General features: G+C 37.2%; 5 protein-coding genes and 1 pseudogene across 9 annotated transcripts in view; 4 read left to right on the top strand and 2 right to left on the bottom strand.

The window, feature by feature from the left end:
• The first annotated feature begins 3,242 nt into the window (after positions 1 to 3,242).
• Positions 3,243 to 13,411, top strand: LOC131680505 (uncharacterized). Its single transcript, XM_058961214.1, has 2 exons — positions 3,243 to 3,724; positions 12,713 to 13,411. The coding sequence occupies exons 1-2, from the start codon at positions 3,260 to 3,262 to the stop codon at positions 13,409 to 13,411; spliced, it is 1,164 nt and encodes a 387-aa protein (XP_058817197.1). The 5' UTR covers positions 3,243 to 3,259.
• Positions 13,412 to 21,814: 8,403 nt separating this feature from the next.
• On the top strand, positions 21,815 to 48,419 carry LOC131680504 (uncharacterized; annotated as a pseudogene).
• Positions 48,420 to 60,589: 12,170 nt separating this feature from the next.
• LOC131679477 (uncharacterized) lies at positions 60,590 to 62,287 on the bottom strand. Its single transcript, XM_058960208.1, has 2 exons — positions 60,873 to 62,287; positions 60,590 to 60,815 (listed from the first exon to the last, which is right to left on the bottom strand). Exon 1 carries the CDS (start codon positions 62,192 to 62,194, stop codon positions 61,247 to 61,249), a length of 948 nt encoding a protein of 315 aa, XP_058816191.1. The 5' UTR covers positions 62,195 to 62,287; the 3' UTR covers positions 60,590 to 60,815; positions 60,873 to 61,246.
• On the bottom strand, positions 62,244 to 67,465 carry LOC131680503 (uncharacterized). Its single transcript, XM_058961213.1, has 2 exons — positions 62,424 to 67,465; positions 62,244 to 62,310 (listed from the first exon to the last, which is right to left on the bottom strand). Exons 1-2 carry the CDS (start codon positions 67,463 to 67,465, stop codon positions 62,244 to 62,246), a joined length of 5,109 nt encoding a protein of 1,702 aa, XP_058817196.1.
• Positions 67,466 to 78,167: 10,702 nt separating this feature from the next.
• LOC131683425 (tryptophan 2,3-dioxygenase) lies at positions 78,168 to 93,902 on the top strand. 4 transcript variants are annotated; one of them, XM_058965406.1, is made up of 8 exons: positions 78,175 to 78,285; positions 90,020 to 90,101; positions 90,182 to 90,336; positions 90,534 to 90,667; positions 92,654 to 93,013; positions 93,088 to 93,337; positions 93,403 to 93,496; positions 93,557 to 93,902. In XM_058965406.1, exons 3-8 carry the CDS (start codon positions 90,222 to 90,224, stop codon positions 93,714 to 93,716), a joined length of 1,113 nt encoding a protein of 370 aa, XP_058821389.1. In that variant the 5' UTR covers positions 78,175 to 78,285; positions 90,020 to 90,101; positions 90,182 to 90,221; the 3' UTR covers positions 93,717 to 93,902. The 4 variants fall into 4 exon arrangements, with proteins under 4 accessions (XP_058821388.1, XP_058821389.1, XP_058821390.1 ...); XM_058965407.1 differs by having other exon boundaries at positions 78,189 to 78,285; positions 89,999 to 90,101; XM_058965405.1 differs by lacking the exon at positions 90,020 to 90,101 and having other exon boundaries at positions 78,168 to 78,285.
• Positions 93,903 to 120,744: 26,842 nt separating this feature from the next.
• LOC131683424 (cathepsin O-like) overlaps positions 120,745 to 121,896 on the top strand; it is a 6,847-nt gene continuing 5,695 nt past the window's right edge. Inside the window, exons 1-3 of one of the 2 annotated variants that reach the window (XM_058965404.1) lie at positions 120,745 to 121,000; positions 121,151 to 121,319; positions 121,392 to 121,739. In XM_058965404.1, coding sequence (XP_058821387.1) covers positions 120,844 to 121,000; positions 121,151 to 121,319; positions 121,392 to 121,739 — 674 coding nt within the window. In that variant the 5' untranslated portion in view covers positions 120,745 to 120,843. Of the gene's footprint in view, positions 121,320 to 121,391; positions 121,740 to 121,896 lie in introns of both variants that reach the window. The other variant, XM_058965403.1, reaches the window with a different exon arrangement.

Raw genomic sequence — 121,896 nt, 5'->3', positions numbered from 1 at the left:
AGTCTCCCCAATAGTTCTCTGTTTAAGGGACTTGAAAGCACATGTGACCTTGTCTCACTTTACTATTTCGAATTGCGCGTATTCACGCATTCTGTTTAAAAATCTCGTTTTCGGGAATATGAGACCAAAAAGGCGACTTTGAATTCCAAAATAAATTGAAAGTTCTAGGTTCCTGATAACTAATTAAGGTTCATCAATAAAGTAGAAATGCCAGATAATCTTAAACGACGCCAACAAGAAAAAACCTGTTTTAATCCACCTAGCGGTGCAATTGTGCCTTTCTCATTTCTCTAAACTATGGCACGGAGGCTTTTTATGTTCAACATAATTGTGGAAATGTCCATTACATTCTTAGTACACTTTGCACTTATACACAATGGCATGCCAGCCACGAACTTGATGAGCTACGTGTTGACGGTGAAACACTTGAAATAAAAAATATAATACTCCATTAGCCTAATCAGCATTAGATCAATGTTATCTGCTTGCTAACTCATTTTGTCATGCGGGGGTGGGTATGTGAGGAGGGCGTAAGTCCCATGAACGAACGACTCCCGAGCTTAAATTGGTATGCTTTGTGATATAGTGGTGGTTTAAAGATGATGGGGTTGAAAGGGAGGGGTATGAGGGCTGGATGGGGTGGTGGTCTGAGGGGTGATTTAAGGAGATTTTTAAAGGAGAGAAGTGAACAGTAGAGGGGGGGGGGTGTAACCCCTCTCCGTAAACAATCAACTACGCCCCTGTTAAAATCCAGAAACCTTATGAGAGTCGAAAAAAATTTATGGCCGGGATTAGGTTGACGTTTTTCAGAGTGATTGCATAACCTTTCTATATGAGAAAGGCAAAAATGTGCCAAAATCCAAAAAAGTGAATCGTCGTCAAATTTTTTTTCGAGTTTGCATCAAATCTCGACGTTTCATGCACCTTGAACACATTTAACATCAAAAATAAAAATTCTATTTTTAATTTTTCCTATAGTTTATATGAGAAATTTCTGTGTGGCCGCACTCTGAAACCCGTAATTCCGGAACCAGTATTCCGATCGATCCAAAATTCAATAGCAGCCGATGGGAAGGTTGCACCTTTCATTTGAGACTAAGTTTGGGCAAATCGGTTCAGCCATCTCTGAGAAAAATGAGTGACATTATTTGACACATACGCACATACATACACACATACACACACACACATACACACACACACATACACACACATACACACACATACAGACTTTTTCCGATCTCGACGAACTGAGTCGAATGGGATATGACACTCGGCCCTCCGGGCCGGGATTAGGTTGACGTTTTTCAGAGTGATTGCATAACCTTTCTATATGAGAAAGGCAAAAAGAACAAAAGCTGAAAACGAAAAAGAATGGAAGCCCTAGAAAGTTTATTGTATATATTCCCCATTTTTCGGATAATGGGATTTTCAAAAAACAATTCATAACTTTCTGATACAATTGTTCTCATATTCGTGCAATACGGTTCTTTAATTTACTTGATTCAAAAGTGGTTTTTAAATTGATTCTGCATAGTCAACTTTTTCAGATTATTCATTTCATGGATTTCATTCGTCTTGTTTATTTTATTAATTTTTGAATATTTGACTAAATTTAAGTACATGATTATTGCATTCTAATTATTTATTTAATTCAGAATTCTTTTTGTTCATTTTGTTCACTTGGGATCATTTTATCGATTTTATTCGTTTCATTCTTTGAATTCACTCTGATCAGTTTATTTTTTCGTGAATTTTATTCATATCATTCATTTAATTTATTTTGTTCATTTTTTTTAATTTTATTCATTTATGCTTCAGCTATTCCTTTTATTTATTTCATTAGATTTATTATTTTGTGTCAATTTATTTAATTTTATTAATCTTATAACTATTATTAAATATTTTTCATTTAATGAGCTATGATTTATGTATTTTATGATTTTGAATTATTAAATCGTTCCACTCGCTTTATGAATTTGAAAACCATTTATTTCATTTTTGCTTTACTTTTTTATTAATTTGTTTTATTGATTTTCTACAATTTCCTCAGTTTATTTGTCCCACCTACAGTTGGGTGCCTTTCTTCGCATGAGTTCTGCAAACTAATTCATGATCCAACAGTTATATGTGTAAGAAATGCCTCATCTCACTGCTAGGTGGATTAAATAGGTTTTTCTATAGGTTTTGAAGCCCATTAGAAAAATTAAATTTAATGCTACGTCGCACAACTATTGACCCTACTTACCTACCCCTCGTGACACTTCGCCACAATCTTGGTATACCCCCATAACACCCAAAATTGTACGTCATGCATGGCACCTTACGACCTTGACCGGGAGGGCTTGTAGGCATTTCTTTAACGTTCTGCGTTACAGACCGCTAACGATTTTGCCGAAGTATGGGCTACGAAACCTCGGGAACCTGAGGAATGTCGCAAACTTCTGCAAGAGAGTGATTTGGTTGAAGTCGTCCTGCAGTATAGGCCACATCTAATTCCCTTGATAAGTTTACTATGAACCACCTGTAGTACATGTAGAATAGAACAATCCTTTTGGAATACACAAAGTGGATTTGAGACGATGGAACTTCCTTACGCCGGATGGAAACATTAATGATGACTTGTCCAATGATAGTTAGTACAAAATAGCCTAAAATTCACTATTTATCATTTAGCACATTCTTTTCCTTCTGGTGCTAAATTTTATTATTATTCCACTTCAATTTCCAGATACAAAAGAAGCCAATAAAATTTCCTTTTCAATGTCAGTAATTTACATGCTTCCAAGAACAAGTTAAACTGTTTAAGCAGAATGGAACTTCCATCTAAAGTATTTTTTTCGAACAAAATAACTCAAAAATAAAAATTTAGTAACTAACGTACAATAAAAAAGTTATTGAAAAATATACGTTTTAAGTATATTTAATCTGTGGACCAATACAACCCTTACTCCTTGCATTGTTTTCTACATAGTCTATTCAATGAAAAAAGCTCCTGTCGGATGCAATCCATCAAACAGCTAGCGCCATCGATATATATGTTGTTGTTTTGTTCCCAGGGTTCTCCTACAATTCTGCAATTAAAACTTGCCAAAAGGTAATAAACCGGCAAATATCTTGTAACAACTGATAAAATTAACAGAGCGAATGACAATTGATTGACAGCAGGCCAGTCAGCGGTCATACGTTTCCGTACGGACTGTTTCGGAATCAGTCACGTTTTATCTGTCCTAAACGCATAACTCAAGGGTATTACAAAATGTTCAGCCAGTTAAGGTGGTTTCTGTTGGCCGGATTCATGATCAGTATTCGTGGGTATACCGCGGAGGATGTCTCGTGTTCGCGAATCGATTTCGACCAAGCAACATTGACATATTTATCTAGATGTTCCTATCTTCAGGAATTTATTGTGAAACCATACAGTAATTCGCATATATTTGTTCCATTTCGGGATAACGCCCAGCACTACCTTACAAATTTGTGGCAGGGGCTCACGTGCGGTGAAACAGTACAGAGTTTTAGTATGAATGATCAAACGGAGTTAAGAATGGTGTACAATTTAGTATTCGATACAGAAGCATCACTTGAGGTGCGAATTGTGGACTTGGACAGAATTGATAGCGACAACAAGCCAACTGTTGTAATTCGTTGGAAAACAGAGCAAGCAACCAGAGGATGGGGGCTGTTTAGAGAGAGGATGGATAAAATAGTCAAGCGCGCGAAGGTAAAGTCACTTCAGCCATGTGTTGTGTGTTCAAACGGAAATGCGATTCCCCGGCCGTGTTATAAATCGGAAGCATACCAAAAAAGTAATCTACGTCCTCGTTCACCGTACGAATAGCTAAATCAGACTGACACTGAGAGAATTTGTCCAAATTTCCCAGTTTGCAAAGATAATGTGAAGATTCAACAAGTATTGCGTAGTGTAGTAAAAGAAATAATTGGCACGAACTTCTTCGCATCAGGGGTTGCGTTTGATTTATTCTAAATTAACATTCTTACAAATATGTTCAAACCTCGATTTCTCTTCAACTTTTCACGAAGTAATGCTGTAAGGAGTGAAGTGCACGCATAGCAGTTCTTTTACTCGGGAGTAATCACTTTTCTCATATGTACATACGTCCATGGGAGTGTTTATGAGCTTCATTTTAAAGGATAGAACTCACCATTTATTTATTTATTTATTTATTTATTTATTTATTTATTTATTTATTTATTTATTTATTTATTTATTTATTTATTTATTTATTTAGTCTTTTAATTTTCCATCTGACCTATGTTAGTCTACATTGAATGTTTCTTGAACGGGAAAAGTCCATTTCAGGATATGCTTAAGAAGCAATCCTCAAACGGTCGTAAAAACTCATCATATTTTAGTATTATTCACACTTGATTACAATGGGTTCACACTATAATTCAATAGTAATTCTTCTAAAGGGCTAATGAGACTTTTGTAAGCAAACTTATTTCGCTCATTATTCCGCTATCGAGTTGAATTTCTTGAAAAATACACATGAATCAACATCTTTATCCTTGGTAGAATCAATTTCAAATGTTTTCTGTGTTGAAATGATAACAAATTAGGAGAAATCAGCAAAACAAAAGTTTGTTTACAAATCTTATTAGCCCTATTCAAATGTTGATATGGAATTAAACATCACCACATAGGGTAGGGACGTAGAATTTTTTGAGTGATTTTGAATGCCCCCCTCCCCCATCGTAGCATTTCGTCACAAATATCTAAATACCCCCTGGTAATTACGTAGCTTGACGGTAACTCCCCCCCCCCCCTATGTCCCAGGAAATTTAAAAAAAAATAAAAAATGTTTGTTATTCCCCTTTAAAAAAGGCTTCGTAGCATGGCATGACCCCCTACCCCCCTGTCGTCACACATCATCACAAAATACAAAACTCCCCCCTCCCCCATATAAAGCTACGTCATTTATGGATGGTCCCTTAAGGAAAATTTAAGCTAAATAATCAGGAAAGATTTTTAAGCCATATCTCGGAACTAAAGAAAGAATATTTTAAGAGCTTCGGTTTCTTAAAAAGAACCAAAAATACATATCCCGATTTTATCAATGTCCCCGTTTTATCAGCCTAAAAATCACCAAGGGGCTGATAAAAACGGGTCTTCACTGTATATTTAAATTCACTCAAGCTGCTTTTCATGTGGTAAGTTTTACGATTCGCAGAATTGCACGCTAGCAAAAAAAACGAAAAGATTGTGTATACGGATTTAATTTGCTACATTAGTTACCTAATCTTGCTAATTAGTAAACTAGCAAAATTGGTAGCTGAATTAAATTTTCTCTTCGGATCCAACCAAAAAATAATTAGTAATTTAGTTGAACGCATTCTTCTTAGAATCATTGGCAGCTGTAGGATTGTGAACTGAGAGAACTGCTCTTTATGCTCTATGATATATAAAATTTTAAACAAAGCTATCAACACTATATTTCCTATTAAATGGGCCTATTTTGTACGCAATTTACTGTTATAATGAAAATGTTTGTTATTTTGTAGAGAAATGTAGCTTAAAAAATTGTAAAACATATTTAATTTTTTTCATCACCGGCCGCGTGGTGGTAGGAGCGTGTTTTGGTAAATGCTGCGTAATATACAATTTTGTGACAAAATGCTACGAGGCGGGAGGGAGGGGCGAAAATCGCCGAAAAAACTACGTCATTTGTATACGCCCTATACAGAAAAATCAAAATGATCATACACACTATTGAAAATATTACACACGGGTTCGTTCTGACCGTACTCGGTGTGCACAAAGTCGAGTCTTAAAAAGTTATGCGATCTAAGGTTTCTGGAAGGTACATTGGTATTGATTTGTGAGAGAATATATGGGGCATCAACTTAGCCAGTCAATATTTTCCCAACAAACACCGCTTTGAATGAATTTCGCCTTTTGGCCTGGTTTCCATATCAAGCTGATGACAGGGATCGATGTAAGGTTGTAGTTCTGCTGGGTTATGCCACGGTAAAATTCTAAGAGCAATGCGGAGGAATCTTGCTTGCACTGTTTCAATTCTGTTAGACCAAATGCTCGTATAAGGACTTCAAAAAGCTGCTGAAGCTTCTAGGACAGGCCGAACAAGTGAAAAGTACAGTGCCCGTAAACAATATAGATCAGTAAACTCGTTGGCGATTCTTATTACGAAGCCAAGATTTCTGTTTGCCTGTGCTATAACGTGGGATGGTTTCTACAAGGTTTCTACATGAGAAAGATAATATAGAGCATTTGGACACGCTAAGAGCCAACAAGTTGCGATTAAAACAATTAAAGAAAGCATCTTCATGTCATTGAAACTCGATATATTCCTCTATCGACCGCACAATGAGGAATAGTTTGAGATCATCAGCGTATATAAGCTTGCACCCTCGGGATATAACATAGCATACGTCATTAAAGAGTAATGAAAAAAGCAACGATCCGAAATTGCTCCCTTGAGGTACACCCGACAAGTTGATGAAGCTATATGATTCGTTACTTCCTAATTTCACATACAAAGAACGACTTACGAGATATGATTCAAGCCACCTTGTGCAATTTGATGGGGCGGCCAGCCGCTCGATCTTTACCAGAAGAAGAAAGTGATCTACACGATCGAATGCAGCTTTGAGATCAATGTATACAGTGTCTACCTGTGATCCATTTTCAATGTTTTTGATACCATACGAAGTAGATTGGTCTAGATTGGTGGTTGTTGATCTGCTTGAAAAAAGCCAGGTTGATTCTTCGATATGTATGCTACGGTCTCACGAAAGGGCATATTTCCTACTAGGATCTCAAACAACTTTGATCCAGCGCACAGCGAGGTTATGCTACGATAATTTGCTACATTTTGCTTATCGCCTTTTGACATTGAAAATGTCTTACTCCACTATCTGGGACTAGGTGTTATTCTAAAATCTAAAATATGTAGGATATAACTATGTAAGGTTTCACGCTTATAACTCCGCTATTACTAGATGGATTTTAATCATTTATAACCAACCGATTCAGAAACGCCCAACTTAAATATTGGTAATAATGTAATATCTCTGCATTAATACCTTAGGCATAAGTACGTTAGGTATACATACGTTAGGCATAAGTACGTTAGGCATAATGGACGTTAGGCATAATGTACGATTGGCATAATATACGTTAGGCATAATGGACGACTGGCATAATGTACCTTAGGCATAATGGACGATAGGCATAATTCACAAAAATATAAAAATAATCGCAAGGCTTTCGTTATTATAGAGATTTCGCTTGTTTTTGTCAGATTAGAAAAAGGACGCTTTGCTATACCATAACTTTAGCGAGATATTTAACCATTGTAAGTGTAGTTTTTTTTCTTTTTCTGTAGATTAGATGAAGAAAATATCCCTTCATTTAAGTGAACAGTTTTGGTACAAGCACATTTCAAGCCTCTTATATTTATTACTAATACAGTTGCATCCAAATATTTAAAAAAAAAAACAAAATAATTAACAGACAAAAGTTTTTGATACTATGGAAACTGGCAGTGTCATGTACAGGATCAACATTAGGCTACGGGTTCTACATTTGTGACGATACCTTTTTCGTTTCGGTAACTCGTCACAGTACAGAAGTAAACTTTCTCATATCAACGACTTTCCGTAGTTCTATTTGTGATAGCCTCTAGAATACAATCATTGTGCTTAAGAATATGGGATACAATCAATATAGAATCAGCAATATTCGTATATTCGTTGAATGAATAATGAAATGCATAATTCTTTCTTTCATGAGCTGTTCTTCGAGGTTATATATTTTCTTTTTGGACAATTTCATCTTTCATGCATGAAAAACTAATCTAAGTTAACCCTTACATGCCCAACTTTTTTCTAGTGTTTATAGAGTTCAAGAAAAGCGAAAAATCCGCTTTGAAACATGCTTATTTCGCAGTGTTGGAAGCTACTCAACACAATTCTCCTAGAAAATTTTCAATATTCTATATGCTAGGCAAGATAGTCGAAGACAGTCCAAATTGACACGTTTAATCAGTTTTCAATACTAATGGAAAATAATGAAGATATATCAAAATTTCATTTATCAACGCTAACTGTAAATATCTCTGGTAGTACTGTTCCAGCAGAGTTATACCAGGTTAATAGCAATAACTTCTGTTCTAAGTTATAATAGTACCAGTTACTGGACTTACTTGTTTTTTTTAAGCGAATTCTGCCTAAAATAAAAGTTTTAGCAGTTTAAAAACGTTGTTGATTACAAAAACGATCTTAAACAAGTGTCTTAAGCCTATTTTGGAGATGTGCTATTTGTTTATTCGTTCATTCGATGTGCATTCGTTCTGCATCTTTTATTTGAGTTAAGCTTTTTTGAGGTATTAACAATAGAATAGAATGTTGATCTAGTACTATCAGCATCCAGAGTAATTCCACAACATCAATTAGTTTCAAACATTTGCGCTCTTACTACCCGAGGCTGTCACCACCAAAAAGTTATTTTCGTAAAGGATACTTCAACACGATAATTTATGCCTAACGTTCAAATGTCCATTATGCCTAACCTATATTATGCCTAACGTCCATTATGCCAAACGTCCTTATGCCTATCGTACGTATGCCAAATGTCCGTATGCCTAACGTATTTATTCCTAATGAGGTACACCCGTAAAAAACAGCAGTAGCAGCCAGGCATGTTAGGACAATGCGCTGTGATGAGTGCTGCATTTGATCACTGCTACCGCTGGGGGGTGGGAACGACGACAGGTCTAGGCATCCAGCGACTAAGCGCTCGTGAATTAGGGATGCCACATTGCAATCTGTGAGAAAAATCTTTTTACAGTCTGTGATGACTAAAACAAACTAAAAATCTGTGATAAATTTCCAAAAAAATCTGCGAAAAATCACAAAATTTCCAAATTGTGGAAATCTGTGATGTTTTCATCAAAATACCAAAAATCTGTCTTCTGTGAAAAAGAATCTGTGATGAAAAAAGAGTGAAGAAAATCTGTGACATTGCAGAAAAATCTGTGATTATGGTAACCCTGCTCGTGATGTCTCCTTTCCATGGCTCTGGCTCTATTGATTTTGCCGATGACGTCATCGTCGGATATATTACTTTCAACATTGCTCGGGCGAGCTCACTCTCTGGTCGAACGTCGGAGCGGAGACGATAGAAGTAGCTGACATATAGGGTGATGAGCCTATTTTCACCATACTAAGCAAGGTGCCTCACTAATTCGGTAATTTCTTGCCTTACAATCAATGGAATGCGTAAAAATTGACATCAACCGCTTTGCTTCGTTTTTAAGAACCAATATAATAACACAAATGTGTTGAAAACAGTGAGATTCTCGAGTTTGAGCACAAAGAAAACTCGAATCGAGTGCCCCTATTGTTGCACTACCATTTGAATCAATGCGTTGAACAAAGATGGCAGACACTGCTCTAACCAACGGCTTCAAATGGGTAGGGTGATAATAGAAACATGGCGCAAATTGGGTCATCACCCTATATTTAAATTATACAGTGGGCTCCCAAGTAATAATTACAGTTTTATAGCACACTACAAGACCAATCTAGGTTTTATGAAAGACTTCAAGAGTGTCATAAAACTACAATTGTTACTAGGGCTATGTACTGCTTTGCACAGCACAACTGGAGAGTTACGGCACTCAGTGTCAGTGCTTGTTGAGAGCATGCCGTTGCGATGAATCTAGTACTGCGCTGCTAGAGTTTTTAAACTTCGACAGAAAACAAATCGACGTTTCTCAAATTTGGAAAGCCGATTGTTTTGAGCTTCGTGGAACACCTTGAAACTCAGTGTATTTACACCGGCACACTCTTGCTCATTTCGGTGTGTGTCGGAAAGATTTGATTTATTTAGGTACTAGTTCCGCATAAAAGATTAAAATCTAGGCTATTTGATTTGCGTGTATCGAAAATGTTGAGCCCTAGTTAGCTCGACCCATATCGTAACCCTACCCATTGGGACCGTACACAAATGACGTAACTTTTTTTCGGCGAATTTCGACCCCTCCCTCCCCCTCGCAGCATTTTGTCACAATATTCCCCTTCGTCACACATCGTCACAAATTTGCTATATCCCTCTACCCCCTAAAGTACTACGTCATTTATGCATGGCCCCATGGCACCGTACTGGCTGTTGTTTAAAACGTTATGCATTAAGTTCAACGCATTGATCGAAGCGCGATTCAAATATTCGCGAATTTAAAGTCATTTAAACTAAACGAACGAAATATATTGTAATTTAAGTTGAACTTTATCGGTAAAGTAGGTTTCAAAACAATTGTTTAAATACGCAATAAATAAATTTTTAAATGAATGCTTATCATATGCATGGTTTCGGACTGTCTAAGTAGTTCTTTTTAGCATTCATACATGGGCTGAAAAACTATATATACTTTCAATATCATGACAAACGATGTAAAATATATGAAGTATTTTTTTTTAAATATAACGCTGTTTTCCATTTCATATAGATTAATCCACGTATGATTGTATATATCCAAACACATAATATAGGGACGCGTTTCGTTGGCATCAATTAACTCAATTAATGTTTGACAACCCGGTTGTCAACGATTACTCGACAAAATGAATACATTGACCGACCATATCCGTGAAGAGAGTAAACGTGCGATATTTCGATTATTGTATCGATTTCGATTATTATCGGCAAATTTAAGACTAAGAGAAAAAAACAATGAAATTGAAAGATGGATAGGTATTCTAGAACGAATTAGTTATAAACTTAGAATGGAAAACTAGGACTAGGCAGGCTCATATGGCCACGATCGAAAGGAAATGTGAAGAATTCGTTGCCTTCTGCTGGTAGGAGTTGGGCTTTCCACCCAAGTTTTCCACATGGTCGTTGATAGAAACTCATCATTATGTTTTACCGCCGAAGCCGCGAATTATATTGCACACTATACACAGAGAGCTAATCGTTGCAATTGGTGATTGCAACGATATTTGACAGAAATTGCTTATAATACTGTTTCAATGTTTGCGAGTCTGTGCAAATTGTTTGTGCTAAATCAGAGAGGACGTTTCAAAATTTTGTTTTGAACCCTTTGAAGCATTTTCTTCCTAGTAGCACAAGAACTTTCCCAAATCGGCACTGCATATAGCATTGCTTGTCTAAATATTTGTTTATAAATTAATAGTTTGTTCTTTAGATAGAACTTAAAATTTCTGTTCATAAAAGCGTATAATTGTTTTAAATATTTGGTCAAAAAAATAAGCTCTTGGTATGCGGAAACACAATCAATTGTGTGCTTGCCGCATTAATGGAAATTTTCCATTTTTTCAATGAATCATTGAAAATATTCAAGCTTCGTTGCAGTCACTTTTTTCAAGCATAGAAAAGTCACTTTTTGCAGCCTGCGGGTAGATTTGGAAGATCAGAGGTAAAAATATCATATAGGATTGTTCACTTGAGGGACACTTGTTTTAACGGGTAGCTTATGACATTTACAATTCTGATAAGATACGTGTAGGGTACGGTTAGTAAGATAATTTTTAATTATCGTTATTATGAAAATTGGAAAATTGGAGTCCCACATTTTGGCAATTAATCCTTTGAGCCAAAGTGTCGAAAGCTTTTGCAATTCCAGTGGAATAGCCCTCTGAGATATTTGTCATTATCATGTTAGTTACTTTAAAAAGTTGATGAGCAGTTGAATGTCCAATACGAAATCCAAACTGCTTGGGGAAAATAGAAATCTCATTGATATGTCACATCATTCTAGTTAAGATGATTTTTTTCAAAAAATTTATCAATAGAAGTGGGTAAACTAACTGGATGATAACTAGATGATTCGGCTGTATTTTTATCTGACTTGATAATAAAATAAACTTGGCATTTCTCAGCTTTCAGGAAAGTATGCTATTTCAAAACATATGTTGAATATTTTGAATTTTTGGTGATTTCAGGATGGTTTTTAAACAGAAAGAGAAAAATTCCATCATAACATTAAGCTTTCATATTTTTTTAACTTTTCATGATGGATTTGATCTCCTCATTGTTAGTTTCAGCAATCTGGTCTAGAGACAATACTTGATTTGAAACATTTCTGTATTTTTTAAGACTTCGTTGTCAATAGGACTCACAACGTTGAAACTAAAATTATGGACGCTCGCAAACTGCTGAGCAAGTTTTCGAGCTTATTCCTCGTTTATAAGAAGAACGGTTTCACCTATCTTCAAAGCTGGAATTGGTTTCTGAGGTTTCTTAATACTCTAAGAATGTTTCCAGAAAAGTTTGGAATATGTCTTTATTTTTTAACCTCTTTTGCGATAATTAAACACTGAGCTAATGGGATTGGGAACAGCTTCTCGAGAAAGTGAAAAAGTTACTGGAACATGATCATAATCAAAGTCTACAATCGCTGAAATCGCTAATCTACCTTACATATCAACGTTACGTCAGCACGATTTATGTAACTATAGAGCTGATGTCCCTACTTCGGAAAAGTTACAATCCTGCCGATATTTGATTATTATTTTAGAGTTCGCCGCGTATATCTTGACAACTATAACAACAGAAAGGTTTATGTTTTCAGAAAATATATTTGTATTACATTGCTATACAGAATATCTTTCAATTTAAGACGATTGAACGCCGTTCACATTGTAGTGATTTGTTTTTGCTGTACGAATTATGTCCTTAAATTATTTCTTTTTTTGTTTAAAACAGGTACAAATTGAAGCAAACATAAATGCCGGCAGTGATGTTGCAATAGAATACTTCACTATTTTCAATTACGAAGTTAAGACGGATGAATGCCAACAAATCGATGAATTTTCTACCACAACTAGTACTCCTACAACAACAATTGCGTTAGAATCTACTACTTTTATGTCAAGTACCACCACTAGTTCAACGCATCGAACTACTGCCTCTTCTATAGCTCCACAAACCACAGATCCTATGTCGACAACAGATGTCACTACTATCGTCACTCCAACTATTACTGACACAACTTCCACGTCTTCTTTGTCTACTAGTAGTGTGAAAACATCTTCCAGCACTGAGTATACCACGACCAGCAATTCTCCCAGAGATGAAACAACCTCTACTTTAATTGAAACAACAACCACAAGCACGACACCTGCTGCTACTCATACCACTGGATTAACGGAAATCGATGAAATAACCCAAGAACCCGTTGTCGCAGAAAAATCAACCGACTGGATTTGGATTGCGCTAGCCGCCACTTTTGCTGTACTATTTTGCCTTGCCACAAGCAGTGCAATCTTCATCTACGCAATGAATAAACAGTTTCAAAAATTTCATCCTAGGTTAGAGAAGAGGGGACTTAAAACACCCATATCAGAGGTTAAAAAACATATTTTGATGAAAAGGAATCATGATTCTAAAAGCATGCGATACTAGACAAATAAAAAATTCATGAAAATATTTATTTATTAATTGATTAATTTATTTCTTTGATCTGTTTTCATATAGCCTGCATTGGTTTCCATGAAGTGTAATTGGGTGGGGAAAAGACAATTTGAGTACTTTTAAAGTAATCTTCATATAAAACCTCGTCATCTTTTCAAACTAGCTTAACAAACTTTTACAGAGTTAGAATTACGCATTACAATATTCTTAATTATACATTAAACAATATTATACCAATTTTAATTACACCTTGAACAATATTACAGCATTACTAAACATATTAAAATCACCTATTGTAAACTAGAACAATCTTCTAAGCCTACTGTTAGAACATCACTGAATACAGAGAAGTGAAAAGATCATAAACATTATTAAAAACATTAGGGGCCGTACACTAATTATATAATGCTTTTTTAGAACTTTTCAACTTGCACCTCCCTCCGCCCCCAGATAAGACTTCGTAAGATTTTGGTAAACTCCCCCTGCCCCTTACATAAGATCTTATCAGAATTTTCGTAATTTAACATAATACATAATACACGAAAATTTATGACAAAATTTGACTATAATCATCTGCAGTAATTTTGTTTATGTCTTAATCTTGCCCAGTAAAAATTTCAGAATAATCTTCAGAAATTCCGGTTTGGTTCACATGATCTGCTTCGCATATTACACTTCCTTTGAGTCTATTTCCTTGTATGTGAAACTCAAAAGAATTTATAGCCTCTTTTGGAGTGAATTTATTCTGAGTTCCAACTGTGACATTTTCCGGATCCCCTGCGGGTTTGAAGTGAACGTTTGTAAAGAAAGATGTTGGCCTAACAATGCGAAAGGGTATCAACATATCCTAACTTGTAAGATATATTATCCCAAGTAGCAATTGCAACTTGTTGAAAGTTTTAAATGTTGCACAACTGCTACACAATATTTTTTATTGTTGGATATATTTGAAAAGAATTTCCACGGGTTTTTAAACTGATTGTGCAACTATGTAGCTATAGAGCTGGCCAATAGTGTTAAGTATGCAAACATCAATAACAGTTGTGAAACTAATCAGAAACTTTGCTAACTTGCACAAACAGTCTAACAAGTTATAAATGCCTCTTTGTTGGCATTCCACCCTAAACAGAACTGTCCAACTACCCAGTGCTCGACAAATGGCACAGCTATTGTTTTCAGTATTTTGTTGCAATTAGGAACATGTTGCACAACATACAAGCAAGTGTGCTTTTTCCATAACATAGTTGTTACCAAGAGAGTTACAAATACTATACAGTAACAAAGTGTGCTACTTGGGATGGCTCCAGTTCCCAAACAGAACAATGTACCACCAAAAGCCAAGAAAATGCTGTAACTTCTCCAACACCATCGACAATTAAGCCGCTCCTCATGTTGACAACTATCAACAAAATTCCATAACTAATTTAACAATCATAACCGCTGCAAAACACTTCAATTCGATGTCAGCCCTTCCTTGACCATAATGTACAATAGGGTAAGGATCCTATTTTGGTACTATTAGGGAGAGGCCCACACTATTTTTTGAACAACTTCAAAATAAAGCAATATTCTTTATAACCTTCCTCAGAATAAAGTATAATTGTACTGTTTTTTAAACATCTATATAATGCTTATTTAACAGTAATATCTCTATTTTTAGCATAAATAAAAATAAATATCCGATTCTGTGCACCTATTCTCACCTCAACGATTCAATTTTCACCTCATCAAAAAACGATCTTATATTTCATTTGTGCGTCGATTCTAATAATAAATAATAAAACCGCACCGCTTACCGCACCGCAATACCGCGCATTGCGGTAAAATTCTGTATTTTTGAAAAGTGTGTTGAAAACTTCTACATTTTTTTGTAGAACCATATATAATAAAATATTATTCTTATTTACACGAACATTAACTTTGACGGATTCCTCAGAATGTAACATTTATTAAAAAATGTCAACTTTGCAAGTTTTATTAATAAAATGTCGTACATTTTGAGATAAATCCGTTCGAAACAAGGTAAATATTAGCATAGCACTGAAGTCCTATGAAATGTAGCTGTATTTCATCATTATACATACAAAAACGTTCTTCCGCTGCAATTAATAGGAAAACTTTTAATTTAATTATCGTTCTACACATAACATAACAGGAATCCATCCCATCTCAACCGGTACAGAGTTGTTGAAGGACATTTGAAAAACTGTGAAAGATGTATGAATTACAGCATACAGCAGAACTGATATTACAAATAGGGGAATTTAGGAACAAAATACCTCAAAACACTTATTATGCGAGTTTCGGCAAAGCAGTCAATAAAACAGCAAAAACGATTTGTTGTTTCAATGTCCGACAGTTTCGGTGAATGTATTCACCGAAACTGTCGGACATTGAAACAACAAATCATTTTTGCTGTTTTATTGACTGCTTTGCCGAAACTCGCATAATAAGTATATACCCACAGTCGTTAAACATTCACCTAGATCAAAACACTTACTTCGTATTTTTCAAGAAATGGATGTATTCTTATTCAAATACTAAGAATGCTCCCTTAAAATTGTATGAGTTGTTATTTTCTTATATTTTTCCATAATTCCAATTACAAAAATTTCAATTGAAGTTGTTAGGGGTCAAAAATTGTTCAAACTGTGCAATACTTGGCATCTAGGCTAACTTTGACACTTTTTTATAATTTAAATTTATTTGACACGGTTCAATGCGTTAGCACAACTGAGCCGTGATTCTTTTGTGTTTTTACAATTTGTAAACATAGGAAGAAATTATCATTCTGTTCGACGGGTCTTGTTGGCGCATCTTACTGCTGCGTGTTGAGATCCTCTTCCTAGGTGGTGAAATATTAGGTGCGTTTTTTTCCGCACCTTGGGGTTTATTTGGTCCGTCTTCTCTCGCGTTTTCGTTTATGTCCATGTCGTCATCGGTACTGTATTCATGTTGCTCACGGTCAGATGTTCTTATTTGTTGTTTGTGTTTACGGGTCGCTAGTGTAAATCCTTCTTCATCGGTATTTGTTTCCTTATTGGTGGTGTTGGTTGTGGGTTTGGAAACATTTGCTGTAATTGTTGTTACTTCGACGCTGGTAGTGGCAGTTGGTTAAGTGGTAGTGGGCTCGATCGTTGTTGAGCTGGTGTTTGTGCATGCCTGGTCCGCAGTCGTTGGTTTACCAACCGGTTGTGGTTTAGCATACGAAGACTGTGTACCGACTTTGGTCGTATGACGTGGAATTTCCTTAACAGTCTATGCGCAAGGTTTTTCGTGGTGTAGCGGCTGATCGCAATATTGGCACGTAGGAATCTACCATGGATACTAGAGTGGGATATGGTTGTATGAAAAAAGTAAAATTTTGCTCCGAGTAACTTTTTGGGTCCCATTTACCTCCCGGAACAACTCTACAAATTTTTGGCTCGATTGGTGAAACTATTGTTTTGGCGCCCACGGTTTAAAGTTTACATGGGGAAAATGTCTTTTGCAAATTAATTCTTCCAAGAGTCACCCGTTACCTCCTAAAAATAATCGGAAGTCTGATTTTTATAGGAAATTTACAAAGAAAACAAAGTCTAGAAGACCGCGAAACGATCTGATGGTTATAGAAAAAGTTATTTAGCAAAAACTGATTGATGCCCAGAAGAATGATGAAAATATCACTTTTCATAGCATCACTGCTGCTGACGGTCGAATTATGTACAATTTTTTTTAACTTCTCTTATTATGCATAAAAGAAGCCTCAATTTATCCCTCAAAACTCTTGCAAAGTGGCCAAACAGCATAGATAAATGATTTGGACACATTAAGAGAAGATTAAAACCAAATTGCGTATAATTGAACAACCAATAGCAGTGGTGCTAGAAAACATGAATATTTTATCAATCGTCAGAGCATCAATCGGTTTCTGCTTAATAACTTTTGTCTAAAACGTCAGATCGTTTCGTGGTTTACGAGACTTTGTTTCTTTGTTAAATTTCCTATAAAAAACAAATAACGATTTATTTTTAGGAAGTAATGGGCGACTACTGGAGGAATTATTTTGTGAAAGTTAATTTTCCCATACAAAATCCCATGTAAACTTTAAACAGTGGGCGCAAAAATATAGTTTCAGGGATCGAGCTAAGCATTTGCACAGTTGCTCTAGGATCAAAATGGGACCTGAAAAATTGCTCGGAGCTGGAATCTAATTTTTTTCTCACCCTACTGGATACGCGACCAGTGTTCGTTGAGAATGTGTAATACCTTGAGGGCATTTGCCTGAGAAGCTCAAGTAAGAAGGAATAGGTTTTTTCGGACGCATTCTCACCACACGAATGCCGTTGCGGAGTCCTGGGAAGAAGTTCCTCCAAGTATCTTCCGTAATACTACTCACTTGTCCGTATTTTGACATGATTTTTTGATAACGGAGGAAATAGTGCGTGGTACCAGGTCATGTATCTTTATTTCAATACTGTCAACATCTATATACGTTGGGATATTGTATAAAATGTCATTACATTCAACGACGTGTTTCATGTTGTTCTGGGAAGCGAATGAATTCTGCTTGACTAATGTTTTTGAACATTATCAGTACCACATGACGTAAATGGTGGAATTGCACCGCATTAACTTCTGCTACGTTGAGCTTCATGTTCACCTTCAACAATTGCTCAACTTCACGAATCGATGGTCTTACCGGATATTTCGAGAAGTCAACGAGAAGTCAACGAGAAGAAGAGCGATTGAACTTTGACACTTGTCACAATATGAAGCAGAGCCGTAGCAACCTAAGGGGCAAGGGGGGGGGGGGGCTTTACCCCCCACGCGTTTTGCGCCGAACGAAATAAAAGTTTAATCTATTTGTATAGTTTATACTGTGCTAATTAGTATTGACCCGAAATTTCATCGCCGCAAATGGCTGCGCTTCATGAAACACCGCGCCTAGACGATCTGTCATAATATCGCAAATAGCATAACGAAGGGCCGAATGAGAATACGGCTGCTCCACGCACAGCAGTTTTTGCGGTGCGGGTGCGGTAAATACCGCGCGGTTCCGGTACTTACCGCAACCGCGACGAACCCGGGCCGAGTTTTATGTTTAGATGAAAATGAAATCTCTGCAGTCAGCAATCAGTTGAATTATTATTTATTTGTTATTTATTGATTATTTGTACCTGAAATTGGATTACAATATATTTTCAAGTTTATGCTTTAGTTTGGTGATTTGGTTCTCTGCACTGCATGCAAAAAGTTTATTTTGATTGAGTAGTAGAGGTGTGCGTCACGCCGCCGCCGCGCCGACGATTGCATGTAAAAATAGTAAGCACATCGGCGTGACGCAGGCGCGCCGTTGATTTTTACCTGAAATCGGCGGCGCGGCGCACACCTCTATTGGGTAGTGTATCTGGAAAAACATTGCGAGAATGTGCGCCACCGTATTTCGGAATCACGTATTTTAGCACTAGGCCTATCCTAGCGTGCAACGAGTGCTTTTGTAGTGAATTAATAAGAAAAGGATACTCCTGCTAAAATAAAGGTATGTATGCAATGTTTAACATATTTCTGCCAGAAAAACGATATAGGAGGCGGTAATTGTCGGGTCACAGCACATAGTTTAGTTGAGCGCCGTTGCGTGCTGTTTCGTTTCACTATGTGAATGAGGCGAAATAGCAGACATTTCAAGAAGGTGTTTTGACATTAAACATGTCTTACTCCACTATCTGGGGCTAGGTGTCATTCTAAAATCTAAACTATCCCATGTAACGAAACTATGTAAGGTTTGCACGCTTATAACTCCGATATTACTAGATGAATTTTAATCATTCATACACCAACCGATTCAGAAACACCCAACTTAAATATTGGTAATAATTTAATATCTCCCCAATAAAAGTAGACTTTTGGAAATTGGTAAAATTAAAAAGTTCACGAAAAACGGGAAAATTACCAGTCGTGAGGCAGATTTCTCAGACACAGCCGTCAAAAGAGGGCAGCTTAGTTGCTCAATGAAACACGAAAAGTCATAAATAGAAGCAACGCATGTCCGTTTAAATCAGTTGTTGCTCTTATCCCATACGAGCAACATCGTCTCCGGGCGATGCAATAAGCGCTATCGATTTTCGATAACGTTGGCATTTGCACACACTCGCACCTAAGTGACTAAACCATATACGGTTAGTTTATAAATAGAGGTGACGCGTACCCGTTTGAATCAGTTTTTGTTCTTATATCGAACGGGTAAGATCATGGTTGCAGCGTCTGGGCACTACAATAAGCGGTAGACGCTATGCATTTTCGGCAGCGGTGGCCCTGTGCGGATTTTTCGGGTACCAGCACGGTGTCACAGAATGATTTACAAAGTGGGTGGGCGGGGTGGTTTGGATTTAATTCTATACGGTGTGTGCTGCTTAAGAGTGTTGCGTTTGAAAAAAATATATTTATTTTTATGCATGCGTGTGCGTTGTAACTTGTTAATCCATGTTTACGGCGCTTTGTAGCTGCGTAGGGTAAAGAGCCTATTGGTTTTCATGTTTCATATTTCGGTTATGTTTTTTATCAGTAAGGCATCTGACAACGTGCTTCTGTAGTTATTGCACTGTTCAGCAGCGTAGTATTTTATATAGGAGAGTACACTCAGGTTTTTTTATGCGGATTTTGAAATTTACGCGGTTTTCATCATCGCGTTTTTTTTTAACTTACGCGGTTTTCATTTACACGGCCTGTATCCCCTGCGTGAAAAATCTGAGTGTAATTGCATCGGAAACAATCACATTCCCAGCAGAACTTTTTGTTTTCTAATTTCAAACACTTTTGTTTCGTACTGCACACAACGGAAAATTTTAAAACAGAACTTACCGTCCCAGCAGCAGTTTAAGCGGGTGTTCTTTTTCGATTCAAATTCAAGCCTTGTCTTAAGCGTTACTGGATTTAAAATTGTTTTCCCAGTTTATCCATTCAGAATATCTGTCCTACCCTATGTATTTAAAACACAGTTCAAATTGCGTTTTAAAGTATACAACAAATAGAACGGTTGGGTATACTAATTTAAATTTTAAAATAAATCTGTTTTAAATTATGAAACAAACCGCTGTACTGAAGACATAATTATGTCAGTCCTATTACCGCATAAAACACCTATATAACATAAAACGCTGCAGAATTGGTTTAATAATACAATGTTTACACTACAGAGTTATAACACGTTTTAATAATTAGCAACAAGAAAAATGTCACCAAGATAGCATAAAAACCCGTTTTAACTGGTAGTGCGAACGTTGCATAACAATGTAATTTATCAAATAATTTCATTTTTTCCACCACTAATCGATCAAGAAATACTTAAACTTAATATTGTTTACTTAAGTTCATTAGTACATTATTGAAAATTTAAATGGAAAATGAAATTTCATATTTCATGGAGAATCTGTATATTTCCGTTGGCGGGCGTGGGCTTCCTCATCACAGCTCTCAATATGGAACTTTTCTTTTGAATATATTTTCTGGACAGACCAGCCTATTTTTACTAGATGGATCAGCCAAATAATGCCAATCACCTAGTGAGATACTTGATTAATTAATAGATTACCGTTAAAAGACCTTCAATAAATTATGTTTTAATGGGGAGGGTATATAGTAAATTGTAACATATGAAAACAGGCGAGTGAACAAGAACGTGAGTCGATATGTGTGATAGATAAAATTCATTTGCACGCTCTTGAAAAAAGCTACATTTTTAATGTCACCGTGGTCGTGCCCTGTACACAACACAATTTTTTTTTATTTCAATTAAAACTAGGATTTAGAGGACAGTTCTAAATAAATGTGTGCACACCTGGCTCAGCCAACTAGATATTGTCATTATCCCATATGCTTGGTTCGAAACCAAGAGGTGCGAAATAGGGTCACAATAGGCTCTACTGCCATAACAGGCGCCATACCATATGTGCTCATTTTGTTTGATATAGAAAATGTTCATGGCAAGAATAAGAAATAGTTCCCTTTTATTATTAAAAATAGTATTTTTCTTATCGATTTTTTTTCATACTTGTTTTATGATATTACGTAAGAAAAGATAAACCCTCCCTCCCACTCAGATAAGAATTTGTAAGACATTTTGAAACCCCTCTTCTCCCCGTATCCTCTTACGTAATTAGTGCATGGCCCATTATACAGCGCCCTTATGGATTCGTTCTGTCCACATTCGGTATGTTGGAAAGTGTGTTCCGTGGTCTCAGAGTCCTTGGCATCTGGCATCAAAATTTGTGACAAATTCTAAAAGCTGAAATCTGCAACGCATGTATTCCGGGCGCACATTCTGAGACTTCAATATACCACAATTTAATTCGCACAAAAACGCATCGCAAGTGATTTACTGTGAATGTAATGCATGCGTGTGTACATATTGCGAAAATGGGACAAATCCCTAGTAATAGACCCTTCACTGTTTACCTACGATCCGGTCGGGCTAAAAGAGTGACGCCGCCCCTGAAGAACACCAAGGTCTCCGACGACCGACATTCACTCGAGTGAGTCCCCAGAAACGGTATCGTTCCAGACTATTGGATTTTGTGTCTGTGTGTGAAGGAAATTACAGAGCATCTAGATACACTAAGAGTCAACACATTGCGATAATACTCATCACAGAATTTATCTAGGTGTCGCTACAGATTTGCAATCTACTATAGACTGTACAATGAGAAACAATTTAAGGTCGTCGGCGTATATAAGTAACCATTCTTGCGGAATAACATGGGAAACGTCATTGAAGAATAGAAAAAAATAGCAAAAGTCCTAGGTTGCTTCCGGGTGTGCCTCAACCGTCATGTTGATAAAATGTATGATTTAATTTTTCCTACTATCACATATAAAGCACGATCTGCAAAATATGACTTAAGCTATCTAGTGAATGCGCCCAGTCGTTCAATTTTTGCCAGTAAGAGTTAGGGGGTCTTCCTGGTCGAACACTGCTTTAAGGTCCGTATATATAATGTCTACCCGTGATCCATCTTTAACATTGTCCATGCAATGTGAAATAAATTGGGCTTAGTTGGCAGTTGTTGATCTACCCGAGAAAAACTACAAGGAGCAGCCCTATGGGGTTGCACGAACTGTAGACGCAGGACTATACTATTTAATGTAAAATATTTATTTTCTTAGTACTTAGTGTGTGAGGAAAAACACCGGGACCGATGAAGAAAAATCAAATTTTAGACAATATAATCACATCTCATGTATAGACCAAGCTTTCTAGTTGATCTCGAACAGATCCCAAAAGTTCAAACACCCTTGGATAACCCTAAGTTTGTAGATGTGTTTCGATGCCACAGGATTGTAAAATGGTTAATATTATGTCATGATAATTCAATTCTTCCGTGTCATTTTTTTTGCCTGCAAAATGCCCTGTGTGTATGCAAAGCTCATGATTTGTTGAGATATTAGGCGTGTTTCGAAATTCAACATTGCTCAACAATTGGTCATCGATGACCAAATTGTTGAGTTAAACATGGCTGCCGCGATTTTTTTCGGTGAGCAAAAGAGAAAGTTTTGCTCTGTTGTGATACAAAACTTCGGATGCAACATTGCACGTTGGAGAGCTGCGACACCCATTCCCCTCTCGCTGCTGAGCAGCAAAGAGAAACTAAAATAAGCTGGTACCAGTGATGCCACATTTTATATTATTTACCGGGAATAAAAAAATCGCACTACTTTTTCAGAAAATTTGTACCGAAATTTACAGCAATAAGTTAATGCAAACGTTTTGCTAGTTGAATAATATTTGGTTAATTTGGGTGTTTTATACATCAACCTTTCCAATCTCGCTTTATTTTTCCGTCAATAATAAATAAAAAACACTGAGTTCTTAGTGCAAAAATCATTTGTTCTATTGTTAAGGTTTCAATAATAAGTTCATTCGCCAGCAAATCATTTGTTTGGAGTAGTCAAATTACAAAATATATTTGTATTACACACCAAAGAAAAACAGTTTCCGTAAATTTATATATCCTATATAAACATTCTTAATATTACTAGGTATTAGAAATGTCAAATAAAACTATTGCTTTACCATTTTATCTCCAAAAATATGTACCATGCTGTAGTTTCCTTAGACATCATTTTAATCTGTACCTATACAATTCAAATAATCTGCAGCTTTATAGAAACATCTGTACTTTTGGTAGCACTGCGCAGTACGCATACAGATCTGTCAATCGCGCTTCTCAGTCGTTCTTGAAATGATGGTGGGGGCATGCAGTCGGCCGAAATAAATTCCCATTCTCACAACATGTGGTCGGCACCCAGGATGCTATCTCTTTCGCTTCTTTTACCTGTTGTATAAGCTTCTTTCAAGAATGCGTATACCACCGTCAACGAAGTTTTGTCGTCAGTGTGCTCTTGGGCTCGCATCTGGTAGGATGGTTGTTAATTGATGCGCGCAGTTGTATGATAAATAGAGCATTCAAGTTTTCATTGCGCTCAAATACAGTTTTTCACTATTCTCGGGTTATTTTTGCTATTATCAGTTTCTCGGTGATGGTTTGGCCGATTATCACAAATGCCTCAAATTAAAGGCATGTTTTCCTGCTACAAAATTTCGTACGGATCCGTTGTATGGTTCCGGAAATATAAACTGTTAATCGTCCGGTCACATGAAATTCCCATAGAAGAAGGAACTAAAAAATTCTAAGAAATCGAATTTGAATTTGGGATGACAAATATCTTTAAAATGCATGAAACATCGAGATTTTAACCAAACCATTTTTGGTGTTTAGATCATATGGGCATCCTTCCTATACATTATGCGAACATTATCCTGTTTCTCCTACCAGCTGATCAAGACGACCAAACTCAAACCGCTGATTACTGGTTCAAGTTATCGATTTGATCGGTCTTTTCTTTTACAAAATTTTAGAACTCGAATATTGATTTCTTGTATATAGTTGTCATGTCATGTATAACGAAAATGTATTACACTCAGGGTTTTTTTACGCGGGGGTTACGTACCGCGTTAATTCGAAAATCCTCGTAAAAAACCGCGTTAATTCTTAGAATATTAGAATATATTTAGACTTAGAATATTTTTAAAAGTTTTTTTTTTTGCACGGATTTCGCAATTATCTCGTTTTTTACAAAAATATGCCTAGTCCTTTTGAATGCAACAGACTTAGAAGATTTTCGGAAAGATGGAAGAGACGGGTCTGGACTCCTTATGTCCCGCACCTCAACAATATGGGTCTTTTCTGAATGGTCTTGACGAGTAGGTGCCAGAAATTGATTTTTGGTGTCATTTTGAAATCCAAGATGGCGACTTCCGGTTTAGCGAAATTCTCTACAACCCATGCAATATGGGTATTGTCGGAATAGTCTTGACGAATAGGTGCCAGAAATGTGTGTTTGACGGCATTTTGAAATCCAAAATGGCGACTTCCGGTTTGGCGAAATTCGTTATAACCCAATAAATATGTGTATTTTCGGAATGGTCTTGAAGAGTAGGTGCCAGAAATTGATATTTGACGCTATTTTGAAATCCAAGATGGCAACTTCCGGTTTAGCGAAATTCGCTGTAACCCAATCAATATAGGTATTTTCGGAATGGTGTTAACGAGTAGGTGCCAGGAATAAATAAATAAATAAATCAGCTTCTTCAGCCCAAGGTTGTCCATGAAAAATTGATTTTGGAAGCCATTTTGAAATCCAAGATGGTGATTTCCGGCTTAGCGAGATTCTCTACAACTTAACCAATATGAATATTTTCGGAATGGTTTTTGACGAGCAGGAGACAAATGTCGAGTTTGACGACATTTTGAAATTCTAGATGGCGACTTCCGGTTAACCGAAATTCCTGAATGGAAAATCTGGGCGATCATCCAAAACATCCTCGAATAAAAGATCTAATCATAAACCAGCGAAATGTAAAATATTTTTATGTGTGCATCCTGAAGAGTGCGGTGAGAATGGAAATGAGAGAAGAAAGAGATGTATGTAATGTGAGTTGGGGGTTTTAATTGATTCAAATTAAACATATTGCTAAAATTCAAGTAAATTCAACTGCCTAATTAAAGCTATTTGTACATCCCATACTGATTATGTTATAGCGAATTTCGCTAAACCGGAAGTCGCTATCTTAGATTTAAAAATGGCGTCAATATCAATTTCTGGTACCTACTTCAAGACCATTCCGAAAATATCCATATTGTTGAGGTGCGGGCCATAAGGAATCTTCCAGACCCGCGTCTTTCAGGTTTCTGAAAATCTTCTAAGTCTTTTGCATTCAAAAGTACTCAGAATATTTTTTTGAAAAAAACCGTGTTAATTTCGAAATCCACGCAAAAAATAAACTGCTAAAAAAGTTCTTTGCATTTCAAAGGACAGATTTTTTTTTCAGAGAAACATTAAAAAAAGGAAATTTATTCATTTCAACTACCATCAAAGGCATTTTCAACATCATTCTTCATTAGATGCACGATATATGTACCTATGTGAAAAACTGGTGCGAGTATTACGTACTACTATTGCACTGGCGGATCGCATTCATTGCAATTGAGTGAGTTTCAGGCAACCTATATTTTAACTAAAGATTAGGACAAATCAGACTTAAGTCCACGCTGGCACGTAGCCAGAAGGAAGGAGGGGGAGTCTAAAGAGTAACTCTGCTCCCCCACCACATTTTCGGGAATAATGATAAATGATCACAAATAAAAAAAATAATAATTCCAAACAAGCGTGTTTTCAAATTGATGTGAAAATGATATAGAATAAATTTAATAGTAGAATGAGCATTGGTAAAATCAAATTCTTTCATTGGCGATCCTGCCGGTTATTGTAAAAAGAATCCAGTTAGAATCCCCCATGCGGTTAAATCAAGTAAGGAAAGAGTGAAAGCGTGTAAACTGAAAGGCTTCCCAAAACAATATGGCGACTCGAAAGAAAAAGAATTGTGAAAGCGTGCAAACCACGTGCCTTTTCATACTAGCAAAATTGCTGCTTGGTCGCCTGTCATGAAAAATGGCTGCTTTGTAGCCTGCAAAGAAAAAACTCAGCAGCCGCATGCATATATTATATTTCGCAAAAATCGCCTTAAGGGCCATCCATATACCACGTGAACCATTTAGGAAAGGGTAGAGGTCACGAGAAAGTCCATGCTTGTCCATTGGGATGGGGGTATGGGTAATGTCCACGTCGTCATATTTTTGTTTTTTATATAAAAATGAAACAAATTTGTATTGTCATTGGTGTGAGCGGTTATATTCAATTTTTTCAAGATTTTTAAATAGTCCAAGTGCTTATAACAGCATAGTATATGCGTGTGCATCACGTGTGAAAATTGAAAACATCTATGAAGACTATGATCGAAAAAATCATAAGAACTCGCACGAAAAAGAATCAGAATTTTTTAACTAGGACTCCCTAATTCATCTTAACACCTATATTCATCTCACCCATTTGAACACATTAGTTAGAGCAGTATCTGCTATCTCTATTCAACGCATTAGCTCAAATGGTAGGATGAATAAGGGTACGTTGTGCTCGACTTTTCGCTTCGCTCAAACGCGAGTATTTTACAATTCCCAGGAAAATTTTTTAAACTGTGCTGCTTCTTAGGAACGAAGCGAAGATGATGATACCTATTTAAGCGCAATCCACTAACTCTAAGTCGAGTTATCAACGAAAGAGTGTGATATCCTGACTAATGAGATGAATACGGGCTCCTCTACCTGTAACATGGTCTAATCACATCAATTTTGGATTTCATAGCTAGAGGTTGAAATTACGAACCAATTCAAGAATTCAAAGGTTATTTGTGATGAATCTTTGAAATGTAAATATAAAATATCATAAGTCGTTGAGATTTGAACGATTTTCATAAGGTTTGCTTCATATTAGTCTTCCACATGGGAAAATTTTCTAGATCCCATTTTTATGAAACTACCCATTTTTTTGAAAGTCCACATGGACACCGTAGGGAGGGGTAGGGGTTTATGAATCGTCCACACTTGTCCACGAGGGGGTCAGAAAAGAGGGGTTTTTTGTCCACGTGGTAAATAAACGGCCCCTTACAGTACGCCACATCGCAATTGAATAAAAAAGCTCGCGCATAAATATCAGCAAAAATACCTTGCCGCAATGAAAACTAGGCATGACGGTTCGGGACAACCACTTTATATTCAAATCACAAAACAAATAGTTTTCCTTTTGTTCTAACATAATAACATCGCATAATTGCATATAATCAATCGTAAGACTAAAACAAAATGGCCGCCCGCATAAAATATTACCGCTACAAAGCTTGGCATGGCAGATCGGGACGATCGCATTGTATTCAGCTAAATGCCTTGAGCACGATTTTTTTGAGCCATTAATGCATTGCTCGTATACGCACACCAGCGTTAGCAACGACGAGCCAAAGGGCTCATTGATCGCAGCGACCTCGACCGGCCATCTTTTTGCATACGATCGCCTCACAGGTAAGACATGCTCCTGTTGCTTTCATTTAAGTGTAATACCGTGATGGGATATTTTTAAGCAATGCAATCAAATTCTCAAATTTTGGTCTACGTGGTTTATGAATGGCCCCTTGTCTCTCTGGTCGTGACAATTTGGTGTATACAGTGCTACCCAGCGGTGAAAACACGACCCATGGGTTTTTCCCATGTAAATTATCAAAAACGGTTCACCAGAAGTTGCCATCTTGGTTTTCAGAATTGCGTCCAAAATCGATCTCTGGTATCTACTCGTAAAGCCTGTTCCGAAAATACCCATATTGATTAGGTTAGAGAGAATTAAGCATTTGCCACAAAAATGGGGTAAAATAAATAATAACAATTGTGGCGAATTGGCATTCAATTTTTGAACCACAATATAAAATTAATTCACTTCGTAAATATTCTATGTGCATACTTTTTCGATCGATCTGCTTCTTTCTATAACACTCAGCAAATGATCAAAAAATTTTTAAGCAGGTTTTCACTTGTTCAACAAATATTTTGGTTGTAGTACAGAACCTACGAATCAATTGTCGACAACCGACCAGTGACGGCAACCGACCAGTTTCCCCTACCTACTACGAAACTATATGAAGTGAAACAACGAGAAAAATGTTAGCCATTCGTTAGGTGTAACATTTTTGTAACAAATAATTCAAAATTATTTAAAGCCATATTTAAATGTTTTTGAAACCAAATTGTTTGTTAGAAATTCAGAGTTTGGTAAATAATGTCTTTGATGCGGTTGGCCAACACGAATCGGTGCCGAAATGGATCATGTGTGGCCTCAATAATACTGTACAAAGATAATGTGGTCAATCGATAAAACTGATTCAAAACCTTTATAATAATTTTTAAAGCATGTAGAAAATCTCAACTAAAATAAGATTGAAACTTCATGAATTTCTCATTTCAACTCAGAGTTTTTTTTTCGGAAGCATTTTTAGTAGATTTACTGATATTAATATATACTGGTGACTGAATTAAGGTCCATATAAGTTCTAGAATATGAATTGACCAATTTTACACAAACTCGAATTCAAATTCCAATTAGTTCCAATTAAAGTTAAAAAATTCCTTTCGACAAAAACAACACCGCATTTAATGTAAAATTTGTAAATTTTACATTCATCAAGCAGTGACCGCTGGCTTATTCTTTGTTCTGGAACTCTGTGGACTCTCGAAAGTATTTTCAAAATAGCATTGCAACTATTGCGCTTTTTATCTGTTTTGCCTAAACAATTTCAAGGTACCGAAGAGGGGCAGTAAAACAGTTTTTGCATGTCGCCAAATATTGTATTTAAACACTGAAGTGTGTTTTTAACTACGCAAGAGACCTCAATATATTTGACATTCTCGTGTTCGATGATTTTTTTTAAGACGGATCAGAAAACGTAGAAAAACATCTATGGTCCCTTAAGTGATTGGTATACATCAGCAACATTGAACGTATTATTGTTTGAATTATTTTCCAACAGTAAATATACTGTTTGTTTAGGCTTAGGTGCTTTTCTGATCTAACAGGTAGGGTGATAATAGAAACAAGGAGAAAATCTGCTCATTACCTTATATTTTCATAAAAATATACAGGCATTTTCCAACGTCAACGAAATAAGCAGATTGGAAGCTACACCACTAATTTTGTTCTACCGACTCTCACTTTTTCCGCAACTTTTTACCAAGTTTTATGCAGCCGAGCTAACCAAGATCTCAGTACAAGTGACGTTTGTTTTGCTGAAACTCGGAAAATATATTACTGAAAATCAGTAAATTGAAGCCACGTTGCTGAACTATTAATTGAAAAAATTAACTGACCGTTCAGCTGTGCGGAAAACACTGAACTGAAGATGAGATATTCAAATTTTGAATCTTCAAAAGCGCGAACAATTTTGAAGAAACTACTTACCACCGAATCAAACTTAAATTATAAATGCTAATAACAGTTTTGGTTTCATCTCAATTAATGCCTGAAGCATTGAGACGAGTACATATAGACCTTTTTAGTAGACTCAACACGAAAAACACTCAAATAGCTATATAATTAACTGTAGGAAGCTAAAAAAATGCATTTAAAGAATAGTCCATAAAGGAAAAGTATTCTGATTGCAATTGAAAAGCGAGATAGTGAACTTGTTCTTTGTTTATTGTCTTATTTTCAGAGTGCGCAACTAGTGTTTAGGATAAGCAATTTATTAACTAAAATGTACATAAGATGCGCATAAGTTGCCCAGGCCGAAAATAGGAAAAAACGACAGGCGCAAGTCCAATCAGTTTCTAAACTGCTCACTCGACTGACACGCAGAAGTGAAACTTATTCACCAGCAATTCAATACTAGCGCATGCCAAATAACTGGTGTATTGGTATGTGTACTTTAAAAGTCTCTTTCCTCTCGATGCCGTTTGTTGACCAAATCATCGGCCCTCACCGTACGATGGATTGTTGAGCTGTCTGATGTGATGATCTCTCTCTCGCGCAACATAATCAAGGTTTGTTTATGTTGCACACTGGTGTCACAGCGCGTCGCTTTACTCTCCCGCAACAAAAAGTCATCAAAATACCGATGAGTTGCTGGTGGATTTAAGGACGCGGCTATTAGCATTGATCGGAAAAATGCTTTCCAACGCTGCGCATTGCATACATACAGGACATTTTCCAAGTCACCAGAAGCTGTTCATTTTACCACCGCCACATGTTCAATTTACCCACTCGCTATAAACATGTCTCATTTTTGGACATGTTTAGAAATGAAGAATCATGTTTGAAAAAATGTGTTTATGACGAAGTATTTTTACCAGATATGTACAAAACATGTCTAACAAGAAACATATAAGGTGATTGTAATATCTCATTCACTTATTAGTTAGAAAATAATGACTTTGCTTAACGTGTTCATTTTACCGCCAGTTCCCCTACCTACTAACACATTCGCCGCAAACATTGAACCCAAGCGTACAATGTAAAATGAGTCAACGCTGATGATGATGGGTAGAGCGAAAGAGACAACTAGTACCACCACGACACTATTAGCGCATTTCACCAAAATTCAACTCGGCCATTCCCGATTGAAAGGAACGGCCGCGCTTAGCCCATCTTTCATAATATCGTGATTTTGCATAGCGAAGGGCTGAATGATAACACATTTTGTTCCAAAAACATCCCTGCGTTATGTAACACTTTGTGCAGGTTGATTATATCAGTTGCAAGTGGGGCCAAATCCACCAAGTCCCGTAAAATTCCTTTTAAAGTACAGAATTGATAAAATTGCTTGGATGAGCTAAACTAATTAATCAAATCCTGTTTTAAAAACTGTCCTTGCGTTTAAACCAAAATGGGAAGCTTATTACTACCACTACATTACTTAATTTCAAGCGCAAATACATGTGCTAGTTAAACCAAAAATTTACTGGCAACATTACAGCGGCATTTAGGAAGCAGTTGGAGCGGTCGTCTGTTGGACGACACAGTGTAGCGTCCCTCCACAGCCAGTGTAACGGACTTCTAACTCAGCTTAAGGCACAAATCCCCGACTATGTACGGGGAACGTGCCATTTGAGCCAATATATTCTGATTCTAACTCAGCTACACTGGCTGTAAAAAACACAGCGCAGTGATCTGCTTCGCCAGCCGTTCAACAGGGAACTGAGCGTGTCTGACCAAGTCCGTTCTTTAAATAGCCGATGATGACGTCATTCATAGAAGCGTAGCGCGCTAGGTACACCAATCCGTCGTACAGGGCTTGGGAAGCGCTATCTTCTGTGGGTTAATGCGCGATATTTTGACGAGGTTGTATATTATTTAATTTTTTAATGCTATGATATCAAAAATCTTTGGGTTTATCTATTGGAATCTATTCTTAGAAGTATTTCGGGGCGATTTGTGCAAAAAATTTGAAAATTTATCGTGAGATAGCTGAATTATATGCGTTTAAAATTGGACCACTTTTCGTTACATACCATTTTTGTAGAATTCGCAGAGTGCGCCTCCATATCGAAAACAAAGACGTAGTCCTATGTCAAATCAATAATGTGCTCTTCTCATGTAATTATTGTGGCTCGTGCAACAAGGTTTTTCAGCTTTTATAAATGCTGTTTTACTATTATATCAGTGCATTCTACTGCTTTTTTGCGATTGTACGTTATTCTGTCGCACTATATATGCAAAATCTACTAAATAATCCACTTTTTGTTAAATTTATATCTTTGCTTCATCGGGGGCAAAATGCCCTCTTCTTTCATCATGCTGATTTTTTAAACGAAAACAGAAAAATTGTGCTGAAAACCTAATAATTGCATAACCAAAGGCTATTGAATGGCACATTTTTGTGCTATCCCGAAGGAAAACAAAACTAATTGCTTATTCACCGAGCATTCTGCACAATTGTTATAGTTAGGGTTCGTCGCGATGCGGATGTGGGCAGTAAATGGATTGTCCGCACCGCAACCGCAAAAAAATAATAAAACCGTACCGCTTACCGCAACCGTACTTTATTTTCCGCACCGCACCGCGCGGTAATGCGGTACAATTTTTATATTTTTAAAAATAGTGTTGAAAAATTGTACATTTGTGTAACCATATATAATAAAATGTTATTCTTAATCACACGAAATTTAACTTTAAGGGACTCCTCAGAATGTAATGTTTCGCATTTTCTATTAATAAAATTCCGTACATTTTAAGGCAAACATTATACATTCAAAAACGTTCTACTGCAGTAATAGGAAAACTTTTATTTTAGCAACCCTTCAGTTAATTGAAAAATGTGGAATAAAAATGTAATAAGAAATGAAGTTGCATATTTTTTTCTTTAAATTTTCATATTTTCAATGCTTTTTACGTATGAAAATGAAATGGATGATTTTCGCATTTACGTAGTAAACCACCTTTCATTCTTAAAGGAATTTCACCAAAAAATTTAAAGTCGGAATACCAGCACTTCTATATAGTAGCGCATATATTCCAATACAGTGAAATAAAAACCTGTTTTAATCCACCTAGCGGTGCAATTGTGCCTTTCTCAATCATGAACATGAGAATTTTTTAGTTGCTTATATTTATTAAAAGCTTTCAAATGTATACATTACAATTTTATTATACATGACTTGACAACTATGTATAAGTCCCAAAAAGTCGATTTCATGGATTTTAAAGATGTTTGGCATCAAAAATACGAATTCGATTTCTAAAATTTCATGGGTCCCCCCCCTTGAAAAAAAATAAGCGATCCGTACAAAATTTTATAGACATCTGTGGGGATATTATAGCTATCATTTGGGACTAAGTTTGTGAAAATCAGCCCAACCATTTCCGGGAAACTGATGTGAGTTTGTTAATTTTGAAAGATGGCGGTTTTTCCCGGGCACTTCCGGAATCGTCTATGGTGGTCAATGTAGTCAACGAAAGTTTGGTTGGCCGTCGGTGACCTAGAACTGCAAATTTAAGTTGTTTGAGAGACATTTTAGCTAAATTTTTACCTTTTTTGCTTTCATCGGAGTATCGGTTTGAATCGCAATTTGCTATGTGATCGCACGCCACAACCCGTAACTCCAGAACCGGAAGTCAGATCGAAATGAAATTAAATAGCCATTTACGGGGGCGCAACACCTTTCATTTGAGACTAAGTTTGGTTGAATCGGTCTAGCCATCTCCGAGAAAGCGATGTGACTGTTATTCTGAATTTAGATACTTCCGCCGGGGCTTCCGGAACCGATGATGGTGGCCAATGTGGCCAAAGAGACTTTGAATGGATGTTAGTGACCTAATACTGCAAATCGAAGCAGTTGTGGTCATATTTTGAAAAAAATTTCACCTTTATACATTCATTGCAGAATTTATTAAAATCGACATTTTCTGCGTGATCGTGCTCACCACCCTGTAATTCCGGAACCGGAAGTCGGATCCATTAGAAATTCAATAGCAGCCTATTGTACCTTTCATTTGAGACTAAGTTTGTGAAAATCGGTTCAGCCATCTCTGATAAAAATGAGTGACATTTTTGGTCACATACACACACAGACGCACATACACACACATACATACATACACACGCACAGACATTTGCCGAACTCGGCGAACTGAATCGAATGGTATGTCACTCGGCCCTCTGGGTCTCCGTTAAAAAGTCGGTTTTCAGAGCAATTGCAATACCTTTCTATTGAGAAAGGCAAAACATACTGTATTTCATTAATAAGAACGACGCCATATTTTACGAAAAAAATTGCTCTATTGTGTTTAAGTCCCAGTATGATTAGTTCATCTCTACTTCCTTTAAATTAGTCGAAATTCACAGTTGAAAAATTGATATCGAAAACGATTCATAATTCCACGATTTCCAACAGAAATCTAGAGAAGTGATGCACTTTTAAATTTAAGAGAGGATTTAAGAGTAAAAATTTATTGTTTTTAAATTATCTAATAATTTTGTCTCTATTTGGATCTTGCATTTTATGTATTTGAAATGGTTAGTTTGTGATGTTTTACTTAGATGTAGATGTATAAAATATGTCCAAAATGTCGTAAAAATAATAGCGTCAAAATATTTCGGACACAGCTAGATTTTCTTTCATTTTAGCAGTCTGTTTATCAATTTAGAATAATCAAAATTATCACTTTATCAGTTTTTTTTGCGGTGCGGTTGCGGTTAAACCTCTGCAGGAAAAAGTGTCTCACCGCACCGCAGATTTTGCGGTGCGGGTGCGGTAAATACCGCGCGGTTGCGGTAATTACCGCAACCGTGACGAACCCTAGTTATATTGCATTAAGCCCCGTTCTTGTGGTGCATGTTGCCCCGCACAGGTGCATTCTGCTCTGCTTATTTTTCAAAGAGTAATTTTCAATGATTTTGAAAAATTGAATATTTTACACGTTTTTGTGTATTTTGCAAAGTATTACGATTGTGATTACAGAGGAAAATATTGGCTAAACGATATCATTAATGAAATTTGTCCAATTAATATTCTGAGTTATTAGGTTATTTTCTTTGGGGGTGCGTTTTTTTATACTGCGGGTTTGAAGTATGTATTTTTGCAGAGGATTTGGTAGATCCCAGATTTTTGAACCTTGTTGTTTGTTTGTTGTTTGTTTATTTATTAAGGCTTTAACCTCGAGGGTCATTCGCCTTTTTGAAAATAATGTACATTTCAAAAATTACAAATTCAAAATTTCATTCAAAATAGATATCAAAATATATATAAACCATCGAACATTATTTTTGTCGACTATCCTGGGTGCACTGCTTTCCGTTTCTTGTGTTGACTTTCTTTCTCGGTGGTGAGCGATGGTCGGGTGTACCTTCTGCTGCTTGCTGATCAGTCTGTCTGCCTTCCCCCTCGCTTGTGTTTGTGTCCATATCGTCATCACTAGAATGGTTGTCGCTGTTAGATTTTTGGTGCTTTTTGTGTTTTCGAGTGACTTTGATATAGCCGTCTTCTTTCTTGTTTATTTCATCCCTGTGTACGGTGAGTATTGGCTTTGGGATGCCGTGGAATATTGTTGGTCCGGCATTCATTTGTTGGCCGGCTGTTTGTTGTGTATCAGCAAATGTTGAAGGCTGTTTGGTAGTGGTGGTTGAAGATGAGTTTTCTTTAGTTGTTTTGGCGCATGGCTTACCGTAGTGTGCAGTCTGATTACAGAACTGACACGTGGGCGCCTGCCCAGGGTATGTGCATAGGGTTCTTTGTATGTAGTTAACACCTTGAGATGATCTGCCCTCGAAAGTCAAGTAAGATGGTATAGGTTGGTACAGCCGCATTCGCACAACCCGAACACCGTTGAGAATGCCAGGGAAAAAGTTTCTCCAAGTGTCGTTAGAGACGGATTCCACTTCTCCATACTTCGACATGAATCTTTTAATATAATCCGTGCTAGTACGAGGTGCCAGATCATGGAGGCGAATTTCCGTTAGATCAAGGTCCATATACACGGGGATCTTGGTTTTGACGTTTTCATATTCGACGTCATGTTGCATGTTGTTCTTTGCTACGAAGCTTTCTGCCTCGGCTAAGGAGTTGAACGTTATTAGTACTACATTCCTGGTGTGGTGAAGCTGGACGTGTGATATCTCTGTAAGATCAAGTTCCATTTTCACCTTGACCAATTGTTCCACCTCGCGCACTGAAGGTCTAAGACGGGTTTGCGAAAAATCAATCGCGATTGTGTTCTCCCGTAATGGGCGAAATTTATTTTGTTGTTCACTCATTTCACTCGCAGTTAGCTGCAACGGAACTTTCCTGTGTCTATATGCTACACGTACACGTTAGAGCGGCGCGGCGCGGGTAGTATTTTTTGTTTGTGTGCTGTTCGCAAGCAGGTCGCTTTTTGGCTTCTGATCTGTACGAGATGAGGAAGCAGACTGTTTTGAACCTTGTCTTTAAGGTTACACAATAGGTCTTTCGGTGTGCTACCACTTTTGTATGCGACTTGGTAGCCGGTTTGAACGTAGTTACTGATTTTGTGGTAAGACGGCAAGCAGATAGTGATTTTGGGGTAAGACGGCAAGTAGATTCTTGGTTCCTGTTTTTTACCCGGCTCCTACGATGTCGCGTTTTATCCCACTTAGCCTTAAAGTCTTTATTTTCCATCGGTACATTCAACAGGTTGCTATTTGTTTTTGAGCGCCGAAATGGTTGGAGTCGGATGTTTTGTATCGGTCTGTGGATGTCGGTTTTACACGTTCAATAATTTACATTTTATGAAAATTGATTGAAGAATGATAGAGATATATCCATGATAAAATAATAAAATTTAATATGAATGACACAAAGCGCTATAACCCCAACTTCTCGTATTCGGTCAAAAAGGCTCCGATCGATTTGTGAGATTTTTTACATTAGAAAAATTACAAAATATGTATGATTTGCATAACGGAGCAGAAAAATCATTAAAAATAGGGGATTTTGGAGCCAAAATGACCCAGTACCCCACTTTCCCGTACTTTCCTAGAAACAAAATATCTCCATTCAAATACTAAGATTATTTCCTTTCAATAGAGGTATAAATTGTAATTTTCTGATTGCTACTTCAAAAGTTATAGCATTTAATGTATTTTTCCTCCATATTTTCCCATAGTACCAATTTCAAAACGTTTCAAGCGAAGTGGGCGGGGGTCTAAAATTGTCCAAATGATGTGAAATTTGGCATCTAAGCTTGCTTTGACATTTGTCACAATATGAGAGGGGGGGCCTTCGAGAATTCAAAAAAAAAAATTTTTTTTTGCGATGCCCTAGCCAACACTCTTTCTGTTTTACCAAGCACCGGTGAACAATAAATTTCGCTGTGGTGTGGTAAGCAACCTTGCTTGAAAGTGTAGGGAGTACAACTTTTCTTCACCACGGATAATTGCTTGTGTTTGCGCTTGATTTCTTTGGTAAGCCAGATTCTTCGGGCACTTTTGGTTGCCTTTTCACTAGTTTCACTGCTTGTGGATGGGTTTATATTAAGGTTCGCAGTACCGACCCTTTTTGGCGAGAACCGGTACTATGGTACTGAAGCCCTCAGTACCGGTAGTACCGGTAAAATACCGGTACTCGAATAATTTTTTTAAAAAATTCGAAAAAAGCTTCAAAGTGAAGTTGAATGCTCAAACTGATGACCTTATTTTCAGATGATTGATTTGTGCTGATCATGTTTATTGCTTTTAATTGACTTGCATGACTCATTTCAGCAGAAGATATTTTTTTTGTATGTGGTACCTTCTTTTATTTCGAAATCTAGGCCACTTTGAAATCAATAACTACTAAGTCGCACCTTTCGTCGACTTCAACAGATGGTAAATGTAAGAAACCATATTAACAACAGTAAATCAAAGCGAGGATACCAGTAAATCCGAACAGTTTGCTCGCATGTCCCGTCTTGCTTTTCTGTATATAGTTTCGACCTTTATGTCTTTTGCCTACTGTTCTCTAATGCATACCAACGCTCCTTGCTTTGCTGTAAACAATGGAGTTTTGCAGAATTTTCCGATCACCAATAATTACAAATCGCCCAATGTTAAGCAGTTTATCAACTCTAAAATTGTTAGCTACTAAATCGTTGTTCGTTCTTTTATAGATAAAGGTTTAAGAACAAACCAAATACAGACATGACTTAGACCATAGTCTTATAACGCGCCACCTAATGAATAATAGAAACCAATCAGAATGTCGCTAATAAAAAAATCATTGCAAATTTTTACGTCTCTTACGCTATATGTGAGTATTTTGAAATTTAGTACAAGATTGTTAAAATTTAATTTCGACAAAATGTTTAACTTTTAGAATTATTATGATGATGGCCCCACCTCATTCCCCCACAAAGGTGTTAGCTCAACGATTTATCTAGAAGGTAATTAATATATTTAAGTCATCTTGCCGACCGGTATTTTGAAACAGGTCTGCCTAGAGAGTCCACATATTTTTCATCAAAAATTGTATGGTACCGAAAATACCGGTACTGGCTTTTGTTCAGTACCGGTATTACGGTACCAAAAATTGGTCGGTATTCCCGGGATTTTCGGTACCGGTATTACCAGTACCACAACCCTAGTTTATATGTATAAATTTGAGTATTAGACCTCTTCTTTTGCACCGTGTGAGGAATTGGATATCTAACAGTAACATTCTCTTCTTTGCAATCAATCGGCCATAAAGGCGAAAGCTCTTTGAGATTCTAACTTTCATTACACTTGTTTTTTTAGGCTGTGCCAACGTAAGGAATCGATTCACAATTACAAAACCTGACGCGAGACAGGACACAGCACTTATTAACCTTACTAACTATAAAAAGGATTAAATAAGTGTTGTGTCCTGTTTCGCGTCGCATTTTTGCGTGTGTGAATGGAATCCTTACGTTGGTACAACCCCATAAAACAAGGGTGTTTCTTATATTATGTACAATAAATATCTATTTATTAGGTTAAGCATTTTAGTTTCAAAAATTCTTATTATTACGCAAATGCGTCTTCACAACGTTTCTTCGATACTTCATGCAGTAGTTCTGGTTCAGTTTTAATATCAATAGATTCTCCACGTTTTCAGAAGACAGATTCATACGAGTATCCATTAAGGGGGGGGGGGGGGGGGTGGTGGTAAAGGTTTTGCGATTTTTTAAGAACTTTGCGTAAAGCAAAGTTATCATAACTTTTGTACATTATGGTACATCATTTCAATAACATTCTGTAATTTTATATGCAAAAATATCGACAAACAACTCGGTGACGAAGCTTTTTGTACAACGTCTCTGGAAAAGGCATGACTTGCGGTGTTACCTGCCATTCAAAACTACTTAACCGATTTCCTTCAAACTTGGCATGCACATTCTATGTTAAAAATACCTAACCCCTACATTGAGTTGTTGAGATAATTTTTCACGAGGCCCGAGGGTCGAGTCTCATACACAAATCGGCTCAGTTCGACAAATTGGGACAATGTATGTATGTGTGTGTCAGTATGTATACTTATGTCATGTAATTATCTCAGCAATGGCTGAGCCGATATTACCGAAATTAGTTTCAATCGAAAAGCCTAATGTGACAATATGTGCATAAAATGACATTAATTCTTGTGAATTCCTTCCACATTCAATATCATTTTCAAAACAAAAAAAACAGCATGTTTTACAGGTTTTGAATGATTATCAAAGCTTTCCCAAACTGATAAGATGTGTTTCACAGACATGAATAGTTTTTATCGTAAATCATTTATGCAATACGACTATTATCGCATGTAACTTGTGTAATTCTTTTGTTTGAGTTAGCTCTTTCAATTACGCCTAAAGTAACAATTCATATAATAAAATAATTATCAATTGTTCCACTAGGATGGCGAAAACTTGAAAGAGAGGAAGAACAGTTTTTATACTCTAGTCCGATTTAAACAACATTTAGCTTGAATCAAAAACAAGTTAATTGCATTCTTTTTGAGTAATATAGCTTTAATTTGAAATTGGTTGACCGATTCAGTCATTGCTAAGAAACAGCAATGATAGTTTGCCACATATATGAACGCACAGCAATTGTTCGAAATCGTCGAGCTGAGTCGATCGGTAAATAAGACTCGAAAAAAATCTTGAAAATTTGAGCGCATTCTATACATTTATTTTAAAAGAAATGTGCAACAAATCGCTTTCGAAAAAGAGTATTTTTATTAAATACTAGCTAACACCCATCGCGCGTTGCAGCGACTTTCGTCGAAATATGAGAAAATCACAATTTGTTCAGAAGCACCATCTGTCGGGCAGATAATCCTCAACCAATAGCACATGATCACGCTCCATAACAAACGCCTACTATGTACAAATTTTTACGGTAATCGGCTCAGCCGTTTGGGAGGCTATAAATCATATACATACAAACATTGACTTTTATATATATAGAAGATAGAAGATAGGGTTGTGTACCAATAGTCGCATGCTTAAGGAAAACTTTTGATAAAAAATCGATTAATAGACCTATGTTAATACATTAAACGAAAGCTTTCAGTCTCTACTTCATAGGAAAAATATAAAGATGGCTTAGTAACCAATTTATGTATTCAAAACCGCTTGTACCACTATAGGAACACATGTACCAATAGTGGTGCAATCGCTAATTTCGGTTCCTATTGTTGCAAATCCCATTGCTTTCTTATGGGACTTGCAACTATAGGTACACTACATCAACTATAGGTGCAAGGGAGCTCAAAATTCTAAGAAAATAATTTTTTTCAATAGTTATTTGAGCAAATTTCAAGGATAACAGTTATATTGTCGCATAATTTTAGTGCAATGAATCGATAAAAAAATATTTGTTGATGGTTGGTATCTTAGTTAGGCGTTTAACCCACTACTGTAACTATTGGTACACCTCAACTATAGGAGCACCCACCCTAGATAGATTTTGTGTTGACTTGATTGTTTACTGTATACGACCGTGAAGTCCTTTGATAGGGAATACATGGAATGAAAAAGGTGGACAGCTACTGTTTTAAGTCGATTTTACTTGAACTTTCGAAAGTAGTGCACTCAGCACACTTTGTTCTCCACAAAGGTAATGACTAAATCAGACATACGCCTTTGGGTACGTCGCAATTGTTCTTGTGTAGTATTTCTTGCATGCAATATCTAATGCGTGTGTAACGGTACAATAACACATTGCACTGTGGTAATACAGTATGCTCGCAGGGTGGCTATGTTCAATTTTTGATTATCGGTACTGGGTAGACTCACTCAAAATTTATCGGTAGTTGGCGGTTCCATACCTTTGCAAACAAAGATTCGGAACAACGCAATACAATGAATCACGATAATGACAAACGTCGAATCGAAGAAGTAAGAAATAGAAAAATCTTATAGGATATTGGATCCTATTATTTTCTAGACTGTACTCGAATGAAAAATAGTCGATGGTGTAGGTTGTGCCCAAGATTAATAAAAATCTGATGTTTTCGATAGTAATAAGAAAATATAGTCTTTATGCCGGTCGTCTTTGAATCGCACTATGGAGTGACTAGGACAAAAAGTTGGATAAAAATATTACTAAAAATGAACACGCTTTTTTCTACTAAATCAGGCAATACCCGAATACAGTAACAAAACCATGATTTTCACTGTGACAGTAATTTTACAATAATTTACAGTAAGTTTTAGTGTTATGCTACAATACAAAAACAATCAACTTTAACGTTTTTACAGTAAATTTCAATGTAAAATACACTTTTAAAGTGAAAAAGGAAGTTTGTTATGTATCTTAACACTAAAAAAAAATCATTGTTTCTCCATACATTGTTTTCTCGAAAACAGTAAAATTTAATGTGAATGCACTGTATCAGTTTTTTGCTGAACAGTGAAATTTATTGTTACATGAAATTTTATTGTAAATCTACTGTGAGAGCTTGGCATCGAACAATGTTGTAACAGTAATAACCATAATATTAATTGTTTTATGATTGTTTGTAAGGTAAATGCTATTGTAAAATTCTATGCGGGTAAGAAGCAGTCTCTATTGGAAAATGAGCAATTCAATCAATGAAGTATTATTATGCTAGGAAACGATGTTAATGACCTATTCTAACTACTCAAATACTGGACATATCGAAATAAAAAGTTAAACTTTTTTGTTTCGAGAAATAAAGGTAGTTGTTTATTTTATGATTTTAGTACTATTTCGCAATTAAAAAAGTTAACGAATTAAGTCAAATAAAGATAAAACGTAAGAAGCATACGAAACTATAAGCCATTGTCAGTCCATCGCCGGCGATACTTATCCGACCGCATCACACCATTCATTTGAGATCCATTTGAAATTTATAGTTTTTGCATAGCTTTGGTCATTTTGCAAACTTTATAAGCAACTATTAGTCTTATTTCACTGGATCGCCTGCTATTATTTCTTACCAGTTTTTGATCTATTGCTATCAACAAACTCTCATCTCCCTCCCTCCTCGCCTTTCCAAACCAGCGATAGTACTTGAACAGATGTGTAACATAGACTCTTCGAGAAATTAACATTACACGCTTTGCTTGAGTACACAGTAGAACTTCCGAAAAAAGTTTCTTAATGATCTTATACGTGGTTGCCGAGCTGAAAGAGTGCTTTTTTTTCAATTTTACGAACCTACAGGAAGTACGTAATATCCTGCAAATTTCTTTGGGCAAATTCGGAAATCAACGACCGTACTAGCTGTTTTATTCTATCAGCTAACCCTTGGTTCTATCTGTTCCTCTCCAAAATACATTCCAAGCGAAGGATCTTCATGGTTTTCGTCTTCAGGAGAATCGCAACAGGCAATTTAATTTGTTCCACTCACTGAGAGAAGTATAAGCTAGGGTGTTGCGCGAGAGTTCTTCGACGGTAGGTTGTCTTACTCTTGGCGCAAACTAATCAGACTGGTTCAACTAAATAAACTAAAAAATATTACTGAATATCACCGCTACAATTAGCCTGTGCACGCTGACGAAGTCGACTAGCAAGTCGACATAAAATGACTTATACTGTTAGCCGTGTCTGTAAACATTGGTTTTGTTTAACTTTATCGTGTTTTGATTTTCATTCACCTGTATTGTTATTTCGAAAGCTCGGTTATTTCTTCGAAAATTGATTCGTTTTTTTTATTTGTTTGCGAACCCGTTTCCGTCTTTTTGGAAATGTTACCAGCAGGCAATTTAAATTCGGTAAGAACACGCCTCTCTGAATATGCCAGGAAACTACCACAAGGAAATCCATCGTTTCTTCGATACTTCATGCAGTAGTTCTGGTTCAGTTTTAATATCAATAGATTCTCCACGTTTTTCGAAGACAGATTAATACGAGTATCCATTAAGAGGGGTTGAAGGTTTCAGTATGAAATAAAAGACATTTTTTGCGATTTTTAAAGAACTTTGCGTGAAACAAAGTTATCAAAACTTTTGTACATTATAGTAAATCATTTCAATAACATTCTATAATTTTCATATGCAAAAATGTCGACAAAAAACTCGGTGACGAAGGTTTTTGTACAACGTCTCTGGAAAAAACATGACTTGCGATGTTACCTGCCTTTTAAAAACTACTTAATCGATTTCTTTCAAACTTGGTATACATATTCTATGTTAAAAATACCTAACCCCTACATTGAGCTTTTGAGATAATTTTTCACGAGGCCCGAGTGTCGAGTCTAATACATAAATCGGCTCAGTTCGACAAATTGGGACAATGTCGAGGAGTGCTTTTTTCAATTTTACAAACCTACAGGAAGTACGTAATATCCTGCTAATTTCTTTGGGCAAATTCGGAAATCAACGACCGTACTAGCTGTTTTATTCTATCAGTTAACCCTTGGCTCTATCTGTTCCTCTCCCAAATGCATTCCAAGCGAAGGATCTTCATGGTTTTCGACTTCAGGAGAATCGCAACAGTTAATTTAATTTGTTCCACTCGCGGAGAGAAGTATATGCTAGGGTGTTGCGCGAGAGTCGATCAACGGTAGGTTGTCTAACTCTTGGCGCAAACTAATCAGACTGGTTCTACTAAATTTAAAAAATATTGCTGAATATCACCGCTACGATTAGCCTGTGCACGCTGACGAAGTCGACTAGCAAGTCGACATAAAATGACTTATACTGTGAGCCGTGTCTGTAAATATTGTTTTTGTTTAACTCTATCGTGTATTGTTCATTTGAAAGCTCGGTTATTTCTTCGAAAATTGATTCGTTTTTTATTCGTTTGCGAACCCGTTTCCGTCTTTTTGGAAATGTTACCAGCAGGTAATTTATATTCGGTAGGAACACGCCTCTTTGAATATGCCAGGAAACTACCACAAGGAAATCCAAATGTGCGGAAGAGGTACCTCGAAAAAATAAAGGCAGTACAATTTCACGACCCTTATATGATACAAGTATCGAACGATTTTATCAACTCATTGTGACTGTACTGCCGGTATCAGCGAGACTTGTTCGAATGTAAGTGCTGTACTGTATGCGTTGGTAAATCTTCATTCTCTTATAACGAATAGAAAGGTAAGTTGTTGTCTTTAAATGCATATTCTCACATTGTATATTTAGATAACAGTAACCGATATTCCTGCCTATTGGAAACAACCACGCAACCGTATTAAGAATGATCTCTACAAGAAGGTCAAAGATATGGATTATGGCAGAACAATTAAACGATTCTACGATACTAAAATAAATAAAAGTCGAAAAGATTTTATTGAGTTACTGGAACTCATTTGTTTGATTATGCAGCAGCCTTTGGATCGCATTGCGACAATGAAAATTTTACCTGTATCCAGTGCTTAGCGGATCATTGTCTAGATGAAGTGATCCTAAATACACCGATTCTCCTACAAAACAACTTTGACATGAAATACGTTGGAAAAAGCCTGAAAGAGTTGAGAAAAATCGGCAAAAGTCTGCAGTTGATGCTAACCGCAACTAATGTTGAATGGATTGAAAGGTTAACCATGAAACAATTCAATTCCAAACTTTGGCATTGGGTAGGTACAAATAGGTAGAATCACGGCATCGATTTTGAAGGAAGTGGTATCTGCATCAAATGAGTACCCACCACCTAAACGATCGCTGTTAAAGCGTATGTGTCACCCATGCAATGACAAAACCCCTAACACACCAGCAATAGCGTATGGCAGGCAGTGACCAAACGAGAGCTTAAAAATATCCTTAATAAAACCCACGAGAACTTAAGAATTTTGAATAGCGGTGTTGTGGATTCAAAATATCCATTCATGGCTGCATCTCCAGATTGTTGCGTACAGTGGTCGCAGGGCCGTCGAGAGCCGCGCCGGGCCCCAAGGCTTGTATTACTGCCGAGCCCTTTTCAACCTAAGCCCTCTAGTTCAGTATAAGTTAGTACCTCTTTAGCCTTGGAAAACTCGCGAATCCGTGGTTTCTATTAGTCTCTGATTGACTCATATTGCCACATCCAGAGATGTGTGCCAGACAGATTGATTTAGGCAGCTTTTTATTCCGTGGTATCCAAATCGGGTAAAATTGCCATTGCTAAAAGTTTTTCAATTTGCGGATACTCAGGAATCAGTAGCTTCTAGCTGAAATGGTACGTTCCCCATGTTGATTGGAGATGTGTGTCTTGCAATGAATCGTCTTTCATGATTTCCCTGATGTGAAGGATTTGGGGAAGTGGTTAGGTTAGGGGTCAGTAATATACACACCAAAAAATAATGAAATTTAAACGACATGTAAATCAATACGAATGTAAACATACAACGATTTAATCAAAAATTTGATTGAAAATTACGCTAAAATCAATTGGAGCATCAAACAGCATACAATTTTACACTTTCATTCGTGTAATATTACATGTCATTCATTTTACAGCAGTATTCGAGTAAAAATACATTGAAGTGCATTGGTTTTCTGAAAGCACGACAAGTCGTGTGTATTTGTGGTGGGACTTAATTTTACATTTATATTCATGCTCCAAATATGTGCATGAAAATAAACTTAAAATTACAAAATATTTTTTTCTGTGTACCCAAGAGACCACGAACCATTATTTAATGGCTTTGGATATGTTCTATATTCGCATACAAAATATATTCTTTACGGCTTCATAGTTCTATAGAGATCATTAAAGCACTCTTAGTGTCGGAAAAGGCGAAATAGTGTGCCAGAATAGAGCTAGTTCAGAAGTAAAAGTAACTCTTCCCTTCTTTATCAACACAGCAAAAGAAAAAATTAACTTTCGATAACGTACCCACCCTTCCTCGCTTCTTTCGTTTGACACGCCGCCTGTTTAAATTGACGATTTAGTGCCTATAGAAATGGGATTCGATCCGCAATCGAAAACCTCGTCTCAATTTGGTACACGCGTTTGATCACTGATCTGTAAAAAAATTTGCATGTATACATGGTTTAATGACAACTCTACCTAGATGTTTGATTGAAATTACGCAAACGTCCATTGTGAATTATATTTCCAATTGTATTTTTTCAAAAAATCGAGCAGAACTTGCATTTTGATTTTAAGTTTATTGCATCATCATTTATTACATGAAAGCATACGAGTTTAGGTTACGCATACGTATATTTGTTATTGTTCGGTGTCTCAAAGCAGTATAAGAAGATTCTATATTTGTACTTAGAGTTTTCTATAAAAGCTTCATATCATATATCCTCAACAGCTTTTTAGCACGATGTCTATGTTCTGTATGTCGATATAGTGCTAGATTTAATGCTTTACATTTTAGGTGCATTGAAGCATTACATTACATATACTGCTAGTTAGCAACGGAATCGCTAACTTATAGCTTATCTATTGTTTTGAATTAGTGCTTATACTTACTTGGGTAACGACGCAAAACAATTAAAACAGAGTATTCTGCACCCCCGGAAGGATGCTAAACGATCTGCAGGTGCTGCAATAGCAGGAATGATACTTCCAACCCCCGGAGGGATTCAGAATTTTTATTTTAACAGTGAGCGGATATATTTCGTTTCGCGAAACAAACACTTCTGCTTGATTGATAGTCTGGAACATAATCAGCACGCTATGTCTAACATGGTAGGGTGTAAACATTGGCCATCTTTAGCTTCCTTTGTACTTTTAACGGTCTACTGTAAACAGTAAAAGTAAACAGGAATACCGTTTGACCACAATAGGCCGCTTTCTGCTTGTAATCGTCACCCATATTTTTTGACATAATGGGTTGGAACACGATATTTTGCTTCTACTGTGCAGACAAAGCGACACACGGATTGATTTATTTGCTGGTAGTAATGGAGCAGTTTCTAGCTTTTGTTGTAAGCAAAATGAGAAGGCAGAATAAATTTATCTCATTTTGAATCCAAGAAAACCATTTCTAATCTGGTTATGTGCGAATTCTACAAAAAGACACTGCACCACGGAACACTTTGTGCAAAAGCATCTAAGAAAAGTCCACCTACTATAAGCGTAAACAGCACACCGCTACCTTATGCCAAACCACAAACGGCTACAAAACCAATATCCACGGATCTGACAGGAACAAATATTAACACAACAACAATCACGCCTAGTGAATCCAATCCAACAACCGGCACCACCAGCAAAGAAGCTAACGTAGAAGAGGGCGGATGCGTTTGTCCGTTGGCTGGCATTTCTGTTTGACACTCTATTGCTTTCTTCGAAAATACTTTGAATTGGCTATTGCTATTTTTTTGCTCTTCTATGAATACCGGACGTGTTCGCCCATCTTCCGGGTAAAAACGCAGGGCAATTGCCCTGGCTGCCTCCCCCTCTCATCGGGCCTGAGTGGTCGTGCTGTGGAAGTGTACCTGTCGAAATTAAATGTCCTTACCGGCTCAGTGAAAACTGTCCCTTGAACCAGCAGCTTAGTCTATTTTTTGACATAATGGGTTGGAACACGATATTTTGCTTCTACTGTGCAGACAAAGCGACACACGGATTGATTTATTTGCTGGTAGTAATGGAGCAGTTTCTAGCTTTTGTTGTAAGCAAAATGAGAAGGCAGAATAAATTTATCTCATTTTGAATCCAAGAAAACCATTTCTAATCTGGTTATGTGCGAATTCTACAAAAAGACACTGCACCACGGAACACTTTGTGCAAAAGCATCTAAGAAAAGTCCACCTACTATAAGCGTAAACAGCACACCGCTACCTTATGCCAAACCACAAACGGCTACAAAACCAATATCCACGGATCTGACAGGAACAAATATTAACACAACAACAATCACGCCTAGTGAATCCAATCCAACAACCGGCACCACCAGCAAAGAAGCTAACGTAGAAGAGGGCGGATGCGTTTGTCCGTTGGCTGGCATTTCTGTTTGACACTCTATTGCTTTCTTCGAAAATACTTTGAATTGGCTATTGCTATTTTTTTGCTCTTCTATGAATACCGGACGTGTTCGCCCATCTTCCGGGTAAAAACGCAGGGCAATTGCCCTGGCTGCCTCCCCCTCTCATCGGGCCTGAGTGGTCGTGCTGTGGAAGTGTACCTGTCGAAATTAAATGTCCTTACCGGCTCAGTGAAAACTGTCCCTTGAACCAGCAGCTTAGTCTACGGGACATAGCAAATTTAAGGGATCCCTTTATCAGAGAAGAGAAGGGTCACTCGAAATAAAAACTTCTCACAATTCTTTTTAAAATCACCAGCGGCACGTGGTGTCGAAGCCCTGCAAAATACACTGTTAATCAATACATTAGTTCAAAATTATACGACGTTACTGGTATAAAATATCTAGCAAATTCATCCCCGATAATCCGACAAGTGGTTAGAATATGTTCTTCCAAATAAAAATTGTCATGCAATAATTAACCCATCTTTCAAACATTGAGTGCGTTTTGGGTTGCAAACGGATATTTAACTTTAAATATTAACCTATCCTTTTCCATCGAAAAACCGAAAGATTTTATGATGAAGTATGTAAGCATACATTTACGTTTAAATATCGAAACTTTTGACTGCACAGTTGATTCTTAGCGCACTGACCAAGAAAGATTTTCAATGGATATCTTCCCAATGGTTATTGTGCGTCCTTTCTTTTGAGAACTACCATGCAACGAAAATAAATTCAAACACAAACAGCATTTTGTTAGCCAGCCATTTTCCTTTTTCAGGATTCGATATAAGTTTTTTGGTCCTTATGAAAGTGGAGGAAATTAGTTTATAATTATTTTCAATCTTTAATATTAAAGGCTGCTTTGTATAAATTCTCATGAGTACCTTTTCAAGGATTTAACGTCGCATTTAAATTTTTACGAAATGTCACGAAAGGTCTGTAAACCATGATGGGCTCGAAAACTTCAGCGGATTGATACGTATGAAAAATGCAAACGACAATCGTTCTGACTACTCACCAGTGTTGCCACAATTAAATCTGCACTGGGAGTTGAAAATTCTTCGTATTCTGTACCAACACAATGACAAACAGAATCATTTCATATAATTTTTTTTTCATTCGAGATAGTGATATATTGAGTTGGTGCTGATGCTGATATTTGGCTACGAAAAACCAAAAATTCCGACTCGGAATCAGTTGTTTCATTTGCGATAAACTTTCGCCAGAAATCAGTCCAAGTTCCGGAGTGTTTGACTGGGTAATGTCAAAATCAGCTCCCGTTCAAATTCTCGTTGTCATTTTGTTTTCAGCCTAAGCTGAGCTGCGGCCAGGGCCAAATTGGAAGCTGTGTTTCATTAGGCAATCTAGGAGAGGTTTGTTTGACAACTCAGTGGTGGGTTTTGTTAATAAGTTTGTTTTGCTTTACTTCTGCGAACAGAAAAACGCGTCCGACAAACATCTTTCATTAGTACCAATTCGTTTGATGTTAGATCTAATCAATGGTTTTGTCGGACGTTGTGCCTAGCAGTGCGGAGTAACGTCAGAAGAAACAATCAAGAAATAATCAGCTAATCCAACACGTCTAATGGATTGCCTAATTGTTATATAAATCTGTGACTTTAAAGAAAAATTTGTGAATGTGGCAACCCTGGCTGTGGCTTGTACCGACATTTGCATGCGAAATGTGACAAACCTAGATTCAGCAAATCAAATGAAGCCTATGGGTGCTTACAGAGTGGCAGTTAGAAGCTAAGCTGGGGCTAGAGCTGACATTAGAATGCGAGAAACCTGCTTGCTGCTAACCAAAGGGATGATGTCAGAGTGAAAGCCGAGCGGATCTGCACCGGCTATCTGCTTTTACTCTGACAGGTTCCATTTGATATGCTGTAAGGGTGCTTACAGAGTGGCGGCGAGAAGCTGAGCTGGCGCTGATGCTGACATTAGAATGAGATATGCGAGAAACCTGCTTGCTGCAAACCAAAGGGATGATGTCAGAGTGAAAGCTGAGCGGATCGGCGCCGACTGCCTGCTTTTACTCTGACAGGTTCCATTTGATATGCTGCAAGCAGGTTTCTCGCATCTCGCATTTTAATGTCAGTGCCAGCCGCTGCTCAGCTTCTCGCGGCCACTCTGTAAGCACCCTAAGAAGGTTTCTCGCATCTCGCATCCTACTGTCAGTACCAGCCCCTACACAGTTTCTCACCGCCACTATGTAAGCGGCCTATCCGCGCAAATCCGCTCGGCTTTCATAGACTTTTCTACAGCTCAAGTACGTACACGTCACATGACACAAATACTACATCACTAGCTGGTGGAAAATAATAAACAAAACGGAAAAAATAAATGGGATTGCTTTCAACCAAGAAACTGCAGTAGTGTTCGTGAGATCGGCCGACAAGAACTCAATTAGGTTTGTTTCAATACACGCTTCTTGCTCCTAGTTGCTCCGTAGCAAACAGGAACAAAAAAAACTTGCTAATTTTTTATTCGGTTTGCTACTAGAAGTAGAAAAGGAGAAGAAGTACTTCCAGTTTCTTCTGGTACGGCAACAAACCTATTTTGACATCAATCCTTTGATTTGCTGTAAACAAGTTTCTCGAATTCCGCATCCAAATGTCAGTGTTAGCTCCAGCTCTGTTTCTCGCCATCACGCTGTCAGCGGTCTAACTCAACATTTACAGCCTGTTTATTGGTAAGCATCGTGGTGTTAAATTATTTTACATGTCACATTAAAAAAATCTGTACCAAACTGTACTTTTTTACAAAAATATGGTATCCGTATCGTACAGAATCTGTAATACTCGAAAAATCTGTACCTTTCTAGATAAATCTGTACTTGTGGCATCGCTGCTACACACTTTTCAGATCTGCGTACCGAGAAGCAAATACTAATCAGTTACTCAGCAGCCAATTTAAAAAAAAATTCTAAAATAAATTTAAAAATTAGTAGACTGTTAGAGAAAACAATACGTATACGTATACGTCATTAACACAAGTAACAATTGAAGTTTTATAGCACGCGACAAGTGCAATCTAAGTTTTACCAGGGGCTATAAAACTATCATAAATCCACAACTGTTACTAGAGTAAGCCATATGCTGTTTTCATTTTTTTCCGACGCAGCTGACGTTTTATCGAACTTTTTTTTATTTTTTTGTTCGCAGAATTACAAATATTTGTTTTACAAATTAGAGTTATCGCGACAAAATCTTCCATTGGATTCCCTAATATGTGCTAAGTGCTCTTGTGACCTTAAGTACTCACATTAGCTTTCACTGCATTGGATTGGAATTCAGAAAAAAAAATGTTTATTTCTTCAGCTTAATTATCACAACTAATATTTATGACACCACCCATGCGGAAGATCACGTTCCACTACTTAGAAAGGGGGCTCTACAATCATGTGCTGCTTAGTAAAGGTTCCTTACGAGTTACTCTTCAATATGCAAAATTGATAAAAAGCATTTGCGTCGGGCCAGGTAATTAGAGAACATTCTGTTGAAACTGGATGATTTTCCGGACGCCCCACAAAAATAACAGATAATGTCGTTTTAGAAAACGAGCGTTCACTAATTACATACAGCAATAAGCATAATATCAATCAGAAAAGTAAAATCTATGATACGAAATACAATAATACATTTTCTGTTATTTACTGCACGCTTTAGCGAAGCTCGACCTTGCCGCTTGCAACGATTTATACGAGCCAGTTTCAAAAGTTATACTAGTTGAAACGTCATACGGATGCACTCTCAAAGCAAACCAAGGAAAACCAGCAACAAATCCGATTCGCTTTTGTGAGAACTTTCGTGATTTTTTTTGTTCGAAGTGGTACTTCTCTTCTCTGCTTAGAGCCAGAAAGCGGGCTCAGAGAGCAAGAACGGAGAGTGAGAGAGGAGCGCAAGCAACGGTTCGAGAAGTTTGGGACGCTTTAAAAAGCTTAGCAAGCCAGTATGCCATAAGAGACCACTCATAAATTACGTAACGCTTTTAGGGGAGGGAGGTGGTACAAATTGTGACATGTTGTGACATATGGGGAAAAGGGAGTAAGCTAGATCGTTACGTAACATGTTTTTACTGAAGAAAGAAATTTTTCCCGTAATTTGTTACGCAATAAGGAAGGGGGGTTTAGAGAAATTTGTGACATTTTGTTACATGGAGGGAATCAATTTTGGGTAATTTTCGCGTTACTTAATATATGAATATAAGTAGATGTACTGAGAAGTTGGCGCCAATCCCTGGGGAATGCGTAGGGGAGAGAGAGGACACTTGATCCTTGGAGATATTTGATTCCCTGGTCATATCTCCTAATACACATAAAGTTATCACAATATAAAAAGAAAATAAAATATTTGGTCGTTTATGATATTTAAAAAACAAATCTGATGTATTACATTTGGTTTGGAAAAGTTGTATAATATTTTAGAAAAAAATGTGTTTAAATCTATCTCGAAGATCTTTTCACAAATTTTTGAACGGTGGTATGAGATCGTCGAACTAATTATTTATGAATATTTAAGTTTTACTACACATACAAAAATATTAAATTTTGTTCACCTCATACAACAGGTATCTTTGATTCCTGTAACACTGGGTATTCTTGATCCCTATCATTAGTTCTCTCAAACACTTTCAAAATGTCTACAAATATCATTTTCATAACGTACCTGGCACTATTAATTGATCTAAAATGTTTTTTTCCGTGTACAAATGATGGTATAAGTTATTGAAGGTTGAAAAAGCCAGTTAAACTGCAGTGATGTACCGCAAATACTTGTCTAGACTTTCTACTGTGGTTAAAGTTTGTCGTGCATCTAAAAAGGTAGTCTTATTAATTAATTTGTCAGGATAGGTGGTTAGCTGGACTTTCGTATCTATAGGTCATAGCGTGCTTTGTTTCTTTAGCCCTAGTAGGCGTGGGATCAAGTTACCACACGTTTTTACAAAAACCTCGTTTTGGCATAATTTTCAAAACTGTTCATATTACTGATAGGACATAGTGTTCGGATATTACGGATAGGACATAGTGTTATTCACAGGTCTTACATTTCGATGGCGAATTTTGAAATGATTTCATTGGAAAGTTATGAGAATAAAAAACAAAAGTGGGATCAAGCGTACCCACTCTCCCCTACTGAGTCGTCATGACGAAGATGAGGGCCCGTCGACACCAGCTGAAATATGCCCGGGTAAGCAAAAGATAATCGTCGATCCAACTACTTGGGCATCGACACCGTACGGTCAAACTGCAAATAGCTCACCACAAGACGGACACAACCACGTTGAATACACCTGCGAAAAGTCGGTCTGTTATCTAGTGTTTCATCATCGATACTGCGATTTGGGGTTCCAACTTGGGGTGCGACGCTGGACACCAAGCGGAATCTCGAAAAGCTGAACAGGACGTTCCGGCTGATGTTCGTACGATTGCGGACAGAACAGTATCTTCGGAAGCAGTATGCTCTATCACCGACTCTATCACTATCAGCGACGTGCAGGGAGCTACTTAAAACGGGAGGTAACCGGATAAAGTAGCCTACAGAATGACAAGCGATGTAAAGACGTGGAACGCAGTAAATAGAGTTATGATGTGGATTTTAACCGCAGGAAAAAGCTAGATCCATCGCCGAGGACTAGTCGAGTAGGCTGCAACAGAGCACCGAGCATGGGTCGTCGAAACGCCAGCGGACCAGGCACCCTCCCGGTTATTCTGATAGAAATACAGAGAAGGTCGCGAACAAGTCGGGAAGCCATTCCATCAAGAAAGTAGTGCAAGAAGGGAACTAAAGGGCTTAAAGAAGTAGCGGTGCTAAATGGTACCGGACACGGAGCAAAAGGGTTCAATAAGTTTTGGTACTGAAACCAAAGAAGAATCGGTATCGGAAGAACTTCATTCACCGGTCAACTCTTCGTAGGAGTACGTTAGATTCATCCTTAGGGATTAGACCGAGTAGTTCGCGAATAAGTCGCAAACTCAACGAGGAAGTGGTACTAAATGGCACAAGGGAACCAAAGGGCTCAGTAAATTAGACAGTCTGAAGTTTACCGCCCAGATTGTCCTCGTATGGTAAGAGCACTAATTCTCGACCCACAGCTAGTTTCCCTAAATACCATACAGAAATTGCGACGTTGTGCGGATGGTCGAAAACTGGTAGTGTGTCAAGAATAGCTGCTGTAACCCTACTGAAAGAACTAACTACTAAGTAGTTGGATTTTCCTGCTCAGGTTGTTTTTGAACATTTATTTCTGCTCTCCAAAAACATATACATATACTCTCTAAAAACATATACAGTTAACTCTCTCTATGTCGATATTCTCTATCTCGATATTTTTCCCTATCTAGATTATTTCGTAAGTCCCTTCAGATTGCCTGTGAAAAAAACCTCCGTATCTCGATATTTTCTCTATCTCGATATCTCCCTATCTCGATGTAGCTAGCTTGAAATTCACCTGCAATTTTCTCTCTTTATCTCCAGGGATGCCATTATGCCAGATTTATCTGGCACAGCAAGTTTTTTGCAGCTTCCAGACAAAAAGGCAAACCTCTCATTCTGCCAGATTTTTAAATTAAAGAAGTGTTTGCACTCACATTTTGGAAATTTTCCAAAATTGTTCAAAAATCGATTGATAAATATTGATGACTTTTAGGTCGCTTTTAAGTGACAGATTTTGCCAGACATTTTGAGTTGATCTGCCAAATATTTTTTGAAAAATGGTGGCACCCCTGTCTATGTCGATGTGATCTTTTTTTCCGTCGGCACATCACATAGTAGATACAGAATGAAATGAAGATTGACGATTAGGGCATTTAGTCCGATGACTATTTGCTTGTTATGTATTGATATGTTCTCTTATAGTCATATCAGGCATTATAAAAAACTCATATTTGGCATATACATCTGTATGTGCTATATCTTCACCTCAAAAATTTGTGCAATTACTGGTATACGCATGAGAGGTTTTTTTTGCATAAAATTGCGCACTACAGCGGAATATCTAACAATGTTTGTTTACAAAGCACCTTTAAAAATTAATATTATATTGGTCAATTCTGTTGTAGATGGGGAGAGAGCACCTCATAGAGAAATATCATATTCAATCTCCAGAACGGTAATCTAGTCAATGATATCCTTAAACAAAAGTAATTTTATTGAAAATATAAAAAAATAAAATTTTCATCTGCAAAAATATTGATTTTTAAAGCTGCACAGTCGTTTTCCTGGGACTCTTTTGATAAAGGAATCATGTGTTGTGCATATTTCTTGATTGGATTATTCAATAAGTAAATAAAAAAGATTGCGATCTCGTAACTGATATTTAATTGATGGGATTAGCCAAACCAACTTTTAAGATGATATCTTGAATGTTTAGATTTTCGAAGCAATTTTGGCCATATAATGCCCATAAAATATATAATACATAGCGCCGAAACTAAATTTTCGATCAATCAGAGAAAATATTGTTATATTGTTTGCAAAAAATGTAAATATATAAAACCCCCTTTCGAGATATTTCGGAAACATTCAAAACAAAGCAATCAATGATTTTTTGCCTTTCTCATATAGAAAGGTTATGCAATCACTCTGAAAAACGTCAACCTAATCCCGGCCCGGAGGGCCGAGTGTCATATTCCATTCGACTCAGTTCGTCGAGATCGGAAAAAGTCTGTATGTGTGTGTGTGTATGTGTGTGTATGTGTGTGTGTGTATGTATGTGCGTATGTGTCAAATAATGTCACTCATTTTTCTCAGAGATGGCTGGACCGATTTTCCCAAACTTAGTCTCAAATGAAAGGTGCAACCTTTCATTTGAGACTAAGGTATACTATGGCATCGGCTGCTATTGAATTTTGGATCGATCGGAATTCTGGTTCTTAAAATTACGGGTTTCAGAGTGCGGCCACACAGAAATTTCTCATATAAACTATAGGAAGAATTAAAAATAGAATTTTTATTTTTGATGCTAAATGTGTTCAAGGTGCATGAAACGTCGAGATTTGATGCAAACTCGAAAAAAAATTTGACAATTCAATTTTTTGGATTTTGGCACATTTTTGCCTTTCTCATATAGAAAGGTTATGCAATCACTCTGAAAAACGGCAACCTAATCCCGGCCTGGAGGGCCAAATTTTTTTTTCAACTCGCATAAGGTTTCTGGATTTTAACAGGGGCGTAGTTGATGCTTTACGGAGAGGGGTTACACCCCCCCCCCCTCTACTGTTCACTCCCCTCCTTTAAAAATCTCCTTAAATCACCCCTCAGACCACCACCCCATCCAGCCCTCATACCCCTCCCTTTCAACCCCATTATCTTTAAACCACCACTATATCACAAAGCATACCAATTTAAGCTGGGGAGTCGTTCGTTCATGTTTCGCCCTCCTCACATACCCACCCCCGCATGACAAAATGAGTTAGCAAGCAGATAACATTGATCTAATGCTGATTAGGCTAATGAAGTATGATATTTTTTTGTTTCAAGTGTTTCACCGTCGACACGTAGCTCATCAAGTTCGTGGCTGGCATGCCATTGTGTATAAGTGCAAAGTGTACTAAGAATGTAATGGACATTTCCACAATTATGTTGAACATAAAAAGCCTCCGTGCCATAGTTTAGAGAAATGAGAAAGGCACAATTGCACCGCTAGGTGGATTAAAACAGGTTTTTTATATTCTCCCCAACTTTGTGGAAAAAAATTGCAATTTGTAAACAAAAGCAAACAACAGTTAACTTCTCATATGCAGGGGGATTAATAACCGAATTGATATCTCTATAAAATGAACCGAACCAATATCTCTTTGTAATGAGAAATATTTACACAATTTCGACAATATAGTACGAAAATGTTGTTTTCGTGATCAAAATAATTTCGATTGCAATTTTGCACAATTGTAAACTTTGTGAAGCTAATGAATAAAAAAACAGAACAAATATTTACGTTGTCTTCCACTCAGGGTTGTTACTATTTTTCAGAGAATATCTGGTAGATCATCTGAAAATGTCTGGTAAAATCTGTCACTTAACAGCGATCTCAAAGTTATCGAAATTTATCAATCGATTTTTGATAAATTTGGAAAAATATGCCCCAAATTTCCAAAGTGTGCGTGCAAACACTTCTATAATTCAAAAATCTGGCAGAATGAGAGGTTTTTCTTTTTATCTGGAAGCTGCAAAAAACTCTGGCTGTGCCAGATAAATCTGGCATAATGGCATCCCTGCTTCCACTCCACACACAAACATAAAATACATATTGATCAACCATATGCGTGTCACAATGAATGCAAATTGTCCCCCATGACAAATACATTCAACAATTCAAACTAGTTCACATATTCAATTGATCTAAACGTAAACGCGAGCGATCACAAACAGCGCATGTAAAACCTTGCGACGTGCATAGAATTTTCTACGGCTCATGTACGTACACGGCACATGACACAAACACTACATCACTAGCTGGTGGAAAATAATAAACAAAGACGGCAAAATCTAATGGGATTGTTTTCAACCAGGAAGCTGCAGAAGTGTTCGTGAGACCGGGCGACAAGAAACCAAATAAACATAGAAAGCTCAACTCACTCCAAAACAAACAAGCCGAGCACATCGCACACTCGTTCGAATATATGTAGTAGCACAGCAGGGTGAAGAGCGCAGAAAAAGATTGCACAGTGCAAGAAAACGGGAGCGCGTTGTACAGTCACCCGAAACATTTGTATTCGATTCAAATCAGTTAGATCAGTGATGCTTAACCTGGGGTCCGCGGACCAGGCATGGCAAAAGCACCGAACGGTTCTGCACGGTGGGCACTTCTACCAATAAACACGCCACCAGAGGATTGAAGTTGGCACGCCGTACCGGTGCTCAACAGCAGGCACCGGTCGCCGATACCAAGGCACCGGTGTCGGCGCCAGCGCATGATATTTAACCACCGTGTTCGTTGCTTCGGCAAAGCACCGACCCGAGTGTTTCTGACTTCGGTAGGCACCGTAATCGAGGTGCATCTCACATCGGCAGGCACCGCAACCGAGGTGTTTCTGACATCGGCAGGCACCGTACCGAGTGCTTTTAAATTCGTAAAACACGGCAGCTTATATTTCGGTAGCGATTATCGCCGCGCTATTGCTGTCGCTTGGTAAGTGGCTCAAAGCAATTTGGTGTGTTCATATGCATGAACGAGCTTGGTACTTTATGAAGAATCTGTAATGCATTAGGGTGGATGTACCAATAGTCGCATGCTTAAGGAAAACTTTTGATAAAAAATCGATTAATAGACCTATGGGCAATGTTAATACATTAAACGAAAGCTTTCAGTCTCTACTTCATAGGAAAAATATAAAGATGGTTTAATAACCAATTTATGTATTCAAAACTGCTTGTACCACTATAGGAACACATGTACCAATAGTGGTGCAATCGCTAATTTCGGTTCCTATTGTTGCAAATCCCATTGCTTTCTTATGGGACTTGCAACTATAGGTACACTACATCAACTATAGGTGCAAGGGAGCTCAAAATTCTAAGAAAATAATTTTTTTCAATAGTTATTTGAGCAAATTTCAAGGATAACAGTTTTATTGTCGCATAATTTTAGTGCGATGAATCGATAAAAAAATATTTGTTGATGGTTGGTATTTTACTTAGGCGTATAACCCACTACTGCAACTATTGGTACACCTCAACTATAGGAGCACCCACCCTATACAGTAAGGAAGGATTAAGTAGGTATGCAAGTAGGAATTATAAATAGATGAATGAATGGATTTAAATTGGCGTTGGTACTGGAGTCGATCAGAAAAAGAGCATATTGACCACCAGACCATCCAGTACAATATTGGTCAATGAAGTTATGCTTTGTGTAAGCACTACGCACAGGAAGAGACTCCTCTCACTTAAACGTCGAGAAGTTAGCTAAAGCATGTAACACCACAACACCAACGAAAAGCTTATTAATTTACTTTATTTTTTAGTAGTTGAAAGATTAATTGGCTTACACCAGAAAATCGAATAACAGACAAATGATTTCCCGGATAATGCGACCTGTAATGCATTAAATATACCTTAAGTTTGTTTGAGAATTCATGCACAAATAGCTATACAAAACTGAAATATATCATGAACCCGTTAACAATATATTATATAAATGAAAAGCAACTGAAAAGACAAATCACACCTTGGAATTTTACAAATTGAATAAAGCCAAATTGATACATTTACATTCAACATATTTTATTTTAGATTCGATTAGCCGGGGTAAGATTTTTTAAATCCCCGGATATTCGAATCTGACCTGTTTATTATTTGGAATAAATTTCCCTTATTCCACAGCAAAACAGAAAAAAATTATGTGTGCATACTTTGCATCTATAAGATGTGAACAACGTTCTTAAGAAATGATACTTGAATTTGGCTTGGTTAGTCAATAGACCATCGGTATAATTTGTGTTGGGTTTGTGTAAGTCATAGAAATTTAAACGCGTATGTAAATGATATGTTCCCACGCGAGTTGACTTTATTCGCTTGCGTATTATCATATGGTAAGTTGTTTCTTTTTACTTTTACTGTAAATTTTGACAAATGAACAGTATATTTGATTGAATTTATTAGAATGACAAAATAGGATGATTTGTATTGAACAAAAACCAAGATCTAAAAATTGCAATACAAACTAGTTGGACCCACTCACATTTGCCCGAAAGGTAGACTGAAAATATTGGTCCTAAAGTTTTTGTTTAATTCATACACGGCACTCATGAAGTCATTTGATGGTAGCTGAAGTCGCAACTTTAGAAATTTTACTAAAATACTACAATTTCATGTTTGATTTTACCTATGCGGAAACCAAAGAGAATTTCCACAGATTTTAAATATTGATCTTTCTACCTAGAGTTAAAAACTAAAATGTTTTCTCAATCAGTAACTTATTCACTTTTCAGACTGATTGCTGGAAACATAATTTCTTTTTGAAGTTATGACTAAAGCTGAATACTTTACTGGATACTTAACGACCTTGACTTATACTACTTTTTCAGAAATCATATTTTTTTAATTTTATAATGACGGGACATTATTTTGAGCATTCCGAGACAAATGAAAAATACAACCGTCAAACTGGGAACTTGCAACACTTCTGACTTCCTCTGTTAATGTAAATTTAGCAACGGTAATAATAATTTTAACAATTTGGAGTCAAAAGTCTTAAAATTATGCAAAACATATGAAAGGTGTTTATTTAAATATTTAAAATCAACATTTTTTTCTATCACGCATTCCTATTTGCATTTCAATTCAATTTAGGCGCATATGTATTTCCATACCTGAATAAAATTTTCAAACTGAGCTATTTAGTACTAAGTAGAGGAAAACTTTGACACTTTGGTCTTTCAATGATTGTTGAATTTAGTTCAACGGGATATTTCCGAGATTATGATCTCGCCCGGAAACGAAATAAAAACGCACGATCCGGTTCTAGAGAGATATAATTTTCCTACAAGTAATAAGTTTAACATTATTTCGTTTCTATTTCACTTGTAATTATTTAGGTAAAGTTATAGAATAAATGATGATATTATTATTATTACTCACGTTTAGTTCCCTTCTAACGTCTATCCTATTTCAATCGGTGGCTTTGAGGCAACCTTCAATCAACCATAGACTTCCGTATGGAAGTAGCTTTACTATCTAATTTATAAGATTCATTTGTTAATTCATAGTTAGATTTTAAGCACAAATTCTTACCAGTGCGTTTTTGCGTTGAATACGTAGATTAAATATTTTAGCACTAAATTAACTTCACTAATATTAAGCACTAGATGTAGTTCATTAATTTTAAGCAATAGATTTAGTTCACTAATTTTAAGTTCAATGTCATGTAGCTATAGAGTTAAGTATGTGTTTTTTTTCCTTATGTCCAGATTGTGCTTACTCACTCGATGTGACAACTGGGCACTAGAGTCTATTTTCCTGAGACGCGCGGAGACTCGCTCCATGGTGCCCGTTCGCAAGGTTGCCATCCTTACTGTTGGCGTCAAAGTTGGTGATGCAGATAGTGGGCGCGCTGACCTAATAGAATAGGCAACACTCCCCCCAGGGTACGACAACTTCTGGTTGGCTTACTGCTTGACGCGCTGAACATCCAGTACTGCCAACTTTGATGCTGGGCGTTCGTAGATACCAGTGGCCGTTCTTACGGTTGCGGACCGCACCTGATCGTCGCGGCTGATGATAGTACTGATGACTGTTCCCTTTGGCCAACAGTTCCGGGGCATCTTTGGGTCGACGATAAGTACTATATCTCCAGCAACGATGGGTTTCACCGGCATGAACCATTTTGTCCTACGTGTAATTTCTGGTAAATAATCACTCACCCACCGTTTCCAGAACATGTTTGCCAAGATCTGCGAAGTGCACCAGTTCTGCTTCAAAGCTATCCCACTATCGTCTGCAGTGACCAGTGGCTTCGTACCGTTGGATGAACCGAGTAGAAAATGGTTCGGAGTTAGAGCCGGAGCAGAGTCATCGTCTACCGGCACATGCGTTAACGGGCGAGAATTCACTATGTTCTCGATTTCGGTCAACAGATTGCGAAGAACTTCGTCGGACGGAGTCTTGGTCGAGCAAACCACCATCAGGTTATTCTTAACGGTTCGTATCAACCGTTCCCAGCTCCCTCCCATATGTGGAGCTAGCGGAGGATTAAACGTCCATTCGCCTACGGAAGAAGTGAGCTCTTTTATGATCTCGTCGTGATCGACTACTTCGCCGAGTCTTTCCAGCTCTCGTTCTGCGCCAATGAAGTTTGTTCCACGGTCGCTGTAGAACTTACGAGGTTGACCACGTCGAGCGACGAAGTTCCGGATTGCCATGATGCAAGAGCTAGTAGTCAACGAATACACTACTTCGATATGTATCGCTCGAACAGTCAAACAGGTTGCTAACATTCCCCACCGTTTCTCGATTCGTCTACCGACCGCTACTTGGATGGGACCAAAGTAGTCGACTCCAGTATGCGTAAACGGACGTTCGAAAGCCGCTAGTCGACCAGGAGGCAGATCAGCCATGATTGGAGGGTTTGGTTCGGCGCTTGCAATCTTGCATCTTTGACAATCTCTACGCACTTGATTGAAACACGAACGTAAGCGCCCAATGTGGTATATCTGACGTAGTTCGTTTATTACTGTTTCGTGGTTTTGATGGTGGTATTTATTGTGGTAGTGGGATATTATAAGAGTAGTGATATGATGTTTTCTCGGTAGGATGATGGGTTGCTTGGCGCCTTCGGTGGCATACTGACAGGCGGCTATACGGGTTCTCATCCGGATTACGCCGCATTCATCCAACCACGGCGCTTGCTTATACAGTGGACTAGATTTTGGCAGAGGTGTTACAAATTCTCCAACCTTTCTTGGCGTATTTTGCAAAATGTGGATTTCATTAGAAAAACATTCTTGCTGTGCGCTACGAATCAGGTATGTTTCGGCCAAGTGTAGTTCGCCATCGGTAAGCGATCCCGTACTGAACAACTTCTTTTGGAGCTTCAACCGGCAGCTTGCTATGAATCGTAGCATCCAGGCGACCACTCTCCTAAGCCGTACCCAGTTGGAGTAGTCCTCAACGTGAATGACTGGTTCTGGGAGAACGTGATGAGTTAGATGCCCTTCCTCAAGTCTTATATCGGTTTCTGTGGCCTGGATTGTGAGCTGCGGCCACTCGTCCTCGGTTGACCACAGGAAATTCGATCCATTGAACCACCGGCTCTCGACAGATAGATCTGGAAGTGTGCTCCACTTCGTAGCGTCGTCAGCAACATTTAGCTTTGTGGGTACGTAACGCCATTCTCGTGCCTCCGTAGTTTCCAGAATTTCAGCGACTCTGAATCCGACGAACTGATCCTGTCGACGATGCGAGTTTATCCAGCATAGAACGTCTCTAGAGTCAGACCAATAAACTTTCTTTGTTAATCGCATACCTAAAGTTTCAACGACAGTACGCGCGAGTCGTGCGCCAATCACTGCGGCTTGTAACTCAAGTCGGGGAATCGATGTTAGTTTCAATGGTGCTACTCTGGATTTTGCAGCGACGAGAGAGCAGCTGATATTCCCGTTCTTGACAATTCGTAGAAACGAAACGGCTGCCATTCCATCCTTTCCAGCATCAACGAACGTGTGTAGCTGCACCTCATCTGCTTCGCTAATCGGAAAGCTGGGACAATAGTATCGAGTAATTCTCACATTTTCGACTTGCGGCAAGACTTTTATCCACGATAGCCATTTATCGAACGCATCCTCGTCTATCTCCTCGTCCCAGGCTACACCAGATCGCCATATATCTTGTAACAGAACCTTCAGATATACTAGGAAGTGTGCGATTAGTCCAAGTGGATCATATATAGTCATCAGGACTCGTAGAACCTCTCGTTTCGTAGGACGTCTTCCACCTTTCAGCAATGCTTCGTCGTACCGGTTCCAGCCGACCTTGTAGGTGAAAACATCGAGGTATGTATTCCACCACATACCCAATACCTTTTCCGTGGACAATCCCGATGATAGATCGAGACTCTTTTCTTCCGTGTTTGTTTCTTGCAACGCTGAAGTGACTACTCTGGAATTGCTTATCCAATTTCTAATATGAAATCCACCTTGGGCGTGCACGTGCCTCACGTCTTTTGCTAATTGAATTGCTTCATCCTCGGAACCAACGCTGATCAGCATGTCGTCGACATAGTGCGACTTCGTAATGGCTTCGTATGCTTCTGGGTAGTCCATCTTGAATCGTTCTGCGTTAACGTTCTTTACGTACTGAGCGGTACTCGGAGAGCAGCATGCCCCGAAGGTCATGACTCTCATAGCATAAACCACGAGTTTGTTATTTTCATCCGTCCAAAAGAAGCACTGGTATCGCTGGTCTTCTTCACGAATCAGTACCTGGTGGAACATTTCACATATATCTCCAGTTACTGCAACAGGATGCAGACGAAATCGTAGCAGAATGGTCAGAAGAGAGCATAGCAAATCCGGGCCTTTCAATAATGCAGAATTCAAGGATTTTCCGTGAGCTTTGGCTGCTGCATCCCACACTATTCTAACCTTTCCGGGTTTGTTCGGATTAATAACTGGGAATACTGGTAGGAACCATGTCTGCGCGGACTGCTGCTTAACCTCGTCGTCGGAAAGCCTGCGAATATAGCCTTTAGCGGCATAATCGGCAATCTTCTCCTGTAGCACTTCTGCCAGATGTTGGTTCTTCGCCATACGATGCTCCAAGCATTCATGGCGCCGTAGAGCCATATCACGGCTATCGGGCAGACGAACGTCGTTGTATCGCCAGAGCAGACCTGTTTCGTAGCGTTCACCGTTGAAGTGCGTAAGCGACACCAATAGTGATTGTGCTCGTCCGTCTTCAGAAGATAAAGGCAGCTTGTTTGGCTGGGTCACCCCAAGGCTGTCTAAAGAGAAGTATTCCTTCATCGTTTTATGCAAGTCTTCGTCGATTTGTTCGTCACATGCACAGACGTGGAAAATGTAATGATGCATGTTTAACGTCTCTCCGGCACGCATTCCTCCACAAACAGTCCAGCCAAGTCGTGTCTTCATGGCAATTGGTTGACCAAATTCACCTTCTCTACTATTCAAAGTTAACCCCAACTGAGCGTGCTTCATTCCGATCAGAATACGAGGTCGCGCGTCATGGTATGACTCGATAGGTAACCCCTTGAGATGAGGATACAAATCTACAAGTTCATCGATATCCAAAGTTTGGAGGGGTAGCATAAGTTCATTCACCGTTCGCACATCTTCTAATTGAAACTTTCTAGCTTCATTGTGTTTCGCACTTATGTGAAGCTTGACAATTCGGGACTGCTTCTCGTAGCGTTGATTTCCCCCCGTCCAACGAAGACATAGCGGACTCAGCGTCCCATCTAACTGTAGCTCGTCAGCTAAATCTTGATCGACTAGAGTTAGCGCTGAACATTCTTCCAGGAAAGCATATGTGTGTACTACTTTTTCTCGACCAAAGAGTATAACTGGAAGATACCGAAACAGAACAGAGCTTGATGTCGTCTGATGAGTGTGGCAGCCATGGCCGGAGCTGGCAGCTTCAGGTTGAGACGGTTGTTGATCTCCGTGCGGGGTGTCGGTATGGTACTTCTCTTTCTGGTCATTATGCAGTAGTTCGTGATGTCTATATTCACATCCATGTTTCCCACATGGTTTGGCCCTGCAATTTCCCTTGTGTTGGCGAAGACACGTTCGGCACAGCCCAAACTCTCGGACTACAGCCCATCTAGAGTCTCTCGACAGTTCCAGGAACCTTTTGCACCTATCCACAGATTTGCAACCTTCCTTGCATACTGGGCACGTGTCAACTGACGCCAGCGCGGCTTCCTCTGATGACCTCGGACAATAATTCGATTTAGTCCTGTATTCGACGGTAGTTTCCGAGTGGGCGTTGAGGTAGATGTTTCCTTTCTTGGTCCGGCAGACATCGTTGGAAACTGGTTTCGTATCCAGTGGGATCGTAGGGAATGTGACGGAACTTGCTGCTTCTGCTAGAGAGTAAATCCATGCACTGAAAGTTGCCAAATTAACTGTCAGAAGCTCTCTTCGGTGTTGTGCCCAATTTAGCTTCACTGTCGGTGGCAGTTTACTGACGAGTTGGTGTAATAAAGTGATGTTATACATGTACTCCTCCAGTCCACATGACTCAACAGTTGCACAAAAGTTTTGCACATTTACGGCGAAGTCCACCAATGTTTCCAGTCTATCCTCCCGAATTGCAGGTAGCGAGCTTATTTTCGCAATTAACGAATGCACTATTACTTCCGGTTGACCGTACAGCATTCTCAGAGTGTCCATCACACCACGTACGTTGCCAGGATGCATTAACCTGCACTTGACAGCTTCATAAGCTCTCCCCTTTAAACTTCTTTGCAGCCGTACAAGGTTTTCATCTTCTGTGAACCCACACATTGCTGTCGTGCTATTGAACATGGATAGGAAGATGGGCCAATCTTCCGGGTTGCCGGAGAATATGGGCAGATCCTTGGACACAGATTGTCGTGCTGCGATTTGGGACCGTGAAAACTGGAACTGGTCGAAGTCGTCTTCAACAATCGTTGAGTTTATCAAAGGCTGATGAGATCGTCCGAATGGCACTGCGTGGGTGCGTCGGTCTGTATCGCCCACTTGCCTACGTAAGTTGTCCTCGTACTGAACTTGTGTTGACTGGGGTATATTTCCAGGAATGCAGAACTCAGAATTGGGGGGCATCGTTTGCTTGGGTCTAGGAAGTGCTTCAAAGCTGATATGGTTCGATTGCTTGGCTTGTAACTGCTCTTGTCGTGGTCGTAGTAGTCTCTCCTCTCGCTGCAGATCTGCTCGCTGATGCTGTTGATGTTGCCGAAATGCTCGTTCATTTTCCAACTGCGTCCGTCTTGCAGTGAGCACCCACTCATCAACCCGGCTTTTGGCGAGGCTAGAACTCGAACTACGACTCGATCCCCTTTCACTCGCCAGATCCTCCAGGATCTTATACTTCTGTGCTAGGAACGCTTTGTGCTTTTCTGCTTCCTCTTTTTCAGCTGCCCGTCGCCGCTCAGCCATCTGCTCATCGTATTCTCTTTCTTCTTGCAATTTTAATAACTGCAACTTGGCGCGATTCCTAGCGGATCTCTGCGATGATGAACAAGAGGGACCAGAAGAAGCGTTCTCCAGTTCGATCTCTGGCAATCCATCCGTTGATGGCACGAAAAGCTTTTCCTTCCTTGAGTCAATTCGAGAATTCAACAAATGAGCTAATTTCCCCAATGGCTTCAACGATGCTGACTTCGGTAGTTGCTTCAGCAATCTTGGCGCTGTGACATAATTCCCTGTTTTCTCGGAATGAGTAGACTTGAGTGTATCGGTTTTTGCACATACCTCTTTAGCTGTCGGGAGTTCACTCACAGACGAACGGCGCCTGAAACTATACCCCTCTTGAGCATCTTGACGCGTGGAATCCTTGTATGTAGTTGTCGTAGTTCGCTGAGTCCATTTCGCGGTCTTGCAGTTAGTACAACTCCAGCTCTGGTTAACAACTTCATCCGTAACTCCAACGCAATCATAGTGATGCCATCCATCGCACTGGTCACATTGCACCATTTCATCTGTATCCAGTTCTCCGCAGCTCTTACAGGATAGTCCTTCGATAGTCTTTCCCAACTGATCTACCACTACCACATCATCACTACCGTTATCCCCAGTTTTCACGCTTTCATCACCTATATCACTTTTGGTGTTTTTCGGTCGTTTGCCCATTTTACCGGTACCGGACTTTGAACCACGATATGACATACTCGTGAACCGATTGAATTCGTAATAAACGAAAATTATATGTTGTTGAATTTAGTTCAACGGGATATTTCCGAGATTATGATCTCGCCCGGAAACGAAATAAAAACGCACGATCCGGTTCTAGAGAGATATAATTTTCCTACAAGTAATAAGTTTAACATTATTTCGTTTCTATTTCACTTGTAATTATTTAGGTAAAGTTATAGAATAAATGATGATATTATTATTATTACTCACGTTTAGTTCCCTTCTAACGTCTATCCTATTTCAATCGGTGGCTTTGAGGCAACCTTCAATCAACCATAGACTTCCGTATGGAAGTAGCTTTACTATCTAATTTATAAGATTCATTTGTTAATTCATAGTTAGATTTTAAGCACAAATTGTTACCAGTGCGTTTTTGCGTTGAATACGTAGATTAAATATTTTAGCACTAAATTAACTTCACTAATATTAAGCACTAGATGTAGTTCATTAATTTTAAGCAATAGATTTAGTTCACTAATTTTAAGTTCAATGTCATGTAGCTATAGAGTTAAGTATGTGTTTTTTTTCCTTATGTCCAGATTGTGCTTACTCACTCGATGTGACAACTGGGCACTAGAGTCTATTTTCCTGAGACGCGCGGAGACTCGCTCCATGGTGCCCGTTCGCAAGGTTGCCATCCTTACTGTTGGCGTCAAAGTTGGTGATGCAGATAGTGGGCGCGCTGACCTAATAGAATAGGCAACAATGATACTTTTAGTAATACAAATGTGGAGGTTACAATCCAATCGCTATTAATCGTTAAATAGTTAGTCTCAATATTATTTTTTTAGGTTTTAGAAGAGAATTTTCTCTTATTTTTAAAGAATACAAATGACCGGACGATATTTAAATTTCGAAGTGCAGAAGAATCTTTTTAATTTTGATACTGAATAAAGTTCAGTTATGGTCTTCAAACGTAATACTCGGACTGAGGTTGTTTGATGTAAGAGTTGGCAAAAATCATCGATCACTGTTTCCAGTACAGTTATACTCTCTATGACTGGTAAGTCTACACATCCACTATACTGTGCAAGAATTGAAATCTCTTTAGATAGTCAAATAAAATTTTATGTATCTAAAATGCATGCAGAAATTAAATTTTGCCGATCAAATTGTAAAAACCCATTTGAAGCTGGCTTTTTTATACCTTAAAGCAGAATAGATATAAAAAGGACAAGGTATCGGTTCAAAAATGCAGAATATAGCAAGACAAAAATTTAGTCTTCAGATTTCAAACTGCATCACTTCAGAATGTGGTTTGGGTGATCACTTACCATCTTGTCAACTAAATTTGTCTTTGTTTTATTGAGTTTACATGCGGATTAATGAATATAGCTTATATAGTATAACTATCGAAGAACTGATAAGGACTAGGACACTAGCTAGCGATATTTATGATAACGTAGATTTTTTCTAAATTAATGCTCTATAAGTCTATACATACTATTACATTCGATTACTATTCTAGTCTATTACATACGATAACGTGTTTCAAGTAATTTTGAAAATTGAAGTTCTCTGCAGTAGGTAACTTGCTACAAATGATATGAACAATTCCAGTTCCATTAGAGTAAAGCAAAGCCTCCCTCCCTTTTAACTTACCAGGACGGGAATGAATATAAAATATAAAATATTTGCGAAATATGATCACCTTATACTTGACCTTGTTTTAGCGAAGGGCCACAATTTTATATGAGATTAGCTCCTCTGAAAATACGTTTTATTGACCGCAATGATAAAATTAGTATTGTAATTTGACATTCTAATTGAAATTAATTCTTTTTTCAAAACAACCTGGTAACAGGATAAACAGATTTTTTCAGTGTCTCCATTTTGTCAGCCTAAAAAGCACTATGAGGCAGTTCATCACTATTTTAGCTAAATATTGTAATAGAGTTTGCGACATGAAATGACTCAATACTTTATTATTACGACCAGCAATAGATAGAATGTCTAAAAATTGGTAACAAAGTTTCGTATAATAAAAATTATCCAAATACTGTGAAATACTTGTGATTGATTGATCGAAAATTCGAAACGTGTGCCCCAAATGGCGGCAATAGGAATAGATTCAAATTGAGCTAAGCACCATATGTGCGTTATCCGTATAGATTGGGATCATAAAAAAAATAAAAAGATGTTTATAGATGGCAAAGTTCATATCTTTTGCTTTTAATTAGATATACATTTGCAAGAACATAAAGAAATAGAATTTTCGTTGACTAGTATTTCCAAGACGCAAAATTAAAAAAAAATCCACCATCCGCGATCTATACTTGCATCGACTTTGGATATTTTATAATTACATACCTAACTAAAAATCAAACTGCCGTGATAATAGAAGTATATTTGCTGTTCTCTTTTATTCCGTCGCACCGAAAAATCTTTTTTTCTTTCTTTTTGTGCATATGCTAGCGGGCTTAAACAGAGATTCGAGTGTGTATCTTCGTCGCGAGCGGTTAACTCTCGTAGAGCTCCCTTCGCGTCGGTTAATTTTAATCATTTACGGCACAGTTTACTGTCTTCCGGTTATCGAAAGTGTGAATAACGGTGCAATTTGACGATAATACAAAGTGAAGTGGCTTATAAAAGCATTTTTCGACTGACGCGAGTGGTGACAGTTTGTGAAAATCTAATTTCGGCTAAAGAAAAAAAATCTTTTCCTCGCATTACGGGCCGTCGATTCCCGATGCAAGGACAGTAAAAGTGCACAGAAAACGTCTAGAAACACAGTGTACATTCTAAAAATAGTGAAAAATGGTGTTTCAGAAAATAAAATTCGATCCGAAAAGTGAAAAAATACGGCGATAAGAAAATTTGGCATATTCAAATAATGGTGTTTCATCAGCGACTAGCGACTACCAGGTGTCGCTCCAAAATTCTTCACCCGAAAAATAGGTGGCACACCAGCCGATCGGTGCTCAGCTAATTTCGTCCGCGTCCCTTGTCACCTGTTTTTTTATTGGGTGTTTCATCGGCGGTGCTATCTTTGAAAATGAGCCGCCTTGGATATTCAACTGTTTTTTTGCTTTCTTATTTTATTCCAAATGAGTAGAGGTTTTGATTCTTTTATATTCGGGATTGCAGATATTTTGTCGCATGTAAATTTTGGGCGTTCGTTGATGTGATGGCACTGTAAGGGAACACGTATCCGCCAGTCGACCAACTTCTCTTTGGACTGAGCAAACTAATTTCTATGTTTGGGGTTTGTTTTACCAACGGAGGAACTGATTCACAGAGCATTCAATGTGCTTAGGGAAAACACATGGCCTTATTTGAGTGGAATGATGACTTCAATCATGTATAATGTTTGAGAATTGACAATTCGCGAGAGGGATCGGGGACCGGTTGGCAATTACCTTCAGTTATGTCCGCACGAAGAATAAGTGTTTTTCTGTCATGTTCATTGGTTAGCGTTCAATTCTATCTTATGCCCCCACGCGAGTCTGGGTCTATTGATGACATTTGGTCCTTGTACAGGCGACGACTGGGTGCTGTTGGCCTTCTGCCAGTGGTGGCAGAGTGAGGGGGTGCGAGCGGATCTGGCCGGGAAGACAATACCGTAAAGACGAATTGTTGTTCGGGGGTTGGCTCCAATGGGACTTTGATTTGACTGGTGTCGATGATCACGGGTCGATGCATACTGAAGGTTCGCCGCATCTGTTTTGGTGAATCTGATTTCAAGTTCCGTTATTGGTAACAGGGCCGTGCATCGGGGTAACGATTTCCCTTCAATGTTCGATATAATCGTTCGTATACGTGTATTTTACAAACAATCCAATAAGGAAAATAGGAAATACTTTCGTTGATTTATAACATCTCGAGCTATCATAACTCTTTGTCTGTATAACGTGTTATCACTCGGTAGTTTGCAACCCAAAAATATATCGTAGAGAAGGAGTAGCAAAATTAGTCTAAATAATGTCGCAATAAATAGTGATCCGGCCCGTTACGCAGATAAGATTAGCTTTTCTAGGCAATAGTCCCACGGTCGGCTGTGTGGGATTTGAATTGCTTTTGTTTGGTAAACGTGGGATACTCTCGGTGGCCGGCTGCCCAGAGTTTGGAAAGAACCAGAAACTAAACAAGATCTTTTTCGAGCGATCGTGTTCTCGACGACTAACCAAACTACTACCTAGTGCTTTGCAGGTCTGATCGCTTGCTTGGAGCGAATCCTAGACCCTATTCCCTTCCAAACCACTAACTCCGCGACACCTATGGAAGAGTCTGATGAACCTTTTGTATAAGATTCCGCATTTGATTCTAACGATCGCCGGGTAAAATTAGCACCGACACGATAGAAACCACGAACAAATTCGTCGCGTGATTAAATATTATTAAAAAATATAAGCAATACTCCTTATAGCCGGCTATCCGGAGTTCAAGGTGCTCATTTTGCTAATCGTATTAATACAACAAATGATAAATTTCTCAAATTCTCGGCAGCCGGCTGCCCAGAGCAATTATTACATGATAACGCTATTGACACATTTACTAACAATTCTCCCCTTCCCGTGATACATGTGGAGATGCGGAGGATTCCTCGGTCTCTAGTAGCAACATGTATCGGACTAACATTCCTTCCTTTCCCAGAAGATCTGCATTCGGACGTAGCCGGCGTCGGTATTGATCAGCATGCAGGGATCAGAATAGATTGTACAATGTGGCTCATCATGTTATTCCCAAGCATGTTGTTTCAATGAACATTTTGCAACCTAATTTGGTTCTGGTCAATAACGAAGTAGCAACTACGGGCGATCTCTTATGCTTATGCTTATGCTTATGCTTATGCTAGCGGGCTTAAACATTCTCGCTTTGATACGGGTGCAAAGTCAAAGAGTTTCCGAGGTGTTATCCGAAGTTGAAAGCGCTCGGCTCCGGTGCTTCAGAAATTTTAAAGCACCCGGCCCGAGTGTTTTCCGAAGCATCCAAGCCCCGGATCGAAAATTTAACACCGCCACCGACACAGGTGCTTCGTTTATCGTGCATCGGTGCTTCGCATCGAGCACTGGCTTGGGGTGCTCATTTCAATACACTCGGTTGCGGTGGTAAAATGCAGCACGCGGTGCCGTGGCGTGTTTGGACATGCGCGGACCCTTAGGGGGTGTGAAATCGTATCTGGGGGTCTGCGTAGAAAAATATATTTTCCGAGTGCAGATTGAAATTTGTTTTGTTTTGTTTTCTAACAAATTGAATATTGATAGCATACAAATCGATATTTATCCGTGGGGGTCCTCAGCAACCCAGGGTGATTTCTAAGGGGTCCGTGGTACGAAAAAGTTTGAGAACCGCTGAGTTAGATCACATATCGTCACGGTGGTGTTATCTTGCATGGTGTTGACATGCGCCATTTAGTAAATTTCGAAAAGAAAAATATTTAAAGTTTGAGATTGAATATCTTAAACTTATATATGGTAGAAACAATTCTGAGCACTAGCAGACAATTCATGCTTCTATCTATTCTGTATTAACCTCCTAAATATTACGAAGATTAACTATATTGAGAGTTTTTGCTAAAATGCAAACAAAAGTTGCACTCACACGTGTCATAAATGTGTTATCAACTTGCATTCATATATTGGTTTAGAAACAACCGGTGAGATGCATTTTGAAGGAAATTGGTCAAGGAATCTAGAAAACAGTATTTTTTTGTTACAGTGTGCAAAAAATGCAATATTTCCAGTTTAAAATGAAAACTGCACCTTTTTCACAATAGGGAAACATGGGGAGACTTGACTAGGTTTTCAGCTAAACCTGCATAAATTTCTAAAAAAGTTTTCAATCCTTCCAAAGTTATTGAGATATTATGTGCAAAGGTATTGTGCATGCTCATGATTTGTTGCAGAATATTAAATTTACTTTTTCAAAAGTTACAAAAGTTTTTCTGTGATCGTTTTTTTTTTGGTCAAGTCTGCGGGAAGACTTGACCAAAGTCTGGGGAGATTTGACCAAGAGAATTTTGAAAAAGCAAAAAATAATGACGTAAAACATTCTGTAATCCTTTTTCTTCATATTGTCGAGATTTTTAGGTAGCAGTAAAAAATATAAAATGATTGCATTTCATAAATTTCGACTGTTTTGATGCATTTCCTTTTAAGGATTAACTGTACTGCTTACATTGTATGTTCACAAGTCACGAAATCAGCGTATTACTGCCAACTTTGTTTACTAATACTAAAAATATAGACTGATGTTTGATGTGGGATTTTTTGTGACAGAAGGTACCATAGCACAGTAAATATCAGAATTTTTTTTATCTTTCTTCTGCTCAGTGGCGTAGCCAGGGGGGGGGTTAGGGTTTAAAACCCCCCCCAAACCAAAATTAATTGGATTGAAAAAAAAAATGATGCTGACGAATTTAATTTAATATTCCACAAAATATTTTTGGAAAAATATTCTCTGATCACTACATTGAGAATTGTGTTTCAAGCGTCATGAGAACTTTTGGAAAATTGTGGGAAGGGGATCTTGTAACTTATCTCTTAGGCAAAATCCCATAGTTGTCAAATTACTTCAATGTAAAATAAAATAACTGTCTGAATTATTATGAGCTCATTTTTGGAAAGATGCTTAAAAATATGGATTAGAGACAATTTTTCGAATGGGAATCTAAATTTGAATAGGTTGATTGCATATAAAACATAAGCTTGTTTACCGAAAACTTACATACATTTCAACTTTTGCTGAAAATGTATTTTTTTAGATTGTGTAGAGTTTAGACAACAATTCAATATGGTTAACAACAAGAATAACATTTCAGAAACTAGTTGAAAGCTGATGTAATTTTGTCTCTAGCAGGTCAGGATCGGTTTTATGAGCATTGGATTTTTGTTGTATTATCAACTATATGGATAGCCTCTTAGCAGGATGCAATGAATGGCGTACTAAAATTTTGTGTGCTACGTACTAGTACTGCAAGTTGTGAGGTTGACTAATGAAGAAAAGTAAAATTAATGCTCGATAAATTTTTAACGGTCACGATCACATTCATTCGAAACTGCCAAATTTCGATGTTAAGTAACATTGAAGAATTTCAAAACGTAAAACTGTTCATCTGCTGATAGAATAATTTTGACGGTTAATCCTCCTAGAAGTAATTATAGACAAGAATTACTCTTCAACCAAATTTGGGTCGAGACTTAATGTCTCCAGCAAAGTTTTCGAAAGTGCTATTTCAAACAACTTTGTCAAAGACATAAATATCCCACATATTCAGAGTATCGAAATATAGTAGTAGAAAACCTTTACAACAAGCTATACTGAAATTACTGTATTTGATAAATCTCTTCGGCTGTAATTAAATAATAAATTCACATTGCGTTCAAGATGCCTTTGAAGCTTACAAAAAAATAAGGGAACTGGATTTAAAACAAATAATTCCCAGATATTAAAAGGACTCAAAAACACAAAGAGTGATTCCATTTTCAGGAGCTAGCATCAATTCGGCGCTAGCTTAGTCCGCCCACCAAGTTAGTGTCGGATTCTGATGAGATGAAGTCGAAACGCAAGTTTCAGTTCCATCCATCCATAATTTAGTTATAGGTTTTGTGTTCTCAACTCGCAATGATTGTTTCAAACAATTTTATCCGTAGCGCAGAAAAAAATAGTTTTCACCTAAATTTTCTTCACTAAGGAGAAATATAACAGGCCCAGTCCATTTAAATCCCTATATGTTAAATTCATGTAGCCTTCGTATTTTCAACAAAACTGTTTGAAATGACATTATCAAAAACTTTGCTGAAGGCACCATGTCGTCGCTGTTGTGCTATCTTATGACAAACGCCATTTTGGGGTAAACTGAGTTAGATATGCCACATTACTTGTCTGAAAAATCTCTACAAAGTGGCGTTTTTAGAATTTTGAAATTCTACTTGATAACGTAGATAGAGTGAGAAACATAATGAGACATTGTCAGTTTTTTGCTTCAAATCACTGTATCTAGAGATTTTCTCAAGTTATATTGAAGTTTTAGATGTTTTTATGTGTAAAAATGCCTGAGAAACACAATGACATAAAAATTTTCAAAAGAAAAATACACGAGTTGTGAGAAAAACACAGTTTAAGTTTTAAACTGGAAATATAGCATATTTGGCAACACTGTAACGAAAAATAACTATTTTTTTTTAGATTCCCTGACTCATTTCATTCAAAATGCATCTCACCGATGGTTTAAAGACCAAATGAAGCCAAAGATATGAATAAACATTAAAAAGTGATGATTTTTTTCTATGGAAAATTTTCCATGCACGATTATGACACGTCATACAAATTTTGTCATCAATACACGTCTATGACACGTGTGAACGCGACTTTTGTTTACATTCATTGTGAAAACTCGCAACATAGTCAACCGATCATCGTAATATTTGAGAGATTAATACAGAATAGATAGAAGCATCAATTGTCTTCTTTGGATTGTTTATAACATTTATAAGTTTCAAGATATTCAATTTCAAACTTTAAAAATCGTTTTTCCCGAAATGTGCTAAATGGCGCTTGTCATAAGATAGCACAACAGCGACGATGTCTCTTAATATTTTTTAAAAATTAATTCACCATAATTACCTAGCTATGAGAGTTAATCACTAAAATTTCTATATCAAAGCAGGCGCTGTTTTATGTTGATAACTTCCCGAAATTTTCAAACCTTGAAAGTCAAGGATTATTATATTAGGTGATCTTGAACGTTGAAAATTTTTTAGATCATTTACCCCACTTTAAAAGATCGCAATTTTTGACTTCATTGACATATTATACAAGAAAATAATCTATAGAGGTTTGAAAACTGTTCCATGTTGATCCTTCTTGTTTGTAGACTGGAATGACATCTGTTAGACTACTTATGTTTTTGAGTTTTCAATAATTTATCAAACTCATATTAAATTTTAGCATTTTTTCAAAAAAATTGCGATTTTCATCAAAACCCCCTCCAAACCAAATTTCTGGCTACGCCACTGCTTCTGCTTAGTGCCACTTGGTCAAGTCTCCCTATAAAATCTTGGTCAAGTCTCCCCAACATTAGTTATTGCGTTAAATGTCGTGCAAATTTTAGTAATAACTATTTCAACGTTCCAAGATAGTAGATAGTCGAGTAGATATGTCCATACAAAGTTTGATAAAAAAAATTACATCATTTAACGCAAATTTATTAATTACGGAATATTTTCTATAAGGAAAGGATTTTCCATTCCAAACTTTTAAAATTACCTTTAGGGGACCGAAACATGTATAAACATATTGTTGAATTTTTTTTAGGAATAGAACATAGAATAGAATAGCCGCCTCATAGCCAATAATAGAATTCTGCGCTTGGTCAAGTCTCCCCATGTCCCCCTACATGTGTTTTTATTTTAAAAATTGCTATGCCAGTGTGTTACTCAGCCATTTTTACACAGAAAACCATCTAAAACTTCAGTATAACTTAAGCCAATCCCAAGATACAATGATTTGAAGCAAAAAACTACAGTTTCTTATCACGTTTCTCGCTATATCTTAGTAACCAAGCAGATGCAAAATTCTGAAGACTCCGCTTTGTAGAGCTTTCTCGACAAGTAATGTAGCAAATACTTCGTTTACTCCAAAATGGCGTTTGCCATAAGAATGCACGACAGTGTCGAACCGCAACAACGGGGCATAATGCTCGGCGAACAAGCAAGTAGCTTTGTTTTCTGATGGGATTTCTCAAAAGTGTGCCATTAAATAGCCTTAGGTTATGCAATTAGTAGGTTTCCAGAACGATTTTTCTGTTTTCGATAAAAAAACAAAATCAAAGAAAAGGGTATTTTGCACCCGATGGAGCAGAGATATAAATTTAGCAATAGGTGATTTATTTAGTAGATTTTTATATGTAGTGCGAATAATGAACAACGGTGTAAATAGAATTGGAATGCTCTGATATAATAGTAAAACATTATTTATAAGAGCTGAAAATTCTTGTTGCATGAGCCACAATAATTACACGAGAAGAGCACGTTATTGTTTTTTATTTATTTCTCGAGCTGCTATTGATGTACGGTTATCAAACTTTGACAGTGTATGATTACTATGTCGAACTTCTGACTGGTGCTACCCTTTTCTCGAAATTTTCAGCTGTTTTCGATTAAAACAATGGGTGCATTATGCCCCGGGGTGCGTTTAACCCCATCTTCCCCTACTGCGGAATTGGTTACAGCATTGTTGTGCATATTTCCAATCAGATAGCACAAAAATCTATTTTTTCATTCAGTACAACGACAGGTAAATTAAAAAAATCGGGTGATATTTTTCCCGAAAATTTTGGAACGGACCTCTTTATTGAAAAGTTGGAAGTATTTTACTTCAAAAAATAAAATGACAATAAATCCGAAAAGTATCAATTGGCCTTCAAATGCAAAGTACTGTTTTGTTCTTTCGATTGTGGTAACGTAATAGTTACAGTTGCAATGTGCAACCTGTAAGGATCATTGGAAGAGTATACCACTCGTATAGTAACGTCACTTATGATTACATAATCCCCTATCGACATGGTACAACATTTCTCTGTGTCGTATTTGGATGGGGACGTGCCTCCTTATGAGTGGCAAATCGAACCCTTGCTGCATGCGGAGAGCTTCACTTGTCTGGGTTTTCCTTATCATGCTATAGCTTTTTTACTCCAGCCGAAGGATTATGTTACCTCTTAGCTTCAGTTGGTATTCGGTTGTCGTCGTTGTCGGTTCGTTCTGGGGCTAATCTGCGTGCTTTTCACTACAATTTCCTGAAAAGTCATTTAATTAGTGAATGAACATGAGTTGCCCGATGGGAAACTATAACGGGTGAGATGTGTCTTCTGTGGTGTGAAAAATGGGATTTAAGTATAAGACCCAACGAACGTGAAATAAACATACATATTGTTCTTTATGTTATGATTTGTAAAGCTTGTTATTGGCGGTATCGCTAATTGTGTCCGGATAATCAAAAACTCAACAAGCGAACACTTCAAACATCGATTGTGCTTCCAGGAACTCTATTCGGTTAATGCTTATCTAGACATGCGTGTTTTCGGCGAAAGCCCCAATTAAAATGATCATGCAAAATAAACAATGTGTCAGATCGAATTATTATGGAAGATTTTTGCGCTCTTTGTTGATACGGAATAATTTACAACATGTCCAAATTGTTGTAGAAACTAAACAAGTGACCTATCTACTATGAAACAATCTAAGAACAAGCCTACGCATTTTTTCATATGAAATCAGATCTCAAAAAATTCAGAACAAACTGGATTTTCTTCAGTTACCGGTTTAATATAATTGTTGTACTATTGCTTCACCGTCAAAATCTAAACGATTTCATGCTTCAAATCATAAAAATGAAGAATAGTTAGGAAATATTCTAACAAAATAAGTGAATCCATCTTATCTGTTTTTTTTTGCTGATTATCAGCTAGAGTTAGTGTGCACATGAGTGTTGAAAATAATTTCCACATAAAACCGTTGATAATGTTTAGCAGTCTCGTTCAGTTAACAAAAGTAGCAGTGAACATGCGGGAGAGTCAACAGGGTGCAAAAGTTGATTGCAAGATTGAATGATTTGCAAGAAATGTTCTGCGTTGGTTGTAATTAAGAAGCTGATCTACTGATCGAACCTGATCTTCTCAAAATAATCGTGAGACCAAAGGATATACTAATCCATTCAATAAGTTCATTGAATGTGGCTCTCCTCATCAGTGGCTCATAAAAAGGTGGTTTTTCAAGATTTTTTGAACATCAAAATAACCATAATCTTTTGCGTATTTTTGAACTTATATCCGATCAGAAATACATAACAAAAACATTTTAAAATTATGTCTCGCGATGCTATTTGTTAAAATTTTATCTTATTTAAACTACTAACTAGACTCGATTTATAACACGGTTCACTACGAAAATTGCATTCTGTTATAATGTTGTTATTGAATTCGGATCGGGTATTTATCCACCAAAAAGGTTTTTGAATGTCAAAATAAATAAAAATGGCGGAATGATACACGGTATCATGCAGCAGCTCGCCACAGACAACTTAAACTCCGTGAAAGATTCCTGTTATTTTACCTGCAACACGAAATTCGAATACTTTTTTGCTCGGGAGGCCTTTCTGCACAGTATAGACGATTGTGGTGATTGACAGTTGAAATATTCTTTATTTTAGTCACTTTTAACACTGTAAAATGTAATTTTATACTCATTATTTGATAGACTGTGTTGTATACCAGAACTTAAAAAAGGTGGTTTTTTGAAGTTAAAACTTGGTTTGCAATGATTTTGAGTTCGAAATTACTTCAAAATTGGAACTAATTTAAAATTTCTTAACAAGTTGAAATTTTCAGGCGTGGTTCGGACCCCCAGTACCTTCTTCCTGGATCCGTCGCTGGTTTCAAGTGTCGACACATAGTATCTCAACGTCATGGTTGTCGATCCATTGTATGCATGTGCAAATCGTACTGAATATGACATTTCCATAATCATATTAAACATAACCAGCCATGGAATCGTAGTTTGGAAATTGAGAAAGCCACAACTGCACCACTAGGTGGATTAAAACAGGTTTTTTATTTCGTCATTAGGGTGCCTCTTTTCTTCTTAGACTGGTTAAAAAATTGTGATTTCTCGAATATTGAATTTTTGAAAAATCCACTTCTGAACCGCTGTACCGTTTTTTCTTGCTGAAAGCTCAAATAAAAGGTTCTCAAATATTGTTTTAAGAAAAAATAGAAAACTTTCAAAAATATCTGTATGAATCTGTATGTATGAAACAATTGCGTGATGCTTTATTGGTTTTTCTTGATTTTCACTGCTATGTGCAATAGAAACTGTATATTTCTATATTTTTAGTTGAAAGATCCTTTAATTCGACATAACATACCGAAAAATGAGTTTGACGGCGCAAGACGTTTCGGAGATATATGCTTTTAAAAATAAAAGGATCATTGCACCTCCATATATGGTAAAAGGGTATAATACGTCTCATCGGGGCAAAATGCCCCTCTTCAATTCCCAAGATTCCTGAATTATCTATAATGTAAAAATGACTGACAAGTATCGTTTCATGAAATCCACGTACTAAGTTAGTCTGGTCTTTTTATTATGTCGCAAAACAACAATATACACAACAGTTTCCAAAGAGCTATTTTGATGTAAGCCCCCACTTTTTCCAATAGCATTACTACCAGTTAGAAACAGTAGGATTTTGTAGAACTATTTCAAATGGCTTACTAGAATATTATAGTTACTATCTTAGTTTTTAGCTTGGCTTAAAACTATGTGTGCGTGTAGAATGATTCATGCATTCACAACAGCTCATCATCGGCTAAAACTGGAAGTAAAAGTATTTTTAATATTTAGAGCCACAGTACTCAAGACGATACTGACTCCTGCGGTAGAACACAAAGGGTTACGTCGTCAGTAAAGTCTAAGCTTGCTCATATGACCTTTTCCACGCTGTTCTTAACTTTCATCCTTCATCGTCTCGCTCGTCACAGGATAAAAACAAAAAAATTGATTCACTTTTAGTCGTTACGAAAAAGGAAAAAAGAGAATCGTTGCCAGAAGACCTACCCCTTGGTCGGCAGCTACTACGTGATTTGGTTTTTAATGTGGATGAAGCGGTTGCGCAATGTCGCGACGCGGATCCAATGTCGCGCCCCAGGATCCCGAAGCTGCAGTATTCTTTTAAGTTGACCTGTGAACTTAAGGTCATGAATGGTAAAGTGCTTCCAATTAACGTGGTAATTGTAAGATGTTTACAATACCGACTTACACCTAAAGGCGACCCGTCTCAACATCACCGGGAAAAGCAAATTCCTCCAAGGTAGTGTAGATTGGAGAGTCGCAACTCGAACAACTTAGAAATTGGGCGTTACGCGATCCCCTCTTATCGCCGGATTTCATTACCCGTGGTACCACAATTCTAATCCCCACGGACATACCAATTATCTGTCTAACAAATCTGCACATGATCATGAGCATCTTCATCACTACATACGTAAGGGCCCACTATGAGAAGAATAACATCCTGACAGAAGAGCAGAAGGGAAGCAAGTAAAACACACAAGACTGAAAAGATCAAGCCATCCTCGATGCAGTCATTGTTGGAGAAGTAGTGTGTAACCAATGGAACCTTAGTATGGCCTATATCGATTACAAGAAGACATACAACTCCATACCGCACTCGCTCCTCATCAAGGTATTAAATATGTATAAAGGTGACCCTGTAGTCTCAGGTTCCTACGGCAGGTGAGGAACGGCAAAACTGCTCAGCTCCGAAGTGGAAAAGACGTGTTGCGGTCAAGAATGCGCTTCGCATCTTGAGGGGGACCTCCCAAAACGATTCTTTTATCCCGCTCAGTAGGACACCTCAATGACAATGACTACGTGGACGATATCAAAATCTATGCTGACTCGACAGAACGACTGGGTGTAGTCATCAAACTAGCCGAAAGAATTAGTGGTGACATCGGTAGGGCGTTTGGCCTAGAGAAATGCCGATCTGCTCAGTTACTATCAGAGCGATTGGTCGAGACTAGAGACTGTGAAATCGACGAAGGTGAGATGATTCGGGACACGATTCGCGGCGAATCATATCAGCTCACTGACATCAAGCTTAAGCTCCGAAATAACGTTCTTGAGTCAAGTGAACTGTATCTTGAAGTTTTTCCTGGACGCGGGGAATAAAGTCAGAGCAATCAATACGTTTGCTGTCCCCGTGTTAGCCTGTTAAGTTTCGGCGTCATGAAATAGAGTTGGTCGGTTCAGCCCTGAAAAAGTTCGAAAGAAAATTTGAGGAAGGCGTTTAGAATCAGCGGGAATGCGCCATCCTCAGTCGGCGCTGGAAAGATTCACATTGCCACGGGATGAAGGAAGACAAGAAATAGTCGACATAGTAATATGTGTAGCGCAGGTGCTATGGCTGCGAGAATACTTTGTGTAAAATACCAGCCGACATGGAGTATATCAAGCAGAAAGGGCCCTTATACCGCAACTATAGCGCAAGCGAACTACAATCTTAAATGCAATTTGCAGACTACGGAGGAGAAGATTGCAGAGTGGAAGTAGATAGCTGTATACGGTGCCCATCCACACCAGTTGGAGCAGCCGTACATCGACAAGACTGCATCTATTTTTTGAACAACTTGTGTTCTCATTCGGCCCTTCGTTAAGCAATTTGCGATATTATGGCAGATCGTCTAGGCGCGGTGTTTCATGAAGCGCCATTTTCGGCGATGAAATTTCGGGTCGATACTAATTAACACAGTATGAACTATACAAATAGATCTCTTGCTTTTTATTTGATTAATCTTTAATTTCGTTCGGCGCAAAACGCGTGAAGAAGCAAAGCCCCCCCCCCTTGCCCCTTAGGTTGCTACGGCTCTGAAGGGGGCGTATTAGACCTGTTTACCCTATACACCCCACAGGCATGGAAACTACAAAGACACATGGTAGTTCACCATACATCAACATCGAGTGACAACAGCTGTGCATAACGAAATCTAAATGAGTTTTGGGAAAAGGGTATAATACGCCCTACCGGGGCAACACATCCCACTTTTATTTATAGGACTCCATAAATATTTGAAATGTAAAAATGACTGGTAACTGTATATTTTCATGAAATCAACGTACTTCGTTAGTTTGACATTTTTAATATTCCGGAAAACAATATACGTCAAAGTTTCAAAAGAGCTATTTTGTTGGAAGCTCTGTTTTTTTCTACAAGCATTTCAACCAATTAGGAAGGGTCGGATTTGGTAGAACTATTTCGAGCAACTTAGTATAATCTATAAATTCCTATCTAAGTTTTTGAAATGGTTTGGAACTATATGTGCGTGTAGAATTATTCACGTTTTCACAACAGCTGATGAGCATATTTGAAAAATGTGTAATATTATTTTATTAGTATGCTTTGAACAAAAAATAGGTAGGAACAATTTTATAATTAATATAGCATTAATGTTGAGCATGTGGAGATTATAGTGCCCAACGTTGAAATATGGCTATTTCTGCTTAAGGGGGGGGGGGCGTATTAGACCCGTTTACCCAACTTACTAACTGGGAACATTTGTTTTAGCTCGGGGGCTTTCTTAGTTGAAGAATTTAGTTTCGGTAATATAACAAAAAATATTAGAAGCAACTAGTTATAATTTCTAAATTAAACAATTTTGTTGGTTATTACAATTGCAAAACTAGAATGCCCATAATTGAGTTTGCCCTCTACTTAATGCAAATTTAGAGACAATATTCGTAGTTCGCTCAGCCAGTTATTTCATTCACCCCACGTCGCTCCGTGATCCGAAATGTTTCGACAGTGTACTCATTAGCTGAAAATGATAATACTCTAAAATAAAGATATTTTTGTTAAATTTACAAGCGAGTATTTTTTTTTAATTTCGATTATAGAGGTTTTAACCTTAAGGTCATTCGACACTCCGGTTAGAAAAATCTCTTATGAAAAATTTCTGCGGGGTCAGGACTTGAACCAAGGTATTCTGCGTACAAGGCAATCGATTTATCAACTACGCTACGCCGACCCCCCTAAGCGAGTATTGTTGATTCAATTATTATTATTTTTTTAAATAAGATTTGTTGATGAGTTCCAAAAATGTAATTTTCGATTCAACTATCGAAATTTTGCTGCGTAAAGATGCGTGTTTGTTTTTTCATTCTTTTAGAGAGCATTGAATAACTTTCAACAAGCCCTGAGACTGCAGGAAAAAATGTACAAATCTCTAACGTCTCAGGGAACGGGTTTGGGATACCACCACCCGACACGCTAAACCCACTGGTCTTGCCCAGAACCTGATTACCCCCTGGCACTACTTTACAGCATTACTTCAGAATAGGGTTTTTTTATATGCACAGCACCCACTGTAATTCAACTAATTAGTAGTCAGTTCCTTTAGTAGTGATACAGCACTACTCCTCGACACACCACCAGTTTACCACCATCCACACAGACTGGCAATTTCTGTAAGACTTAGTGCTCTTCCCCCACGAAGACAATCTTGGCTTCAGATTGTCTAATGTACCGAACCCTTCGGCCCCCTTGTGGCATTCAGAATCACGACTTGGTTCCAGCATTCAGCACCGCAACTCCCTTCTCGTACCATTCAGCACCACTCGTTGAGCTCCCGATTTGTTCGCAAACTACTCGGTCTAGACCCAACAATGGAGCTAGCCTACTCCAACGGATAATTCTCCAACCAGATGTCGAGGTCGGCTCAGCGATTCAAGTGAAGCAGGACGTCCGGTTCGCTGGTACACTGACAACCCGCGACTGGTTGTGTCTCGTCACGGTCTACTCAGTTTTGTCTCCAGCGGTGAACCTAGCTTACGCCGACGGAGAGTTCCCCGGTGAAGGAAGTTCTCCCGATACCGATTCTTCTTTGGTTTTAGCATAACAACTTCTTGAACTCTTTAGCTCCCTGTCTGGGCTATTTAGCACCGCAACTCCTTTAGGCCCTTTGGTTCCCCTCTCGTTCCATTTCGTTCGCACTTCCCCGCTGAGCCATTCCCGACTTCCTTTCCTTTGTTCGCGAACTACTTGGTCTAGTCCCCGACGATGGATCTAGCCTACTCCCACGGAGAATTTCCCGAAAAGAGAGGTTCTCCCGAAACCGGGCGATATATTTCTTCCGATACCGATGTTCATTTCCGTGAGCCATTTGGCTCCTCGCTACGTCCCGATTTAATCGATATAGTCCTCGGCGGTGGACCTAGAACTACTCAACGAGCGAAGTAGTAGGTGTTGTTGTCCATCCAGCGATTCCGGGTGGAGCGTAGCTTCCGGTTTACTGGCGCCCTAACGACCCACTGCTAGCTATTCAACGCGGTCTCCTCAGTCTAATCCTCGGCGGTAGATGTGGCCTACCTCGAGCTACCCGGTAGAGTGTCGAGGTTGGTCCAGCGATATCGGTGAAGCCGGCCGTCCGGTTTACTGGTGGTCCGACGACTCGAACCCGGTGCTACGTCGCGTACTACTCAATTAGTCTTCTGCGGTGGACCTAATCTAGACGGAGAATTTCTCTCGAATCCCGATTTGTGGTTTCACGGTGACTTTCTAACCAATGGCGCAACTTTGTTGGTGTCTTCGCCACTTCCTCTGCAGCTCGGAGAGTGTACTCGTAACCACTCTGTTGACAGCGTCCCAGGTATGTTCATTGTGGCACTTCTCTTCGACGAAATTGTCCACTGCTACACCAGGTATATCCCAACGAACTTCTTCGAACCTGGGACATTCGAAGACCACGTGTTCCGGTGTATCATGCACGTCCACATACGTCCGGGAAAAGGGGTGACGAAGCATGTCCAAACCGATGCAATTACTTCCGGAAGCATCCGTGGCCGGACAAAAACTGCGTCAAGTGGAAATTCACCTCTCCATGCTACCTATGCAGAAAGCCAACACATTTGTGATGAGTTGGTGGGTCTACCTTTCTTTCTCCGCGTTGTCCTACTCATGCTGCCACTTAGCCAACAAGTCCGGCCAGACCAGTCTCCTTGCATTCCGTGTATATCTCCGTTAGTAGAATTCCACGTCCTCAGCAAGAGGGATGTAGATGGGGATCATGCCGGACCGGCATTGCCGGTGATAGCGCATTCAGCCTCTGACGATATTGTTCTGTAAGCACTCGCGACTCGTATGGCCCGGGAATACCGAGCCATTTTTGGTACAGTAATACTGGTATTGAACAAAAGCCAGTTTTTTCGGTACCATGAACAATTTTTGATTAACCCTTAAATGCGCAATGTTGTTTTAAAACAACATTGCGAAAACCATCTTAAAATTATCAGAGTAACGTATTAATGCTGAGAGACAATTTTCAGAAAATTTGAAAAAAATTGCTTTGCGCCTTTAAGGGTTAAAAATATGTGGACTGTCTAGGGGCACCCGTTTCCAAATATCGGTCTGCAAGGTAGCTTTAGAGGGGGGGGGGCTTGTAAGGAATTCAGTGTGAACACATTTTTGGCTTTTTTTAGAACTTTACGTGAAGCGAATTGATCAAAAGTTTTGTAAGTTATAATGTATCATTTCAATAACATTCTGTAATTTTTGTTTGGAAAATATCGACAAACGACTCGGTTACGAAGCTTTTTGTAGAACGTTTCAGAAATAAAAACATGAATTGTTACCTGCATTTCAAAAACCACTTAACCGATTTCTTTCAAACTTTGCATACAACTTCTATGTAAAAAATACCTAACCCCTACGTTGAGTTTTTGAGATAATTCTTTTAATTCAGGAGGTGTGTTTATCATCCCCCGATTTTACCAACCCGCGATTTTATCAGCTTTTTGACCCCATTTTATTAGGCTCATGAAAATGAAATTTGGTAGTTTGATAGGCTCTAGCAGACGAACCAAGTTGAATTCGAGTAAATCCTTTCTTGAGCATACTTTTCTTATCTTAGAGAACTAAAATAAGCATTTGCATTTTTTTAAATTTTGCAAGGGAAATTTTAGCTAAATAATCAGGAAAGGTTATGAGGCTATATCTAAAGAAGTATATTTTAAGAGCTTCGGTTTTTTAAAAAGTATATGTCCCGAATTCGTCAATGTCCCTGTTTTATCAGCCTAAAATTCACCAAGGGGCTGATAAAACGGGTCTTTACTGTATAACTTTAGGTGTAGCACTCGGATCATTTAAACAATTTTTAAAGAAAGCAACCTTGTAGCGTCTACACCGGTGTAGTGCACTTTAAAAACGAAAATGTCTTTAGTATTTCAATGTAAATTTTTCTGTTTCTCGAAAATTACAGGATAATAGGTTTTTAAGACAAACTGTCCTTAAAATCCTCTGTTTTAATAACATTTCTGCGCTATGCTGCAAATCATACATATTTTGAAGTTTTTTAGGGCGAAAAAATGTCAGGAATCAAACGGAACCTTTGCGTCCTTTGTCGGAATACGGAAAGCTCTAGGGCATTCTGTCATTCATATTAAATTAATCATTTTCTCGTGCATATATCTTTATTATTCTTCAATCGATTTTTACAAAATATACTTTGTTGAACGTGGAAAATTGTCAGGAATAAAATAGAAAATGTAAATAAACTTCGACGATTTTACGGTCAAAATATCCCAAACCCCAATTTCCCGTAATTTTCGAGAAACTGAATTACCTTCATTCAAATACTAAGATTGTTTTCTTTAGAAAAAAATGTTATGTCCCGAGTGCTACACCAATAGATGTAGCATTAAATATATGTTTCCTCATTTTTTCCCATAGAATGTCAAAACTTTCAAGTGAAGTGAACGGGGATCGAAAATTTCATGTGAAGCTCGCGGAGAATTGCGATAATTAAAAAAAAATGCGATGTCCTAATGTTTAGCTTCTCCTTATGGATTATTTGCTCCATATGACTAGGAACAATTAATAACACAGGGTTGGGCGTAGCGTAGTAGGTAAATCGATTGCTTGTACGCAGCGCACCTGGGTTCGAGTCCCGACCCCGCACATAGGGTTAGAAATTTATCATAAGAGATTTTTCTAATCCGAAGAGGCGAATGACCTTAAGGTTAAAACCTCTATAATCGAATATAATCGAAATAAAAAAATGACACATGAACTGTGGGCGGGTAACCCGATCAGAAACACATAACAGACATATTTCAAAACTATATCTCGCTTTTTTACTTGCTATAAATCGCTGTTATTTTAACAACTAACGAGACCTAATTTATAACACAATATGTTACAAAAATTGTGTTCTGTTATAATCTTGTTATTTCATTCTGATCGGGAAGACATTTTAATTTCACTAAAAACGAGTCCAATACACACCAAAAAAATATGAATTTTATCGTTGACGTAATTGCAAGCATGACATAATTTAATAAACCGTAATTCACGAAATGCCGAAATATAACCGCGCTCCGTTTAATTTTACATGAAACATATACTTTACATGCGCATTGACATAAAATTACACGTACTGCCATTCAGAACAATCGCCATATGTGGCGTAAAATTACATGATTATCGAAATTCAACGACAAGTAAAATTAAAATGAAACGTAAAAGTAAGTCATTTTTAATGCTCGTGTATGTCAGGGTCAGGAGACGTAAATTTACACGATTTTTTCTAGGTATGTAGAGAATCCCGAAGTCCAATAGGGAATCCCGCAGAACATGACAAAACCTGCGATTACAAATACAATACAAACTCAAACTGACAGTTTTTCGGATGGAATGAATGTTATTCAACGGCTGATCCTTACCTAAATTTTATTACGAATCTCGACTCTCACTTATGTGTGCAAATGAATTAGAACTTGAAACCCGAGATGCCGACTAATTCGTCTTTCCTATGCTTATCCAGTGGTTTGCAAAGGTGCGTGGTTCAGTGCGATATATTGAAACAATGTGCTACTATGCGACACATTTCTTGGCTAACATAACATGTATTTGAAGGCGAGGTAATGAGATCAATACAATGTACATCAAGTTAACAAAAAATGCGTAATACAGCAAAAGCGATTATAACTACCAGAGGGCACCAAGTGTAAGTGTCTCCACGCATTTGTTGGTCAAACCTTGCAGCCTCGCTCCAGCACATCGTCACACATTACTTTGAATGCACGTGCATACTAGGGATAATACAAGTCAAACGAATGGACATATGCCAGTACCACCATACAAGTAAGAGCAAGATGATGCTCAATTAGTGCTAGCAGCGACATGCGTCATCTAGTAGTTATAATCTATTTTAATGCAGCGCAATGTAATAACAGAGAAGAGAAGTACCCAACCTCAAATTTTCCTTCAATTCGCTAGCGACACGTAATGTCGAAGCTCTGCAAAATACATTGTAAATCAATACAGTAGTTGATAACTATACGACATTACTGGTATACAAATCTCAAGAAAATCTCCCCGATAAGATTCTTCCAAATAAAAACTAAATATAACGCAGTAGTTAATCAGCATTTTATTAATTGACTACATTTTTTGCGTTGCCAACATTTTGCAAAATTTTTGGTTTCAGAACCGATTCTTAGCGCACAGTGCAATAGAGATTTCCGCGGATATTTGAAAATGTTGTGTGTCCTTTTTTGAGAAACACACCGGAAGGACGTTGAATATAGAATCACCCCGAAAGGACGTTGCATATAAATATCACTCTCCACTAGAGGTGCTCGGAAATTGATCTATATTGATGGAATGATGGGTCAGGACGAATCAATTTTGAAGAGAGCCTAAAATTTCGATTTAGAAATATTCATTGTACAGTATATACTATGTATTAACCTTATTTAATTAAAATCAGTTTTGGTGGTCGAATCTGGTTTGAAATGATTTTGAGTTTAGAACGAATTTAAAGTAGAAACTGATTTAAAATTTCTCAACAAGTATCACGCAGTATAAGGGGTATGGTCAGAAACACAAATAGTATTCATGTTTTTCTTTGGAGCTAGCGTCAATCCGGCGCTAGCTTACTCCTGTAATGAAGTCAGTGCCGGATTCTGATGAGACGAAGTCGAAATACAAATTCCATAAATAATCTCGCCAAAGTGCGTGTGATTTTATTTACAGCATTTATCGTACCCTGTTACAACTTTATTCATGTGGCCTCTTTAGCATGAAACGATGCACGATCTTCCGAACGAGACAATATGTATGATCCTAAATTAGATAGATTATCGATTGATTGATAATTTTCTGAACAATTTCACAATACTGAACTTATTTGCGCAGCGATGCCCAAAGTGGTGAACGCTTGGGGTCAGAAGCCGGCATGCTGTACGGAGAATATCTAATGCTTGACAAAGTTCTTAGTGCCCAACGAATGCTGTCGGTTGAGAGCAATAAACCAGTCCACGACGAACACCTTTTCATAGTGACCCATCAAGGTAAGCTACTTACAGCTCGGTAATAGGTGATCACCGCTTAGTGCGGCAACTTCAAGCGCTTTACCACAGGGTTTCTTCTTTTGAAACATAAAATAGAAAAGAAAACCGCCATGTGGAATTTCCCACGCCTATGATTGCCCCGAGTGGTCATCCAACCGGAAGTTGATTCACATTTTCATCTCTTCTTTCTATTACAGCATACGAACTGTGGTTCAAACAAATAATATTCGAACTGGATTCAATTCGTCATCTGTTCAGCACGGAGCATATGGAGGAATCGAGAACTTTGGAAATCTTGAAACGGCTCAATCGAATTGTTTTGATACTGAAGGTAGGTTCAGGAGAGAGTGTTTATGCATTAGGAGTAAAGAAGGCTTCTGTAGGTTCGAGGCTTTATTTTTCAATTCAGAAGAAGTGGTACATATATTGCTGGTATCACTGTTGTGTAGTTAGGAAGGATGAAATATTTCAGTTTCCACGAACTGAGGACCCTCAAAAAACAAGTAGCGGTTATATATATATACGCAAAAGTATCATACATTTATCTATGTACAACCGAGGTGCCGTTAAACATGATATAAAACCTTATTTCAATGAATAAACGCACCGCACTTCTAAGGTTTCGTTCTTTTCAACCATATCGGAACATGAAAGCCTACCGACCAGGGATGCATTTAGAAACTGCTTCCCACAAAACGTCCTCATTTGTGGTAGCGACACGTGGTATGCCGTCACAAATCGTTCGCATGGCAACATAGTCGTTGACGACAATTGCTTGGTCGGATAGGTTAATCGGTAGCGTTTCAGGCGAATGGAAGGTTGTGAGAACATATTGCTTTGCCCACAATCGCCTTAATTTGAAAAGCTGTCTCGATTGATTATAGCGGTAGGATAGCTTTCGAAGTATCTTTCAAAAATTCGCAATTCATTTTTTATTAATTCGTTTATTTAATACGGACAATTCAGTTTCGAAGGGTTTGGTTGTAGATTCTGAATTTTAGCAAAGAATTATGGAGGGAAAAATTTAGCCCAGTGCAACCGTTCTACGCACAGATTTGTAGATACAATGTGAGACTGACTCATTCGATTATCATGCTACAATTTCAAAGGAGTTTTAAATGATTTTATTTTTATATTATTTATGAATTCCATTTTTTCACTGTTCCACTCTTTCAGTCTTTCACTTATGAGCCATTTCACTCATTCAATCTCTTATTTTCTACACTCCTTCACTTTATAAAATTTGCTCTTTCACTCTTTCATTCTTTTATTCTTCCACTCTTTCACACTTATACTCTTTTACTATTTCCCTCTTTCGCTCTTTCACTCTTCCATGTTTTCTGTGAATATAAATATTGATCGTTAATCTTAGTAACTGTCTTTGAAAAATATTTCTTGTAAGATTTTCGTCTGCCTATTATAATACACCGTAAAACGGGGATGTCTAGTGCTTCGAGCCCAATCGACTCAAAAATTGAAATTATAACATAGAACCTTTAAGAAGTGTAAGGTATTTTCGGTGAAAAAATATCGATATTGAAAAAAATTATCTGGCGATGGAGGGAGTGTTAGTTTATTCACACAATTTCCATACCATAATCTCATATTTAAATATGATTTTCTTGAGATTTATTGCAAAATATTGAAACTTGTGGGAATGAAAGTGAATCCTCAGGAGGCATCTTGAAAAATGCGGTGTACACCATAACTCCAAATCTCGTTTTCATAGTGCTTCATAACACCATTACTCAGGTAACTACAAGAGCCTTTTACAAAATTTTTAGTATTTTTATTTTTATAATAACATGTTAACCAATTTTGTTAACCAAAAACTGAAGTTTTGGTTTCAAAATGCTACCAAAACATCAAAAATCGAGTCAAAAATAAAAGCACAAGTTTTCGGCGAGGCGCATCCGGTAATTTACTGTCAATCACTTGGAAAGGAGGAGGAAATATTCAATTTCCACAACAATTTTATTGAAAAATGATCATTTTTAACGAATTAACCTTTCTTCTACCTCTTCTTAAATGAGTATTTCTTCAAAATTTGTTTCAATTTCGTAAATTCGCGTTTGAAGTTTTTCTTGGTCACTTCGGTGAATAATCCATATCCATGATATTATCATGATTATCTTGATTGATTATAGCAAGGAAAACATGATCTAAACGCCTTTATAAAACCACGATCATTGCTGTTTATAAACAATCCTTTTGAAAACAGCTTTATCGTGGATGACACAAGTCGTATCAATTTCAACTAGTAGGAGTTGTGAGCTTAAATGTTTTGAATTATTTTGAAACAATTATTTTTTTACAGCTTCTCGTAGACCAGGTCCCTATTCTGGAAACGATGACACCACTGGATTTCATGGATTTTCGCGACTATCTCTCACCTGCCTCGGGATTCCAAAGTTTACAGTTTCGATTACTCGAGAACAAACTCGGGGTAAAAACCGAACATCGTGTGAAGTACAATCAGAAATATTGGGAAGTGTTTGCCAGTGATCAGAAGGCGGTCGAGAAAATAGCAAACACCGAAAATGAACCTTCCCTAGCCGATTTGGTTCAAAAGTGGCTCGAACGTACCCCCGGATTGGAAATGGATGGCTTCAACTTCTGGGGAAAATTCCAGGAAAGCGTTGAAAAGCTGCTGACGGAGCAGGAAGATAGTGCTATGGTGAATATGTTTAGAAACATAATACCAGCATGAAATAATGTTTTTTTATTTTTCTTTTCCACTTTTCGATGTAGAAAGAAGAGTTCGAGCATGTGAAAAACTACCGATTGATGGACATTGAGAAGCGTAGGGAGGTATACAAATCAATTTTCGACGCCAGCGTGCACGACGCTCTTGTGGCACGCGGTGACCGTAGATTTACCCATCGAGCGCTTCAGGGGGCTATTATGATCACTTTTTACCGTGATGAAGCCAGATTTAGTCAACCACACCAGCTATTGATGCTACTGATGGATATCGATTCTCTCATTACGAAATGGCGATGTAAAAGCAACTTTCTGACAATATCATATTACATGTATGAACATAATCATTCCCTTGATCCACAGATAACCATGTCATTATGGTGCAACGGATGATCGGTTCTCAGCAACTTGGCACTGGCGGATCGTCTGGATACCAGTATCTTCGTTCTACTCTGAGGTAATACATTTGGTTCTTGCATCGACAAGGCGATAAACTAATCAAACGATGCAATTTCAGTGACCGCTACAAAGTGTTTCTAGATTTATTCAACTTGTCGACATTTTTGATTCCGCGTAGTTCGATCCCACCTCTTACCGACGAAATGCAGAAAGCGTTGAATATGGCTTGGGGATCGCCTGTACACAGAGCAAGACAGCTTCATCACGTAGCGAAGTGATAATCACTAATCGGTTGTATTTTAAATAAAAACATTTGACGCAATGCGCAATAATTTAGTTCATAACTGTATTGTATATTTGTTTTTACTGTATAAAAAATAAACTTATACTCTCGCAAAAAGCTAAATACTGCGATCATCACGAATTTCGATCGAAATAAACAGTGTTGGTGGATTAGGATTTCAGTTAGACATTTCTCATCAATTACGTTTTTCATTGTATGTAAGCCCGACACCCAACTATCATTTTCAGGAATTAAATTTTGTATTAGTTAATAACGACATGATATTATTAGTACGATTATTTTGAGCATTTCGGGATCATCGATGTCATATAGGTTCATCGAACGTCAACAAATACTCAAAACATCCGAAAGTAAAGTTTTTGTGCGCTTGGATGTTATTTTCAGTTGGTAGATTTAAAGGAAAGCTTAGAAAATAACCAGTTCGTTTTTATTAAACAATCTTATCTACTCTTCATATTATCATCTGGGTAGGATGATGATAGTGGGCAAAGGCCGACACGCTATTTAGATGGTTGGGACCAGTTCTATTGAATACGAATAACTGAGAATGCTTGTGGTGTTTGAGTTACACTAATATCACGTTATGTTAATAACAGAAATTCATTCATAAAACTTCTATTTTGAAGCCTTTCATAGTGTGCTGAATTTTCATATAAAACGTATGAAAAGATATATGTATTATACATATAAAAGTTCAATCGCTTTGGGGCAAGCGTTAAAATGGTTCAACCTTGCTAAAATTTTGACCACTTTTTTGACATTGAAAATGTCTTTCTGCATAATCTGCGGATGAGTGTCATTCTAGCATCAAACGTTGTCACATTTTTGCATCACTATTTAGAACGCTAATATTACTGTTATTTGTGGATGGATTTACATCTTTTTACCACCAAAAAAATCGGAATTAGGCGTAATTTTGCTCTGTCGCAATACAGTTTATGTATTTCAATGGTACACTATTGAAAAACCCGTAATTTCAAAATTGTCACAATTTCAGATGTGAACGGTATTAACACTAAAATTTATTAAATAATGTTATTTGTTTAGCCAATAATCGTTTAGGAAATTAAAAGATTGTTTACCTAAGTTCATTAGTACATTATTAACCCTAGAACGTTGCACTGGGGCACAAATATACCCCGTACCATATTTGGAGCCGTGTGAAGACGCGAATTTGGCATTTACCGACCTGGAACCTTAATCCCCTTTTTAAAAATGGTGGGGCAAACCCGACCGTCTATGTTTTTGGTTGATTTAGTACATATATTACCCAAATTTTATGGTTTTTCAATGATAAATCAATGAATGTTATGTTATTGAAGTATAACATGAAGAAAATGGAATTCAATGTCAATCTTGGAATGTCTAAATCACGAGCAGTAGTACCTAAAGATATTCCCATTTGCATCGGAGCAATTGCTGGACGAATACTATATTCATCACGTTTTTGTGTCTTTTGTTTTTAATTATGCACCATTGTGCAAAACATAATAAATAATAATGATAAAAATGTATTTCAATTTAGTACATAAACATTTTCTTAGCAAAAAAGTGGTCGTATTTACCCCACTATTTAGAGGTCGGATTTGCCCCACCGCGGTTTTTTTCATTACAAAAAAAAATTAAGAAAAAAGTTGCACTAAATTCATCTATTCACTTTGTAGGACTTTAGTCAAAGAATTTAAATCCACTTACATTTTTTATGCAATCACTTCAACAATCAGAAACATCCTGTAGTCAATGTTGCGCAAAAATCAAATTAAATGATGTAAAAACACACTTATTGTCGTTTGAGCATTTCAATGTAGACTAATAAAATGCTGTCATACCACCATTTTGATTATGTTCGATGCTCTACACGACAACATTGATATTGGTTCGCGTAGTGCTTCCGTTTTTCGATAGCAGAAGGGGGTCGGGTTTACCCAACGGTCGGATTTGCCCCACTTTACCCTATAATTTGCGCACAGTAACTGCTGTAACTGTGGCGTTGCGTATTATTAATATATTACAGGTCAGAAATATTTTTTTTTCATTTCTATTTCCGCCCCATTTCGTGTTATCTTCCAAAATCCGATTTTTCAAATTTCACTCTTCCAAATAATTGCACATTTTAAACATCTCGAAGTTCTATTTTATACCGTTTCTAGACCATTCTTTCAACTTCAATAATCATTTGATTTTTTACAAATCGGTTGAAGATATGCAAAGTTATAGTAATTTTTGTGAAAAAAGTCAAAACTGAAAATTTTTTCATTTTTTTTCAAGTCAATTTGAGTATCATTAATTCAAGAAGTTCCGTACTTTCACTTACACAGCTGATTTGCAATTAAAAACGAAGAATGATATATTATGCATTTCTTTTGCTTGTTTTTTAACTGGCGAAAATTGCGATCAAACGCGTGGGCTACGTTTGTACCCCAGTGCAACTTTCTAAGGTAGTGAAAGTTTACTTTGTTTTAAATTTTGATTTTAGAGGTTTTAACCTCAGGGTTTCGCTTCTTTTCGGGTTAGGAAAATCTCTTTCGGAAAAATTTCTACCCTATATGCGCTTACGCTATGCACGCCCCCGCCCCTCCCGGGAAAAAGTAAGTGTAACGTTCTAGGGTTAAAAATTTAATTGGAAATTGAAATTTCATATTCCGTGAAATTATTTCCTTTGGCTAGCGAGAACTTCCTCAATATGAATTGTTACATGAATCAGCCCAATAATGCCTTTTTCAGTTGATCGATTAATATGTTGCTTTTAGAGTGTCCAGGTGAATTAGGTTACAAAATCGATAAGTGTATTTTTCAAAGAAATGGAAAACGAATAAATGTCTACACTTACTTTAAATTGCGGGAGAAGCGGAGGTGAGATGGCCATGTTGGGAATATTAATACAATACGATACAAAATGCTCAAATCGAGGCGAAAAAATATGTTTTGGGGTCGAATTTTCGAATTGAAGCAGATTATGTATTCTCTAATATAGTTTTTCCGTTGTCCTAAAGAGACCTATATAACTAACAACGATATCTTTCTATGCAAAACACGAATATTAAAGGTACCATAGTGTTAAATGTGTCGATGGTAACATCAGTTTCTTATGAACTAATTAACAATTTTGAATCATGACCGAATGTTCTGCAGATTTATAGTCTGCTCGCTCTTTCCAGTCCCCCAGCTTTTTTGTCAAACGTCCATCTTATTCGAGTGTACACAACCCGAGTGCGGACCCTGCGCGACGTCATATAACCAGGCCCGTAGCGTGTGGTTGGCCAGGTTGGTCCCCGCCAAGGGCGCTGGCCTGAGGGGGGGGGGCGCTAAGAACATGATTAGCTTTATAAAAAAGTGAGGATAAATCATGATATAAGGCAAGATAATGACGAATTTCGCGCCAAATCGTATTCAGAGTTGGTAGCATCCTCTCAGATTTTAATGAAACTTTCTGTACATGAAGACTTTGTCACAAACAGCCACTTTGTACATTTTGTTTTCCGAAAATGATCTAGACTGTCTTTTGAAAAGGGCCAAACTTTTTTTTACCAATTTTTTCAAATGGCTATAGTCTAAAAATGGCAAATCCTACAAAATCCTGTTGTAGTAGTTGTTTTCACAAAATTAGTCAAATTTTCGAAAAAAATATTGAAAAAATCTTCATTGACATTGAGTTCCTACACTGAAAAAAATCGATTTTAAAAATTTAAAGTCGATTTACAAAAAACCCCATTTTTGATTTGGATGAAATTTTGTTCTAAGACAAATAATTATGTTCCCTACCTACCGTCAAAAATTCAAGTTGGACACTTTTAAGGAAAAAAAGTTATTAAAACTTTTCCTTGTCCAAACTGATTTTTTTTCTTCTGTGTATTTTTATCGAAAACTAAACCAATAAAAGTCATAATCATCTCAGAAACCAATAAAACTCAGTTTGTGAGACGATATTGTCTAATTTAGCAACTAAGCATATTTTTATTAAGGGGTTAACTACTTTTTCATTTTTCATGAAATCGAAATTTTTTTATTACCTTATCTGAAAGTACAACTCCTTGAGAATGTTTTCCCAAATTTTTATAAAGATCCGAGAAATAGATCGAAAGGTACAGCGGTTCCAAGCGCGCTTCGTCTACCAAGAGCAGCGGTAATTTGAAATTTTAAACTCGATTATCTCGCAATGTCGTTTTACTAATAACGGTTTTTCCGTGATCACGATTACCGAACAACTACTCAATCAATTTTCTTAATTTTTTTCAATTGATCATAATTAATTTTTCTCGTACTTTAACGATTCCATTTTTATTTATAAATTTTTGTTTCATGGATAAGAATTTTTTAATGTCATTTTTAGGCTTAAAACAGCGATTTTTACTAAAAACGTTCTCGAATGCAGGAAAAAAATGTTATTTATCAAACTAATCGTTAAGGTACGCGGAATACTAAAGGAATATACTGATGGATGATTTGCATTTAGTCACACTAAGTTATTATATTCGCTATGATGATGATGGATTTTTGTTATTTGTTTATTAAAGTTATTAAAAAAAATAATGAGATGTCTACAAAAGTCTGAGCCACGCGCGCGCTAAGCAGGTAGAGACTAACTTGAAATCGAACATGGTGACCAGCACTAAAAGCTTATCGAGTTGAATCGAAGCTTTTAGACTTTTGTTGTGATAAGGATCTGATTTGATGATGGAGTTGTGTTGACTTTGCTAGACAAAAGAGTTAATCTCGGTTATTGCTGCGATAGTGGTAATAACGGAGTTAGCTCTTTGAGCATGGGGCTTGATGACTCCTGATAACTAACTAGATATCGGGTTCAATTCCTGATCAATCAAGGACGTTCTCGGATAGGAATATCCCTTGATTGCTTGGGTTAATGGTAGGAAACTTTCAATAAAGGGGTCTGATGTGGATGATATAACTCTACCGGACTCTACACTGCCACTAGGCTCGTCACTTCTCAACTTAGCAGGTGGTAGTACCGATGTCTTGGTCAGGCGGGAGGAGTCTTACAGCGAATTATCGGAAATGGAAGCTATTGGGTTCAATTCCCGATTCTATCAAGTATGTTCCCGGAATGAAAATTTTCTTGATGAACCCTGGTTGTTGGCAGAATATTCGAAATGTATTTGGTTACGTTCTTTTGTAGGAAAGGCTATGTCTGCAAATTGAACCAGTCCGTTTCTTTTTGTTAATTGGTTTTGTTATGGATCGAAATATTAATTATCTTTTAGATAAATCGTTCAGCTCACACCTTTGTGGGGGTATGAGGTGGGACCATCATCATCATCATCATCATCATCATCATCATCATCATCATCATCATCATCATCATCATCATCATCATTCCTTTACGTAAATTCAAACTTTCTTGACATTTTTATCACTAAAAGGTATGTAACCCCTTAATCAAGAATCCCATTGAAAAGAGTTTATGTCGTTAAACAAATATTCCATTATTACTTTTTTATTTTCTTGTTTAGTACTGAAGAAGAATCAGAGAAAGAAATAACCACCACAACATTATGCATTGATTTAACATAATTATTTATTTATTTTTATATATTACATTTGTCTTAAAACTATCTTCATGCATTCTATTTTGTAATATTTCTCACATTTTGTTGTACTGTTCAGTGAATATGTAGCAGAAAATTATTTTGTGATATTTTTATCAGTTTGTTCAACTGTCCAGTTATATAACTCTCGGGAACTTGTTATGGTATTTCCATAGTCGCGAGCAAGGCTGGTTATTTTGCCATTCGCTTGAGAGTGCCACCAATAGCATCACAGGGTCCTTTTCCATGGGATACTGCAACAAAATGTCATTCTGCGCTTAATTCATACATTGACTGGAATCTACACAAGCTTGCAAAGTTTTTGTATTGTCACTGCTTCAACAGACATAAAATAAATTTTAGAAAAGTTTGTCAATTGTTTCATAAAATTTATCAGTTTTGAGAGGAACAAGTGAACTGCAGTCTTCAAGTCTTCCAATCTTACAGTGTTCCAGTCTTCCAGTCTTCCAGTCTTCCAGTCTTCCAGTCTTCCAGTTTTACAGTCTTCCAGTCTTACAATCTTTTAGTCTTCCAATCTTCCAATCTTCCAGTCTTAATTCAAGTTTGTTATGAATTTGTACCAAATTCGTTACTGATACTTTTTGCATGTATCAGGCAACTAGCAGCTGGAAAAATGATTATGACTTTCATTGGTTTAGTTTACGACAAAAATACACTGAAGAAAAAAATTCAGTTTGGACAAGGAAAAGTTTTTTTCAAATAACTGTTTTTCCTTGAAAGTGCCCCCCCAGATTTTAATGAAACTTTCTGTACATGAATACTTTGTCACAGAAAGCCACTTTGCATATTTTCTTTTTCCAAAAATGATCTAGACTGTCTTTTGAAAAGAGCCAAACTTTTTTTACCAATTTTTTTCAAATGGCTATAGTCTAAAAATGACAAATCCTACAAAAAAATGTTGTAGGAGTAGTTTTCACAAAATTAGTCAAATTTTCGAATAAATATTGAAACAATTCTTTATTGACTTCTACATTGAAAAAAATCGATTTTAAAAACTTAGTCGATTTACAAAAAACCCATTTTTGGTTTGGATGAAATTTTGATCCAAGATAGATAATTATGTTCCCTACCTACCGTCAAAAATTCACGTTATTTGAAAAAAACTTTTCCTTGTCCAAACTGAATTTTTTTCTTCAGTGTATTTTTGTCGTAAACTAAACCAATGAAAGTTATAATCATCTCAGAATCCATTTTCCCAGCTGCTAGTTGCCTGATACATGCAAAAAGTATCAGTAACGAATTTGGCATATATTCATAACAAACTTGAATGAATACTGGAAGATTGGAAAACTAAAAGACTGGAAGACTGGAAGACAAGAAGACTGGAAGACTTGAAGACTGCAGTTCACTTGTTCCTCTCAAATAAATTTTATGCAACAATTGACAAACTTTTCTGAAATTTATTTTATGTCTGATGGGGCAACAGCACAATACAAAAATAAGAAAAACTTTGCAACTTGTGTAGATTCCAGTTAAAGTATGAGTTAAGCGCAGAATGGCATTTTGTTGCAGCATCCCATGGAAAAGGACCCTGTGATGCTATTGGTGGCACTCTCAAGCGAATGGCAAAAAGAGCCAGTCTTGCTCGCGACTATGGAAACATAATAACAAGTCCCCGAGAGTTATATAACTGGACAGTTGAACAAACTGATAAAAATATCACAAAATTAATTTTCTGCTACATATTCACTAAACAGAACAACAAAATGTGAGAAGAACTCTAAGAGCTGTATAATAACGCCAAAACAATATCTGGAACTCAAAAATTCCACAGTTTTGTGCCTATTTCTGGGGGCAAAATAGAGACGAAAAGGTATTCTAATTCAGAAGATGAACCAAAAATATTTTCCTTGTATAGAAATAATACAAAATAGCATGCTTGAAGATAGTTTTAAGACAAATGTAATATATAAAAATAAATAAATAATTATGTAAAATTCAATACATAATGTTATTTCTTTCTCTGATTCTGCCTCAGCACTTAACAAGAAAATAAAAAGTAATAATGGAATATTTGTTTAACGACATTAACTCTTTTCAATGGGATTCTTGATTAAGGGGTTACATACACTTTAGTGATAAAAATGTCAAGAAAGTTTGAATTTACGTAAAGGTATAAAGGAACGATTTCATTACATCAAACTTATAATATTTTGGTAGTACAGTTTTCAGTAAAATAAACAAGTTTAAATTTATAAAAATAAATTGATAATTGGCGGAGTTATGGCTTTTACCCCGAAACCCTTTTTAATTTAAGAGGTTTGCGGTGATCTGGTGAATTCTTATCCATGAATCAAAAATTTATGAAGAAAAAAGGAATTAATTACGATCAATTGTAAAAAAATTAAGAAAATTGATTGCGTAGTTGTTCGGCAATCGTGATCACGGATAATCCATTTTTAGTACAACGACATTTCGAGATAATCTTAAAATTTCAAATTACCACTTCGTTTAGTAGACGAAGCGCGCTTGCAAGCGCTGTAACTTTCGATCTATTTCTTCGATCTTTATAAATATTTAGGAAAACATTCGCAATAAGTTGTACTTCCAGATAAAATAATAAAAAAAATCGATTTCATGAAAAAAGAAAAAGTAGTTAACCCCTTAATAAAAACATTCTTAGTTGCTAAATTAGACAATATCTTCTCACAAACTGAGTTTTATTGGATTCTGAGATGATTGTGTCTTTCATTGGTTTAGTTTTCGATAAAAACTGAACTAAACACTGAAGAAAAAAATCAGTTTGAACAAGGAGAAGTTTTTTTCAAATAACTTTTTTTCCTCAAAAGTGCCCAACTTGAATTTTTGACGGTAGGTAGGGTACATAATTATCTACCTTGCAACAAAATTTCATCTAAATCAAAAATGGGTTTTTTTGTAAATCGACTTTGAATTTTTAAAATCGATTTTTTTCAGTGTAAGAGTCAATGAGGATTTTTTTCAATATTTTTATTCGAAAATTTGACTAATTTTGGGAAAACCACTCCTAGAACATTTTTTTGCAGGATTCGTCATTTTTAGACTATAGCCATTTGAAAAAAATTGGTAAATAAAGTTTGGCCCTTTTCAAAAGACAGTCTAGATCATTTTTGGAAAAACAAAGTATGCAAAGTGGCTTTTTGTGATAAAGTTCTCATGTACAGAAAGTTTCATTAAAATCTGAGAGGGTGCTGCCAACATTTGTTCGAATTGGCGCGAAATTCGTCTAATGTGCGATTTCCAAGTGGACTGAACGCTGAAAAAGAACGGGATGCAAAACTATTGCCGTTTTTGCTTGATGAGAAACTGAGTCAAGAAACAATAATGGTTTGTCGTGGTAGGTGAGGTAGCTCTTTTTAGTGTTTTTCTGCAAGAGTGCTTAGAGCGTCTTTAAAGGAAACGCTATAGATTCCTAGGGCGCTGATTGTACACGGTGCATGTAAATTGATCATATGGACTCTTGAAACAGCCAACCCCGTGTTTCAGTAGATCCACGCACAATTCCGAATCGGTGACCCAAACCGTCGATCCTAACTTTGTGAGCGGACATGTAGATGTGGTAGTCCTTCATACAAGCCTTGTCGCTACTAACGACGAACTTTCGGGATATCTGTCACTGTTGAATAAGTCTGCGGAAATTCTTTCAAAATATTTAGAATACTAAGCGGGAGATACTATAAATTGGAAGACAAAACAAAGGATAACAATGCAAACATATGGTCGGTGTTAAGTCAGACCGGACCAAGTCGCAAAACATCAAATGAGTTAATGATAGCACTGGATAAAGAATTTCTTCATCTACATTTTCATTTCCACTTTTACAAGATTTCAATATGAAACAATAAACAAGACTTATGGTAAAAATTATTTTCCAGTTATAATGTAAAGGATGCTGCGATTCAAACTTCAAACGCGTTTTTCTCGAAATCAACGCACTGTCACTTAGTCCGGTCTGACCTAACACCGACCATATGGTAATTCTAGGAGTCCACGAGGGATGACATTCCTAACGGTTTTTAACCGAAACTGTTTTGTCGGGTCAGCAAACCTTTTTATGTGATTATCTATAAACAAGAAAACATAAGACTGCATTGCAACATTACGTTGACCATACAAATTCACGAAAGAACTTTGTGTTATCGAACTGCTCCTCGAGTTTGTGTCAGTAGAATCAAAGATATAAATATATTTTGTATTTTTAAATTTATTTTCATGCACATATTTGGAACATGAATATAAATGTACAGTCCCACCACAAATACGCACGACTTGTCGTGCTTTCTTCAACGAAGTTTATTGTAATTTTTTATGTTGATTGAAAATTACAGTTTCATTAAAAGGCAAACCAACGCACTTTAATGTATCTTTAATCCAATATTGCTGTAAAATAAATGACATGTAATATCACACGAACAAAAATGTAAAACCAATTGTTTTTGATGCTCCCATTAAGTGCATCGAATTGAACTTAATTTTCAATCAAAGAGAGTAAAGTGCCTACTTTCAGCATATGAAGGGGGGGGGGGGGTATATCATTAATTCATTAATTACTCGGCCTAAAATCGATGCAATGGATATAAATTGGCTCTTTTTCGGTGTTCAGAGCCATTATAATAACACAAATGTTCTGAAAACGATGAAATGCTCATATCGCGCAACGAAATCTGGAATCGAGTGTCCCAATTGTCGCCTTACCATCAGCGATGGAATGCAACTCAGAGCAAAACAAAAGAAAAGAATAAAAACGCTGTTTGCACTTTTCATGCGAATCGCCGTTCTTCTCTTTTACAGTATACCCAAGTAACCATAAGCATTAAGCCATTGCACAATATTGGCTATACATTTGCACTAATGTTGCATTGAAACTCCATTGTAGCATTAACAATGCGATCAAACTTTATATCAGCATCATAAATGCATACATGCACAACGAAAATATAGCGTTATTGCTTGCTCTGTATACGTATGTAAAGCTGATATAACGCGTATATACCTCAAGCATCTTTAAAGCATGTATGCCGTACATGTGCATTTAGTGCCCTTATAGAGCAAATATAAATCCGATACAATGCTACCGTCATGCTGTGGTTTTATTTATTATGGAACTCCTCTGGAGAATTATATTCGGCATATTTCATTTCTTTCGACTATAAGCAATATAGCCCAGGCAGCAAAAGCAGCGCACTTACCGTGAAGGACAAGACAAAGTACCTCTGCTCGAGACTTGCTAAAGGTAATTATCATAAAACTTTATTCATATCATGAGAGTGAAATTATGTTAAGAATATGCATTACAATGCAATAGAAGTTAATTTCTGTTATAATCAGAATTTTAATATTTTTTTCCGATTGTTCATCATACCGAAAAGGAAACATAAAAAATCGTTGAAAAACCATTGTGAAAAATGACAGCCAATTGAAACTTTCTGACAGCATGAGTAGTGTCAATATTAGGCTTTCAAATATGACATTTGTATGTTGGTGGTATATAATAGCATTAGTACCGCAAAACGGGCTGTAAATCTCTGCACAGTAACAGCACAATATTTCGCCTTTTATGGCACAAACCAGCATTTTATCAGTAAGGACTTAACGGCTCTTTAAGACGGCCCTATACGTAGATCTAAAGTAAATATTAGGATACGTTATAATGCTTATTGATTATTTGTGTGCCTCTTCACTCCGAAGTGTATTGCTCCCATGTGTACATTCTAATTCGCAGCTACACACTTAGAAGAGTAGAAATAAAGAAGCTCTTTAGTGTGTATGTTGGTCCCACGCGCACGGAAGCAGGCGAGGCAACCAAAAAACACGTTTAAAAAGTTCTGCCGGTTAAACTTCATCTGACTCTTCGAAGTTATTCTTTGTGTGAAATTGCACATTATTCACTTTTTCGTTTCCAAGTTTCATTTTATGCGGGTGAACTGCACATCGCACGCAGGGTTTTTGGGCTGCTCTATTTTTGCTTAGTGTATTTCGCTCTTTATACACATTGTATGAGCAAATGACAAGCCTGCTTACCTTTGGACCAAATGCGTTGAACGTCTGCCATCTGGCAGACGCTACTCTAACTAACGGTTTCAAATGGGTAGGGTGATAATAGAAACATGGCGAAAATAGGCTCATTACCCTATCAGTAAAAACAAACACTGTTTTAGTCAAAATGATGGCAAAATAGGGTTAAAATCCGTTTTCATCAATCATCAATTGTCAATCATCAATCATCAATCATCAATCATCAATCATCAATCATCAATCATCAATCATCAATCATCAATCATCAATCATCAATCATCAATCATCAATCATCAATCATCAATCATCAATCATCAATCATCAATCATCAATCATCAATCATCAATCATCAATCATCAATCATCAATCATCAATCATCAATCATCAATCATCAATCATCAATCATCAATCATCAATCATCAATCATCAATCATCAATCATCAATCATCAATCATCAATCATCAATCATCAATCATCAATCATCAATCATCAATCATCAATCATCAATCATCAATCATCAATCATCAATCATCAATCATCAATCATCAATCATCAATCATCAATCATCAATCATCAATCATCAATCATCAATCATCAATCATCAATCATCAATCATCAATCATCAATCATCAATCATCAATCATCAATCATCAATCATCAATCATCAATCATCAATCATCAATCATCAATCATCAATCATCAATCATCAATCATCAATCATCAATCATCAATCATCAATCATCAATCATCAATCATCAATCATCAATCATCAATCATCAATCATCAATCATCAATCATCAATCATCAATCATCAATCATCAATCATCAATCATCAATCATCAATCATCAATCATCAATCATCAATCATCAATCATCAATCATCAATCATCAATCATCAATCATCAATCATCAATCATCAATCATCAATCATCAATCATCAATCATCAATCATCAATCATCAATCATCAATCATCAATCATCAATCATCAATCATCAATCATCAATCATCAATCATCAATCATCAATCATCAATCATCAATCATCAATCATCAATCATCAATCATCAATCATCAATCATCAATCATCAATCATCAATCATCAATCATCAATCATCAATCATCAATCATCAATCATCAATCATCAATCATCAATCATCAATCATCAATCATCAATCATCAATCATCAATCATCAATCATCAATCATCAATCATCAATCATCAATCATCAATCATCAATCATCAATCATCAATCATCAATCATCAATCATCAATCATCAATCATCAATCATCAATCATCAATCATCAATCATCAATCATCAATCATCAATCATCAATCATCAATCATCAATCATCAATCATCAATCATCAATCATCAATCATCAATCATCAATCATCAATCATCAATCATCAATCATCAATCATCAATCATCAATCATCAATCATCAATCATCAATCATCAATCATCAATCATCAATCATCAATCATCAATCATCAATCATCAATCATCAATCATCAATCATCAATCATCAATCATCAATCATCAATCATCAATCATCAATCATCAATCATCAATCATCAATCATCAATCATCAATCATCAATCATCAATCATCAATCATCAATCATCAATCATCAATCATCAATCATCAATCATCAATCATCAATCATCAATCATCAATCATCAATCATCAATCATCAATCATCAATCATCAATCATCAATCATCAATCATCAATCATCAATCATCAATCATCAATCATCAATCATCAATCATCAATCATCAATCATCAATCATCAATCATCAATCATCAATCATCAATCATCAATCATCAATCATCAATCATCAATCATCAATCATCAATCATCAATCATCAATCATCAATCATCAATCATCAATCATCAATCATCAATCATCAATCATCAATCATCAATCATCAATCATCAATCATCAATCATCAATCATCAATCATCAATCATCAATCATCAATCATCAATCATCAATCATCAATCATCAATCATCAATCATCAATCATCAATCATCAATCATCAATCATCAATCATCAATCATCAATCATCAATCATCAATCATCAATCATCAATCATCAATCATCAATCATCAATCATCAATCATCAATCATCAATCATCAATCATCAATCATCAATCATCAATCATCAATCATCAATCATCAATCATCAATCATCAATCATCAATCATCAATCATCAATCATCAATCATCAATCATCAATCATCAATCATCAATCATCAATCATCAATCATCAATCATCAATCATCAATCATCAATCATCAATCATCAATCATCAATCATCAATCATCAATCATCAATCATCAATCATCAATCATCAATCATCAATCATCAATCATCAATCATCAATCATCAATCATCAATCATCAATCATCAATCATCAATCATCAATCATCAATCATCAATCATCAATCATCAATCATCAATCATCAATCATCAATCATCAATCATCAATCATCAATCATCAATCATCAATCATCAATCATCAATCATCAATCATCAATCATCAATCATCAATCATCAATCATCAATCATCAATCATCAATCATCAATCATCAATCATCAATCATCAATCATCAATCATCAATCATCAATCATCAATCATCAATCATCAATCATCAATCATCAATCATCAATCATCAATCATCAATCATCAATCATCAATCATCAATCATCAATCATCAATCATCAATCATCAATCATCAATCATCAATCATCAATCATCAATCATCAATCATCAATCATCAATCATCAATCATCAATCATCAATCATCAATCATCAATCATCAATCATCAATCATCAATCATCAATCATCAATCATCAATCATCAATCATCAATCATCAATCATCAATCATCAATCATCAATCATCAATCATCAATCATCAATCATCAATCATCAATCATCAATCATCAATCATCAATCATCAATCATCAATCATCAATCATCAATCATCAATCATCAATCATCAATCATCAATCATCAATCATCAATCATCAATCATCAATCATCAATCATCAATCATCAATCATCAATCATCAATCATCAATCATCAATCATCAATCATCAATCATCAATCATCAATCATCAATCATCAATCATCAATCATCAATCATCAATCATCAATCATCAATCATCAATCATCAATCATCAATCATCAATCATCAATCATCAATCATCAATCATCAATCATCAATCATCAATCATCAATCATCAATCATCAATCATCAATCATCAATCATCAATCATCAATCATCAATCATCAATCATCAATCATCAATCATCAATCATCAATCATCAATCATCAATCATCAATCATCAATCATCAATCATCAATCATCAATCATCAATCATCAATCATCAATCATCAATCATCAATCATCAATCATCAATCATCAATCATCAATCATCAATCATCAATCATCAATCATCAATCATCAATCATCAATCATCAATCATCAATCATCAATCATCAATCATCAATCATCAATCATCAATCATCAATCATCAATCATCAATCATCAATCATCAATCATCAATCATCAATCATCAATCATCAATCATCAATCATCAATCATCAATCATCAATCATCAATCATCAATCATCAATCATCAATCATCAATCATCAATCATCAATCATCAATCATCAATCATCAATCATCAATCATCAATCATCAATCATCAATCATCAATCATCAATCATCAATCATCAATCATCAATCATCAATCATCAATCATCAATCATCAATCATCAATCATCAATCATCAATCATCAATCATCAATCATCAATCATCAATCATCAATCATCAATCATCAATCATCAATCATCAATCATCAATCATCAATCATCAATCATCAATCATCAATCATCAATCATCAATCATCAATCATCAATCATCAATCATCAATCATCAATCATCAATCATCAATCATCAATCATCAATCATCAATCATCAATCATCAATCATCAATCATCAATCATCAATCATCAATCATCAATCATCAATCATCAATCATCAATCATCAATCATCAATCATCAATCATCAATCATCAATCATCAATCATCAATCATCAATCATCAATCATCAATCATCAATCATCAATCATCAATCATCAATCATCAATCATCAATCATCAATCATCAATCATCAATCATCAATCATCAATCATCAATCATCAATCATCAATCATCAATCATCAATCATCAATCATCAATCATCAATCATCAATCATCAATCATCAATCATCAATCATCAATCATCAATCATCAATCATCAATCATCAATCATCAATCATCAATCATCAATCATCAATCATCAATCATCAATCATCAATCATCAATCATCAATCATCAATCATCAATCATCAATCATCAATCATCAATCATCAATCATCAATCATCAATCATCAATCATCAATCATCAATCATCAATCATCAATCATCAATCATCAATCATCAATCATCAATCATCAATCATCAATCATCAATCATCAATCATCAATCATCAATCATCAATCATCAATCATCAATCATCAATCATCAATCATCAATCATCAATCATCAATCATCAATCATCAATCATCAATCATCAATCATCAATCATCAATCATCAATCATCAATCATCAATCATCAATCATCAATCATCAATCATCAATCATCAATCATCAATCATCAATCATCAATCATCAATCATCAATCATCAATCATCAATCATCAATCATCAATCATCAATCATCAATCATCAATCATCAATCATCAATCATCAATCATCAATCATCAATCATCAATCATCAATCATCAATCATCAATCATCAATCATCAATCATCAATCATCAATCATCAATCATCAATCATCAATCATCAATCATCAATCATCAATCATCAATCATCAATCATCAATCATCAATCATCAATCATCAATCATCAATCATCAATCATCAATCATCAATCATCAATCATCAATCATCAATCATCAATCATCAATCATCAATCATCAATCATCAATCATCAATCATCAATCATCAATCATCAATCATCAATCATCAATCATCAATCATCAATCATCAATCATCAATCATCAATCATCAATCATCAATCATCAATCATCAATCATCAATCATCAATCATCAATCATCAATCATCAATCATCAATCATCAATCATCAATCATCAATCATCAATCATCAATCATCAATCGTTTTTTCGAGCTCTCCATCGAGACAGAGGTTGTTTTTTTCTAGTCCGTAGTGCTGTGTGAGGCGATAAAGAATAGTTTTAATCCGCATTCAAGGTTATTTTGCCAGTTCGGTTCGGTCCTCAGTCTTTTGTTCGCGTGTGAGGATTAAACAATAGCCAGCTGTATAAGCTGGATCGGTTCGTCGTTGGACACCAGTTTAAAGCTAAGTGGTTTTTGTCTTTTGTAACACATTTATTGCTTTCTTCCGTCTGCGCGGGCGCTGACCCCGTGCGTTGACGTTTTCTATGGTTCCCTCTCCGGATGGTCAAATGGAAGTTGAATCGGGTTCAACTTCCAAGGCTCCCCCCGGCCCAAATGCTATCCAGAACTCTCAACTGGTCCATTTGTGGTCTTCTTTCGGCCCAAGACTAAATCACTGAATCTTCTTCAGATTTCTAGAGACCTGACGGAACGGTTCTCGGCTGTGACCGAAATTTCAAAGGTCCGCTCGGACAAGATAAGGGTGTTGCTAGCCAACTCAAAGCAGGCAAACGATATTGCTTGCTGTGAGCACTTTACGCGGGATTATAACGTGTATATTCCGGCTGTAAGAGTACAATCCGAAGGCGTCGTAACCGATGAGAGTTTGACGTGCGAGGATCTGCTGAAGTACGGGGTTGGCTGATTCAGAGACCGCTTACTTCAGCCAGTTAAAATACTTGAGTGCAAACGTTTGCACTCAGTAGTAGTTGCGGGGGATGGTTCAAAAACGTACCCCCAATCAAACTCTTATCGGGTGACCTTCGCTGGTACCGCTTTGCCAAATTTCGTCCTCTTGCACAAGGTTCGTCTGCCTGTGCGTCTGTTTGTGCCGCGGGTCATGAATTGCACAAAGTGTAAACAACTGGGTCACACAGCCACCCATTGTAGCAACAAGGCCCGCTGTGGAAAATGCGGGGAGAATCATCTAGATGATTCGTGCAGTAGGTCCTTACTGTGCGGAGAGTCTGCATGATATCTCGGCATGTCCCGCGTACAAACTACGCGGGGATAAACTGAAACGTTCCCTTGCGGGACGATCCAAACATTCTTTCGCAGAAATGTTAAAGAATGCTACGCCACCATCCTCAGCAAACATCTATACTCACTTGCCTCCTGACGAGGGCGAGGCTGGTAACCCACAAGAGGGAACATCTACTAGGGTGCCTAGAATTTATAGGAAGAGGAGGAACACTTCCTCTCGTAAAGTTCCTTGTAAAGGCCAGAAGGTGTCCCTTGACGGGACTCAGAAAGTCACATCTATTGGAAGTGTTGCAACCAAACCGAAGCAATTAGCTCCTGGTCTCGGAGGATTAAGCTCAGAGAAGGAGTTCCCAGCACTTCCAGGAACATCAAAAATCCCAAGTGTTCCTTTGTTTCAGTTCGAGAGTAATCACAGCACTGGAATTATAAAACTCTCGGACATAGTGGACTGGATAATAAAAACTTTCAATATTACTGATCCTATTAAAAGTCTTATGTTAGCTTTTCTCCCTACAGTGAGAACATTTTTGAAGCAGTTGACTGCTAAATGGCCCCTCCTCTCAGCGATTGTATCCTTCGATGGCTAACTCATCGAACGAGGTCACGGATTTGATCACTGTTCTACAGTGGAATTGCAGAAGTATCATCCCGAAAATCGATTCCTTCAAAATTTTAATAAATAATTTGAGTTGCGATGCATTTGCATTATGTGAAACTTGGTTAACTTCCGACATAGAACTCAACTTCCACGACTTTAATATTATTCGCCTGGATCGAGACACCCCCTATGGAGGAGTGCTTTTGGGGATCAAAAAGTGCTATTCCTTCTACAGAATTAACCTTCCCTCGATAACAGGTATTGAAGTTGTCGCTTGTCAAGTAACAACCAAAGGCAAAAGCCTTTGCATAGCTTCCATATATATTCCCCCCAACACCGCGGTTGAGCACCGACGGCTACAAGACATCTTAGAATCCCTGCCAGCACCGCGACTAGTTTTAGGAGACTTTAACTCTCACGGTACAGCATGGGGTTGCCTCTATGATGATAACCGGTCTTCCTTAATTCAGGATCTTTGCGATAACTTCAATTTGACAATTTTAAACACGGGTGAAATGACACGGATTCCTGCTCCTCCAGCGCGCCCGAGCGCCTTAGACTTGTCCCTTTGCTCAACATCGCTGCGGTTAAATTGCACGTGGAAGGTAATTCCTGATCCCCACGGCAGCGACCATCTGCCGATTGTAGTCTCAATCAATAACGGTTCAAGGCCATTGAAATCAATCAATATTTCGTATGACCTCACACGAAATATCGATTGGAAGAGCTATGCTGCCGCGATATCCGACAACATCGAATCTACCCAAGAACTTCCTCCGGAGGAAGAGTACAGCTTTTTGGCTGGCTTGATTCTCGACAGCGCGAATCAAGCTCAGACTAGGCCAGTACCCGGCGCGAACATACAAAAACGTTCTCCCAATCCCTGGTGGGATAAAGAGTGCTCAGACGTGTACGCAGAGAAGGCCGCCGCGTTTAAGACCTTCCGGAACGACGGGTTACCCGCCAGTTTTCGACAGTACGCGACGTTAGACAAGCGAATGAAGAGTTTGATGAAAGCCAAAAAACGCGATTATTGGCGCCGGTTCGTCGACGGATTACCGAGAGAAACATCGATGAGCACTCTTTGGGGAACAGCCCGACGTATGCGAAATCGAAACAGTACTAATGAGAGCGTGGAATATTCAAACCGTTGGATATTCGCTTTCGCCAAGAAGATCTGTCCGGACTCTGTCCCGGTACAGAAAACGTGCCGCGCGGCGTCTCCTCACGATAGCGCGAACGAAACACCTTTTTCGATGGTGGAGTTCTCACTTGCTCTCTTGTCGTGTAACAATAAAGCTCCGGGGCCAGACAGAATCAAATTCAACTTGTTGAAGAATCTGCCTGACTCTGCCAAGAGACGCTTGTTGAACTTATTTAATAAGTTTCTCGAGGCTAACATTGTCCCACTCGATTGGAGACAAGTGAAGGTCATCGCCATCCAAAAACCAGGAAAACCAGCCTCCGACCACAATTCGTACCGTCCGATCGCAATGCTATCCTGTATCCGGAAGTTGTTCGAGAAAATGATCCTATCCCGCCTCGACAATTGGGTCGAAGCAAATGGCTTACTGTCAGATACACAATTTGGCTTTCGCAAAGGCAAAGGGACGAACGATTGTCTTGCGTTGCTCTCAACTGAAATTCAAATGGCCTATGCTAGCAAAGAGCAGATGGCATCAGTGTTCCTAGATATTAAGGGGGCTTTTGATTCAGTTTCGATCAACATTCTTTCAGAGAAGCTGCACCAGCATGGTCTTTCAGCGACTTTAAACAACTTTTTACTAAACTTGTTGTCGGAAAAGCACATGCATTTTTCGCATGGTGACTTATCGACATCACGATTTAGCTACATGGGCCTTCCCCAGGGCTCATGTCTAAGCCCCCTTTTATACAATTTTTATGTCAACGACATTGATGAATGCCTTGACAATTCCTGCACGTTAAGGCAACTTGCAGACGATGGCGTGGTGTCTGTTACGGGACCCAAAGCTGTCGATCTACAAGGACCATTACAGAATACCCTGGACAATTTGTCTGCTTGGGCTATTAAGCTGGGTATCGAATTCTCCACGGAGAAAACTGAGCTAGTTGTATTTTCAAGGAAGCGTGAACCAGCACAACTACAGCTTCTATTAATGGGTCAAACTATCGCTCAGGTCTTCACAGTAAAATATCTAGGGGTCTGGTTCGACTCGAAAGGTACTTGGGGATGCCATATTCGGTATCTGAAACAGAAATGCCAACAAAGGATCAACTTTCTTCGTACAATAACCGGAACATGGTGGGGTGCCCACCCAGGAGACCTAATTAGGTTGTATCAAACAACGATACTGTCGGTAATGGAATACGGATGCTTCTGCTTTCGCTCCGCCGCGAACATACATTTCATCAAACTCGAAAGAATTCAGTATCGTTGTTTGCGTATCGCCTTAGGGTGCATGCAGTCGACCCATACGATGAGTCTCGAAGTGCTGTCGGGCGTTCTCCCGTTGAAAAATCGATTTTGGGAACTCTCATATCGATTGCTCATTCGATGCGATATCTTGAACCCGGTCGTGATTGAAAATTTCGAAAGGCTTGTTGAGCTCAATTCTCAGACCCGTTTCATGTCCCTGTACTTTGACTACATGGCGCAGAATATTAACCCTTCTTCTTACAATCCCAACCGTGTGCATTTCATAAATACTTCTGAATCTACTGTTTTCTTCGACACATCCATGAAAGACGAGATTAGTGGAATTCCGGACCACATACGCCCACAAGTGGTTCCAAACATTTTTTATAATAAATTCCGAGAAGTCGACTGTTCTAAGATGTTTTATACTGACGGATCAAACCTCGAAGGATCCACTGGCTTCGGTATTTTCAATCAAAAGTTCACCGCCTCCTACAAACTCAGTGACCCTGCTTCAGTTTACGCCGCAGAACTAGCTGCCATTCAGTATACCCTTGGAGTCATTGAAACATTACCCGCAGACCATTACTTCATCGTTTCGGATAGCCTCAGTTCCATTGACGCTATTCGCTCGATGAAACAAGGCAAGCACTCCTCGTATTTTTTGGGGAAAATACGGGAGCTACTGAGTGCTTTATCTGACAACTCTTTCCAGATTACCTTGGTATGGGTCCCTTCTCATTGCTCCATTCCGGGCAATGAGAAGGCAGACTCCTTAGCTAAGGTGGGTGCCTTAGAAGGAGACGTTTACGAAAGACCAATTTGCTTCAGCGAATTTTTCAGTATTACTCATCAGAGAACCCTCGAAAGTTGGCAAACTTCGTGGAGCAGTGGAGAGCTGGGAAGGTGGCTACATTCGATAATCCCTAAGGTATCGACGAAACCTTGGTTCAAGGGGATGGATGTGGGTCGTGACTTCATTCGTGTGATGTCCCGACTCATGGCAAACCATTACACGCTGGATGCACATCTCCGGCGTATTGGGCTCGTGGATAGTGGTATCTGCGCTTGTGGCGACGGCTATCACGACATCGAGCACATTGTCTGGGCGTGCACCGAGTACAGTTCCGCCAGGTCTCGGCTAATGGATACCCTGCGGGCCCGAGGAAGACCAACCAACGTCCCGGTTCGAGATGTGCTGGCAAGCCGCGATGTTCTCTATATGTCCCTTATATACACCTTTGTGAAAACCATCAATATACAAGTCTAACTGCCCCTTGTTATCTCCTTATCATTCTCAGAACGCTCTTCCACCTGTATCAAACCATCTGTATCGAATGAGTCAACAAACACGGGACCTACGGCACGAACATAACACGCTTAACTCGAAATGTAGCCGATCCACATCTGAGCCGTACTACGAAATCGTCTGGAAAAACCCCTGCCATCTTGAGGAGGACCACCCGGCGTCCCAGTACATGATTCCCCTGATGAAGGCCACCCGAGTTTGTAATCCATCCGTTGATCTCACGATGCCTGAAACTGAAATAATTTTCTCTCCCTGCCATCTTTGTCTACCCTCCCTCCCCTGACTCGTATACCCAGAAGTAACACCCCTACCCCCCCAATATCATCACGAAGCATTTAGCTCTTCTTGTCTCTTCTAGTTTTAACTATTATATCATATAATCTCGTTGAAATTGCCCAACTCTACTACCCACAAAAATAACTATAATTACGAATCTTTACAAAATTCAATCATGCCCTCTAGTTATGCCTAGTTTTAAGTTAGTCGTAAAAAATTGTCCCCCTTAATTAAACATTATTTGCTCCAATAATCTCACTGATAAAAATGTCAAACCATATTGCCACAAAAACTAAATGACCCCCCTAATCTTACGAAAACAATATTATCCCCTTGTGTAGATATATAAGATAGCTATAAAATCGCATTAGTTTCATTTTAAAAAAATCAATATGTAATCCCCTAGTTTTAAGCAATTTAAAATGTAAAACAAAACAAAATTGGCACCTTTAAGCTAACGCAACGTGCCTTATCAAATAAACGATTTGAATAAAAAAAAAAATCAATCATCAATCATCAATCATCAATCATCAATCATCAATCATCAATCATCAATCATCAATCATCAATCATCAATCATCAATCATCAATCATCAATCATCAATCATCAATCATCAATCATCAATCATCAATCATCAATCATCAATCATCAATCATCAATCATCAATCATCAATCATCAATCATCAATCATCAATCATCAATCATCAATCATCAATCATCAATCATCAATCATCAATCATCAATCATCAATCATCAATCATCAATCATCAATCATCAATCATCAATCATCAATCATCAATCATCAATCATCAATCATCAATCATCAATCATCAATCATCAATCATCAATCATCAATCATCAATCATCAATCATCAATCATCAATCATCAATCATCAATCATCAATCATCAATCATCAATCATCAATCATCAATCATCAATCATCAATCATCAATCATCAATCATCAATCATCAATCATCAATCATCAATCATCAATCATCAATCATCAATCATCAATCATCAATCATCAATCATCAATCATCAATCATCAATCATCAATCATCAATCATCAATCATCAATCATCAATCATCAATCATCAATCATCAATCATCAATCATCAATCATCAATCATCAATCATCAATCATCAATCATCAATCATCAATCATCAATCATCAATCATCAATCATCAATCATCAATCATCAATCATCAATCATCAATCATCAATCATCAATCATCAATCATCAATCATCAATCATCAATCATCAATCATCAATCATCAATCATCAATCATCAATCATCAATCATCAATCATCAATCATCAATCATCAATCATCAATCATCAATCATCAATCATCAATCATCAATCATCAATCATCAATCATCAATCATCAATCATCAATCATCAATCATCAATCATCAATCATCAATCATCAATCATCAATCATCAATCATCAATCATCAATCATCAATCATCAATCATCAATCATCAATCATCAATCATCAATCATCAATCATCAATCATCAATCATCAATCATCAATCATCAATCATCAATCATCAATCATCAATCATCAATCATCAATCATCAATCATCAATCATCAATCATCAATCATCAATCATCAATCATCAATCATCAATCATCAATCATCAATCATCAATCATCAATCATCAATCATCAATCATCAATCATCAATCATCAATCATCAATCATCAATCATCAATCATCAATCATCAATCATCAATCATCAATCATCAATCATCAATCATCAATCATCAATCATCAATCATCAATCATCAATCATCAATCATCAATCATCAATCATCAATCATCAATCATCAATCATCAATCATCAATCATCAATCATCAATCATCAATCATCAATCATCAATCATCAATCATCAATCATCAATCATCAATCATCAATCATCAATCATCAATCATCAATCATCAATCATCAATCATCAATCATCAATCATCAATCATCAATCATCAATCATCAATCATCAATCATCAATCATCAATCATCAATCATCAATCATCAATCATCAATCATCAATCATCAATCATCAATCATCAATCATCAATCATCAATCATCAATCATCAATCATCAATCATCAATCATCAATCATCAATCATCAATCATCAATCATCAATCATCAATCATCAATCATCAATCATCAATCATCAATCATCAATCATCAATCATCAATCATCAATCATCAATCATCAATCATCAATCATCAATCATCAATCATCAATCATCAATCATCAATCATCAATCATCAATCATCAATCATCAATCATCAATCATCAATCATCAATCATCAATCATCAATCATCAATCATCAATCATCAATCATCAATCATCAATCATCAATCATCAATCATCAATCATCAATCATCAATCATCAATCATCAATCATCAATCATCAATCATCAATCATCAATCATCAATCATCAATCATCAATCATCAATCATCAATCATCAATCATCAATCATCAATCATCAATCATCAATCATCAATCATCAATCATCAATCATCAATCATCAATCATCAATCATCAATCATCAATCATCAATCATCAATCATCAATCATCAATCATCAATCATCAATCATCAATCATCAATCATCAATCATCAATCATCAATCATCAATCATCAATCATCAATCATCAATCATCAATCATCAATCATCAATCATCAATCATCAATCATCAATCATCAATCATCAATCATCAATCATCAATCATCAATCATCAATCATCAATCATCAATCATCAATCATCAATCATCAATCATCAATCATCAATCATCAATCATCAATCATCAATCATCAATCATCAATCATCAATCATCAATCATCAATCATCAATCATCAATCATCAATCATCAATCATCAATCATCAATCATCAATCATCAATCATCAATCATCAATCATCAATCATCAATCATCAATCATCAATCATCAATCATCAATCATCAATCATCAATCATCAATCATCAATCATCAATCATCAATCATCAATCATCAATCATCAATCATCAATCATCAATCATCAATCATCAATCATCAATCATCAATCATCAATCATCAATCATCAATCATCAATCATCAATCATCAATCATCAATCATCAATCATCAATCATCAATCATCAATCATCAATCATCAATCATCAATCATCAATCATCAATCATCAATCATCAATCATCAATCATCAATCATCAATCATCAATCATCAATCATCAATCATCAATCATCAATCATCAATCATCAATCATCAATCATCAATCATCAATCATCAATCATCAATCATCAATCATCAATCATCAATCATCAATCATCAATCATCAATCATCAATCATCAATCATCAATCATCAATCATCAATCATCAATCATCAATCATCAATCATCAATCATCAATCATCAATCATCAATCATCAATCATCAATCATCAATCATCAATCATCAATCATCAATCATCAATCATCAATCATCAATCATCAATCATCAATCATCAATCATCAATCATCAATCATCAATCATCAATCATCAATCATCAATCATCAATCATCAATCATCAATCATCAATCATCAATCATCAATCATCAATCATCAATCATCAATCATCAATCATCAATCATCAATCATCAATCATCAATCATCAATCATCAATCATCAATCATCAATCATCAATCATCAATCATCAATCATCAATCATCAATCATCAATCATCAATCATCAATCATCAATCATCAATCATCAATCATCAATCATCAATCATCAATCATCAATCATCAATCATCAATCATCAATCATCAATCATCAATCATCAATCATCAATCATCAATCATCAATCATCAATCATCAATCATCAATCATCAATCATCAATCATCAATCATCAATCATCAATCATCAATCATCAATCATCAATCATCAATCATCAATCATCAATCATCAATCATCAATCATCAATCATCAATCATCAATCATCAATCATCAATCATCAATCATCAATCATCAATCATCAATCATCAATCATCAATCATCAATCATCAATCATCAATCATCAATCATCAATCATCAATCATCAATCATCAATCATCAATCATCAATCATCAATCATCAATCATCAATCATCAATCATCAATCATCAATCATCAATCATCAATCATCAATCATCAATCATCAATCATCAATCATCAATCATCAATCATCAATCATCAATCATCAATCATCAATCATCAATCATCAATCATCAATCATCAATCATCAATCATCAATCATCAATCATCAATCATCAATCATCAATCATCAATCATCAATCATCAATCATCAATCATCAATCATCAATCATCAATCATCAATCATCAATCATCAATCATCAATCATCAATCGTCAATCATCAATCATCAATCATCAATCATCAATCATCAATTTTCAATTCATTCAAAAAATTTAAATTCATGGAATATGCTCCAGGACAACACACCCTGTTTGAAATGATAAGAAGAAGACTCCACATGATCGGTAACCCGAAAGGTTAAATGCGATAAGAAGACTATAAGACAGGCACAGCGCAACTTGTGACCCCGGATTAACCATTCAGTCTTGTGCGATGCGATCAATAGAACTGTTTCCGAATCTGCTGGGTGGTTTTTTTGTGTTGTAAATCGCGTATCTTCTGAATTCAAGCAGTGCCTTCGAAATGTCTGAAGTGATTGAAATGATATTGATTCTAATTATCGTTACATTGTGCTTCCTGATGATTCCATTCAACCTACAACCGAACGCCGTAATCGAAGCACGTAGAAAGTTTGAAATCTTTATTCGACTGTACGACAAACCTTATCGGTACAACGTGCGTGAGTATGAGCATCGATTCCAAATATTCCGCTCGTCGTTAAACAAGATAGCATCGTTGAATGTTCACCGCATGGAGAACGATACCGCCATTTATGGCATCACGGAGTATGCTGATTTAACAGATCATGAATTCCTGCAGCTTAATCTAGCCGATTTAAAGCAGGTGATGGTTTCCGGGCAGATTGCGCAGGAGAGAGGAAGCCCACTGGACAAATTCGTTATTGAATCGAAGAGTGCCGAAATGAAAGATGCCATCATATTTTCACGAGCCAAGCGATCACTTTTCATTCCAGATTATCTGCCAAAGGTCGTAGATTGGTAAACATTACCGCTGTAAGAAGAATGGTCACACATACACTCATATCGCTATATTGTTGCATTCATTTCTAGGCGAGAGAAAAATGTTGTTCCGACGGTAAAATCGCAAGGAAATTGTGGCGCCTGTTGGGCTATCAGCGTTGTGGACACCATTTCATCACTATCGGCCATCAAGCAGAAGCAATCCAATGTAACCGATTTGTGCATCGAGAAGGTAATCAATTGCGCTGGGAATGGCAATTTTGGATGCGATGGTGGTGACACATGTCGTTTGCTGGAATGGTTGCAAGACGAGAGAATTGAATTGAGCACATTAAGCGATTGTCTGAGCATTCAATCGCACAAAAACGGCTCCGACTGTGAGTTTCAGAAAGCAGGCAACCGGGAATTCATATCGGTAGAGAGGTTTTCTTGTGTCAGGTAAGTGCAAATAGGATTTACGATACAAATTTACACAGCATTAAAACAAATATCATTTCTTGGTAAGGATTTCATGTTTTCCAATTGCAAATTCTTGTATAGTATACTAGGTATTAATATACCTAACGTCCCCCAAAAAATCTTTCATGTATTCGTG

Source organism: Topomyia yanbarensis, chromosome 2 (genome assembly GCF_030247195.1).
Source record: "Topomyia yanbarensis strain Yona2022 chromosome 2, ASM3024719v1, whole genome shotgun sequence".
Classification (NCBI taxonomy): Eukaryota; Metazoa; Arthropoda; class Insecta; order Diptera; family Culicidae; genus Topomyia; species Topomyia yanbarensis.
Note: the sequence above shows the minus strand (reverse complement) of the source record. Positions and strands in the feature narration are given on the sequence as shown.

Coding starts and splice junctions, on each gene's coding strand:
- LOC131680505 (XM_058961214.1), top strand. CDS start 3,260: ATGTTCAGCCAGTTAAGGTGGTTTCTGTTGGCCGGATTCATGATCAGT. Junction 3,725..12,712: donor AAATAGTCAAGCGCGCGAAG/GTAAAGTCACTT, acceptor TGTTTAAAACAG/GTACAAATTGAAGCAAACAT.
- LOC131679477 (XM_058960208.1), bottom strand. CDS start 62,194: ATGGCTGATCTGCCTCCTGGTCGACTAGCGGCTTTCGAACGTCCGTTT.
- LOC131680503 (XM_058961213.1), bottom strand. CDS start 67,465: ATGTCATATCGTGGTTCAAAGTCCGGTACCGGTAAAATGGGCAAACGA. Junction 62,311..62,423: donor ACCCGTATAGCCGCCTGTCA/GTATGCCACCGA, acceptor ACCACGAAACAG/TAATAAACGAACTACGTCAG.
- LOC131683425 (XM_058965405.1), top strand. CDS start 78,251: ATGAACATGAGTTGCCCGATGGGAAACTATAACGG. Junction 78,286..90,181: donor CCGATGGGAAACTATAACGG/GTGAGATGTGTC, acceptor TTATTTGCGCAG/CGATGCCCAAAGTGGTGAAC. Junction 93,497..93,556: donor TATCTTCGTTCTACTCTGAG/GTAATACATTTG, acceptor ATGCAATTTCAG/TGACCGCTACAAAGTGTTTC.